At 41.3% G+C, this 144179-nt stretch overlaps 3 protein-coding genes across 11 annotated transcripts; all 3 read left to right on the top strand.

Annotated features, from left to right (window-relative positions):
- Nucleotides 1-442: 442 nt before the first annotated feature.
- On the top strand, nt 443-9513 carry trub1 (TruB pseudouridine (psi) synthase family member 1). The gene is made up of 8 exons (XM_086140776.1): nt 443-658; nt 734-832; nt 2076-2131; nt 2937-3018; nt 3385-3457; nt 4200-4339; nt 4442-4498; nt 8138-9513. Exons 1-8 carry the CDS (start codon nt 517-519, stop codon nt 8296-8298), a joined length of 810 nt encoding a protein of 269 aa, XP_085996902.1. The 5' UTR covers nt 443-516; the 3' UTR covers nt 8299-9513.
- A 2442-nt stretch (nt 9514-11955) lies between these two features.
- hhex (hematopoietically expressed homeobox) lies at nt 11956-18550 on the top strand. Its single transcript, XM_086140897.1, has 4 exons — nt 11956-12581; nt 15966-16144; nt 17452-17502; nt 18111-18550. The coding sequence occupies exons 1-4, from the start codon at nt 12191-12193 to the stop codon at nt 18360-18362; spliced, it is 873 nt and encodes a 290-aa protein (XP_085997023.1). The 5' UTR covers nt 11956-12190; the 3' UTR covers nt 18363-18550.
- A 47840-nt stretch (nt 18551-66390) lies between these two features.
- On the top strand, nt 66391-136053 carry exoc6 (exocyst complex component 6). 9 transcript variants are annotated; one of them, XM_086140490.1, is made up of 24 exons: nt 66391-66537; nt 82724-82895; nt 89846-89893; nt 90077-90167; nt 93404-93449; nt 97882-97935; nt 98504-98654; nt 100623-100778; nt 103876-103944; nt 104457-104540; nt 105216-105262; nt 105384-105504; nt 108167-108238; nt 108343-108440; nt 110580-110685; nt 110897-111006; nt 111113-111224; nt 111592-111726; nt 112718-112897; nt 113490-113519; nt 121213-121354; nt 124086-124159; nt 130397-130509; nt 132519-136053. In XM_086140490.1, the coding sequence occupies exons 1-24, from the start codon at nt 66398-66400 to the stop codon at nt 132643-132645; spliced, it is 2478 nt and encodes an 825-aa protein (XP_085996616.1). In that variant the 5' UTR covers nt 66391-66397; the 3' UTR covers nt 132646-136053. The 9 variants fall into 9 exon arrangements, with proteins under 9 accessions (XP_085996616.1, XP_085996615.1, XP_085996622.1 ...); XM_086140489.1 differs by having other exon boundaries at nt 110894-111006; XM_086140495.1 differs by lacking the exon at nt 66391-66537 and adding an exon at nt 67293-67404.
- Nucleotides 136054-144179: the final 8126 nt, after the last annotated feature.

Here is a 144179-nt window from a genome sequence, read left to right as displayed (position 1 = left end):
TGAAATGAAAGGAGAAAAAATCCTTTGAATATTGTAGCGAGTTACGAATTTTGGGGTTTATGTTGGTGCTTGTTTTCTGTGTGATTTGGGGGTTGCTGAGAATGATAGGGTGCGATGAATTCTGAGTTTTCACGAGCCTGCAATAGTTGTATTGCAGGCTCGTGTGGCGTGGCTTTGGCCAACAACAGCTATTGCTCATTAAACAGACGTTTTACTGTCACCCGGATGTTCCCCTTTCTAAAATGCTACGATATATATATATACACATATATGAAATGGACCTTTAAGTGCTTTGCTTAATGTTTTCTAAGGCAACATTTGTAAAGTTTTAAGAAAAGTCTCCTTTGTTTAAATGGAGATGTAATTTTTTGATGGAATTGAAATAGGGCACGATATCTTTAACCAGCAGGTGGCAATGTTTCAATTCCAAGCAATGTGAGCAGAAAACCGAAGAAGGAAGACGCGGAAACAGAGTGAGAAGAAGAAGAAGACGCCGCCGTAGGTTTCACCGGAGGCATGGCTGGAGCAAACACATCGGTCCCATTAACCAGTTCGCTTTCTAAACTCCAGTCGCTGAATGGACTCTTTGCTGTCTACAAGAAACAAGGGCCAACATCGACAGACGTCCTGAACGCAGTCAAGAACGCGCTATTAAAGGGTAGGAAGTGAATATTATCAAGGGAAAATACTGTCTACTGCCGGACACTTACACGAGCCCTCATGTGTGTTCTAGAAGCCGGTATACAGGATCACAACTCACGGAAAAGGCGGAAACAGAGTCTGAAGATGGGCCACGGCGGGACACTGGACAGTGCAGCCCATGGAGTGCTGGGTAAGACCCGGGGTGACGATGCCATCTTGTCCGGGCTTTATGTTTTCCGGATAGCTCATAGATAGTCAATTCGAATATTGTATAAATTGATTATTTTAACGTGCTTTGGAATGGCCAGGGATACAGATTGGGTGCTGCATTTGTCACAAAAGGGAAGTCGTAGGGATGTCCAGTGATTTTTAAAGGTGTCAATTACAAGTAAATTTACAGTGACGTTCACTCACGTTATAGGAGTAAATGCTCAAAATCATCAAGATGATTGAAAAATCCCCGGGATTTTTTTTTTTACCTGAGAGAGGTTCTTGTCCAAAGGTCAGGAAAGAAATGTCTTAAAAATCTACATGAAATAGTCTAAATATATATATATATATAAGAAACCTTTGGGGGGGAAAGGCTCCTTTAGGTTTGAGAGATTTTTAATTTTTCTATGCAGTGTTTTTCAGATGTCCATAAATTTCTAAATATTTTTAATCTTGTGCCAGAATATGTGCAATTGCACCATGTTGTCAATGTTGCAAATTTGGGGTTAATGGATATTTTGCAAATTACTTAGAAAGTAAATACATGTTATGTTAATCCAGATTATGGATTATGACATAACTAGAATTATAAAAAAATATGCATAATGAGAATTTGGGTTTTGGTAAATTAAAATGAGTAATAGATCAATTCATAGAACTGATACATATTGTTGATTTTATACATTAAATACTTTTTGATAAAACATTGTTTGTCAACATCTTGACTCTTTAGCTACTCTTTTTTTATCTATAAAATATTTTTCCAGCCTGTGCTGTAAATGCCAATGGTTTATTATTTAATGCCTAATTTACCTTTAAGTGGAGAAACACTGTGAGTATATTAGGAGTGAGTTTTACCCAGAAATAATTAAGAAATATTCAAAATAAGGTCAGATACTGTTTTTGAGTTAAACTGCTCCACAATTCGTTTTTGTGAAAGTTAATTTGATCAGTGTTGTAACTGTATCTTTACAGTCTTATGCACATATTGTGAGATGCATCAAGATGTGGCAAGTTACATTAACACATGTTTCAAAAATCTATGTGTGTACCTGTCACAGAAGATTTTGCTCAACTGACCAGAGCTGGGAAATTGCTTGATTTCCATCCTCAAAGTTACTGTTACAACACGCACATGCTATTGCAGACCAGTCCCAACGTTGTCGATTATCAAGTGATAACTGTATTTAATGCTGTGGTCTGTGACATGTGTTTCTTTTCAGTTGTTGGGATTGGAAATGGAACCAAAATGCTGAGTACAATGTTGGCTGGTTCTAAGGTGTGTGCGTTTCCACTTATTTAATCAGAAGATGTCCAAGTTCTTCACGTGATCTCACCTATTATTGTTCTGTATTACCCAGCCCTTTCGTCTAGTTTGCAAGTTGTTCTTGTGGAGATAAAAGAGTTGATAAAAGATATACTAATGATAAAGGAAGATTTGTGAAATGTATATGCGCCAAAAACAAAGAACATTCTTCACCACATTGATAAAGAGTGTATTTAAGAATTTATTTCTGTTCATTCAAGAACAACATGTTTTCATACATTATTGTTTGTGATTGACCAGAATTTCACAAGTCCAATGGAAGTCTCACAGAAACGGCAGAGGACTTAGATGAAAATGTGAAGCAAAATTCTGTCCAGCAAGATTTTCTGCTTGTCACTCTGTTACTATGCAGCTACTTGTACCTGGAGTAAGTCTGGTCATGCTCAAAATGTTTGCTTCTACTTTGAGTTACTTCACACTTCAGCACATTGACTCAAGGAGGAGGAGGAGGAGGAGGAGGCCAGGCTTGTAGGACGACAATTGTCTTCACTGATGAATGGCTTGCAACACACCAAAGACTGTGTTTCCCTTGTGTTTTTCTTGTTCTATGGGTATTTTTAGCTGTTTCCAGCCAATGACTTGCATTACTACTCATGTGTTAGAATACAACAATCAGTTTCACATTGCAGGTGCAGTGCATTATGGCATATAACTGATGCTTTACTCCGAAGTGACTGATTTATATGGCCCTGATTTGTAGACTGCAGCGCCATAATGGGAGAAACTTACATGGACTTTTTACATTTTTTGTCTCCAGAAATATGTTGCCATTGGTGAACTGGGTAAAGCAACAGATACTCTTGATGCCACTGGCCTAGTGACATTAGAGAAAGACTTTGGTAAGACTGTTTATTTTTCACCAAAACTCTCTTTTCCTTTTTTCTTTTCCGTCAGGGGTCGCCTTTGCAAATCACCTGCGTCCATCTAACCCTATCCTCTCCCTCTTATCTCACACCAACTAACTTCATGTCTTCTTTCACCTTCTCATCCAAAAGTCTCCTCTTTGATCTTCTTGGCCTCCTGCCCGAAATTTCCAATCTTAGGATCTTTTTACTGATGTATTCACTCTCTGTTCTGTACATGTTCAAGCCCTCTCTATCTGTCCTTTCTAACATTAAAAATCTTTTTCAACAAGCCTTTATGTCTGTAACTTTATGTCTGTAACTTTCACCTGTGAGGTGAAGTAAAATCCTTTAACCCCACAGAGCATATCACTCGGCTGGATATGGAAGAGAAGCTAAAAACTTTTGTTGGTGACATTATGCAGGTCCCACCGCTGTAAGTAAAACCTTTAAAATGCTTAAATATTTTAGGGCTTGTGCGTCCAGAGGTGTTTTAACCCTGAAAGGCACGGCATTGGTGCCCAAAGCCATTTGGTTGTACAAAAAACAGTTTTAAAAGACTAGCTCTGTCAGAATCAGAGGCCTTTGAAAGCTACTCCACCATGATGAGACAAAGTTATTGAAGTTTTGAAGTATTTCCCTTTCAATTGCTTAGATAACTATTGATGCATTTAAGTATTTGAAATATCTTTGAAGCGACTACAAGCCCGAAGACAAAATGTCTTGCAAATTCCGGTTGATTTTATATGTATTTCATGCTGAAATAGTTACCCAAATAACAGACCATATATTGCAATGTTTGTTCATTTATACATCCCAGCTTTCCATTTTTTTCAATCCCATATGGCATCTGAATATTGCAAAATTACTTCCCATTACTCCAATCCATCCCCCAAAATCATATTTAGGCCAAGAATAGAACAATTCAAAATTCTGCTTTTGTTACTTTCTTTGTTACTACTTACTTTCAAGTAATTGTTTAGGAAAATTGTGGCCATTAGAGGGCACTCACAACAGACCGATCATGTCTATGCAAGAGGTTTTTACAGGTTGAGCTTAGCAGAAGAGAACTCCAACCCTACTATGATATTGATTGACATGAAGTCTTTGTTCGCAATTTTTTTCATCAGGATGATTAAAAAGCATGATTGTGCAATTATTTCGTTCTCATATTCCAGGTACTCAGCACTGAAGAAGGATGGCCAGCGCATGTCTGTCCTGCTGAAGAAGGGTCAGAAGGTTGAGGCCAAACCTGCACGTTCCGTCACAGTGTACAACCTGGCCTTGCAAGAGTTCAAGCCTCCACTCTTCACTCTGGGTTTGTGCTCACTACAAAACTTGTGTGCAATTGTAATCTCTGGCTTCTACTTAAATAACTTCCTGAACTGGGTGCTTTAACATAAAAGTGTTTTCTTTGCAGATATTGAATGTGGTGGTGGGTTTTATGTCAGAAGCTTGGTGGATGACCTGGGAAAAGGTGAGGTTTAATTTTTTCGAAGGAACACGGTTGCCAATTTTCCTAAAAAAAAAACGTTTGAGGACTTGTAAACTTTTATAGTTGTCAGACATTGAGAAAAACCCCTCCGATTTTTTTGTTTTGTTTTTATTCATAGTTCCCCAAAATTATAAGGTGTAGTAACTAAGTCACAGCACCCCACTCTTTTATGAGCTTCTGCTCCTTTCAGCTTTTACCTTCAGGGGTCGCCACAGTTAGTCAACCTTCTTCATCTAACCCTATTCTCTGTGTCCTCCTCTCTCACACCAACTACCTTCATATCCTCTCTCACTACGTCCATAAATCTTCTTTTTGGTCTTCCTCGAGACCTCCTGCCTGGCAGCTCCAATCCCAGCATCTCTCTACCAATATATTCACTCTCCCTCCGCTGTACATGACCGAACCATCTCAGTCTGGCCTCTCTGACCGTCTCTCCAAAACATCTAACATGAGCCGTCCCTCTGATAGACTCTGATCCTATCAATCCTGGTCACACCCAAAGAGAACCTTAGCATATTCATCTCTGCTACCTCTAACTCTGCGGCCTGTCTTTTTGTCATTGGAACAGTTTCTAGGCCATACATCATCACTGGTCTCACCACTGTCTTGTACACCTTTCCTTTCATTCTGGCTGATAGTCTTCTGTCACATAGTACCCCTGACACTTTTCTCAATCCATCCAAACCTGCTTGAACCCATCTCTTCACCTGTATTCCACATTCTCCGTTGCTCTGGATTGTTGACCCCAAGTACCTGAAATCCTCCAACTTCTTGATCTCCACTCCCTGTAGCCTCATTGTTCCACCCCAGTTCCTCTCATTCACACACATATACTCTGTCTTGCTGCTAACTATCATTCCTCTCCTTTCCAGCATCCTCTCCTTTCCAGCGCATACCTCCACCTCTCTAGATTTTCCTCAACCTTTTCTCTGCTCTCATTGCAGATCACAATGTCATCTGCAAATATCATGGTCCATGGAGATTCCTGTCTAACCTCATCTTTCAGCCTATCCATCACCATTGCGAACAGAAGGGGCTCAGAGCTGATCCCTGGTGGAGTCCCATCTCCACCTTGAACTTCTCTGTTACACCTACAGCACACCGCACCCATGTCTCACAGCTAGTATACATGTCCTGCACCAGTCTAACATACAGTACTTCTCTGCCATTCTAGATTTCCTCATACAATTCCAGAGCTCCTCTCTTGGCACCCTGTCATATGCTTTTTCTAGGTCTACAAAAACACAATGCAGCTTCCTCTGAGCTTCTCTGTTGGCATTCTCAAAGCAAATATTGCATCTGTAGTACTCTTTCTAGGCATGAAGCCATACTGCTGTTCATAAATGCTGACTTCTGCTCCGTCTAGTTTCCACCACTCTTTCCCATAACTTCATTGTATGGCTCATCAACTTTATCCCTTTATAGTTGCCGCAATTCTGCATATCCCCAATATTCTTAAAATGGGCACCATACTGCTTGCCTCTCCTAGACATTTCATCAGGACCAACTGCCTTTCCACTCTTCATCCTGTTCGATGCCTTCTTCACTTCGCTTTGACTAATCTCTGCTACTTTGTGGTCCCCAATAGTCACCTGTTCTACCCTTGCCTCTCTTTCATTTGCCACATTCATCAGCTCCTCAAAGTACTCTTTCCATCTTCCCATCACTCTTCTAGCATCTGTCAAAACATTTCCCTCTCTCATTTCCCTCTCCTTAATAAGTTGAACCTGTTGTACATCCTTTTCATTGTTATTTCTCTGTTTCGCCACCCTGTATATATAATTCTATCCCTCCTTACTGTACAACTGCGCATACAAGTCATTGTACACCCTTTGTTTTGCCTATGCTACCTCTATCTTTACCTTACGTTATATCTCCCTGTACTCCTGTCGGTTCTCTCCAGTCCCCCTCAGTGTCACAGTTCTTCTTCCGTTTTCTCTATATATGGTCCTGCACTTCCTCATTCCACCACCGAGCCTCCTTATCTACTTTCCTTCCAGATGACACACCAAGTACTCTCCTACCTGTCTCCCAGATAGCACTAGCTGTTGTTGTCCAATCATCTGTAAGCTCTCCCTGACCATCCAGAGCCTTTCTCAACTCATCCCTGAAAACCATACAACACTCCTCCCTTTTCAGCTTCCACGACTTTGTCCTCTGCTCTGCCTTTGTCCTCTTGATCTTCCTTGTCACCAGAGTCATCCTACAAACCACCATCCTATGCTGTCTAACTACACTTTCACCTACAACTACTTTGCAGTCACTTATCTGTTTCTGGTTGCCTTATCTGTACAAGATGTAGTCTACCTGCGTGCTCCTACCTCCGCTCTTTTAAGTTACCCTATGTTCCTGTCTTTTCTGGAAACAAGTGTTCACTACAGCCATTTCCATCCTTTTTGCAAAATCTACCACCATCTGTCCCTCTGTGTTCCTATCCTGTATGCCAAAATTTACCCATCACTTCTTCATCCCCTCTATTGCCTTCACCAACAGAACTTCTCCTTCTCCTCAAATTCACATCCCACCTGCGGGGAATAGCCGACATTGGGCATCACACCTTTAATTTCCAATTTCAAACTCATAAGTCTATTCCCTCCACCTCCAGAACATTCCTAACAAAACTCCTCCTTCAAGATAACTCCTACTCCATTTTAACTTCTTGTCAGTACCATGATAGTACAACTTCAAGCCTGCTCCTAAGCGTCTAGCTTTACTACCCTTCCACCCGGTCTCCCGGACACACAGTATATCCACTTTCCTTCTCTGCATCATGTCAACCAACTCTCAAACTTTTCCTGTCATAGTACCAACATTAAAAGTCTCTACTCTCAGTCCCAGACTCTTGCCTTTCCTCTTCTCTCTCTGCTTCCAAACACGCCTTCCTCTTCTCCTTTTTGACATACAGTAGCCCAGTTTCCATTGGTTCGCTGTAGGTCATCACAACTGATGGCGGTTGTAAACCCGGGCCTTGACCGATCCAGTTTGATCTGGATATTATGATTGATTTGGATGTTTGGATTCGGCAAAAGTTTTACATGCCGGATGTCCTTCCTGACCCAACCCTCTGCATTTATCCGGGCTTGGGACCGGCGCAGGGAGACACTGCTTGTCTCCCTGCCTAGCAAATTAACATTACATGGAAAAAAAAGTACAAAATGACTTGAAAATGTGTAAATTATAATAAAACATTAAAGAAACTACAGAAAATGTATAATTTAAAGCTTATCCTGAGGAAATAGATCCAACTAAATAATTTTCAGTTATTGTAAAATACCTGAAAACTCAAAACCATAACGAAGCATTGTATTGTCCTTTGGCTTAGAATTTCCAATTATGTTAGGTAAACTGTATAATTAAAATGAAATTTCAACATATCTATAGCAATCAGAAATTATTATATTTTTTCCGAAACATGAACATGTAGTGACCTTAAAATTGTTAAATAATGTGAAATGTTGTGGGGGGAAAAGGTTTGCTGCCTCCTGTAACTCACATATTTGTGACAGGAGAAGGAGTTCGAAATCCATTCAATTGGGTTGTTATGGAAAATGTTGTGGAAATGTGTGGAACAGTGTTAATATTTAAGTGTCCTTAAGAGGAAATATGCTGTTTCTGCTGTAGCTCTGTCTTCATGTGCTCATGTCAAAGAGCTGACCCGTACCAAGCAGGGTCAATTCACCCTTGAGGAGCACACCTTGTATGAGGATCACTGGAAGTTGGAGCACGTCCTGAAATCTCTGCAGCCCTGTGATATACCAAGGCTCTCAAAGGTCGACACTTGAGAAAACTGGCTCGATGCACCTGGACATGGAAGTGGTTTGTTTCCAGAGCGAGGCAGGTGTTTGTATTCAGACAGAGTAGGTAATGGGTGCAGATTAAGCTCTTGGACTCCTTCATTGCCCTGGTTTCATTGGTTTCTACCCTTCAGCCAGTCTGTGCCCCCTCTTCTGGCCTTAAGACAGGCCAACACTTTAAGTACTGTACATTCCCATCTTTATGTATCGATTCCACACTATGTTCATGAATATCAATGCAACATCAAAGAACACCAACAGCTAACTGTTCAAAATTTATAGGTATTAAAAAAAAAAACCCATCAAGATTGTAGCTGAAAAGACTTGATTCCTGTTTTGTTTTGTTTTTTAATGTAAGTAAAGTATGAGTGGACATAATTAACAGAAATAACTGAATCTGTTTGAACAGGTAAAATAAATTACTTGATACAACTGACTGCACTGAAAAACTAAAACATGAGACCTGGGTTTATTTCTGGCAATGACCTGCAGTTTATTTCAAGCCGGTCATTTATACTGGATTTATTTCTCAGCTGAATGAATAAATACATTGATAGAAAATGTATCAATTGTCATTTTGAGTTATTTTGAATTTTAGCTATTTATTAATAACAGCTGAAAGAGTGTGTCTTTCCATTTATTTTGTCTAGTCAATGTTTGTTGCATTTGAGGTTTTTTTTTTTTGATTGACTTTTTTTAGACTTAGCAAGCATCTGTTTCTGTCTTTATATGGTTTATTGGTTAGTCCTTTATGTTAGGGACAAATCCAACAGTGGGTCGACATTGGAATGCTGATCTTGTCTTGTAAGTGTTGTTGCCCCGAAGGTTTTGTAAATGCGGCATTTCGAAAGTCATTTTGCAGATTAAATGTAGAACTTTCATGTGAGAATAATAAAGTTATTCTTTTAAATGCTGACATCAGATAATCATAAATCATAAGATTTCTCATTAAGTTGTAAGTGAAATTGCAGTATCTGCATAAAGGTTTGTAATCACGACATTAGATCAGATTCATTTTTATTGCTCATTGTTAGAAGGCATCCCTATCCTCACTACCTTCTGTGTGAACAAATGTATAAAGTGCAGTAAGGTGCAATGCCTCCCATCATCCCATATGGGTTGTGTGATTTCCTCTTGTTTTCTGATAACTCCTCATACATGTATAACAGTGTCTACAATAACTGCTGTGAATCGTTGATTTAACCAAACATCGTTCCAAATATAGATGAAATCCACATTTTCAAGTGGCTTCGTGTGATATGGCATTGGAAGATAGACGGCGCCAGCTGCTTCCCAGCTGAAGTTATCAATCAGAAGTGCGACGCCACGATAAACCAGTCGGATCAATGGGCTGCAATCATTGTCTCAGTCCAAATATTGGCCGTTCGCTACCTCCTTTGATGTCTTCAAGGCTGCCCGCAGCAGTATTTACCCTCGGAATCCACTTTTATCTAAATTACCGACGTTTGAAAAGTTGGCTGTCCAGCTGCGCGCTTTCGACGCGTCACCGAATCCAGCACGGGATAGGATGAGGAGACATCCGTCAGGGAAGCGGCAGACTCGCGACTTATCAGCCACCCCAATGAACCGTAAGGATACCGAGGACTTGTCAGTTGTTCGGGTTTATCTGCGCGTTACCGCGGACAAACGTAGAGTCTTTATCACATTTACCGCATTGAGGGTGGACATACTGAGTGAATCACATGTCGCTTCATCGTCAAGATGGGTATTGTAGTTAAAACCCATTACTTGACGATAACGAGTTTGATTAGTTATAGTGATTAGAAACAGATCACACCTCCCCCGTCTTTGGACTTTCCCCTTGAATTTGGGGAACTTTTCGGATGCAAAGTTTGAAGTTAAACGGTTATAATGCTGTGTTCCGGACAATTTGACTTTTGTTACCTTTGCTGTTAAATTCAGCTTTCTAGTTTCACTCTAGATGTTCAATTTGCTGTGGCGGCAACCGACCGGTCCAAATCGTGAGCCAGCGCTGGAAAGGGAACTATCCAGTTCCTCTCTCAGTGGCAAATATGTAATTACGCACAGTCGTTGTGCACAACTCTGCGTCTCTGAAGCTGACAAACATGAAGGATTTTTGACAGAAGATAGTTTCAGCTCAAGTGAGAAATTTCCAATGATCTGTATCAAGTCATTGATACTCTCTGAATCTGACAAACGTGAATGATTTTTGACAGAAGATAGTTGCAGCTCAAGTGAGAAATTTCCAATGACCTGTATCAGGACCCTACTCTGTTTCCATTTTGCACATGGAGTCAACATGAATGTACAGATCACTGACAGGGAATCTGGACACCAAGACCCCTTGGAGAAAGCCTCGGAGCAATATTGTGACACAAATTTGCTACCAGTTCCCCCTCTACGTAAGGACTGCCGTGAAAACATCAAGATAACACTGGGAGTGAGAACGTGCTGAAGGTGCAGGCCAAAGGAAAAAGTAGGAAAAATATTTCAACTGCACCTATATTCAATTTCTGATATGTTATATAGAAATATATAATGCCTTAAAATGTAGTTTAAAACAAACGGCATTGTAGCTTGAATTTTGAGACTGTGAAGAGATGTCAGAATGTCTGAAGGAAACATATACCTATATAGGAGCAATGTGTTCATGATCACTTGGCCTTAACCTTCTCCAGGCAGATGTTGCAGATTTGCGACAGCTAAATGCGACTTAGCTAATTACGCCACAACTTAATTTGAGCCTGAGAGGGTTAAAACGCGTATTAACATTATGAAAAATCAAATCATGTCCTTTACTAATACTAATTACTCATACTAACACGTAACATAATGGTAATAGGCTTTTTTTATTGGGGGGGGAAACTGCCCGAAAATAATGAATACAGTTGCGAGGACAATGAAATTCAGTTGGCGTTCATCAGTCAGTACATTATACGGACTGATGTCACGATACCTGCTGTGAATCGAAGAATAATCAAGGGAAATTTGGATTTTTCCTTCAAAAAATGTTTTAAAAAACGATGTCACCAGTGATTTATGGTTCCAACATATTGTTCACACCGATCTGAAACGGAATGATTTTTAAGACGCTTTTCAGATATTTCGATGTAACGCAATTTTTTTAAAATCACAAATTATAACAGGAAAACTCTTTGTGATTTAAACTTTGGGCTGATTTGGTTTCACTTGTGCAGCAATTGTTGCAGAACTGAATATCTAATCACTGTCAATATTGGGGTCTTATATTTCTTGTAAACTTTCAGCGCATAAATATGAGCACAATCCCAGCTCTCATAGCATCTCGTTTCCACACTTGCTCCGTCAAAATTGTAATTTGATATCATCTCAGTGGCGTCGTCACCAAATTTATTTGGCTCGATCACGAAATAATGTTTACAAATGTGTAGTTACAAACGTGATAAAAAGCTCCAGATTACAAGCGTGGAGTCATAGCTCGTAAATTATGTTTTCGAATGAACAGTTTTCTAGCCTATTGTTTTCCATGATTTCTCAATCGAGCAAAGTGATTCTCTTGGAACGGAGAAATCCCCTAATGCCCGTCATCTGGCCAAGGCTCGGCTCGATTGGAGAGGCCGCTTAGCCAATCAGAAGCGGGCTCTGGCCACCTGCAGGAAGTTGCACGTCCACTTATCTCCTCCCTCTCTGCCTGCAGTCTGATAACGGCGCAACAGTTGTATTAAGCAGTTTGCCGCGGCCTGATGAAACCATCTAACGGTCTCCACGACCGCGCAGGGATTGCTTCTCCTATTTGGGGCACGCTGTGACCACGATCTTGCCGTAGATGTTTGCGTGAGGAAACGCTTTCGAGATATTCTTGATAAGGGGAGAAAAGGGAGGACAGGGAAAAGTTAGTCCCGGCGCAGAGAACGACACCATGAGCGTCCCTCTTTACGCACCGACTCCCATCCAGCCCTCGCACCCGACCCCTTTCTATATCGAGGACATTCTGGGACGGACCTCCACCTCCAACTCCTCCACCCCGCCATCGTCCTCCTGCTCCACTCCCGTTATCCCCACACCGACTCTCCCGTCGCCAAATTCTTCATTTACCAGCCTCATCTCGCCGTACCGGACCCATGTTTACGAACCGACGCCGATTCATCCGGCTCTGTCGCACCAAGCGGCCGTGGCCCTGACCGCCACATACGCCTCGGCCGGGGCTTTTGCTGCTTCTATGTACCCGTTCCACCCGCAGCAGCAGCAGCAGCAACACCACCGCGCCATGGGGGAATACGCGCAGGCGCTGCTCAGACACGACCCCCTTGGTGAGTTGGCCTGAACTCGAGGGTGAAATATGACTTACAACTAGCCTCTTTATCTGTTCCGTACTGAATCTCAATATTGGCTTGCTTTTGCTTTGAACGTGACAAACTGTCAACATGCACATTTTTTGTCATCCCTTTTCTTCCAAAAATTCAGTATCACAGTTGGATTTTAGCCCAAAAGGACATTTTATTTGAAACATGTTTACGTGTGGATTGTATAGCAGCTATTCTGTGCTGGATATAATGAGCCATAAGTATAGTGTCTTCACTTCCTTTCTGCACCAACGAATCCGTTTTGCATAAGAATATCACGCTTGGCCATACATGCATGTCGGACTCATTACACAGCACAGGCTGCAGGGTTGAACGTCGTCACACTTTCACAACCTTTTCTTTTCTCGTTTATGGTGTGTGCTTGTCTACGCGCGCGCGTGTGCGTGACCGCACACTCATGAGTCACTTTTGTTGTGACACGTTTTTTGGCCACAATAGCAGTTTATCCAATCATTCCACTGGTGGGGGATGGAGGGCTTGATCGGGGGCGGCGGGTGGGGGGCGGAGGAGGGCATGGCAACCTTGACTCTGTTTCCTGACTCCCATTGTTCTGAAACATCAGAGACGAAAGTCAGACCCTGACTAAAACATGTCAGCGCCTAAAATCACTTGTTATTTTACTTCTTCGCATGTGTGTCAATATCCCTCCTGTGTAGGTGTGTGTGTGTGTGTGTGTGTGTGTGTGTGTGTGTGTGTGTGTGTGTGTGTGTGTGTGTGTGTGTGTGTGTGTGTGTGTGTGTGTGTGTGTGCGTTTGATTACAGTTGAAACTCAAATCAGGGTTAAACAACTTAGGTGTCTAAACCCTAAAAACGTTTTGTATCCCGTAGGATTTGAATAGCGTGGAGCTTCTGCTTTCTGCCACAACCTGGCAATTCATTGGCTACATGCTAAACCATGTTTAAGATAATGTCTTCCTTTTTACGGCATTCTGTATAATATGTGATCCACATGATCAGTTTAGTTACTATTATACTGCATCGTACGGGGAAATACGTTTCCACACTGTACATATGGCAATAAATACTTTGAAACACGAATCTTTATAAGATCAGCTTTGTTGTCATCTCTTGTCATAACATACACATTTTCCCAATATAATGCGATAAACTATTCTTAAATTGTAAAACGTTTCACAATGTGATGCCATAAACGATCGTTGTAATAAGTAAAAATCATTTGTACCCATTCGTCGAATAATCACTTTATGTTAGCTTATGGTAATACATGCAAGTTATTTTCGATTTTCATTCTGGAAAAATTATTGCAAGAACAGAAAAACCTTCCTCAAGATGTGGTAAATCAGTTATTCGAGGATTTTTTGAAATTTTAAATAGTTTAGTTTTTTTTTAAATAATTCGGTAAATACACATTTTATTACTTATGTAAGAGTATAAAAATAACATAAAAATAAATGTTTTATTTAGAAAGATGTATTTCATGATATTGTGTGTATGTGCATATATGTACACGCACACACATACACGCACACACGCACACACACACACACAGAGGCACACACATTCATATACATATACATGTACATGTACATATACATATACATATACATATACATCCTTGTAGTGTAGTGTAGCGTTGTAGTGTTGAATGCTCGACGTGATTGTCGGAATCGACCATGTCTGTGTGTCACGCTCATCACCGTCTCTTCATTACACGCAGCTCGCCTGACTGTTGTGGGGCCTTTTTTCCGTTCAAGGCGGAAGCCGTGCGGCGGTCGATAGGAGTAAATCTACTCTCAGAAGCTGTTGAATGTTTTCCTGCCCCTCCACGCCTCCCACCCCGCCTCACCCCACAAGCCGCTTCCTCGGTAGCCCGCTGCGCGCAGCTGATTATTTTATCGACATCCTCAATACAGACATATTCAGGAAACACTCGGCCTCCGATAGCCGGGATCCGTTCTTCACGTATTGTTGCACTTCCTCTGGCGGCCAACAAGGATGTGAGACAGCAAGCAAATTGACGATTCGTCTGTCAGAGTCTCTGCATGAAACACACATAATTTTTTTGTTACAAATAAGTAAAAAGTAAAAGAAAACTCACAGCCCCTGTCTGAGCAAAGGCTAAGAAAGAAAGGATCGATGTGTTTCGTTACGAGATAAGCTAAAAGTGCAACGCTACAATTGGCAGAAGTATTTCAGGATTTCCTCTTTACTACATCCTTCTTTTTAAGTGTTTTCATCTCTGCTTTTTCCAGTTGAGTTTCTCAGTACAAAAGATGCCATATACGCACAAGTTGTTCGTTTATGGGACACGATGCGCTTTCAAAGACATAATCGGATAAGATCCTGTTAAACTGTACATTCAAGTTATCCTATTTGTGGTTATAAAGATATAATTAAACTAAATTGAATCAATTAATGCTAGAAAAACAAAACATATCACCGAATTTTCCACAATAACACATTTTTATGAATGTTTGTGAGATATAAATCGATTTAGTAAAATATATTAAATAGTTATGCAATCAAGCAAAAACGCTCTCAAGACAAAACGAAAACAAAAAACAAAAACAAAGATGATACACAGATAAAACACCATCATCCTGTGACTGTAACTGTCTGTAACGTATAGTCCAGACTCATGCCTTTTTCATGTTTATATTTTCTTTCGGTGAAACTGAAACGTTACTTATAGTTTCAAAACAATCGTTTGACAGCAGCTGTTATAATAATACCACATGTATTTTTTTGTAGAAAGGACATGCCGTCGTCCCTTCCCGTTTGTGATTTATTGTCTGAAGCAAAGCGTGTGAGCTCGTGTGACACGGAGGACACGCGCACGGCGCACTTTACTTGACGCTCATCAGTCTCTGCCGTGAACCTCCTTAATGACATCGGCCGGCAGATTTGAGCTGTTTCAGGAGAGGAAACGTCACACCGATTACACGGATTTAATTTCACTTCCTGTCGATAATTGACAATATTATTACTGTAACTTTTACTTTTATTAACGTTAATATTGATCACTAATAGTATATATATATAATAGTATTAGTATATTAATATTAGTGTTAATATATTGACATTATTAATATATTAATATTAGTATTAATAATAGTATTATATAATAGTATTAATGATATTAATATATAGATGAATCTATGTCCAACACCTGTGGCCCCAGGCTGATACAACAACAAAAACAAAATAGCAACAACAACAACAACAACAATAATAATAATATGCTCCACTCTGTCCACTGCTTCATGTCAATAACATTTCCATAGATTCTTTTCCTCCCTCCAAAGTCAGTCCACTGAATAAACACATGAAGGTCCCAGGTCAAACTGAAGACCCTCTCCCATTTAACAGGCAAGCCCCTGCTGTGGACCCCCTTCATCCAGAGACCCCTTCACAAAAGGAAAGGTGGCCAGGTTCGTTTCTCCAATGACCAGACCATTGAGTTGGAGAAGAAGTTTGAAACGCAGAAATACCTTTCCCCCCCAGAAAGGAAGCGATTGGCCAAGATGCTGCAGCTCAGTGAGAGACAGGTGACTCTTTCTACAGCCTCCACCTGTTTTTCACATAATGATCAATGTAAATTAGTTGTGTTTTATTCTTACAAAGACAGGTCTTCAAAGAAAAGTGCCACTTCATGGCAATATTTTGGAATAGATCTATCAAATATTGAAAGACTACCACACTGTACCAGGCATTTTCTTCACTTTCAAAATATGGAAACAGATCTTGAATTTCTTGCTAATGATCTCATCTAAATAAAGTAAGAGTTTGTGTAATCTTGTGATAGTTTAATAAATAGATTTACGGTCAGGTTTCTGAATGTTATTAGTATCGAAAATCATTAAGAGGTTCTCAAAAAAGAATTTAATAAATTATCAAATGATCAGCAAGGGACTGTCTAGATGTCACTGAGAAGTGGTCACAAAACACAAGCTACCGACTAACTCATCAATAAAATTAAGTAATATACAAAGACAGAAAATGACCAAGGACAGCAACATTTCAAAAAGGCACATTTAAACTACCCCTGTGGAACCATTCTTTATGATACATCAGCATTTAACTTATCCCAGTTCTCCACAACCATAACAGGTTGGTCATCATTTTGTAACTACACTTACAGACTCATACATGAAAATATTCTTATAATGTGATGTCATATCACCATTATTCAGAAACTGACTGACTGATCAAACAAACAATAAGGAAGGGAGTCTTACTTATGCTCCCTCAGCTCCACTCTGTCATTGTGCAGTAAGGCAGGTGTGTAGTAAGAGTTGTGGGGCATAATGTTACCAAAAGGGACATACACCGGCCAGATGGAGTTGATAAAATGACCTGTGGCTCATTTTAGGCCTTACCCTAATACTAAATCCTTCCATCTGCAATTACAGCAGGCCTGAGAATGAGCATGGACCACATTTGGGCAAAACTGTTATCTCTTACTGGTACTTTGAGAGCAAGATATGTGTCTCGAGCCCATGCGTTCAAAGATTCGATGCTTTAAGTTCCACATGTTTGCCGGGTAGATGACCATCAATCATGGATAGGTTATTCTGGATAGAAAACAGTCTATGAACACATGAAAACAGCCCAAACTAGATGATACTGTACACGATCAGTAAACTATGAGGTTAAACTCTCAAAGTAGTAAGCAGCTAACAATCTTACTCAAAAAATGTCTTAGAAAATATTAGAATGGGCAAGAAATGCAGCAATTTTATCATTTTCTTGTTTTACCTATCTCAATAAGCCAGATCTTGTATTTTTCATCAGAAGTAGAAAAGTAGAAAAAAAACAATGAATTAATCATTTTTATTGTCGTATGGTTTTTCAGGTCAAAACCTGGTTCCAAAATCGGCGTGCAAAGTGGAGAAGATTGAAACAGGTTTGGTTTTTTATGTCCTTACTTACTGGCTCATTCTGAATTAACACGTTAAACATTCTAAATATTTTGTTGTGAAGAATTAATTTGAAGAATGGTGCCTCAGTGGTGAGCAAGAAGGTCCTTGGTTCGATTTCGACATGAGGCTTCTCTGTGTGGAAATTGCATGTTAGCACGTTTCTTCGTGGGTTTATTCCAATTCCGTTGGAGACCCTGGATGGGCTGAACGCCCCCCCCCCCCCCGACACACACACCGTTTGCGGTATAGATAGTTAATGAATGTAGGAAAATTGATGTCTAAATGAAACAAAAAAATATCAAAGTAACGTGATAAAAAAATCAAGTAAAGATAAGAAATTTTAACAATCCAAAAGAAATATCTTTTTATGTAAAAACCCCGCCTGTTGCCTGGTCAGCGTTGGGATTGGCACGGATAACCCGTAAATGTTGTGTGCGTCATTAATGAATACCGAATAAAAGAAATATCGTAAAAAACGTTTTCAAATAATTTGAATTTAGAGGTTAAGTAAATATTGAAAATGACTCAAACAGAGAAAAACGAACCAAAAACATCAACTGATGTTGATGGGATGTCTATAATTCTGCGGCAGGAAAACCCAAATGGGGGCAAACGAAAGGAAGAGGACACTCAGGCCGGTAGAAGCACCAAAGGAGACGAGATGAGCGATTCGTCCAGAGCGCCTAGCTCGGATCATGAGCAAAACGCCGGGGGATCCGCGGCTGCTCACGCGATCCATCGCGCACTGTCCGCTTCCCCGCGGCAGCCAGTTGCTGAGATGGATTCCAGCGTTTCAGAAGATTCAGATCAGGAGCTGGACATTGAAGACGAGTTCACCCATTGAGAGACAAATGAGAAAGTAACCTCCACACTATGTATATATCGTTTAATTGTTAGCTTGATGGTTGAGTGTCTGTGTTGCGTATTTGTGTGTGCTTTCAGAGAAAATATGACATTTACATTTACAATTAAATGAAACGCTGTGAGCACGATGTTTTTATCAATAATAATAAACTATTTTTGTGATTATTAGTCACTTTCTTATATATATTTGACTGCCGTTTATGACGTTTATTTTATATAATAATATTCATCAACTTTTAAGGCTACGGTGTAAAGTCAATATGAAAGCAATATTAGTTATCCAGTTGGATGACCTAAAACATGTAGTCTTACAAATGTTACAATAAATAATTTAACTGAAAATTATAAACCTCTGGGATAATTGATTCACAATAAACATGCAATTAGTTCAGTTACTTCTTCAGGTTTTCCTTTTGCCTGTCCCCTTCAGGGGTCACTACAGTGAATCATCTACCAGCATCTAACCCTCTCTTCTGCATCCTCTTCCATCACCACCTCTTTCATTGCATCCATAAATCTTCTCTTTGGTCTTCCTCTAGCGCTCCTACTTGGCAGTTCCAACCTCAGCATCCGTCTTCATATACATTCACTATCCCTCCTCCTTACATGTCCACACCATCTCAGTCTGGCATCTCTGATTTTATCTCCAAAACATCTATAACACATGCTGTCCCTCTAATGGACTCATTCCTGAAATCTATCAATCTTTGTCAGTCCCAAAGAGACTCTTACCATTCCTATCTCTGCTACCTCCAGCTCTGCTTCCTTTCTTTTCTAAAGTGTCACTGTCCCTTCACCACACAAAACCATTACCCATCAGCTATTTACATGATGCAACAACAGCATATTCAATTTGTTGTCAAATTGAAATAAAAAGTTGCCCATTTTGATAATCCACCAATTGGTTTTAATTAAAAGAAACAAAGGTCAAATTCTTATACCTTCGCCTCACCTAACAAAAGTATTTTCTGTTTCCGTTATATTTCAGTGACAGTGAGTTATTCTGGGGTTGGGCATATTTGAGGACACAATTTTAGGATGTGAAACAATGATCAACATTATGTATTACCAATTTCTAACATTTTAGACAGTGATCATCTGCCTCTTATTATCTGCCTATGATTATAAAAACTGTTAGTCGCAGCTGTTCTTTCATTGAACATGCACAGCGGGGAGTAAATTATGGGATGAAAAAGTCGATTACACAAATATTGATGTTTCAGTGCAAATAATTAAAATCAAGATAAAAAAACCACGGAAGCCTTTTGTATGTTTTCGAACAGGGCAGTTAGCACAGTTTGTGATCTTGATTTGATTCCATGGAGTCACTTTTTTATTCCTGTGCCTGCCCAAGTTCTATGGCCTCTTCTCACAGGTGACTGTAGGTCACCAAGAGGTCTAGATGAAGCAGGATTAGCCTCAGTACCCTGGGACCTTGTATGCCATAGAATTTTTTCATTTTCTTGCTGTAATTCTGAACCTTAAGTATTGTCAGCCTATACGTGCTGCCTTTCAAATTTCATCAAATTTTAATGTGTTTTTACTTTGGAAACAAATTATTCACAAGAAACCAGTGTAAACATCCAAGCCTATCTGATTTGAGGTAAAAAAAAAAAACGTCACATTTTAAGTAATTACGAGAAAAATTTAATTTTACACAGACCGCCCCAACAACCGTGGCCTTGTTTCATAATTTTTCCGATCACAAACAATACAAAGTGGTCTTTCTCATTTCCGTATCTTATAATGTATAACAAAATAGAGGTCTTAGTGATGAGCTGGTATACCGATATGATTAATTTTCTACTGGATTACAACAAACACCATCAGAGATATTACATATACGCAAAATTTTGTTGTCCTTTCAAAAGTTTACATGCAAGAACTGCTAGATTTTGCCTTGAAGGAGTAAAAGTAAAAGAGTAAAAACAGAAAAGTAACAAAAAAAAAACAACCCAGCAAGGAATAAAAGCAAGAGAAAAAAAAAACACTCTTTAATTACCTATTAGCAAGAAAATATCTGCAATGACCCAAAACTGAGCTAATATCAGCAAAAGGACAATATACTTAATTGTGAGGAAGAAATTACCAAAAATGCAAAAACGTTGCCTAAAGGTCATGGAGAAGTTGCCTCGAATGAATTACCAAAAAAAAACAGCAAAATAATCAATAGTAAAAAAAAAAATCATTTTTAAATAATCAAGAAATTAGTAAAGAGAAAGAAAAATGACTTAAAATTAAAAATGGTGCAAAGGAACTCTCTCCAAAAAAGAAAATGTTACCATACAATCACCAGTAGAGGTGTATGCATAAATTTGATTTTGAAAAGGGGGAAGCAAAGCAAAACAATAAAACAAAAAAATGAACAATTGGAAAAAAAACTCACAGAGGGCTAAACATAATTAATAATTATAACTACTATAAGAATATTGAGAGGTTATGTTTTTGCAATTATTTCAAATAATGACTAAAACTATATTTTAAGCATATTTATTTATTTATTCATATTCTTTGTTCTTTTCAAAACAGAACTTACATGAAGCAGGGCCCTGGAGGTGGGCACCCAGCTGATGCATTGGTTTATCAGTATTTGAAGCAGTAGGTGCCAAGACAAGAGTGAGGGGGTGAAGCTAACCTGGTGGTGTTTCATTTGGAGGAAAAGGAGACAATCACGTTGAGCAAACAGTTGGTCCCTGTCAATGCCTATCTCACCACTGCATTCTACTTCAAATAGCTTTCATGGCTTCATGTAAACACTGTAAGTGGGTGTTTTCAGAAAGCAGATTAGGTTAATGATTGAATGAACTCCGAGCAACAGGGACACACAGCAACCACTTGTGACAGATACCAAACATACATTCACAAAATTTTCTTTACCATAGTTATAGTTACTATCTAAAAAAAAATCAAGAGTATCTAAAGATGATACTACTCTCTGAATGAGTGATATTTTGAGCTCATAATCTTTGTATATTAAGACTGACAGCTCAACAGCCTCCGACACGTCAAGCTGGTCCAAAACCAACAGTTTGCACATTGATTGTCCCTGTATTGTGTAACGCTTCACAAATTTTTTAGGGTAATGTCAACACTTGCACGAATAGCACAGACACACAGAGGGTGAAATGTTCAGCTGATAGTGCCTGTCCAAAGTGCCCATCTGATCACACACACACACACACACACACACACACACACACACACACACACACACACAAACACACACACACACACACACACACAAACACACACACATATATGATCAATGATATTGGTATTTTATGGTTTTATCCATGAAAATATCCTCCAACATTCACTCTCATATAGTTAATTGATTAATTGATTGGTTCACCCCATTTGTTTAGTTTCTCTAGTTCCTTCCTCTAGAGTTCTTGGCCAAGGCAATCATTCATGTAAAAATGGGACATGGCTCTGATACTTCGTGTCCATGTTATCTGATACCTCATATGTCTTCCTTCCATCACAAGGTATTGTTTTCTTGTTGTTGTTGTTCTTCTTCTTCTTCTTCTTCTTATTGGTGCTTTTAATTCTGAATAATTTGAGTTAATTTGCAGCTGATTTTGATGTAGATTCATGCTGACCAAGACCTCTATCATCTCAGTGTACCATTTGTGTATTATAAAGATTATCCCCCGTACAGATGTAGATAAGAGTCACCTGATGGGCTTAAGTCTTATCTAATGTTCAATATTGAAATACTGTGAGCCTTTGTACAAGTCTTCAATAGGATCAAAACCTTGAGTTCGATCAGTGCACAGTAACTATCAAGTGTGTGTATGTGTGTGTGTGTGTGTTTGTGTGTGTGTGCGTGCGTGTTCACTCATGCGTGTTCACTCGTGCATGTGTGTGTGTGTGTGCGTGTGTGTTTATGTGTGTGTGCGTGTGTGTGTGAGACTAAAGTTAATGTGTGGTTATATTTGAACGACTGAGGAATGTGTTGACTGTTGACCTTGGCCAAATGGAAGCCATTATCTCTCTCCTCAGCCGAGCTGATAAATTAATGAGAGGAAACAGAGTTTACATCGATATTCGTGTCGCCAGCAGACACTGAGACACACATGGGGAGGAGAATACATAGTGGAGGACACTCTGACCAATATCAAGGGTGAGGCACAGATCGGAACAGGAAAAGGGTATATCTTTTTTTTTTTGTTATTCATTTACAGATATACAAGAGATTTGTAATTAAACATGAACGGAGGATCAAAGAGATGCAAAATTGACATACATTTCTTAAGGGGATTTGTATTGACTAAGCAATAAATAACAGTTAACAGAAGTAATCTAACTACTGTGTTTATGCTGTAAATGATTGAAATATTTTCTAGCAATCAATGATAATGTCACACTGATCATTGATCATTAGGAATTGACCATACACAGAGTACTGTTAATTTGGATGCAAAAACTAAGCCCGCACTGACACAAGTCAGGTGATTTTATTCTCTCCTTTCGTCTTTACAGACATTTCATACCTCTTAATGTTAGCCGATAACGAAGTGTTACTGACTAAAAGTTATTTGTAAAAGATTTGATCATATTTCTTTCACCAATTGTTATTAAGATGTTGATTTTGGGTTTAATACACTTCTTTTCTACTCTGGTTTCCGGAGTTGTCACAACAAATCATCTGCTCTCATCTGACCCTGTCCTCTGGATTCCCTCTTCTCACACAAACTAGCTCCAAGTCCTCTTTCACTAAGTCATGTCCTCTTTGGTCTCCCTCTAGGCCCTTGGTTAAATATACTTTGAGGTTGAAATATAGTTAATTGGTCAACTGGATGGAAAGATGGAACATTTAGGATGTATAGTGAGGGTTGGTGAGGGGCACCGTGGCGCAGGAGATCAAGCAATTGTCTTTGGAGCCAAACATTACTGATTTGATTCCCGGCTCCTTCTAGAGTGTCAAAGTGTTGTTGAGCAAGCCACTGGTCGACAGCATGCCTACTGCTCATGGTTCATCCATGATGGGTTAATTGCAGAAAACGAATTTCCCCATGGGGATAAATAAAGGATAAATTATTATTATAATTATTATAACATGTATAACAACAGTAGCAAATTGCCATAGCAGTGATTAATAACAAAAGATCCTTAGACAATTAAGTGGCAGAGCTGATAATTCACCTTGTACTCTGCATTTATCAGAGAAATGTGGTGAGATTCACAACCACAAGCAAACTTGTACTACAGCAGCAGATCAGACAAGGAGGAATGATATACAGGTGGACGCCACAGTGCTAAGGATTCTATCACAGCAGCTTGTTAGAGAGATTGAAAGAGCAGAATTCACCTCAGGTTATGTATCAACAATCTGCCCACAACATCAGCTTCACAAAATAGAATCAACAGAGTAATCCCAAGAAGAACATCAAAAAGGACACTTAACCAATCCATAGTCAACAGGCTGAAATCCAATGACACCAATGCCTAGTTCAACACCAGCATGCATTCTACCCTCCAGGACAAAGAAGCAACACATTTGACAAACCAATGTCTTTGTAGACTATACATTAGTGGATTTTATTTCCCACAAGGTTTTAATCAGATCTTCTCTTAATCAAATGTTATCTACAGGGAAGGTTGGAAAGTGTTCGGAGAGATGTCACAGAAGTTGTTTATTCAAAGAGTGGCGGATGGCAAACCTTCGATTCGTGAAGGGGAGAAGTAGTTTTGAGGCATTGCCCTGGAGAAGAGAGACAGGAAGATCTTGTTTTGGCAAAATACACGACAGCCTTTTTTGTTAAGAAAAGCTCTTGTGATCTCTGGAGGAGTGAAGAATGGAGGAGTTCTGCAACAGTAGAGTTGTAAGCCAGCATCAGCAGAGCAGATGCAAACCTGTAGGGCAGGGCTGACATGTGGGAATTACCCAAAGCCATGCGAGTTATCTCATCAAGATACAACAACCTTCCCAGTCCAAATCCTGCAACCATAGTATGACTCAGCATGGAAATTGCCAGCTATGCCCCACCCAGTAACCGAGTTTGTAGAAGTCATTTCTATGTGCAAAAAGGCACTGGCACAGGCCGAGAACAGAGGGCACCATGAGGTGGCTTGTAGAAATGATGGAGGCATGCAGGCTTGAGGGAAGTAGAGCAATCAACCAAACAATGGGGCTACAATGAATTCGAAGAAATTGTCTCTCCTGTCACCTTGCAATGGAAGGACCATGGCAGCTGACCTCTACAGAAAATTAATGGATAGATGGTTGTCAGGGGATGTAATCTACAGTAGTTGTGCAATGATGATATTTTATTTTAAAAAGTGAATGTAACCTAGAATAAAGTAATAATAAGTAATGAGTGCTAGTTTGGTCTAGATCAGGTCTACATATGGTTAAATAACACATTTATCTCAAGGTCATTTACTCATGTTGTCACCTGTCCATGCAATGGAACTAGGGGTTAAATTGGTCGTGTGTAAATTTATATGTGAGGAAGGAAACAGGGTTCCACGTGGCTGAGAGAACAGAGAGCTTTTGAAGTATAATAATGATGACAAATTTGATGTTCTGGAAGCGTAGAAAGGGAAGCCAGGATCGACTGTGCTCTGATGTAATCATTAAGCTTCCATTAACAGAGAGTGGCGTACCCAGAATGTATTTTGTATCACACAGTACACCTCCATCATGTTCACTCATTTTTTTACTTATTCCTTAGGGCTGGATTCTTCATATATGTCCTCAGATAAAGTATGAAAATATGCGAAAAATGAAAAAGTATAACTTGACTATAAAATGATTTTCATATACAATATTGTGGAATATTTTGAAAGAGACACAAACAGGTACAAAATTTAACACAAATTATCAGAACTACTTTAAACAACACAAAAAACTTGAACATTAGACTTGAAATTACTCTTACTTTTCCTTTCGGCTGCTCTTTTCAGGGGTTGCTAACCCTATTCTTTGTATCCTCTTCTCTCACACCAACTAAATTCATGCCCTCTTTCATTACATCCATAAATCTTCTCTTTGGTCTTCCTCAAGGCCTTCTGCCTGGCAGTTCAGATCTCAGCATCCTTCTACAATATATTCACCATACCTCCAGTGCACATGATCAAACCATATCAGTCTGGCCTCTGACCTTATCTCTAAAACATGTAACATGTGTTGTCCCTTTGATGGTATAATTCCCAGTCCTATCAATCACTCCCAAAGAGAACCTCCACATCTCCACCTCTACCTTTAGCTCTGCTTCCTATTTTTTTATAAAGTGCCACTGTGTCTTAGCCATACGGCATCACTGCTCCTACCACTGTCTTATACACCTTTCCTTATATACCTTTCCTTTCATTTTTCATTTTTCTTTTATCACACATTACCCCTGACACTTTTCTCCAGCTGTTCCAAATTGATGAAACACTCTTCTTAACCTCTTTTTCACACTCAACATTGCTCTAGACCAGGGGTGGGCAACCCGTAACACCCAAAGAGCCATTTGGACTCAGTTTCCTCGTAAAAGAAAACACTGGGAGCCGCAATTACTTTTTGACGTCTAAAATAAAGGTACCACTGTATATATTGCTTTTTATTATCTTTACGCTTTGTGTAGTGTGCTGCTTCTGAAATTCACAAAGTATTGCAGAGAAAATTAAATTTTATTTATGTAATGAACTCATTTTGAGCTTTGGGCTTTTCAGAGCGTTTAGCGGAGCCTTGACCTGAATTTTAAAAATAAATTGGGAAAAAAATCACTGTGTCAGTGAACAATAAAAAATAAATATTTGCAAAATATCTTCATAAACATTTATTTTACCTGGTTTATGGGACTTCTACAGCATCTGCAAATCGGGACTCTACTGGCTGGCGGGTATACTCGCTTCCGTGAGTGTGACGTTATTTTGAGCGGTGAAAAATAATAAATATAATTTTATTTAATATTTCAAGATCACAATAATCTTCCAAATTAGAACTAAAAGTAAAAAAAAAGGAATTAACACAAATGAAATATACTCCAATTAAATATTTATAATTTATTTTCTCAAGCCACTCGGAGCCGCAGTAACCGCGGGTTGCCAACCCCTGCTCTAGACTGTTAATCCAAAAGTACTTAAAATCCTCCAAAGTACTTAAAATCCCCCAAAGAACTTAAAATCTCCCGCCTTCTTTATCTCCACGCCCTGTAGCCTCATAGTTCCACTTTGGTTACTCTATTTCACGCACATGTATTCTGTCTTGTTGTGACTAACCTCCATTCCTCTCCAGAGTATACCCTCACCTTTTGAGATTTTCCTCCTCTTACTACAGATCACAAGGTCATCTTTAAACATCATAGTCCATGCTGATTCCTGTCTAACCTCATGTATCGGCTTGTGTCTCACCACTGCAAACAAGAAGGGGCTCAGAGCTGATCCCTGACGAAGTCCCAACTCCACCTTGAACTTCTCTGTCACACCTACATGTCGTGCATGACCTGCTCGTGCATGTGCTGCACAAGTTTAACATATTTCTTTGCCACTCCAGACTTCCTCATTCAGTACCATAATACATCTCTCAGCACCCTGTTGTATGCTTTTTCTGGGTATACATGGACACAATGCAATTTAAGAATGCAGCTCCCTCTGACCTTCTTTGCACTTCTCTACCAGCATTCCAAATGTAAAAACTGATACTCTGTAGAACTCTTTCTAGGCATGAAACTACAGTGTCATGCACAAATGCTGACTGGTGTTCGCAGTTTAGTTTCCACTACTCTTTCCCATATTTTCAGTGTTGGGCTCATCAACGTTATTCCTCTATAGTTACTACAGTTTTGCGCATCTCCCTCATTCTTTAAAAAATTGCACGGTCACACTTCTTCTCCATTCCTCAGGCATCTTCTCGCTATCTAAGATCCTGCTGAATAACTTAACAGGAAGGTCTACTGCCACCACTACTCGACACTTCTATACCACCACACCACAGATATAGCATCAGGTCCAACTGCCTTTCCACACTTCTTTACTAATTGCTGTGCTACTTCGTGGTCCACAATAATTACCTCTTCCAACCTTTGCTCTCTTTCATTTTCTTCATTTATCAGTACTCTTTCAATCTTTGCATCATTCTTCGGGCACCTCTCAGTACATTTCCCTTCCTTCCCTTAATTGTCTGAACCTTCCATCTGCCATTCATCTTCTATCCGGAGTTGGGTTGCGGGGGGCAGCAGCCGGAGCAGTGAGGCCAAGACCTCCCTCTCCCCCGCCACATAGTCCAGCTTTTCTGGGAGGATCCCAAGGTGCTCCCAAGCCAGCCTAGAGACATATTCTTGCCAGGGTGTCCTGGGTCTTCCCTGTGGCTTCCTCCCAGATGGAAATGCTTGCAATACCTCCCCTGGAAGGCATCCAGGAGGCATCCTGACCAGATGCCTAGCCACCTCATCTGACTCCTCTACAGAGAAGCAGCGACCCTACTCCGAGTTCCTTCCAGGTGACCGAACTTCTCACCCTATCTCTAAGGGAGAGTCAGAGAAAACTCATTTCCGCCGCTTGAATTTGCAACCTCTGTCTTTTGGTCACTACCCAAAGCATGATCATAGGTGAGGGTAGGAATGTAGATTGAATGGTAAATTGAATGGTAAATTCTCTTTCTGGCACGGATCCCTCTTCACCACGACAGACTAGTACAGAGTCTGCATCACTGCAGATGCTGCCTCGATCCACCTGTTGATCTCTCAATCAGTCCTCCTTTCACTCATGAACAAGACCCAGAGACACTTGAACTCCTCCACTTGGGGCAGGACCTCTTCCCTGACCCAGAGTGGGAGGTCCACCTGTTTCCGGTTGAGCACCATGGTCTCGAATTTGGAGATGCTGATTCTCATCCCAGCTGCTTCACACTTCACAGCTATGAACCACTCTCGTGAGAGCTGGAGATCATGGCCTGACGAAGCCAACAAAACCACATCATTTGCAAAAATCAGGCTCAAAATACATGAGTGGCCATCAAACCCCTTGATGGATCCCCTTGATGCCTTGGCTGCACGTAGAAACTCTGTCCATAAAAGTTATGAACAGAATTGGTGACAAAGGGCAGCCCTGGTGGAGTCCAAGTATTATTGGAAAGGGGTCCGACTTACGACAGGCAATGCGGAACGATTCCAACACTGATCATACAGGGACTGAAAACCCCGTATAATGGGGTTTGGTAACCCATACTCCTGGAGCACCCCCCACAGGACTCTGGCTCTGTTTCTTCATTGGAAGGTGCTTCGACGAGATTGCGGAGGTCTCGGAAGTATTCCTTCCACCAATCTACACCATCTCCGAGTTGAGGTCAGCAGCGCCCCGTTCTCACTGTGCACAGTATTGATGGAGTGCTGCTCACTCCTCCTGAGCTGCCAAATGGTGGACCATAATCTCCTTGAAGCCCACCAGGAGTCATTCTTCATGGTCTCAAGCCACAAGCATCTTGGCCTACTGGTACCTGTCAGCTGCCTCCGGATCCCCACAGGCCAGAAAGGCCCGAAAGGACTCCTTCAGTTTGACAGGATCTATCACTGCTGGAGTCCACCAGCGGGTTCGAGGGTTGCTACCCTGACATGCGCCGACCGTGTTTTGGCCATAGCTCTAGTCTGCCACCTCGACAACAGAACATGGCCCATTCGGACTCAATGTCCATCGCTTTCCTCGGTACGTGGTTGTAGTTCCTCTGGAGGAGGGAGTCGAAACTCCTTCTGATAGGGGACTTTGCCCAGCAAATCCTCACATTATGTTTGGGTCTGCCGGGTCTGGCTGGCATCCTCCCCCACCACTGGAGCCAACTCACCACCAGGTGGTGATCAATTGACAGCTCCGCTCCTATCTTAACCCAAGTGTCCAGGACATGTGGCTGAAAGGCTGACGACACAACCACAAAGTTGATCCAAAAACTGTGGCCTAAGGTGAGGTTTTGCAAATTGCCAATTGCAAATATGGGCACCTTTATGCCTGAACATGTTTTTTGTTATGGACAATCTATAACTCACATGAGCAGTTACTCAAAAAGATTTGAGTATATCGCCTCTTCCACTTTAATACCAGCCATCACCCTATATCCAGTTCCCACAAATTTCTCAACCCTGACTACTACATCTACAACTACATCTGACTACTTAACACCCACTCAAATTTTTATTTACACACAGACAAACACACACACAAACACACACACACACACACAACACACACACACACACACACACACACACACACACACACACACACACACACACACACAAACTCTCCACTCTTGCTTTCTTTTTCTATCTCTCTCTCTCTTTGTCTCTCTCCTTCTAGCGGATCTCTGAGACAATTGTAGGCTGTTGTTTATGCTTGTTGACTGAAATCTCTTTTAATATAGAGAGTAGGAGGAACAAAAACCCCATTAATGCTGTCACATATGGAATCATATGGACAATATGGAGCAAACACACACATACAAACACAAACACAAACACAAACATGTGCGCACACATACATGGATATATAAAATATAACAATAAATTTCAATTCTAAACTCCTGTAATATAGTCAGACAGTGATCCACTCAGAGCCTTTCCTGTACAACGCTTGGATATCTTACAGGTTTAAACAGAAAATGAAAAATGGTTTCAGACTTTTAGTCCTGGGACTCAACTCAAAGTAGCACAAATTAGTAAAAGTGAAGTCAAAGTAGCACAAATTAGTGCAAGTGAAGTGAGGAAGGCATTGCAGAGGATGAAGAGTGGAAAAGCAGTTGGTCCTGATGATATACTTGTTGAGGTGTGGAAGTGTCTAGGAGAGGCAGCGGTAGATTTTCTGACTAGATTATTCAACAGGATCTTAGAGAGTGAGAAGATGCCTGAAGAATGGAGACAAAGTGTGATGGTGCCTATTTTTAAGAATAAAGGGGATGTGCAGAATTGTGGTAACTATAGAGGGATAAAGTTGATGAGCCATACAATGAAGTTATGGGAAAGAGTAGTGGAAACTAGACTGAGCGCAGAAGTCAGCATTTGTGAACAGCAGTATGGCTTCATGGCTAGGAAGAGTACTACAGAAGTAGTATTTGCATTGAGAATGCTGATAGAAAAGGACAGAGAAGGATGATAGGAGACCTAGAAAAAGCATATGACAGGGTGCCAAGAGAGGAGCTCTGGTATTGTATGAGGATGTCTGGAGTGGCAGAGAAGTATGTTAAACTGGTGCAGGACATGTATGCTAGCTGTGAGACATTGGTACTGTGTGCTGCAGGGGTAACAGAGAAGTTCAAGGTGGAGGTGGGACTCCATCAGGGATCAGCTCTGAGCCCCTTCTTGTTCGCAATGGTGATGGACAGGCTGACAGATGAGGTTAGACAGGAATCCCCATGGACCATGATGTGTGCGTATGACATTGTGATCTGTAGTGAGAGCAGAAAACAGGTAGAGGAATATCTAGAGAGGTGGAGGTGTGCTCTGGAAAGGAGAGGAATGAAAGTTATTTGCAGCAAGACAGAATATATGCGTGTGAATGAGAGAAACTCGGGTGGAACGGTGAGGCTACAGGGAGTGGAGATCAAGAAGTTGGGAGGATTTCAGGTACTTGGGGTCAACAATCCAGAGCAACGGAGACTGTGGAATACAGGTGAAGAGATGGGTTCAAGCAGGTTTGGATGGATTGAGAAAAGAGTCAGGGGTACTGTGTGATAGAGGACTATCGGCCAGAATAAAAGGAAAGGTGTACAAGACAGTGGTGAGACCAGCAATGCTGTATGGACTAGAAACTGTTACAATGACCAAAAGACAGGAGGCATAACTAGAGGTTGCAGAGATGGAGATGTTGAGGTTCTCTTTGGGAGTGACCAGGATGGATAGGATCAGGAATGAGTCTATCAGACGAACAGCACATGTTAGATGTTTTGGAGAGAAGGTCAGAGAAGCCAGACTGAGATGGTTCGGTCATGTGCAGAGGAGGGATAGAGAATATATTGGTAGACGGATTTGGAGCTGCCAGGCAAGAGGTCTCGAGGAAAACCAGGAAGAGAAGATTTATGGATGCAGTGAGGGAGGATATGAAGTTAGTTGGTGTGAGAGAGGAGGATACAGGGAATAGGGTTAGATGGAGAAGGTTGATTCACTGTGGCGACCCCTGAAGGGAAAAGCCGAAAGAAGAAGAAGAAGTTCTGGGACTCAACTATCATGACCTTGGTTTATCATGAAATGCAGTTACAATGTGGTGACCCAATTCAGTTGTTTGGGAGGAGCTGTAAAGACAAAACAAGATTACAGAAATGCTGCCATCTACTTTGTCATGAAATGCTGTTGAAAGAACAGATAATAAATCAAATACTTTTTATTTGTCCAGGAGATCCACATTATTTTAATGAGATGCTTTATTAATTTTGTGCAACACGAGGCTCATTGCTATTACCAGTTTCAAAACCTGATTACTGGTACTATATTATCAGAACCATGATTACGAAATAAAAAAGAAAAAAAAATATTACAATTCAACAAATGTCATTGGGAAGAGAGAGGCACATTCATTTTGAATAAATATGCAAAGATATGATATCATTAAGAATTTTCTCTACATTTCTATTGGTTTTGAGGTCACCAGCACTGGTTTTACAAAGCTGTTTGTGTTAGATTCCTTTTAGATTGATTAATCTATCATGACCATATTCCACTATTTGCATCAGATTTAGGACAAGTTGTTCTCTGTGTTTGTTGGACTTGATTGGTCTAAATTTCCTCCTGCTCAGCATGCCTCAGTTGGAGTGCAATGTCTGTCACCCATTCAGACTGCAATGATCATTATTTGAATTCCAAATCAAAACATAGAGCTAAAGTTCCAGCATCAATATAATATTCAGAGATAAAAAAGGACTGGCCATGTCAGTAAACAGTGGACACCGCAGCTGAACTGCTGATATTAGGAGCAGCTCAACTGTGTTGACAACACCATTAGGGTCACTTGAACTATTGTTTAGCACAGTGACACATTTATTACCATACACATCTGCTTCTTGATAAAACTGATATGCTCAGCTGAACAGAAAACAATGTGTGAAAGTTATTTACTCAGTGCTGACCTTTAAAAAAAGTTGTATATGTTACAATATAAACTAAACTCTTATATTTCAGCTGTCGAGAATGGCTGACAATAATTGACAGTAATTCTACTTGTAAAAGGTTATTTGTCAGTCCATGTATGTACTAACACCCCTTATGGTGTTGCAGTCTAATTCAGAGTGGTTTGCTACAGAAGGCTTTTCAAGCTCTATTCAAGCTTTAAACAGGTAAGATAACCATTAATAAATATGTGAATGAAATTAACTGATCTTCATCTAGGTATCCATTTGATCTCCTTTTTAAACAGTGTTTGATAAACATGAAAAAATTCCCTTCACATTTAATTTGACCATCAGCCTGTCCTTGGTCCCATCTGGTGAGTCAATAGTGAAGCTGGCACTTTGAAGCTGGCATTTGTGAAAAATATTCACCTGCAGACACTAATCCCAAAAATAATACTGCAAAAGATATTGTGTGAGGGAGGCCCCTTGAAGCAAGGGAAAATCCTCTGAGAGGCTGAGGGGGCTGGGAAGGAGAGGTCCATTCCTGCGGCAGCTAAGGAGATATTACTCACCGATTCATGGGTGCACTCAAGTGTACTATTTGCTCTTCAATTAGGCCATATCCACATAGGAGATAGGGAGGTTTTAAAAGTATTCACTGGCTAGTTAAAAGTGTACAGGATTTTCTGCCTCACCATCCAATTTAGATAGAGTCCATCTGAGCGATTAACTGGCCAAACACACCCTTGTAGAACAAACACTCAGATAATAAATAGTTATGCCAAATGTTGCAGCTCCCCCTCCCCCCCGTCTCCCCAAATTATGGTGATATTGAGACATGACTTGAACATTGTAACAGAAAATCTCCCGGGTTAACAAAAAAGCATGGCTGATTTTCCACTGTGATAACATCATAGGAGCCCTTTTAACCATTCAAGGAACAACAATGATTGAATCCATCCATTGGATGGATACAAATGTATTTTAAGGGTTCTCACTATTCTCATATAATAACCACATAATAATTTCAAGGGCATTTTCAGAAGCAATTCATTTGCTTTGACTTATATTAAAAGATTCTTGTCCCACTGTTAGGTTATTGATAATTGGAAGATCATTTTTGCTGATTTCTGACAAAAATGCATATAATATTGATTTCATTTATTGTGTAATGTTAGTATGTAAGATACTTGTTTCTTTGGATATTATGGTAATTTTCAGGTAATTGCTTTATCACTTACAAGTAAATCTTTAAAAAAAATCACCAAGACCCATTCTTTAGGTCTGAACTTCGGCAATGTTTAATTTGCTTTATATTATGACAATTTTTGATTAAAAGAAATCAATCAGTTAGTTGTCAGTGCAGCAGTGAACTGACTTGATTGCTTTTTCACCATCATGATAAATATTGTGTTGCATTGTAGTAGCAATCGGAGCTTCTGAAAATGACAAACTTCTGTATTCAACTTATCTTCAGTTAACAAAATAAAATAAATACATGGAGGGGAAACACAAGATAATGTTGTTAATGTTTGGAGTCAAGAAAATATTTACAATCTTCGAATGTGGGAGTTATGATTTCATCTGTTATAATGAAGTTGTGATTATTGTCAGTGTCATCTAAATAGTGTTGAGCAAACTTCCATTACCTAACTACTGATTATACACTTCAAGACATGACTAATGAGATGCGAGGATATACTGCTATCAAATATATGCAATGGAAGTGGAGGTAACTACTAGGGGCTCTTGTCCAGGTTGCGGTAAAGATGGCAGCTTGAGTCTTGCGCTCTATTACAGTCTCCAAATAAACCCTGATAACTACTAAGATAATTTCCCAGAGTGTTTCTGTACATGATGAAGAACACAGTCAATACGAGGAGTGAGGAAAGTATGACCATGACAAGAAATACCAACAAACGGACGCCACAAACGGACGCCACAAAGTGACGCTTGATAAAGTAGCTCCCAAACATGTGATGAACAGCGAACCAGAAGAAGCTGAGACCTGACCTGATGAAGCAGAAAGGGTGATACAGGTAATGACAAAGTTACTGAAATGGCTCTCACAGCGCCAGGCTAGTATGGAGGCAAAACTGATTGATCAAGGAGTACAGGCTAGCAGAGATAACATGAGGCGACAGACAAAGGGAGACCAAACCCAAACCTTACCACAAAATCAAAAGAAATTAGAAATAAGATGCTTAATGCGCTATAATCACAGGAAATACAAAAAAAAAAGATCTATAAAAGGCAAAAGGATTATGAGTCAGACCTGAACAGTTCAGGTGTTAGCTCAGACCTTCAGGTCTGCCTTCTGAACATATTGAGCAGCTTCAAAAGAAGGGAAAACCCCACCAACCTGGAGTGAGGCTACAATCTCAGTCATTCCAAAGAAGGGAAAAGACAGTGGATAATTCAGACTAATACTGGTCTTGAAAACTGATTACAAGTAAATCAATCAATACTTGCCCAAAGAGTTGAAGAAGTCCTCCGTCACTTTATCCATGCAGACCAGACAGATTTCATCCCACAGAGACAAATACATGATAACATCAGACTTTAATTACACATCCTGAGTCACATGCAAAAACATAAATTACAAGCTTTAATGATTAGCCTTGATGTATATATATATATATATATATATATATATATATGTATATCAGTGGCGGGCCGTGCATTTTACACCTAGGCCTGCAGTGCTCCGAATCAATCCACTCCTCAATAATTAGTATATGGCTATAAAAAAAACATCTAATGCAGTACAAAGAGAGGTGCATCGCAGATAGATAACCCATGTAGTGTTAAAATTGGGGGAGCGCATCACGTGACTACAAAGGGATGCCCAACTGTGTACTCTTCCACTGACATCCCCCGTGCGACTTTGAGTGAACCATTCTTGCGTGATCAGTTCCTGAACACACCGGGACAACAAAAGTCCGGTCCCATGGTGGGAGCCACACTAACGGACAGTAGCCACAATGAATGCCTTTATAGCAAACAGCTGCGACACATACAAAGCACCAATAATAGCCTGATAAACTTGCAGTATCATTAGGAAAATAGCAGCATATTACACACCAAAACTTTGATCATTTGCAGACAAAATCCATCCTCCTTTCTTTCTCAAATAGAGTTCAATTATTCTGTTGTACAGATTATCCGTGTGCTTCGGCTCCAAGCACTGCCAGCAATAAAATTAGCCTCGGAGCCTGTGAGCCAGGGGTACCGGTCATAGTTCGTGGCTTGAAAATGTCGGACAAATCCTTTTCCTGGTTGTGACAGGTTCGCTAGCTTAGAAGTTCCCTGACCCTTCTTTACTATGTCCAGCTTTTCTTCAAAAAGAAAATCACTTGAACAATATATAAGTAACTAAATCCGTTTCTTTCCTTCCTGCAGCCATTGTGGGTTGACAAAACCGATATTAAACAAACACAACTATATTTCTGTTCGCAGCTCGCTAGTAAGCTTCTCCTCGCTAATACACTTGTCCACTCTCTGACTATGCAATCGGGGGTGTGTGCATACACTGACGTTGCTGAAGCCTGCATGAAGGCTTTGATGCTGCCAACTCAAAATCTGATTGGTTGAAGCAACGTCATCAACACTTATTTTTCGCGTAAAGGGCTTGCAGAACCGATTGTGCCCCCCCCCCCCCCCCCAAGGCAGAGTTCTTTGACTTTGACCCTGCCTGGCAACAGATGATGGCTGAAATGTGATTGGTTAAATGCTTTAATATGAAAATACATGTCTGGAGGCGGCACAGCCAGGGGGGAAGCTATGAAAGGAAGTGAACAGACTATTTGAAATTATTTAATGAGTATTCATGGACAAAATATTATTACATCTGTGATTCAGATATTCTTTAGGCCAGCAGAGAAGGCCTTGCAGGCCCTGACGGCCCACCACTGACATATATATATATATATATATATATATATATATATATATATATATATATATATGTACAAAAATTCAAAAACCCATGGAAAGAATTCCAAATTAAAACCTGGAACACAATCAAAGATATATATATAAATTACACAATAAATTAGGAGCAATCAGATAGTGCGCTTATGATCCCGACTTTAAACCTAGTCAACTAGATCTTAGATTTAATAGCTGGATAGCCAAATAATGTCAGGGTCTCACACACCTGGGTCAAATTGGTAGTCAGCGCCAGCTGTCGCTGATTACCCGGCCCCATAAAGAGCAGCGGCACGCTCTGCTCGGGGCTGGGGATCTCGTGAGGGATCGAGAAGGCTCAGGAGGGCTTGAAGAAAGGAGCGACTGGAGGTCCCAGGGCTGAAGTATTGTGGGTCCCTTCCTGTAACCCTGCCTGGGTCCCTTCCTGTAACCCTGCCTGGGTCCCTTCCTGTAACCCTGCCTGGGTCCCTTCCTGTAACCCTGCCTGGGACCCTTCCTGAGACCCTGTCCTGGTGAGACCCTGCAACCCTGCCTGGGGCCCTTCCTGCAACTCTGTCTGAGACACCCTGCCTACCTAAATAAAAGAGCTCCAACCCTGATTTCAGCCTTGGTGGTGTGGTTCCGATTCTGCCCCCAGCGGCTCGTGACAAATGAGTAACATCTGATTCAATAAGGGACAGGTTTAATGATTCCAAACTCTGAAAACAGAACACTCTAGAAAAGCAAGATTTTTCCAGGTACCTGCAAATGCATCACAATTTAAACTGAGTTATCAAAATACTCACAGTGGATGCGAATGATTCAGTGTTACAAGATATCTTACATGACTACTCATCAGAACAAACCAAAGGTATTGTATCTAGACTGTACCAGGGCTTCATGATGAAAAAACACGTCACAGACTATATGAAAGACAACTGGAACAATTAGGATCATTTTAAAATCTCATAGGAAGAATAGACACAGCTTCTGTGACTTTCAGTGGAAATGCATCAACTCACATACATGGAGACAGTTTATGTGGAAGTGTCTAATTAGATTCTTTGTGACCCCTAAACATAAAGCTTGTTTTACAGGAGGAAACACAAAGTGCTGGACAATATGTGGGAACCAGGACGCTAATCATTAGCTATATTCTGGGACTGGCCAGTAATCACAAATTGCTCGTCAAAGATGCACAAGAACCATGAAACCATGTTTCATTTGCAAATACCATGCATTTTCAAAACTTCTATTCTGGGAGAAACCAACTATCTCACAGGACATTTCAATAAATACCTGTTCAGGGCTCTGTTACCAGTTGGTAAGAAAACCATTACCAGGCACTAGTTGCGTTCTGACCTCCCTAGGATCGAGGAATGGTTTGATCTTGTTAAAAAAATAAATACAGTGGTAAGATTACTCCCTCTCCCGCAAATGCATACAGTTTCAAATGCTGTGATCAAAAATGGCTCTCTGATGCAGAAAGGTCAAAGCAACATTCAAGTGATTTAGCAAGCTGAATCAATTCTCTCTGTTGTCCATTTGACTTGTATAGTCATCTGTTCTGAACATTTTCCTTTTGTGAACATTTTGTGATTTTAATGTTTTTACTAGCTTATACACCCCCCTTTTTTGTTTTTATTTTTCTTTTTTGTCTGTTTTCTGAAATTATTGTTATTCCTATCTTTAATTTCTTTCCCACGTGTACAAAAGCAAAAAACATACTTTTTACACTATTGCTAAATCACAGTGACTGAAACTATGCAAATGTAATGTCGTGCCCTTGTTCACTCACCTGCTGTGTAATGTAATCTACACTGATGACAATAAGGAAAAAAAGATAACTGCTAAATGTTCTGTTTTGAATATTGCTTTCCATAACTTTACAAATAACATCAGGCAATTTCAATTTTTAGTCCACTCACCTCTCCCAGCATCAGATTTCAGTAGCCCCTCAGGCTGACCAAACTTTTAGAGGTTTTCAACTTTGAGAACAGAATGGAATATCCTTCAATCTTCCCACAGTAGGGACATTTCAACAATTTAAACTTTTATTCTGCTTATCAGCTTATCAGCTATCATGCATCCTTGACATGGAAATAAATTGTTGTATTCCCTCTACTTGACAGGTTCCTTGAAATTCTACTTTTCTCAGCGAGGTTATTGATTCCCAGGGTATTCCTCCTCTCAGTAGCTGATCTGGACATTGGGTGCTTTTGATTACCAAGGTTTCAGCAACACCAAGTCCTTGTATTGTTTCCTTGGCTGTAAGTTAACAAATCCTGAATCTATGCTTCTCTGACATATTAGCGTCATTTGGTTAATTTCATAGTTCCTAGCTTGAGCTAGGGGGTGGTGTGGCGCTGGAGGTATGATTTTTTTTTTTTTAATAAATGATCAATTATAAATTGTTATTCATGGAGTGATCAACAGTGAGCTCTGAAAATCTTGGCAGTCCTTGAATATAAAAAAGAATATAGGTATCATGTTGGGGGAGGGTAATGATCATGAATGTACTGTAATGTATACTACTTGCTATGATTTCATCCAGCATATACTAGATTTGAGAAGGATGGGGTGGATGTTTAAGAAGGAAAGCCATCTCTGTACACTTTCACCATGTCAGGTTGGAGGATGAAAATGTGGTTCCTGGTAGTGCAGCAGAACAATAAACTGGACATGACTGTCAACAATGAGGCCACAGGAAAGGAGAGACCAGAATGCTCTTCCTGTGAAGGGTGAGGTTTTTTTAATGAGCACGACAAGCTGCATAAAAGCCAGTGCACTCTTCTTAGACATCATGTGATTGACGGCAGGATTAGAACTGCAGCAAGCAGAAAAAATGCTGAGTACAATTTTGGGCTTAAATTTGACAGACTGGATGGTTTCTTGTAAAAGAAGATGAGAGGAAGATCAGTCAAAGTATGAGGCTCTTTGTCTCCACAAGGACTCACTTAATGCCTCTTTGTGTTGACTTTTTGTTCCTCTACTACTAGCTTCAGACAGCCTTCTGAGCTGTCACCTCAAACCACCCAGCATTCCTTCATCTATTAATGTAATTTCCTGACTATATGGACATCACTGTTTTCACAGTCCTTCACGGGAAACCAAACAAATTAACATTGTATTGTTCTGGCCTGGCGAATTATTGTTGGAAACATCAGCACAGTTATGGTTTCCTGAAAGCCCACATTAATGAGGGTAAGCCACTGGCGATTTGTATGTGTTGTATGAGCTACTCTTGTTTTCATTTCAGCTTTTATTCCATGTTTCTTTGGATACACAAAGAAACAAATTAACAGGTCAGAATATAATAACTAAGTTTTCAACAATTGTAAAAAAGCTATTTTTTGTGTGTTGTTCTGTTTTGGGTTTGGATAAATGTTCATATATTAACTGGAGTGACATATAAGATTTAATAAGCTAAGTATCTGTCCAATATGGCCATTTACATTTGATTTAATCATTTATAATCTATATAATCTATAATCTAGTGTTTTTTTTGTTTAAAGATTAGTTCAGTGTTGTTGACTTTGTGAAATAAACTTGAACCTGATGAGAACATTTATTTGGGGATGAAAAGCATGCCTGGTCACTGTTACTGTTACTATTTGAAAAAGAAAAAGTAATGTTTTAAGACTAATAATTTTCAGTTATAATTTGAACTGAGAATTGTTGTCAATATTTTGGCTATACGGACGGTCGGTTGAGCATGAGAAATGTTTGTCTCTTGTACAGAAATCTTCTAAATTAGCGTCAGAAAACAATCTTTCTGCAGACCGTACATTCTTCTCATCCATGGAAAGTGTTATCTGGGACAATGGTTATAACAGGATGTGGTGTTTTATCACTTCCTCTCAGTTCCATGTTCACAATATACATTGGATCCCAGGGAGAGGCAAAAAAGGAAGTAGGAAAGAAGCTAGTGAATTGAAAGGATAAGGAGGACAGCGGCTGAAAGAGGGCATCTGATTTCATGACAGCAGATTGTATTTAAAATGGGTCGAAGAACAAGGACACGAAGAAGAGGAGGAGTGCGTGTTCGGAAGCAAAGAGAGAGGGGGAAAGGAAAGGCTGGGACTGAGAGTAGGGACTTTGAATACGGGACTATGACAGGAAAAGGTAGAGTTGGTTCACATGATGCAGAGAAGGAAGGTGGATATACTGTGTGTCCAGGAGACCAGGTGGAAAGGTAGTAAGGCTAGAAGCTTAGGAGCAGACTTTAAGTTGAACTATTATGGTACTGACAAGAAGAGAAATGGAGTAGGAGTTATCCTGAAGGAAGAGTTTGTTAGGAACGTCCTAGAGGTGAAAAGAACGTCAGATAGACTTATGAGTCTGAAACTAGAAACTGAAGGTGTGATGCTCAATGTTGTTAGTGGCTATGCCCTGCAGGCGGGATATGAATTTGAAGAGAAGGAGAAGTTCTGGAATGAGTTAGATGAAGTGATGCAGAGTATTCCCGGAAATAAGAGAGTGGTAATTGGTGCAGACATCAATGGACATGCAGGTGAAGGCAATAGAGGGGATGAAGAAGTGATGGGCAGATTTGGTATCCAGGATAGGGACGCAGAGGGACAGATGGTGGTAGATTTTGCAAAAAGGATGGAAATGGCTGTAGTGAACACCTTCTTCCAGAAAAAAACGGGAACATAGGGTAACTTATAAGAGCGGAGGTAGGAGCATGCAGGTAGACTACATCTTGTATAGATGAGGTAACCTGAAAGAGATCAGTGACTGCAAAGTAGTTGTAGGTGAGAGTGTAGCCAGACAGCATAGGATGGTGGTTTGTAGGATGACTCTAGTGACAAGGAAGATGAAGAGGACAAAGGCAGAGCAGAGGACAAAGTGGTAGAAGCTGAAAAGGGAGGAGTGTTGCATGGTTTTCAGGGAGGAGTTGAGAAAGGGTCTGGGTGGTCAGGGTGAGCTTCCAGATGATTGGATAACTACAGCTAGTGTTATCAGGGAGACATCTAGAGGAGTTCTTGGTGTGTCATCTGGAAGGAAAGTAGATAAGGAGACTTGGTGGTGGAATGAGGAAGTGCAGGAGTATATACAGAGAAAACGGTTAGCAAAGAAGAAGTGGGATACTGAGAGGACTGAAGAGAACAGACAGGAGTTCAGGGAGATGCGGTGAACGGTAAAGATTGCGGTAGCAAAAGTAAAACAAAGGGCGTACGATGACTTGTATTTTTGGTTGGATAGTAAGGAGGGTGAGAATGATCTATACAGGTTGGCGAAACAGAGAGATAAAGATGGAAAGGATGTACAACAGGTCCAGGTGAATAAGGATGGAGAGGGAAATGTTTTGACAGATGCTAGAAGAGTGATGGGAAGATGGAAAGAGTACTTTGAAGAGCTGATGAATGTGGAAAATGAAAGAGAGGCAAGGGTAGAAGAGGGGACTATTGTAGACCACAAAGCAGCACAAATTAGTAAAAGTGAAGTGAGGAAGGCATTGAAGAGGATGAAGAGTGGAAAAGCAGTTGATCCTGATGATATACTTGTTGAGGTGTGGAAGTGTCTAGGAGAGGCAGCGGTAGATTTTCTGACTAGATTATTCAACAGCATCTTAGAGAGTGAGAAGATGCCTGAAGAATGGAGACAAAGTGTGATGGTGCCTATTTTTAAGAATAAAGGGGATGTGCAGAATTGTAGCAACTACAGAGGGATTAAGTTGATGAGCCATACAATAAAGTTATGGGAAAGAGTAGTGGAAACTAGACTGAGTGCAGAAGTCAGCATTTGTGAACAGCAGTATGGCTTCATTGCTAGGAAGAGTACTACAGATGCAGTATTTGCGTTGAGAATGCTGATAGAAAAGTATAGAGAAGGCCAGAGGGAACTGATTGTGTTTTTGTAGACCTAGAAAAAGCATATGACAGGGTGCCAAGAGAGGAGCTCTGGTATTGTATGAGGAAGTCTGGAGTGGCAGAGAAGTATGTTAAACTGGTGCAGGACATGTATGCTAGCTGTGAGACATTGGTACTGTATGCTGTAGGGGTAACAGAGAAGTTCAAGGAGCAGGTGGGACTCCATCAGGGATCAGCTCTGAGCCCCTTCTTGTTTGCAATGGTGATGGTAGACTGATGAGGCTAGACAGGAATCTCGATGGACCATGATATTTGCGTATGACATTGTGATCTGTAGTGAGAGCTGAAAACAGGTAGAGGAAAAGCTAGAGGTGGAGGTGTGCTCTGGAAAGGAGAGGAATGAAAGTTAGTCGCAGCAAGACAAAATATATGCATGTGAATGAGAGGAACTCGGATGGAACAGGGAGTGGAGATTAAGAAGCTGGAGGATTTCAGGTATTTGGGGTCAACAGTCCAGAGCAACAGAGTGTGGAAAAGAGGTGAAGAGATGGGTCCAAGCAGGTTGGAATGGCTGGAGAAAAGTGTCAGGGGTTGTCACGATGCACAGGGGCGGACTCGCGCAGGGAACCACACCACAGAGCAGGGATCTGGATCGGAAGCGCTTTATTGCGTTGATAACGGCAGATAGGGTGTTGCTGGTAAGCCCCTGGCCCCGAGACAGAGTTGCACAGGGCTGGGTCTCACCAGGACGGGTGGCAGACAGGACGGGTTGCAGGCAGGACAGGTTGCAGACGGGCCTCAGGTGGGACGGGCCCCAGGCAGGGTGGCAGACAGGACGGGTTGGGGACAGAGGTTACACCGGCCGACTGGGTCTGGTCGTAACGAGGGAGGGGACAGAGGTTACACCTGGGGTCCGGTAAGGATGGGGTCCGCAGTGGTATGAGAGCCACAATCCCCCGGCGCCAGGCAGAGTGTGCCGCTGCCCTTTATAGGGATCTTGATTAGCGGCATCTGGCGCCGATTACAATTGGGATCAGGTGTGAAACCCTGACAGGGGTACTATGTGATAGAGGACTATCGGCCAGAATAAAAGGAAAGGTGTACAAGACAGTGGTGAGACCAGCAATGATGTATGGACTAGAAACTGTTACAATGACCAAAAGACAGGAGGAACAGCACATGTTAGATGTTTTGGAGAGAAGGTCAGAGAAGCCAGACTGAGATGGTTCAGTCATGTACAGGGGAGGGATAGAGAATATATTGGTAGATGGATTTGGAGCTGCCAGGCAAGAGGTCTCGAGGAAGACCAAAGAGAAGATTTATGGACGTATTGAGAGAGAATATTAAGGTAGTTTGTGTGAGAAAGGAGGATACGGAGAATAGGGTTAGATGGAGAAAGTTGATTCGCTGTGGCGACCCCTGAAGGGAAAAGCCGAAGAAGAAGAAGAAGAAGATTGTATTTAAAATGTATATATTTCATTACCAGTAAATGTTTATTTTACATCTAGGCTTTCTAGGAGAAAGCCTACAGAAAGTTAACTCAAGAATTATATTCACTTCGGATCACAAGATGGATACCCAATTTCTTGGATTATGCAAATTGCCTTACTGTATAGTTTTATGCCATAGAAACATAGTTCAAAGTGCAAAACGTGGAAGATCAAGAATAGATTGAGATGTATTCATTCGTTACCTACTGCTGATTATGCATTCAGGGTTGCAGTGATGCCAAAGCCTATCACAGCCATCACAGCCATCATTGGATGAGGCCGAGTACACCCTGGACCAGTTACCAGGTGTTCCCAGGGCACTTATACAACCATTATCTCTCTCATTCACACATCTGGGAAATTTGGGTCTCCAATTAACGGTCTGCATGTTTTTGGATTGTCGGAGAAAACAGAAGAACCCGAGGGAAACCCACATTTGTATGCAGAACAAGCATTTCCACACAGAAAGGCCCCTTGAGGGAATCAAACCTTTGAGGTGGAAGTGCAAACCACTGCACCACCGTCCCGCCAAGATAGAGAATCACAAATGCCACTTATGTGTAGGAAATTGGAGTTCTGAATTGATAAAACAAACACATGCCTTGTGCATTTCTGCCATAGGAACCAGGACCTTTTGCTCGGCATGGAAAGCTGCTGCAAAGAAACGAATTGCGATAAATCAGAATCAGACTCTCGTTATTCACCAAATGTACAATGTAGACAGGACTTGTCATGGTATGAAAGCATCTTCTGACAGGAAATTTAAGATGATAGAAGAAGTTCTAAGAAGAAAAAATGTTAACTTAGCAATTAAAAAACTACCAAAAAAAGAACCGGTTGTGCTCGGGAAACATAAACTATTTTAGTGGGATATAGACACAATGAAAAGGACAAGTGTCTTTGGGAATGTTGGAGGATGTGGGACTATGAGAATTTGTCGAGTTGGGTGGTGGCCCGAGAGAAAAAGCTGTTCAAATGTCTGGTGGCCCTGATGAACCTGAACCTACAGCTTGGTGGGAGGGTTGTGAAAAGGCATTGACCTGGGTGTGATTTGTTGCCCACTGTCCTTCTTGCCCACTGCCTGGATTTGCAACTGTGTACAACAATTACAGGTTCCTGTTTGTGCCCATGAGATGACTGTTCACATGATGTATTTCAGTGTGTAATGTAAATAAATGATTATAATTATAATACATTTTATTTAAGGTGCTCTATAAAACCCTCAAAGACATCGCACTGATATATACATATACACAAAATACAGATCCAAAGGTGGGTTTTGAGTAGTGATTTGAAATGGTGAAATGAATATGAATGAGTGTTCCAGAATTTGGTGGGTAGTGAATTCCAGAGTGGTGAGATGGGCGGAGGGGACAGACAGGTGTATTGAGGAAGGGGATCTCAGGGAGCGGGAGGGGGTTGGAACCTTGGACAGTTGTGGGAGGGCAAGGTTGTGGATGGCCTTGAATGATAGCAGGCGGGATTTTGAATTGAATATGGAACTGAACCAGTTGCTAGTGGAGCTGTCGGAAGACAGGAATGATGTGATGGAGGAAAGAGGTTTGAGTGATGATATGGACAGCTCAGTTTTGGACTAGCTAAAGTTTTTGGAGGGATTTGAGCGAGAGACTGAAGAGGAGAGATTTGCAGTAGAGATCTGCAGCCAGGTCACCTCCTGGACTAGGCTGTGGACTACTGCAACTCTCGCCCACTACTGCAACTCTACAAGGATGGCGGCAGTGTGGGGGCGAGAGAGGGGTGGAGACGACAAATATTTCATAGCTGGAAGTAGGCAGACTGGGTGATGTTATTGATGTGAGACTTAAAGAATATTGTATTGTCAAGGATGACATCCAGACTCTTAACCTGGAGGGAGGCTGAAACTGAGGAGTCATCGATAATGAGAGAGAATCTGTTGGATTAGAATAAAGTGGATTTAATTGCCAATGAGGAGAACCTTGGTTTTGCTATGGTTTAGTTTGAAGTAGTTTAGGACAAACCAGGTCTTTATTTTGGAGATGCAATTAGTGAGCGAGATGGGTGGGAGAGTGGAGAAGAGTTTTGTGGTAAGGTGTCTAAATGCAACACACACATACATGGGGTGAAGCAAGCTGGAAGAAAGTCCCTCGTAAAAAAAGCATGTAGGCTTCATCCCAAACTCCCACTGCATTCCCCTCCAACATCAATGTGCACAAAATGTGCAAAATAAAACAAAAAACAACAAACCTTTATAATATAGTAAATAGGGTGTGTGGCTTCAAATTGGATGCCAAGATGGAAGAAACAGCAAAAGCCAGTAAAAAAATCTACTCATAACCATATATCATGGATTTATTAGAAGATTTTAAGGACCATTTTTGTGGATTATTTAGAAATTCAGTCAACATTAAATTCATATAAGTTGGAAAAGGGATAACTTGGTGGATAATTCATAATTCAACAAGATTTTTACCCAAGATTCTTTTAAAATGGAGAGCTGAATTCTGAAAACCTATATATATATCTTCAGATTAGATGTAAACACATAGAATATTAGTAGTGGAAAGACAAGGGAAAGAAGGGTATGCTCATGTCTTCACACATGTTAGCTTGTTGCCAGACCAGTATTTATAAACCTTTAAAATAGACCTTTTTGTGGTTGAAAACCTTAATAACTAGGCAGCAATCCCCATAAAAAATGACACGAGATTGGTCAGAAAATGAAAACATAACTGTCACCAATATATTGTTGTGCACAGGGACAGGTTGACAAAGTGGAACCACGCGGTGGTCCTGCACCACCACAGGTTGGCACCACAAAAGCCACTAACCCGAGAGCACATATGTCAAAGTCAAGGCCCGCGGGCCGGATCTGGTCCGAGAACAAATTATCTCTGGCCCCTGGGATGAAATTGAATTATTATTAGAACCGGCCGCAGGCCGCAGCCGCCTGCTGGTGTTTTGGCCACGCCAATACTACGTTCCCCTCAATGCAACGGTACCGCGCGAACTCACTGGAACGCAGCTAGCGGTCTTTGGTTTCATTCTTCATTAGCAGTCAGAGCAGATGTCAAATTTCAGCTCCCTCCTCCCCAAAAATGGCTAATTGAAAGGTGGACACTGAAAACAGGGGATTTCAAGGCAGGTGGGAGGCAGAGTACATGTAAAAGGCAAACCTGTGTGTCTTTTATGAGGAGAAAGTTTGGCTGAAGATGCGGATAGAAAACTTGAGCCACTTCTCAGCTGCCAGACCATGGAAGAGAAGCTCTCTACCGCTGCGTTTCCAAGTGCACAGTTTGCCAATCAATAGGGGTGGGTGGATCGATCCAAATATCGATACTATTGATACTAAGCAAGTACTTGGATCGGATCGATACTATTGTCCTGGGATCGATACTTCGCCCCGCCACCAATTTCCTCAAAGCGCCGCTTCTCTGCACAAAAAGCGCACGCCCCTATCTCTCTCGCCCAGCACTGGCCGCTACTCTGAGTCTCTGCCTGAGTGAGTGACTCAGGCACACTTTTAGCCTCTCCCCCTCTGCGAACATTTCCCTGTCCGAGCAAGACTGCAAAGAAACAGCTGGGACTAATGGCAACACCAGTACCTGCAGAAAGGATTTTCTCAAAAGCAGGACAGTTAGTGACTCAGAGAAGAAGTGCAATAAAAGGGAAAAATATAAACATTTTACTGTTCCTGAACAAAAACCTGCAAATCCGTTGTCACTATGGCAACAGTGCCAAAAGGGATTCTTCCCTTTGAGCAGAGAGCCAAAGGATGGGAATGAGAGCCAATTGTGTTTACACTTTATTTGCACTACTGACTTCATTTTCAAAATATTGTGCAATGGAAGGTATTATAGTTGTCATGTTGACATTGGTATATTTGTATTTTCGTTACGTTGCTTCCTTTCTTGGTTTGACTCTCTGGACTTTTGTTCTGAAACAGTTGTTGTCGTAGACGTATTTTATTTTTTCAATACTATTAGCTTGCATTGTAGTTATTTAATAAAAAATAAAACATTTTTATTGCCTAAAATCTTTGTCCTGTGTTTATCATAATTATAATAGACTAACTCGGGGGGGGGGGGTCAATTATTCAATGATCATGACATGTCCAAGCAAAAAGTATTGGTATCGTATTGGCCGATACTACCCTGTATTTACTTGGTATCGGATCGATGCCAAAATTTCCAATATCGCCCACCCCTAATAATCAACATACTTGTAGCCGACTCCCAACGCCGATTTGCTGACTTCGAAGCCCAAAAAAGCAGGTTTGGACTGCTCCGCAATCCTTTTGCAGTTGATGTGGAAAGCGCACCACCAAACCTACAAATGGAGTTGATTGAGCTCCAGTGCAATGACACACGGAAGGAAAAAAAATGACAGAGTGGGTGCTGCTGAGTTTGCACGTTTCATCCCCGACATAATGCCCCAGCTGCGCATCCAAGCTGCTTGGACGCTCTCTATGTTTCGCAGCACATGCCTGTGTGAACAACTGTTCTCTTTGATGAAGCTGAACAAAACATCGCACGGGAGCCGTCTTCATGATAACCACCTTCACTCAATCCTGAGGATTTCCTCATCTCAGAGCCTGACCCCGAACATTGATGAACTTATACAAAAGACGAGACACCACCAAGTATCAGGCTCCGCCTCAGACAAGTGATCATCCCAGAGCATGAACGTATTTTTAGTTTTTAATTCAGTTAAATTTTTACATTATTTTCTACAAGACATGTGATTTTTCTTTGAAGAAAGTATTGTTTTGTCTGTGTGCCATAGATTTTTGTATGGCTCCTATCTGATTGCAGATAGGAGCCATCAGAAAGAATACAACTGATTTGATTTATTTGTTTTTATTTTCTCATTTTACTATTTGAAAGCAGTAATTGATGTGATCATAGAGTAGCACGATATTGCATTTTCAGTTTATAATGCATGCAATTTCATTTATGTATCTAGTTCTTGGTTCAATACGCTATGTTCAGTCAGTTCAATATGTTTAATAAACACTGAATTAGTCTGGCCCTCGGCTTGTAACAAATTTGTTTTTTTGGCCCTCCGTGTATTTGACTTTGACACCCCTGCCCTAGAGGATAGTGAATCAATGAGTGGATACCAGCCTCTGGGCTTTGCCTCATCTGCAGAGCCTGCTGGGGAGTCATCCAATTCACCCCACCAACAGAAAATGATCCTACACCCTTTGACATTATTGTGGACACAAACATGCTGAGGACAAATTACTACCAAGGAAGGGTCTGTATTGTATGTCCCTGAGGGAAACCAGTGACTGAGACTTTTAAGTAATGCTTGCTTTGAAATTTGTGAACTTTCTCACCTCTCAACAGTTTGACAGTTAAAAGCCCAAGTTCTTATCTGACTGTGCTGTACATGTACACTTGTCGTGCACTAACTTTACTATTGCATGAAGAGAGCAGAATGAAGAGGCACCATGAATAAAACTGTTTGCAAAGTTAATGAGATGCTGATTTTTCTGCTGTAAAATCATGTAAAACACCTGTAATAATAGATCATAATTCTCATTCAATTTATTATTCCAAGTGAGGTGAATATTTTTTATAGATCAGTTTTATAGATTTTTTATCTATCTGTGGAAAATGCTGTGGATAGTTTTTTTTTTTTTTAATTAGCTATAACTCATAATATGTTGTTTCTTTAAGCATTCACTTAGCATCTCATCTAGTTTGGCCAACTGGACCTTTGCTGTTTCATTCTGGACAATTGATCTGGAGCTCACTCATCCCCAGCCCTCCTTGTTCTGCATTTTGTACAGTTTGAGGGTGTTGGCTTTAGGATGACATTTCCCATACAAGGTGAGATGAAGAGAAGATTTGGACTTTTCAATAAACCATGTAATTCAACTGGATTCACTTTGAGGAGTATATAGAATGTTCTTTGACCTTTTGATAATATAAACATATTTTGATATTTCCACTTTTTTCTGAGGTAGATTGACAACAAAGCTGATAATTATATGAGTCTTCATTACTAGATTTAGAGCATAACCCACCTTGACCCAACAGAGGTGTTTGTTGTTACAGTGGTCATATTTGACTCTGCAGTTAATATGAACTTCAAGCTCACATATTTCTTCTGGATGGCTATTAGGAGACAGGTTTTAGCCTATAGAAGACTAGGGAAGCAATTGCCTTTGTTTTGCTTACCCATTTTTGTGTGAGATAAATGTTCCTTGACCTCTTCATTCACAGATTTCCAGGTGAAGCTGTGTGCAGACAGAAAAAAACTGCACGGCAAATACCCAAAGTATTATAAAAAAAACCACTGCAGCTACTGAGTTTGTAAAATACAGCTTTTACTGTCAAATAAGAATCAACATCTTTATTTATATAACTCTATCTTGCTTTCTAAACACCAGTCAATAATGATGTTGTTTCAAATTAGATGTACTACATAAATGGTGGATAGAGGGTGATCAAAGTATACGACTAATCCTCATACTCATATAAAAAAATATTTCTGTAAGCATGAGCATGCATATGTGAGCAGACGAACATCACAGTTAAACCCAGAAGCCTCAGATGTTAATACAAAATGATTAAGTAATAATACATATAATTATAATAATACGAGGAAATCTTGTGTATGGATATCAGTGACGTCAGATTTGGGTATCACTTTGGAACACCAGATGTATTAGTATCCATGTTAGGTTAAAAAAAATGTGTTTACATTTCTTTACTATTGTTTTCTAGAAAAAAAAAATGTTTTAACGAACAGGTTAGTTTTTCAAGAAATTGATTGAGGCCATAATTAATATTATATTCCATACATATTATACATAAGTAAATATACACATATATTCCTAAGCTGATACCACTCACTGTATTTCAAGTAATGCTATTTCTTGTAATGTGTGAATGTGACTGGCTACGATGACATTAAATTCCCTCTGGTATTCAAAAAGTACATCTACATAAATAGATAGAGGATAGATATAAATACACCGCTCAAAAACATAAAGGGAGCACTTAACACAATGTAACTCCAAGTCAATCACAAGTCTGTGAAAAGGAGAGGTTCTGCAGGTGGTGCCCACTTCTAAGGTCACATGGTTTCTGGCTCATGTTTTGGGCCCTTTTGAATGCTGGTGGTGCCTCACGCTAGTGGTAACATGAGATGCACTGTACAGCCCATACAAGTGGCTCAGGTAGTGCAACTTATCCAGGATGGCACATCAATGTGAGCTGTGGCTAGAACATTTGCTGTGTCTGTCAGCGTAGTGTCCAGAGCATGGAGGTACTACCAGGAGACAGGCCAGTTCATCAGGAGAAGTGGAGGAGGCCGTAGGAGGGCAGAAACCCAGCAGCAGGACTGCTACCTCTGCCTTTGCGCAAGGAGGAACAGGAGCCCTACCAGAGCCCTGCAAAATGACCCCCTGCAGGCTACAAATGTGCACGTGTCTCCTCAGTCAGAAACAGACTCCATGAGGGTGGTATGACAGCCTGATGCCCACAGGTGGGGGTTGTAAAGGTTTACCTTTGGAGAGCCCTCCATGTGCTCTCCAGAGGTTGCCTGACTGCCATTAAGCACTCAGATGAGCTCTTCAGACCCTTTGAGACCATATGCTTTTGTAGTTGGCCCTGGGTTCCTCCTAAAGCTAGACCTCATGTGGCTGGAGTGTCCGATGGATTGTCCATTCCCTAGACCTGAATCCAATTGAGCACCAATTGAGGAAGCTCCTCAGCATCATGGACAACGTCCATCACCCCCTGCATGCCACACTGACGTCCTGTCAGAGCTCTTTCAGTCATAGACTGATACCACCAAGGAGCTCCACTGAACGCCACAGGAGGTCTTTCCTACCTGAGGCTATCAGACTTTTCAATTCCTCTTCCCTCAGCCACAGGGAATCTTCAAATCTTTGTACTTAAGACCTTCTTAAGACATTCTTATTCTCCCTCCTTCCTACTATTATCTATTACTGTTATGTTTTTGTTTGAAACTCTGGCACAACAATTTCCTTTGGGATAAATAAAGTTGTTCTCATCTCATCTCATCTCACATCTGGGACATAGTGTCTTGCTCCATCCACCAATGCCACGCTGCCAAAACTGTTAAGGAGTTGGCGGATGTTTTAGTCCAGGTCTGGGAGGAGAGCCCTCAGGAGACCATCCAGCGCTTCATCAGAAGCATGCCCAGGTGTAGTAGGGAGGTCATACGGGCACGTGAAGCCCACACACACTGGTGACCCTAATTTTGACTTGCTTTAAGAATATCACATCAAAGTTGTCTCAGTCTGTGTTGTCCCCCCCCCACTTTAATTTTGAGTGACTCCAAAGCCAGCCCCCTATGGGTTAATAAATTTGATTTCCATTCATCATTTTTATGACTTTGTCAGCACATTCAACTATGTAAAGAGCAAAGTATTTAATAAGTATTCCATTCAGATCTAGGATGTTATTTTAGAGTTCCCTTTTTTGAGCAGTGTATAGTTAGTTAGTTAGTCCTCTTGCACAACGGGATGCGCAGAGCCAACCGTGGCTACCAGGTTTCTCCATCTGGGTCTATCGTTGGCAAGTTGTTGAGGTCCTGGGCCACAACATCAAGCCAGCAGGTGCGGGGGGCACCTCTGGGTCTTCTCCATCCGGCTACCTAGGGATTAAAGGCCAAGATGGTGCTTGTGGGATGTCCGGCAAGCGGATGATGTGGTCATACCATCGAACTTGCCGCATTGCTGTGAGGCAAGATGCTGGGGGCTGCTGGGTTTGATCTCTTAGGGTCTTTTCAGTGACATGCTGGGTCCAGCTGATGCCTTCTAATGTCCTGAGGGCCCTGGAGTCAAATCCATCAAGCCTGGCTCCCAAGCGTGTTATTCAGTGGCCAGGTTTTGGAGCCATAGAGTAGGACAGAGATGACTGAGGCATTGTAGACCTGGAGCTTTGTCATCCGGGATATGTGCCGGTGGCGCCACAATGGTCTCCACAGGGACTGCATTACTGACACCGCAAGGGCATGGCGCCGGTCAGTCTCAACTTTGAGGTCTCCGGTATTTGACACGATCGAGCCGAGGTACTTGAAGGTGCAGCCTCAGGGTGGCAAATGCAGCCTCAGGGCGGCACTGGCCCGTGTCTCTCTGAACCTGCCTTGGGGGGGCACAGAGCAGTGTCTCCCTGTGCCGGTCCCAAGCCCGGATAAATGCAGAGGGTTGCGTCAGGAAGGGCATCCGCGTAAAGCTTTTGCCAAAACCAAACATGCGAGTTAACCAAAACTATACCATACCGGATCGGTTGTGGACCGGATTAAAAACGACCACCATTGGTACTGATGACCTACAGGGTACTAATGGAAATTGGGCTACTGTGGGTCGAAGAACAAGAACAAGTAGAAGAGGAGGAGTGCGTCTTCAGAAGCAGAGAGAGAGGAGGAAAGGAAAGAGCCTGGGACTGAGAGTAGGGACTTTGAATATTGGGACTGACAGGAAAAGGTAGAGAGTTGGTCGACATGATGCAGAGAGGGGAAGTGGATATACTGTGTGTCCAGGAGACCAGGGGGAAAGATAGTAAGGCTAGAAGCTTAGGAACAGTCTTTAAGCTGTACTATTATGGTACTGACAAGAAGAGAAATGGAGTAGGAGTTATCTTGAAGGAGGAGTTTGTTAGGAACGTCCTAGAGGTGAAAAGAACGTCAGATAGACTTATGAGTCTGAAATTGGAAACTGATGGTGTGATGCTCAACGTTGTTAGTGACTATGCCCCGCAGGTGGGACATGAATCTGAAGAGAAGGAGAAGTTCTGGAATGAGTTAGATGAAGTGATGCAGAATATTCCCAGAAATGAGAGAGTGGTAATTGGTGCAGACTTCAATGGACATGTTGGTGAAGGCAATAGAGGGGATGAAGAAGTGATGGGCAGATTTGGTATCCAGGATAGGAATGCAGAGGGACAGATGGTGGTAGATTTTGCAAAAAGGATGGAAATGGCTGTAGTGAACACCTTTTTCCAGAAAAAACAGGAACATGGGGTAACTTATAAGAGCGGAGGTAGGAGCACGCAGGTAGACTACATCTTGTATAGACGGGGAAACCTGAAAGAGATCAGTGACTGCAAAGTAGTTGTAGGTGAGAGTGTAGCCAGACAGCATAGGATGGTGGTTTGTAGGATGACTCTGGTGACAAGGAAGATGAAGAGGACAAAGGCAGAGCAGAGGACAAAGTGGTAGAAGCTGAAAAGGGAGGAGTGTTGCATGGTTTTCAGGGAAGAGTTGAGAAAGGGTCTGGGTGGCCAGGGTGGTCTTCCAGATGATTGGACAACAACAGCTAGTGTTATCAGGGAGACAGGTAAAAGAGTACTTGGTGTGTCATCTGGAAGGAAAGTAGATAAGGAGACTTGGTGGTGGAATGAGGAAGTGCAGGAGTATATACAGAGAAAACGGTTAGCAAAGAAGAAGTGGGATACTGAGAGGACTGAAGAGAACAGACAGGAGTTCAGGGCGATGCGGCGAAAGGTAAAGATAGAGGCAAAGCCAAAACAAAGGGCGTACGATGACTTGGTTGACTCGGTTGGATAGTAAGGAGGGTGAGAATGATCTATACAGGTTGGCGAAACAGAGAGATAAAGATGGAAAGGATGTACAACAGGTCCGGGTGATTAAGGATGGAGAGGGAAATGTATTGACAGATGCTAGAAGAGTGATGGGAAGATGGAAAGAGTACTTTGAAGAGCTGATGAAAAAGGAAAATGAAAGAGAGGCAAGGGTAGAAGAGGTGACTATTGTAGACCACAAAGTAGCACAAATTAGTAAAAGTGAAGTGAGGAAGGCATTGAAGAGGATGAAGAGTGGAAAAGCAGTTGGTCCTGATGATATACCTGTGGAGGTGTGGAAGTGTCTAGGAGAGGCAGCGGTAGATTTTCTGACTAGATTATTCAACAGAATCTTAGAGAGTGAGAAGATGCCTGAAGAATGGAGACAAAGTGGGATGGTGCCTATTTTTAAGAATAAAAGGGATGTGCAGAATTGTGGCAACTATAGAGGGATTAAGTTGATGAGCCATACAATAAAGTTATGGGAAAGAGTAGTGGAAACTAGACTGAGTGCAGAAGTCAGCATTTGTGAACAGCAGTATGGCTTCATTGCTAGGAAGAGTACTACAGATGCAGTATTTGCGTCGAGAATGCTAATAGAAAAGTACAAAGAAGGTCAGAGGGAACTGATTGTGTTTTTGTAGACCTAGAAAAAGCATATGACAGGGTGCCAAGAGAGGAGCTCTGGTATTGCCACACATAAATCACATCACCAAAACATCTTTTTCCACCTCCGAAACATAGCACGCCTCCGACCCACTCTTTCACCCTCTGCTGCTGAAACACTAATCCATGCATTTATCACCTCCAGACTCGACTATTGCAATAGTATCCTATATGGCCTCCCCTCTAATGCCCTTCAAAAACTGCAATACGTCCAAAACTCTGCTGCCCGACTACTTACCCGCTCCCCTTCCAGAGAACACATCACCCCCATCCTCCGTCAACTTCACTGGCTGCCCATCAAACAACGCATCCACTTCAAGATCCTCCTCACCACCTACAAAGCCCTCAACAACCTCGCCCCCCCATATCTCACCGACCTTCTACGTCGCCACTCTCCAGCCCGTCGTCTTCGCTCCTCGGATGAAAACCTCCTAACTCCAATCTGTAAGTCCAAGTACCGCACCCTGGGAGACAGAGCCTTCGCCATCGCCGCCCCCACCCTCTGGAACTCCCTCCCCCCTGCCATCCGAGAGTCAAACTCATTGTCTTCCTTCAAAAACAACCTCAAGACCCACCTCTTCCAAACCACCTACAACACCCACAGCTCTTCCCATTAACAATGTTTATGTTCTATGTTTTTCTGTCGTCAACTTGTAAAGCGTCTTTGTGTACCGTGAAAAGTGCTATACAAATCGTATGTATTATTATTATTATTATTATTATTATTATTATTGTATGAGGAAGTCTGGAGTGGCAGAGAAGTATGTTAAACTGGTGCAGGACATGTATGCTAGCTGTGAGACACTGGTACGGTGTGCTGTGGGGCAGGCCTGGCCAACCTGTGGCTCCCAAGCCACATGCGGCTCTTACGTTCATGTCAATTCTTGTATTTTTGTGGTTTTTTTTTGCTGTGCCCGGAGAACACTGGAGCGGCACGTGATTGTACAAGTAAAAAACACACAAACACAAAAGTCGACATGAATGTAAGAGCCCCATGCGGCTCAGGAGCCACAGGTTGGCCAGGCCTGCTGTAGGGGTAACAGAGAAGTTCAAGGTGGAGGTGGGACGCCATCAGGGATCAGCTTTGAGCCCCTTTTTGTTCGCAATGGTGATGGATAGGCTGACAGATGAGGTTAGACAGGAATCCCCATGGACCATGATGTTTGCGGATGACATTGTGATCTGTAGTGAGAGCAGAAAACAGGTAGAGGAAAATCTAGAGAGGTGGAGATATGCTCTGGAAAGGAGAGGAATGAAAGTTAGTCGCAGCAAGACAGAATATATGTGTGTGAATGAGAGGAACTCGGGTGGAACGGTGAGGCTAGAGCAGTGGTTCTTAACCTGGGTTCGATCGAACCCTAGGGGTTCGGTGAGTCGGTCTCAGGGATTCGGTGGAGCCTCCGCCACAGAGGTCCACCCCTCACTCTAGTCTGCTGTTAGTGGGCACAGTCATTGAAAGCGTCTTGCTCTGAGATTCTCAAAGGCAACAGCAGAAGTCACACTGAGGTAAGTTGTTTTGAGTTCATGCACTGTGTTGGTTTTGTTATTTGAACAAGGTGATATTAATGCACAATTCATTTTGTGCACCAGTTAAAAAAATCATATTTTATTTTTTACTAAAGAAGGGTGCGGTGAATGAGCATATGAAACTGGTGCCTCCAACAAGGTTAAGAGCCACTGGGCTAGAGGGAGTGGAGATCAAGAAGCTGGAGGATTTCAGGTACTTGGGGTCAACAGTCCAGAGCAACAGAGAGTGTGGAAAAGAGGTGAAGAGATGGGTCTAAGCAGGTTGGAATGGGTGGAGAAAAGTGTCAGGGGTACTATGTGATAGAAGACTTTCAGCCAGAATAAAAGGAAAGGTGTACAAGACAGTGGTGAGACCAGTGATGATGTATGGACTAGAAACTGTTACAATGACCAAAAGACAGGAGGCATAACTAGAGGTTGCAGAGATGGAGATGTTGGGAGTGACCAGGATGGATAGGATCAGGAATGAGTCTATCAGAGGAACAGCACATGTTAGGTGTTTTGGAGAGAAGGTCAGAGAAGCCAGACTGAGAGGATCAGGTCATGTAAAGAGGAGTTAGAGAATATATTGGTAGACGGATGCTGGAATTGGACAAGAGGTCTCGAGGAAGACCAAAGAGAAGATTTATGGACGTAGTGAGAGAAGATATGAAGGTAGTTGGTGTGAGAGAGGAGGATACGGAGAATAGGGTTAGATGGAGAAAGTTGACTTGCTGTGGCGACCCCTGACGGGAAAAGCCAAAAGAAGAGCTGAGGTACTTGAAGGTAGAGACAAAGTGGACAGGGGTGCCATCGAAGATGAGTGGTGGTACATCAGGTCCCTCTCCTACGTGCATAAGCTCAGTTTTTGGCCAGCTTATCTTCAGGCCGAGTTTCCTGGACTCCTTATCAAAAGCATGGAGGGCCTCACGAAGCTGGTCAGCGGTCTCACTGAACAGCGTGGTGTCATCCGCGTACTCGAGATCTCTGGGGGTGTAGCTGCCTATGGGGACCCCAGGGATCCGCTCAGAGACTTTTGTCATCAGATGGTCAATGACACAATTAAAAAGTTCTGGCGCGGCGACACAGCCCTGCCTCACCCGCTGTTGATGGGGAACCACTCAGAGTCCAAGCCATTCACGCGCACACAGCTTTCAGCCCCTTGGTAGAGATGCCTAAAGAGTGTGGTCATTTTGGCCGGGGCTCCGAGGGATGTCAGGATATTGCAGAGAGGGCCGTGGTCCACCGTGTCGAAGGCCGCTTTTAGGTTGATGAAGGCAATGTAGAGGTGCCGGTCCTTCCTGAACTCCCGGGCCTTTTCATTTATGAGCCGGAGGGCAGAGATGTGATCTGTGGCGGACCGATTGGTCATGAAGCCGGCTTGCTGTTGGCGGCGTCTGCTTTGGGTTGCAGGTAGAGCACGGGTTAGTAGGATGTGGGTGAATAGTTTTCCGGGGATGGAGAGGAGGGTGATTCCTCTGTGGTTGCTGCAGGTCAGCTGATCACCCTTATGCTTCCAGAAGGGAAGTATAATGCCCTGCCTCCAGTCATCAGGCAGCGACTCAGTGGCCCACACATGGTTGATAATTTGTGTGAGCCAAAGGATGATGTTGTTACCTCCGGCCTTCAGCATCTCAGCTGTGATGGAACATGGGCCAGGGGCTTTGCCATTTTTGAGCTTTGACAAGGCTGCCTACACTCCGGCTGGGGTGACCGGGGAGATGAGACAGTCCGGGTTATTGTTGGGGTGGTGGAGGTGGGGGCTTCTGGTAGGGGAGGATGGTTTAGGAGCTCACTGAAGTGCTCCTTCCAGCGACTGAGGCAGTCAGCTTCAGTGGATATGTCACGATGTGCTGGGGCGGACTCGAGCAGGGAACCACACTTCAGGGCAGAGATGGGTGGAAAGCGCTTTTATTTGGTTGCAGACTGGACTGGACGGGTTGCAGACTGGACGAGTCGAGTTGCAGACTGGACGAGTTGCAGACAGAACGGCAGAGGCTGGGCCTCAACAGTACGGATTGCCGTGACTCGGGAAGGGCACAGAGGTCACGCCGGCCGTCTGGGCCCGGCCGTGACTCGGGAAGGGAACAGAGGTCACGTCGGCCAACTGGGCCCGGCCGTGACTCGGGAAGGGAACAGAGGTCACGTCGGCCAACTGGGCCCGGCCGTGACTCGGGAAGGGAACAGAGGTCACGTCGGCCAACTGGGTCCGGCCGTGACTCGGGAAGGGAACAGAGGTCACACCTGGGGTCCGGTCGTAGCAGGGGTGAGGTCCGGGTCGTAGCAGGAGTGAGGTCCGGGTCGTAGCAGGGCCTCACAGTAGTCCATGAGGACCACAATCCCCCGGCACCAGGCAGAGAGTGCCGCTGCCCTTTATAGGGATCTTGATTAACGGCATCTGCTGCAGCTGGCGCAGATTACAACGGGGATCAGCTGTGAACCCTGACAGGATAGGACGTTTCCGGCTGCAGTGTATAGAGCGATCAATATATGCCAAGGAAATGCACCCCCAACATGCAACCCCCTCCCACCACCACCCATAGCAAAAGCGTACCCAGTAGTGATTGGGTCACTTGGAGCAGTAAGTGCCAAGCAGGGAGAATGGTTCCAGCAGATTCCATGGAAAAGATTCCTGACTAGAGGTGTGCAATCCTGAGAACAATGAGCATCACGCACAGTTTCCTTGAGGAAGCTTAGGATGTAATTGTCCATTCTGATTTTTTTTTTTTTTAAGTTTAAGAAGGCGAGAATGGCAAGACTAAGGAGAGAGAGTCTTTCATTCCAGTTATCAATATAATCATACCACTTGAAGGAGACTGGAGAAAAGGCTGACAAGCTCTGAGAGGTTCCCGTCTGCTGAGCAATAACCAAAGCTATTTTGAGTAGTGGAAGTGCGTATCTGCGTAAGGAGTAAAACTAGACATCAAAACACACTCCTATACCCATTGGGGCTTTTTGTCCTGCTGACAAGAGATCTCTGAAGAACTTTGTCAAAGCCAAAACCAGTATCTGACCAGTTTATCTTTTTTATTGGTTAATGCACACTTTCTTTCTTCAACACTTTGTGGTTACTATAAGACTGAAATATAAAGATTGCAAACCCATGTTAGAAAGCAACCGTGAAAAGTTAAATTAATCTATAATCTGTTGTTATGCATCTCTTAATAGAACGTGATTACAGGTTACAGTAGATTTCCCTACAATTCCCTAGCCGGGAATCAAACTGCCAACTTTTTTATTGTAGAGACAGCTTCTTGACAAACTGAGCCACACCTGCTCCAAAAAAATGGAATAAGCAATAAGTTAGCGAAAAATCCCTTGAGGAAAAAAGTCAGACATTTAGAAAGAAAGAAAAAAACATTAGGAAGACTATCCACAGAAATAAGTGGACGGCTAAACTTAAAATTGTATCTCAAACAAACTGACAACCATTTGCATCTATTATATTTGGTGATCAAATAGTTCAGAAATCAGAGATTATATGCTCTAAATACACAGATGATAAATACATAGACTTTCTGAAATTGAATACATAAAAATATTCTAGCTCTGCCTCCTGTCTTTTTGTCATTGGAACTGTTTCTAGGCCATACAGCATTGCTGGTCTTACCACTGTCTTGTACACCTTTCCTTTCATTCTGGCCGATAATCCTCCATTGCATAGTACCCCTGACACTTTTCTCCACCCATTTCAACCTGCTTGAACCCGTTTCTTCACCTCTTTTCCAGTCTCCGTTGCTCTGGACTGTTGACCCCAAGTGCCTGAAATCCTCCAACTTCCTGATCTCACTCCCTGTAGCCTCACCGTTCCACCTGAGTTCCACTGCACACACTGCACACAATACGCACTAACACACACACTTCAGTCAGACTTAATGAATCTGGGTACCGACAGAGAGAAAGAAATGTTGAAATAATTTGTAACAGACAAAACCCAGTGTCTCCTCTCTGCTGCTGACTTTGGTCTTTGATTAGCCAGTGACTCCATTAAGATTACATTTCCTGCATGTAAATTATTGCAAGAAGTATCCAAATAGCAACCAAAAAATTTCAAGAACTCTGGGTCCCTATTAAGCAAAATCAATCATTTCAGGATATGTATAACACTTTTCTTGTTCATTCGTCACTGATAATGTTAAAATTGATCTGCTCCTTGTATAATTTTCTTTTGGTTTTCTACAAAAAATGTTGAATGTGTCAATTAAAAAGTCGGTGAGCATTGAAGACCACCGAAACTAGTAATACGCATGCCATGTATGTGTAAGGGAATAAAAAAAAAACAACAAATATGGAATTGAATCACTTTCTTGTAATGTGTCCTGAGGATACTTTATCTTTAGATAAAGATGCCTTTCAAATCAGTTTGACATTGTGTGGTGTATGTCTTGCTTTTAAGGCATGGTATTTCAGTTAAATCTTTCAAGACTTCTGTATAAGTAACAGTTTCCTCTTTTTTTGGGGAGCGAATCTATACATTTCAATATTGCTTCAAAACTCTGGTCTAACGGCCTACGGTCCCTGTTGGAAACATCTGGACATTATCCATGGAACCAGTTATGAACAATATTGCAGACCAGGATGTCCTTTAGCACTCTTTGTTTGGAGTGTAACTTACAATTGAGGTCAACAGCTGCATAGCAGAATCTGTGCTCTGGAAAGACACGGGAAGCTGACAGGAAGCAGGCAGAAAGCTGGCAGGCATGAAAAGGAAGTGCACATAGACAGAGGACATGGTGACAGTTCACTTCAGCCCCTCATTGCTGTGAACCATATAACCATTATCACACAGAACACATGCACCCATGGCGATAGTAGATATTTTATCTGCTGGATGATTTAATTCTTGTTTTTTTCAAGTTTCTAATTCCCACAGTCCAAAAACATGCGTCAATTTAATTGGAAAAAATAGAAATATTATCCGGATGAATTAATAAGAGAGTGAATGGTTGTCTGTCTCTGTATCTGGCTGTGCTATTGACTGGTGACCAGTCCAGAGTTTACCCCACCTCTCACTATAAATAGGATAAGTGGCAGATAATGGATGGATAGATTGAAATTGAAAACTCTGTGATCCAGCACAAACTAGTCCAAAAGTAGTAGTAGATAAATAAACATTTCAGCCTTTTCAAGTATGCTGACTTGATCCCAAAGTGATGAAGCTGCTCGAATCTGTTATGTTCAGGAGACTCAGGAGACCCAGGAGACTATGTCTCTAGGCTGGCCTGGGAACACCTTGGGATACCCCCAGAAGAGCTAGACCATGTGGCTGGGGAGAGGGAAGCCTCTCTGCTCTGGCTGCTGCTAAAGTGCATTGTTTTAAAGTTAAAGATACATCTTGCTAAATCCTCAAAACAAGAGACTTCTGAAGGATGCTGACTTCAGGACTTCGGAGTACAATCAGAGTTTGTATGGAGCTCTACTAGAACAACATAGGGGTAGGATCTCTAATTGCTGAGTTCTGCTATTACCAAAGCCAGCAAAATTCTTTTTGTGTACACAAAAAAAGGAGCACTTTTGTAGAAACAGCTAGATGCAAGATTGCAAAGACATGAAGAATGTCTCATCCACAATTTCAGTGTAAAGCTCAGTGTCTGGGGGTGTTTTTGAAGAGGAACGAAAAAAATGTTTAAATGTGTTTCTGTTTGCCTGAAGAGATTTAACCGCCATTAACACTGAAGATATTCCAATTTTTCTTAAGCACTTCATCTGAAACGTCACAATATGCTTGGTTTAATTGTTTGTTTTTTTTTGGTAAAGGAAAATAAATTACATCCAAATATTATGTCTCGTACATATTGGATGGCTTTGATATTAAGTTAGAGCTGCTAATCTTGAGTAACAGCGGCAGGAAGTGATCTGGGTAAGTGGAAGCATGTAGCGGATGAAGATAAATGGACATGATTGATTGGGGCAACTATAGAGGGATAAAGTTGATGAGCTATACAATGAAGTTATGGGAAAGAGTAGTAGAAACTAGACTGAGAGCAGAAATCAGCATTTGTGAACAGCAATATGGCTTCATGCCTAGATAGAGTACTACAGATGCAGTATTTGCGTTGAGAATGCTAATAGAAAAGTACAGAGAAGGCCAGAGGGAGCTGCATTGTGTTTTTGTAGACCTAGAAAAAGCATATGACAGGGTGCCAAGAGAGGAGCTCTGGTATTGTATGAGGAAGTCCGGAGTGGCAGAAAAGTATGTTAAACTGGTGCAGGACATGTATGCTAGGTGTGAGACACAGCCCCTTTTTGTTCGCAATGGTGATGGACAGGTTGACAGATGAGTTTAGACAGGAATCGCCATGGACCATGATGTTTGCGGATGACATTGTGATCTGTAGTGAGAGCAGACAACAGGTAGAGGAACATCTAGAGAGGTGGAGGTATGCGGTGGAGGTATGCTCTGGAAAGGAGAGGAATGAAAGTTAGTCGCAGCAAGACAGAATATATGCATGTGAATGAGAGGAACTCGGGTGGAACAGTGAGGTTACAGGGAGTGGAGATCAAGAAGCTGGAGGATTTCAGGTACTTAGGGTCAACAGTCCAGAGCAACGGTGAGTGTGGAAAAGAGGTGAAGAGGCGGATCCAAGCAGTTTGGAATGGGTGGAGAAAAGTGTCAGGGGTACTATGTGATAGAGGACTATCGGCCAGAATAAAAGGAAAGGTATACAAGACAGTGGTGAGACCAGCGATGCTGTATGGCCTAGAAACTGTTGCAATGACCAAAAGACAGGAGGCAGAACTAAAGGTTGCAGAGATGAAGATGTTGAGGTTCTCTTTGGGAGTGACCAGGATGGATAGGATCAGGAATGAGTCTATCAGAGGAACAGCACATGTTCGATGTTTTGGAGAGAAGGTCAGAGAAGCTGAGATGGTTCAGTCATATACAGAGGAGGGATAGAGAATATATTGGTAGACGGATGCTGGAATTGGAGCTGACAGGCAAGAGGTCTCGAGGAAGACCAAAGAGAAGATTTATGGACGTAGTGAAGATGGATATGAAGGTCGTTGGTGTGAAAGAGGAGGATACAGAGAATAGGGTTATATGGAGAGAGTTGATTCACTGTGGCGACCCCTGAAGGGAAAAGCCAAAATGGGGTTAGGGTTAGGGTTAGGGTTAGGGTTAGACATGATTGATTGGGGCTTTAACTGAATTAAAATCTCTAAAGGAAAATTGCTGTTGCTGTATGAGAAATATATCTAAAAATCATGGACTTTCACATGCAATTCAAGCCGACAAGTGAAGAAGCCCCTTTGTCTCTGAAGCCATAATGAATGAGGAATTTACTTTAAGAGTTTATTGAATGACTGCAGTTATTACATTCCTTCAGACCAGCATGAGGCATTTTTTTTCTGAGATATAAAGAAGGAAAAAGGTTCCAGAGTGAGCTTTACCAAGCCAGTGCTAAGGGGGATTGACAGAGATTATAGCTGTGGACTAAAAATTGTGATTCAAAACAATTTACAATTCACCATTCAAATTTCCCTTGAGCCATTTCTCACCATAGCATTATATCAGGGGTCCCCAAATTACGGCCTGCTGCCACATTTTGCCTGGCCCCTGAACAATACCAGAGATGCATTATGATTGTTTTTTTTTAATTCTGGCCACGTAATTGTGACTTGTACATGCATAGCTTGTAACATTCTGTTATGCCTTTCTGCAGTCTGTACCTCATCTGAAACCCCTCCCTCAAATAGTGTTATTTATGTCATTAATAATTTTACTATTTATTTTCTGATTTTTTTTTTCCTGTCAAGATCCCAGAAAGGGTTCATTTTCGGTTATGTGTGGCTTTCTGGAAAACAATAAATGTTTGCACATAAACACCTCTGCGATCGTCTCACTTTTTGTTACAAACTGGCCCGGCCCCCTGTCAGAGAGGGGAAAAGTTATTTGGCCCTCGCAGGAAAAACTTTGGGGACCCCTGCATTATATGATCAATCCAAGTTTATGCATCACACAAGTTTTTGATTAATATTCAACTGTGATCAAATTCACAACTTATATCTCAACAAAAAGTTGCAACCCTTGCTCTTGAACCAGAACATTTTCAAAAATGGTTGGAAAATAGAGATACTTTGGTCAATGAAGGTAACCAAGCAATTGTTACGTTCTAAATTCAAGACAAACAATCAAGACAAATTTTTCCTGTTATCAAGAATAGAGTATATGAAATATGAAATTATGACTCCATACTTTAAACATATTTTTAAAATGTATGGCCAGTAGACCATATAAACAAAATTTAAATGCTGAAGAAAATTGTTAACATAGAAACTAAACATAAAACATACAAAATATAGCCTACAGACAACACAAGTTTTAAAGATTATATATCGTAAGAAGGAGACAGAAAACATTTGTGTTGGGTGTGTGTGTGTCTGTGTGTGTGTGTGGGGGGGCACTTTCCATCCACCTCTTTTATCTCATATCTTTACATGCATCCCTGTCCCTCATTGTGTAGAATCAAGCCATCTGTGTGTCTGTTCCTGTAACTGTGACACATTTCCTACACTGCTTGCTGGAGTGTAAATAAGTTTGCTGTTTTTCTGAATTTGTGCATGTGTTTGAAGGAGAGTGAGGGAGAGAGAAAGAGAGAGAAAACCACTTCTTGTTTTTGGTGAAGTAATAAGGAAACCCATAGTCAGGATTTTTGTGAAGGGCTCATTGTCTGCCACTAAATTCTCACTCCTAATGGGCCAATCCATTTTGAGAAGAATGGCAGGAAATAGAAAGTGGTTGTGTAAGCTGGTCATCGCCTGTCGCTTGACTGGAAAGAGCCAAAACGGTTTAAAACATTGTAATTTCTCTGTTGCAACTGCTCACCTGCCTCACTTATTCTCATCATATGAGACCTTGTACCTCACCATATCATACTTATATCACTGAGTATATAGTATTTGGCTGGGTTTAACAGCATGCCAACAAACAAGACAAATTCAACTTCAAACAGCATCCATCCACCATGTAAAGTTGTGAAGCACAACAAGCAGCCTTTGCTGCTATCTGCTGGTCGGCTATAACCAAAGTCTGATTGTGAAATGATTGCAGATGATGTAGGGAGAGATGGAAAATGTCATGTAGTCCACAACCAACTTCCTATCGGGGGGCGCCAATCTGCGTTCTTTAACATCCACCCTGTCTTTTGTATGTCTTCATATTCATCTATATGCTGTATGTGTGAGTTGTGTGTGTGTGTGTGTGTGTGTGTGTGTGTGTGTGTGTGTGTGTGTGTGTGTGTGTGTGTGTGTGTGTGTGTTTGTAAGCTCAGAATTGTTGCTGAACAATGTAATCATGGTAATATTTTAGCCAACATTAGGAAGTTTTCTATTCAATACAATTTACTTTTGTTGCCTGGACCTAATCTAAGGCAAATACACATTACTGTAGTGACTAATACAGACATTTCTTTGTCTTAATATGTCCCTTCTGTATTTTTTTAGCCCTTTCAAAAATACTTGTATTGGATCCTTTATGTCATAGTTCCTGTCTGTCTTGAATTTTAGAACATATTGACACACATAATTCAGTGCTGAGTTTCTATTACAATAATAAAGACTCTTGTCACAACCTTAATTTGTCATGTGTTTTTTACATCTTGGTATTAAACAAAAATCATTCTGACTTGACTGACTGTGTAAACTGTAAAGGTGTGCAGAATAACACATTTTTTTTAAAACCTCAGTAACCTCTGATTCAGGAAAATCCTTCAGGAAACTGATATAAGTCTACTCAAATGTAAGAACTGAAGCAAGTCTAGTCAAATGTAAGAAGTCAGAAGAAGACACACGCCATATACCAGGCCACTTGAAGTTAAAAATCAGCCAAGACAGAAACTATAAAAAGTACGAGTACCATCCTTAGCTTTAAAAACAAAGCTCTCATTCAATCTTTTTTTTCAACAAGTCAACTTTATTCGTGTCAAAGTTCAATGAATCACGAGGTCACATTTTCCTGTTGCTCCCTCTTTTTCTGCTGACCACAGCAAGTACCCTGGAAATCACATTAAACAGAGACAGAATTGTAGTTTCTCATACACTTCTCTTAAAGCTTCAAAGAAGATATGGCCAGCAAGAGGGTCCATGCCGCTCTACCTGACCTGCCCAGTCAGAGTGAAGAAGACAACGAACAAGAGGAGAAGAATTTTGAAAATATATTGGCAGAACTAGAATCCATGGACCTGCCACTGGGAACTACACTCAGGTAAAGTCTAAAAAATGTTTGATTTCAATAGCTCTTTATCACCATATCTTCAATAGAGAGGAGACCTAAAATCTACATTTTAAGTACTGTATCTATAGTACTTAAAATACAAAATCAAATACAAAATCAAAGGACCGCCTTTAAGGGAAATAAAAACAAATTCTTAAGTTAAGCATAAATACTGGAGGTAAGCATTGTTGAATTATTGCAAACAAAGCAAGCGTAAACCCATCAAAGTTCCCAATTAGCTCTGGCAGTAGATGCTGCAGTAAAATGAACTGCAAATAAAGCTGATGTGAGAATAAGAAGCATTGTATTCTTCTTTTTTTAAAAAGATGTGACTATATCATAATAATTCCATTGGTCCAGTCTAATCTCCATCTTATTTTACTATTTCATTTACATAATCACATTTGGATTTAAATGTGAAAGGCAGAATAAGTGAGTGTGTGTCTTTCTTATTAGTGTCCTTCTCTTAATCCTTCTCACTTTTACAGCACTTCGATGGGGAATGTTCTATAAATCGTATTCTTATTCTTATTCAACGTAACACACAGATTTCCAACTGAGGTCGATTTTGATATTCAACTCAAAATCATCGATTAGGCCACCAACAGCAATTATGATAAATCCTGATGCCTGGAGCCTTTGTAGGAGCTGCCATCCCTGTATTGTAGCTGCAGAGCGCCCCCCGTAGGCCATATATAACACCTACCTGTACTGCACCGCAGCCGCAGTGACAGACACACATAATTTCCACATAACAATCATGGCGGAGAGTGAAAGCCTGGAGTGTATAACGGAGCACGAGCGGATTTTACAGGAAATAGAGAGCACCGACACGGCTTGTGTTGGTCCTACTCTTCGGTAAGAATTTTAACGTCGTAGGAAGCCATTTGAAAATTTAATATCTGTGTTTTTGGTTGCCACTCCTAACATTCTCAGACCTTTTGTTCATTTGGCTAGTTAGCTACCTTAGCAATAGGCAGGCTAATGTTAACAATTAAGCCAAGAGGCTCAGCAGATTTGAAATTAATTTTGCACCTGGTTGGCTTGTGAGCCACTCGGCGAACAATGGCCGATCTGTTACTGCATGAAGCTGCACATCGAAAAAACCTGCACCTTCAATTAAATTTGTGGGTTTTTCGCAATGACGGGATGCTGATGACCTGTCAAAAGTGTAAACATCATTTGTGGGTGTGGCTGTTGGGCTTCATGTCTTGTTGTCATTGAGCCTTTGCTTTTAGCTAACGATTTTAGTCATTCCGTATAATAATTTGGCAGATATTAACACACTATTGACCTCCGTGTTTATATTTTATAGCTGTAACTTCCCAGCTGCCTGGTTTTGCTTCCGTTGCCAAAGAGCCCACAACAACAAATCGATTTACGGTGCTGATGTGTAATTTTATCAGTGATACTAGATTATCTAGGCTATAACCTGTTACATTAACTTGATATTTTACACACCTGTCGTCACTCCACACACCTGTCAATATCTCACAGCATCTAGTCTCCCTGCATTAGACAGTAAATATTTTTTCTTTTATCTGATGTATCATTTTAACAACAAATCTAAGTATTGAAAAATGCAGCCTTTAGGTCTCATACATATATTATTTTGTGTGCACTTTTATTTACTCTCTCTCTCTCTCTCTCTCTCTCTCTCTCGCTCGCGCTCTCTTATCTATATCTATCTATCTATCTATCTATCTATCTATCTATCTATCTATCTATCTATCTATCTATCTATCTATCTATCTATCTATCTATCTATCACAGAATCAGTAGCATTTTTATTGCTGGATAGGTTTTCACTCACAACTATTTTTTCTGTGACCTGTCTGTGCACAATAGACATAATATCAGGAATTAAAGTAAAGGTAAGGACCAAATGAACAATAATATACAAAAATGAATATATTAATGAACCTTTTGTTGCACAGGGTCTGCAAAGATCACAGATTTTTAACTGATCACCCTCTCAGCAAAGCCGATGACATGCCATAGTCAGTCTACCCTTGTACTCAGCAGTAAGAGCAGCATGCTGGTTCATGATGGAGTTGGGGATGGATTTGATGATGGCTGTCTTAGAAGTGTGCCATCATCTTCTCGGCTGGTTGAAGTTCTTCAGTTGTTGCAGGGAGCACATCATTGGCTGTGCTTTTTTGATTAGCTCCCATTTCAGGGTTATAACAGTGCCCAGGAAGTAAAATAACTCCCTCTGTTGACAGAGGGGTCCCAAAGGGTGATAGGTTGCAGGGTGATTCGCTGCAACCCCTGCACCAAGTCATCAAGTAGTACCCACTGATCAGCCTATAAATAAAAAGTAATGTTACTTCTGATTCAGACAGCTTTGCAGTGACTGGCCAGTGCTGTTCCTGGAATCATGCAATATATACTGTTGCAACTTGTACTGACATCCTGGATAAGCTTGTGTTGACCATGTGTAGTGTACTGTGTTAACTTCAGTTATGTATTGACAAGTTACTTTTCTTGAAGTGTTGAACCAAGCTTGTTACACCTACGGGTTTTTTGATGGGACAAAGACCCAACTGTGTTTCTCTTCCAGCATTTGCATTGCTGCCATTATATTTGAACCGTTGTCATCTACTACTGCTTTTATTTTGGAAGGCATGAACCTCTATCTAAGCCTTGATGTTTGAAACAGCATGTCTTTCATCCAGAGGCATGGTGGCAAGGCTTAAAGTCTTCTTTTGCCAGGGTTTGGTGATGAAATGGCAGGACACTCCAAGACACGCATCTGTGGCATGGCTGGTCCACATATCAGTTGCCAGTGTGAGTTGTATAATTCTTCCCCTGAGGATCCATTCTGGGCACCAAAGTTCTGTAATTTGGTGCCGTCTACTTGGGAATTCATCTCCGGTTTGCATTATGTTTTCTTTTGTGTGAGCATAAACTCACTAAATAACTTCTTGTACAGACTGGATTTCTCTCAGAGCCCATTTGTAACAAGCAGAATTTATTGGTTAAAAAAATAAATGAAAAAAGAAAAACTAAGTAAAAGTAAAATGCAGCTTGTTCCTCTGCAGCCCTTTGGCTGGACTGACACGTTTGAGGAACAGTCTTATACTGAGGGAACCCTCTTTTCCCTCACTCTCCTCTCATTTTGCCTCTCACCTCCACTCTCACATCTCGCTCTGTTTCTTGCGCCACGCCTAGCTCCTTGAATCTCGCTCCTTGCTGGTCCCTCAAATCCCATGTAGAAATATGTAAATTCTCATTCTCAGGAAGTTCCATACATGAAGTTGTTTGTTGATATCAACCAAAGGAACCTAGCCCAAACATATATATCTCATGTTGTTCTCATGTTGTTCCTCAATGGCCAGTTCTAGGCACCTGCTGGACAATCCTACAGATAGCTTGATTAACTCATCATAATCTTCATCATAGCGATTAAATTATTCTAATTGTTTCACTACTGAGCCTATATAGGAACATGAATTAGCCAGGAAGTATAACAGAGTTAGAGCAGGGGAACCATAATTAAAAGTAGAGCGAAAACTAACAATAATATTCCACACTTTTTACCAATTTTATGATGACTTTTACCTTAAAAAACATTGCGTGTGACATTTACAAGTAGTAGCACAGAAACCCACATAGTACGCATGGCAAAGATTAAAAAAAAATGTTTTATCCTTTTTAATGTTTATTTACATTATTGTAGTAATTTTATCAGATTACATTATTGCACATGTTAGATGTTTTGGAGAGAAAGTCAGAGAATCCAGACTCTCTATAGCTGCGACTCTTAACTCTGCCTTCTGTCTTTTCGTCATTGTAACTGTTTCTAGGCCCATACAGCATCGCTGATCTCACCGCTGTTGCCTGTACACCTTTCCTTTCATTCTGGCTGATTCGGTCTTCTATCGCATAGTACCCCTGACACTTTTCTCCTGTCTTTTCACCTCTTTTCCACAGTCTCCGTTAGTCTGGATTGTTTACCCCAAGTGCCTGAAATGGTATGGTTTTGGCAAAAGTTTCACGCCGGATGCCCATCCCGGCTGACCATCTATCTATTTTGTAAGACAAGTATTCTTCTTGGGAGGGACAAGAATGGATAGGAATGAGGACTCAGGAAAGAATCCATCAAAGGGTACCACAGCTTTTGGAGATGAAGTCAGAGAGGCCTGACTAAGATGGTTTGGACATGTACAGAGGAGGGATAGAGAATATTTGGTTAGAAGAATACTGTGGTTAGAACTGCTAGACAGGAGGTCTTGAAGAAAACAAAAGAGAAGATTAATGTTGAAGTGAAAGAGGACATGGAGTTAGTTGATTTGAGGGAGGAGGAGGAAGAGGATAGGGGTAGATGGAGTTTGATGATTTACTGTGGTGACACATATCAATCCATCATATAAATGGAGGGTGCCACTAGATAGTGCTATTACACAAGTTAGCCCAAATGGATGTGGAGTGAAGGTCATGGAACTTGCAAATGTTTTCAAATTGAGATTGAAAATTTAGTAACCTGAAACCATAATGTGTTAATATAATGCCATAAAGCTTTAGATTGAATGCTTATCAAATTGCTAATTAATGCTTATATTTTCTAAAATACATAGCTGTTTAATCAGTGGTGTTTACAGAATGTCTGAATAGCTGTGTGAAAAAAAAAATATCTGTATACCAAAAGTGCTACATAAATGAAGACAATTCATTTTACTTTTAGTACAAAGTATTTATTCTTGCATGACATTTCCAGCAAACATATGGTCTTCATCAGACACTTAACAAACATGTTATTGCGGTGGAATTTTTTAAAGGGAATTATTTTATGATTGATTCCTTCCTTTTTTGTGCCTCTTGTTAGATATACAGTATCATGTCCTTGTAACCTTATAACATTATCTTCACCATTTTTTGAGACCAGACCCGGGAAGCAGATACATTTTCACGTATGTGAATTTATGTCTGTATTTCACAATACAGACAAAAGACATGATATGGACAACCTCAGATGGACAACAAATAGACATAAAGTGGTGCAGAAAAGTATTAGGTCAGCCATCAATTGTACAAGTTCTCTCAATTAAAAAGAGGAGAGAGGAATTTAATTTCCATCATAGGTACACTTCAATAATGAGAGACAGAATGGGGGATAGAATCCAGGAAATCGCATTTTAGGATTTTTAATTAATTAATTGGTAAACTCCCCTGTAAAATAAGTATTTGGTCAAGATTTCTGGCTCTCACAGACCTGTAGCTTCTTTATTAAGAGGCTCCTCTGTCCTCCACACATTACCTGTATTAATGGCAACTGTTTGAGCTAGTTATCAGTATAAAAGACACCTGCCCACAACCTCAAACTGTCACACTCCAAACTCTACTATGGCCAAGACCAAAGAGCTGTGAAAGGGCACTAGACACAAAATTGTAGACCTGCACCAGGCTGGGAAGACTGAATCTGCAATTGGTAAGCAGCTTGGTGTGAAGAAATCAACTGTGGGAGCAATTATTAGAAAATGGAAGACATACAAGACCACTGATAATCTCCCTCGATCTGGGGCTCCATGCAAGATCCCACCCATTGGGGTCAAAACAACGGGAGTGGCTTCCTAAGAAGTATTTCAAGGTCCTGGGGTGTCCTAGCCAGTCTCCAGATTTCAACCACATAAAAAAATCTTTGAGGGGAGTTGAAAGTCTGTGTTACCCAGTGACAGCTCCAAGACACCACTGCTCTAGAGATCTGCATGGAGGAATGGGCCAAAATACCAGCAACAGTGTGTGAAAACCTTGTGAAGACTTACAGAAAACGTTTGACCCCTGTCTTTGTCAACAAAGGGTATATAACAAAGTTGAGATGAACTTTTGTTATTCACCAAATATATACACCACATATGTCAAAGTCAAGGCCTGCGGGCCGGCGCGTGAACAAATTATCTCTGGACCCTGGAATGAAATTGGATTATTATTAGAAACGGCCGCAGGCCGCAGCCACCTGCTGGTGTTTCGGCCACGCCAATACTACATTCCCCACAATGCAACGGTACCGCTTGAACTCACTGCAGCGCAGCGAGTGGCCTTTGGTTTCATTCTTTATTAGCAGTCAGAGTAGATGTCAAATTTCAGCTACCTCCTCCCCAAAAATGGCTAAACGAAAGGTGGATGCTGAAAACAGGGGATTTCAAGGCAGGTGGGAGGCAGAGTACATGTAAAAGGCAAACCTGTGTGTCTTTTATGTGGAGAAAGTTTGGCTGCAGATGCGGATAGAAAACTTGAGCCACTTCCCAGCTGCCAGACCATGGAAGAGAAACTCTTTACCGCTGCATTCCTGGGTGCACAGTTTGCCGATATAATCAACATACTTGCAGCCGACTCCCGACACCGATTTGCTGACTCTGAGGCCCAAAAAAGCAGGTTTGCACTGCTCGGCAATCCTTTTGCAGTTGACGTGGAAAGCGCACCACCAAACCTACAAATGGAGTTGATTGAGCTCCAGTGCAATGACACACAGAAGGAAAAACATGACAGAGTGGGTGCTGCTGAGTTTGCATGTTTCATCCCCGACATAATGCCTCAGCTGCGCATCCAAGCTGCTCAGACGCTCTCTATGTTTTTGCAGCACATGCCTGTGTGAACAACTGTTCTCTTTGATGAAGCTAAACAAAATATCGCACAGGAGCCATCTTCATGATAACCACCTTCACTCAATCCTGAGGATTTCCTCATCTCAAAGCCTGACCCTGAACATTGATGAACTTGTACAAAAGATGAGACACCACCAAGTATCAGGCTCAGCCTCAGACAAGTGATCATCACAGAGCATGAACGTATTTTTAATTTTTAATTTTTAATTGAGTTAAATTTTTACATTTTTCTCTACAAGACATGTGATTTTTCTTTGAAGAAAGTATTGTTTTGTCTGTGTGCCATAGATTTTTGTATTTTAATTAATGGTATTTTATTTATTTACATTTATTTTTCAGTTAATGGACTGATTGCAGATCGGAGCCATCAGAAAGAATACAACTGATACAATGTATTTGTTTTTATTTTCTCATTTTACTATTTGAAAGCAGTAATTGATGTGATCATAGAGCAGCACGATATTGCATTTTCAGTTTATAATGCATGCAATTTCATTTATATATTTAGTTCTTGGTTCAATAGGCTATGTTCAGTCAGTTCAATATATTTCAATAAACACTGTCCGGCCCTCGGCTTGTAACAAATTTGTTTTTTTGGCCCTCCGTGTATTTGACTTTGACACCCCTGGCATACACCATTCCCCTCATGGATTCCTGACCTCTGGTGGTGGAAAGGCTTTCATCCTGAGACACTGAGGAAACATGTGAAGCCGCATTGTCATGTGAAGCCCCCCATTAGGGAATTTTTTTTGAAGTCCACTGTTCATTTTTCATAGTCCTTGTCTGAGCTACAGATGCATCTAATCCTATGGAATTGGGAGATAGGGAGGTTCTTTTTTAGGTATGTGGGTTTTTGCAGTATAGATCTGTTCTCTGACCATCCATTTCCTTGTTAACTATGACATCCAAGAAGTGCGTCTGTTTGGTGTCCAACTGTATTGTGAATTGAAGATGTCGGTCCTTAGAATTGATAAATTTATGAAAATCATTTAGTAGTGCGAATGAATCCGTCCAGATAGAAAATGTCATCTAGATACCACCTCCAGTGATTGATAAAGGGTAGGAATGGATTCCTCAGATTAAAGATAACATGGTGTTCAAAACATCCCAATTACAGTGAGGCAAAGCTAGGTGTCATCCTGGATCCCATGGCCACTTTGGAGGTCTGTAAGGAAAAAGCCAATGCCATACAAAAAATAATTCTTGGCATGTATTTATTGTATGAGATCTAAAATGATCTCTGTGCTAGGATTAGGAGTTGATCTCCTATCTAGGAAATATTTTTTGGCCAGGATGCCATCAAAGGGAACAATTGTATACAGGCATTCAATATCCATTGTCACTGTTGTCAGTATGCTTGATGGATTTGATGATTTTATTGAAATCCATTGTATCCCCTATGTATGAGGGTAGAGTGACCAGAGGTTGCAGGAAATAATCCACAAAAGCAATATTTTTTGGTGAGTGAGCCAATGGCTACAATAATTTGTCTGTGACAAATTATGTACAATAATTTGTCTGTGAATTCTTTGTGGATTTTTAGTAATGTATAAAATACTGGAATAACCGAGAAGTCAATCTTCATGAATTTGTGTTCCAGTTTGGTGATGAGACCTTTTTCCAGTAGGTCATTGAGTTTAATAACAATAATAATTTATCTCTGCAATTAACCCATCATGGATAAACTATGAGCAGGAGGCTGCTGTTAACCAGTGCCAGGGGAGCAGTTATGGGTTCAGTGTCTTGCTCAACAACACTTTGACACACTAGTAGGAGCTGGGAATTGAACCGAAATGTTCAGTTCAGCGGACCCTCAAGTGTGTATATACATTGTTTGAATTCCCCAGTGGGGTTGTGGGACAATTGGCTTGGGCAGTCTAATGTCGGATGCCAGGGAGGGTTGAGTGGAAAAATCCCTGCATGGGCAGGAGTGTTATCCGGATTAACACATATCAATTTCATCTTCTTCTTCTTCTTCTTCTTCTTCTTCTTCTTTCGGCTTTTCCCGTCAGGGGTCGCCACAGTGAGTCAACTTTCTCCATCTAACTCTATTCTCTGTATCCTCCTCTCTCACACCAACTACCTTCATATCCTCTCTCACTACGTCCATAAATCTTCTCTTTGGTCTTCCTCGAGACCTTTTGCCTGGCAGCTCCAATTCCAGCATCCGTCTACCAATATATTCTCTATCCCTCCTCTGTACGTGACCGAACCATCTCAGTCTGGCTCCTCTGACCTTCTCTCCAAAACATCTAACATGTGGTGTTCCTCTGATAGACTCATTCCTGATCCTATCCATCCTGGTCACTCCCAAAGAGAACCTCAACATCCTCATCTCTGCAACCTCTAGTTCTGCCTGCTGTCTTTTGGTCATTGTAACAGTTTCTAGTCCATACATCATCGCTGGTCACACCACTGTCTTGTACACCTTTCCTTTTATTCTGGGTGAAAGTCTTCTATCACAAAGTATCCCTGACACTTTTCTCCACCCATTCCAACCTGCTTGGACCTGTCTCTTGAGATCAGATGAGATGAGATGAGATGAGAACAACTTTATTTATCCAGAAGAAATTGTTGTGCCAGAGTTTCAAGCAAAAACATAACAATAATAGATAATAGTAGGAAGGAGGGAGAATAAGAAATACAATAAAATTTAAATTGTCAAGGTTAAGGCTATCAAGTGTTTTAAGGTCTTAACTACAAGATTTGAAGATGCCCTGCGGCTGAGGGAAGAGGAATTAAAAAGTCTGATAGCCTCAGGTAGGAAAGACCTCCTGTGGCGTTCAGTGGAGCTCCTTGGTGGTATCAATCTACGACTGAAAGAGCTCCGACAGGATGTCAGTGTGGCATGCAGGGGGTGATGGACGTTGTCCATGATGCTGAGAAGCTTCCTCAGCATCCTCCTACCTGACCCCAGCACAACAGACTCCAGCTCCACTCCCAGGACAGACCCAGCTCTCCTGATGAGCTTGTTGAGTCTGTTGGTGTCAGCTGTCTTGAGCCTTCTTGCCCCAGCACACAATAGCATAGAAGATGACACCGGACACCACCGAGTGGTAAAACATCTGCAGCATGGTCCTGCAGACGTTTAAAGATCTGAGCCTCCTGAGGAAGAACAGGTGGCTCTGACCCTTCCTGAAGATGGCATTGGTGTTCAAGGTCCAGTCCAGTTTATTGTCCAAGTGGACACCCAGGTATTTGTAGGTGTCCACAATGTCCACTTCTGTACCCCTGTTGGTGACTGGGTTCAGGTGGGTCCTTTGTTTCCTGAAATCCACCACGAGCTCCTTTGTCTTAGACACATTGAGCTGCAGGTGGTTCAGTCCACACCACTCCACAAACTTGTCCACCACGCTCCTGTACTCCTGCTCCTGGCCTCCGTTGATGCAGCCCACGATGGCAGAGTCATCTGAGAATTTCTGCAGGTGGCAGGACTGCGAGGAGAACCTGAAGTCTGAGGTGTAGAGCGTAAACAGGAAAGGAGACAGGACCGTCCCCTGTGGCACCCCTGTGCTGCTCACAATGGTGTCCGACGTGATGTTCCCCAGCCTCACGTACTGCGGCTGACCTGTGAGGTAGTTGTTGATCCAGGCCGCGAGTGGAGCATCCACCTGCATATCCAGAAGCTTCCTGTTCAGCAGTGCAGGTCGAATGGTGTTGAAAGCACTGGAAAAGTCAAAGAACATGACTCTCACAATGCTTCCTGCCTCCTCAAGGTGGGTTTAGACTCTGTGCAGCAGAAAGATGATGGCGTCTTTCATTCCTATCCGGGGCTGGTATGCGAACTGCAGGGGGTCCAGTGAAGGTCCAACAACAGTACAAAGTTGCCTCAGGACGAGCTTATCCAGCGACTTCATGACGTGTGATGTCAGGGCCACTGGTTTGTAGTTGCTGTGTGTGCTGGGATGCTTTTTCTTGGGCACTGGGACCAGACATGAGGTTTTCCACCAGTCAGGGACAACCATCTGGATCAGGCTCAGGTTAAAGAGGTATGTGAAGATCCCTCACAGCTGAGAGGCACATCCTTTCAGCACTCTGGGGCTAAGTCCATCAAGGCCAGGGGCTTTCCTGGGATGAAGGCGACTGAACTCTCTTCTCACCTCCTCAGCGGTGAAGGTGACAGGAGGGGGTGGAGAGGGTCCCAGTGGGGGCCGGGAGGGCTGAGGTGTTGACGAGACATCGTACAGGGAAGCAGAATAGGTGCATGGGGGAGGGGGAAAGTCTTAGAGGTGAGGGGTGAGGGCACAGGGGGAGGAAAGTCCTGAGCGGAGCTGGGGGGAGGGTGGGCAGAGGCTTCTTCATCAAATCTGTTGAAAAACAGGTTTAGTTCGTTGGCCTCATGCAGGTCTCCTACCGTCATCTGGCTTCCTTGTTTTCCATGGCCAGTGATGGTTTTCAACCCACTCCACACCTCCCTCATGTTGTTCTGCTGGAGTTTGCTCTCCAGCTTTCTCCTATAACTGTCCTTGCCCTCTGCAATCTTCTCCCTCAGCTCAGTCTGTACCGTCTTCAGCTCCTCTTTATCTCCGCTCCTGAATGCCGCCTTCTTCCTGTTCAGCGTGGCCGTAATGTCCTAAGTCACCAAGGGTTTGTTATTTGTGAAACAATGCACCGTTTTGGTGGGGATGATGTTGTCCGTGCAGAAGTTCACATTGTAATGCAGTCGGTAATGCAGTCTGTAATGCAGTCAGAAAGTTTTTCAATGTCCTCTCCATGATCTTCGCAGAGCACATCCCAGTCAGTCGTCTCAAAGCATCCCTGAAGAGTCAGTTCTGCCTCCTGAGACCACCTTCGGACAGTTCTGGTGATCACAGGTTGCCGCTGGACTTCAGGAACATAGCGAGGCTTTAAATGGACCAGGTTGTGGTCTGTCCTGCCCAGAGCAGGGAGAGCTGTGCAGCTGTATGCGTCCTTGGCATTCGCATACAGCAGGTCCAGGGTTTTATTGTCTCTAGTCCTGCAGTCCACAAACTGTTTGGGGATTTCAACCACGCCAGCCTGTCATCTTCTCTGCCCACCTTCAGAGATGGCTATGAAGGCACTGGGGTGCTGAGTCTGGAGTCTTGCGACCGTTGAGCTGATGACGTCATTAGCCCATGGTGCGACGGCAGACGGTGGGATAAAAACCGTTATGATGATGGTGTGGGAAAACTCTCTGGGCAGATAGTACGGCCGGAGACTCCCTGCCAACAGTTCGATGTCCGGGCTGCACACACGCTCCTTCACCGTGATGTGCGACACCTCCTCCTTTCTTCTTGCCCCTGCAAACTCCAGTCCCCTCTCACCAACTGAAAGCCCGGTAAACACACCACAGAGTCCGGTATGTTGCTGTTTAGCCAAGTCTCTGTGAAGCACAACACCGAGGTCTCACGAAACACACCGTTGCTCCGTGTGAGTGCTGTTAACTCCTCCAACTTGTTGCTCAGCGATCTAACGTTTCCCATCACAATGGAGGGGATATACGGTCTGTATCTCCTCTTCCTCAGCCACCGTCTCCTCCCCGCTCTGCAGCCCGTGTATTTCTTCCGTAGCTCATTAGGGATTTCGTGCCTCTACCCCATCCCCCCGCTGCATCTCAGCTCCATCGGCTGATCCCAGGTGTAAACAATGGAGCTGTTGCGCTGCTCCGCCAGGGATGTGGCTCGAAAAAAGTGCTCCAAGCACCGCGAAAACAAGAAATAGCGAATGGAGCGACATCTCTTCTTTTGGGAAATTCAATTAACTAAATTGTTACTAAAGCAAGAAGAAGTAAATAGAAAAATAGAAGTAGAGAATTTAGGAAAAGATACACTAAGGTGAGGAGAAACTCTTCACCTCTTTTCCACACTCTCCGTTGCTCTGGACTGTTGACCCTAAGTACGTGAAATCCTCCAGCTACAGGGGTTTCCACTCCCTGTAGCCTCACCGTTCCACCCAAGTTCCCCTCATTCACACACATATATTCTGTCTTGCTGCGACTAACTTTCATTCCTCTCCTTTCCAGAGCATACCTCCACCTCTCTAGATTTCCTCTACCTGTTGTCTGCTCTCACTACAGATCACAATGTCATCTGCAAACATCATGGTCCATGGGGATTCCTGTCTAACCTCATCTGTCAGCCTGTTGATCACCATTGGGAACAAGAAGGGGCTCAGAGCTGATCCCTGATGGAGTCCCACTTCCACCTTGAACTTCTCTGTTACCCCTACAGCACACTGTACCAGTGTCTCACAGCTGGTGCATACTGGTGCATACATGTTCTGCACCTGTCTAACATACTTCTCTGCCACTCCAGACTTCCTCATACAATACCAGAGCTCCTCTCTTGGCACCCTGTCATATGCTTTGTCTAGGTCTATAAAAAGGCAATGCAACTCCCTCTGACCTTCTCTGTGCTTTTCTATTAGCATTCTCAACGCAAATACTGCATCTGTAGCACTCTTCCTAGGTATGATGCCATACTGCTGTTCACAAATGCTGACTTCTGCTCTCAGTCTAGTTTCCACTACTCTTTCCCATAACTTCATTGTATGGCTCATCAACTTTATCCCTCTATAGTTACCACAATTCTGCACATCCCCTTTATTCTTAAAAATAGGCACCATCACACTTTATCTCCATTCTTCAGGCATCTTCTCACTCTCTAAGATCCTGTTGAATAATTTAGTCAGAAAATCTACCGCTGCCTCTCCTAGACACTTCCACACCTCCACAGGTATATCATCAGGACTGCTTTTCCACTCTTCATCCTCTTCAATGCCTTCCTCACTTCACTTTTACTAATTTGTGCTACTTTGTTGTCTACAATAGTCCCCTCTTCTACCGCCTCTCTTTCATTTTCCACATTCATCAGCTCTTCAAAGTACTCTTTCCATCTTCCCATCACTCGTCTAGCATCTGTCAATACATTTCCCTCTCTGTCCTTAATCACCCGGACCTGTTGTACATCCTTTCCATCTTTATCTCTCTGTTTCACCAACCTGTATAGATCATTCTCACCCTCCTTGCCAATTCATGGTACGCCCTTTGTTTTGCCTTTGCTACCTATCTTTACCTATCTTTACCTTTCGCAGCATCTCCCTGAACTCCTCTCTGTTCTCTTCAGTCCTCTCAGTATCCCACTTCTTCTTTGCTAACCGCTTTCTCTGTATATACTCCTGCACTTCCTCATTCCACCATCAAGTCTCCTTATCTATTTCCTTCCAGATGAAACACCAAGTACTCTTCTAGCTGTCTCCCTGATAACACTAGCTGAAGTTGTCCAATCATCTGGAAGCTCACCCTGACCACCCAGACCCTTTCTGAACTCCTCCCTGAAAACCATGCAACACTCCTCCCTTTTCAGCTTTGCCTTTGTCCTCTTCATCTTCCTTGTCACCAGATTTATCCTACAAACCACCATCCTATGCTGTCTGGCTACACTCTCACCTACAACTACTTTGCAGTCACTGATCTCTTTCAGGTTGCCTGGTCTATACAAGATGAAGTCTACCTGCGTGCACCTACCTCCGCTCTTATAAGTTACCCCATGTTCCTGTTTTTCTGGAAAAAGGTGTTCACTACAGCCATTTCCATCCTTTTTGCAAAATCTACCACCATCTGTCCCTCTGCATTCCTATCCTGGATACCAAATCTGCCCATCACTTCTTCATCCCCTCTATTGCCTTCACCAACATGTCCATTGAAGTCTGCACCAATTACCACTCTCTCATTTCTGGGAATATTCTGCATCACTTCATCTAACTCATTCCAGAACTTCTCCTTCTCTTCAGATTCAAATCCCACCCGCGGGGCATAGCCACTAACAACATTGAGCATCACAACTTCAGTTTCTAGTTTCAGACTCATAAGTCTATCTGACATTCTTTTCACCTCCAGATCATTCCCAACAAACTCCTCCTTCAAGATAATTCCTACTCCATTTCACTTCTTGTCAGTACCATGATAGTACAACTTAAAGCCTGCTCCTAAGCTTCTAGCCTTACTACCTTTCCCCCTGGTCTCCTGGACACACAGTATATCCACTTCCCCTCTCTGCATCATGTCGACCAACTCTCTACCTTTTCCTGTCAGTCCCAATATTCAAAGTCCCTACTCTCAGTCCCAGGCTCTTTCCTTTCCTCCTCTCTCTCTGCTTCTGAAGACGCACTCCTCCTCTTCTGCTTGTTCTTGTTCTTCGACCCACAGTAGCCCAATTTCCATTAGTACCCTGTAAGTCATCAGTACCAATGGCGGTCGTTGTTAACCCGGTCCACGACCAATCCGGTATGATATAATTATGGTTGACTCGCATGTTTGGTTTTGGCAAAAGTTTTACGCCGGATACCCTTCCTGATGCAACCCTCTGCATTTATCCGGGCTTGGGATCGGCACAGGGAGACTCTGCTCCGTGGCCCCCCATGGCAGTCTTGGAGAGACACGGGCTAGTGCTGCCCTGAGGCTGCGTTTAACACATATTAATTTCATGTTAGCTTAAATACCTTACATTTGTCTGTTTCTGCTGCTAGTTGTTTTTAGAATTCATGTTAATTTATTGGAGTTAGTGAAAACTCATTACAGTGATTTCTCTTGCTTTGTGTGATTTGATAAACCCATATACAGTAGTTTGTGTATTGAATAAACTAGTCCTGTGACATAGGATGAAGCGTAAAGAAATCTATTTGACATGATTCCATTTGAAATATTCAAAAAAAAGTATTTTAATATATCTCTTACTAAAACTAGGGACACACCACACAACTTTCCTAGTCATTTCCAATTTAGAAAAAAGTAGGAATATGCATTTCCCAACTGCTTTCAGCATTTTTTTTTGTGACAAATTCAGTACTGGTAACCATACAGTTAACCACATTTAACGGCTGTGCATTACGAGAGGATGAGGGATCACAGAATTCATGATGTGTCAAACAAACTGATGCCATCTAAAAGCATCAAACTTTTTTGCGAAGTCTAGCAAAAGTAATGATTTATATAACAGTGAAATGGGTAAACAAACATTGACATCAAACAGCTTGTTGTCATTGATTATTGTGCAGTTATCTGCTCTTTTTTTCAATTAGTGTTGTCCAGTTTCATTTCATTGGCTTTCTCCCTCCTTAGCCGTTTATCATTATGATCATCATGATTTGTTACTCCCACTGCATTATGTTGTCTTTGTCCATTGAATTTCTTTTGTGCCATGTTCTCTGTCTTTGGCTGCTGGCGATATGTGTTTGCAATTAGATTGATTGTTTGCAACTGAGGTGGAGTGGTATCGGATCTGTTTCCCCCACACATTTGTCAGTTTGGGTCTTCTCCCTCTCATAGATTTCTGTGCCATCTAGCCTGCCAACCGTCCCCAACTAGCATTTGGCTGATGTTGACTTTGCCAGACTGTGAATCATGGGTAAAATCAGGCGGAGAATCTTGTGGTGTGTCCTTGGCTTTACTCACATACTGACATTTAGAATGGTTGTAACTGCTTAGTCAGGTCAAGGAGTGTCAGAGAGAAATGTATTTCCCAATAGATAGTAGATGATACCTGATAACCTATACTGCATTCTACTTAAGACGAAATAGTTACTCATAGTTTGTTTTTCACCCTTTCCTTCAGGTCAATATATGATGACCAGCCCAATGCCCACAAACGCTTCATGGAGAAGTTGGACGCTAGGATCAGGAACCATGACCGAGAGATCGAGAAAATGTGCAACTTTCACCACCAAGGCTTTGTGGATGCGATCACAGAACTTCTCAAAGTCCGTACTGATGCAGAAAAACTAATGGTAAGAGAAATAGAAATGATTCATTCCTGTGCGGTTACTTTGTTTTATCTCTATATAACAAAATAATATCTTCTTCTTCTTCTTCTTCTTCTTCTGCTTCTTCTTTTTCTTCTTCTTTTTCCTCTTCTTCTTCTTCTTCTTCTTGGGCTTTTCCCTTCAGGGGTCGCCACAGTGAATCAACTTTCTCCATCTAACCCTATTTTCTTTATCGTCCTCCTTCACACCAACTACCTTCATATCCTCTCTCACTATGTCCATAAATCTTCTCTTTGGTCTTCCTCGAGACCTCTTGCCTGGCAGCTCCAATTCCACCATCCGTCTACCAATATATTCTCTATCCCTCCTCTGTACGTGACCGAACCATTTCAGTCTGGGTTCTTTGACCCTCTCTCCAAAACATCTACCAAAATAACCTCTAACAAACCAAGAAGGGAAAAACATTACATTACATTACAGTCATTTGACAGACACTTTAATCCAAAGCGACTTACAAAGAGTGCAATTCAGTCACCAAAGATCAGAAGTACCCGTAGTCGGAAGTCAGAAGTGGCCACTCTACCAAATAGCCATCTCAGAACCATATACATACATACATTCATATCATCGTTGGTTTTTTTTTTTGTTTTTTTTTCTGGAGGGGTTGGGGGCTAAGTGCGTTTAGTGGGGTAGTGCTTGGTAGGAATTGAGGAGCCGAGACCGAGAAGAGCTGAGACCTGTTCGATTGGCAGCCAGGGGCTCTGAGTGATGGGGTGGACAGTCGCCGAGAGGTGGCAGATTGGAGGGGATGGGTAGGGACGTGTGGCTTGACCATATCCTGGAGATAAGACAGGACTGTCCCATTCACTGCCCCGTAGGCAAGCACCAGGGTCTTGAACTTGATGTGGGCGGCTACTGGGAGCCACTGTAGGGACATGAGAAGAGGAGTTGTGTGGGAGAATTTGGGACGGCTGAACACCAGGCGGGCTGCCACTTTCTGAAGAAGCTCCAGAGGTCTGATGGTTACCGCAGGGGCAACAGCAAGGAGGGAGTTGCAGTGGTCCAGACGAGAGATGACTAGAGCCTGGATGAGTATCTGCGCCGTATCCGCCGTGAGGAATCTGCAAATTTTCCTGATGTTGTAGAGGAGGAATCTGCAGGAACGTGCGACTGCTGCAATGTTTGCTGAGAATGAAAAACACTTTATTCATACAAACTAATGAGCTGACTCAGGACAGAAATTAAGGGGAAGGGAAATCATTGCAAAAGGGTTTTAATAGCTTTGGCCTTAAGCTATTATTGGTCCAAACAACCAGGGAACATTGAGATAACTGACTTGAAATTAGCATGTGTCTGTCTGCTAATATTAGATGACTCAGCACCTGTCTTGTCCATTGTTGCTCAGTGAAATAAAAATAAAAAGTTGTGATCAGAACACTGGTGCTGCTGTATTGGGGCTTCCTATGGAAAGGTTTGTCAACAAAAAGCCAAATTGTCAATTGGGTCATGGCTTTCAACCATTTGGCAAGAGTAGATAGTTCAAAAATCTCCATACAGAATTGAGAATTTTGTCACTAAATCTGTGAGAAAGAGCCCGTCATAAACCATTAAACTGCATGAAAGGCCTAGTGCTCGAATGATGGACACAGGTCCTTGCTGTCTAGTTAATCTGAATTTGCCTGCTTTTGTCCTTCACTCTCATGAACAATGAGCTGATTACAAGGCTGAGCAGCTGCAGGAAAAGAGGTAGTGAGGGAAAAGAGAGGGCATAAAGGGGTTTTAGAGGGGTAGCAGATGGAGGAAAATTTGTGATAGATTTGTAATTTCATCTATATATGTTAGTACATTTTCTACATACAATTTACAGTTTCTTTCTTGTCATACTAGTAGTTTTAGATATTGAACCTCTTCCAACACTGTTACATTCAATAGGAAGAAAAGTGAGCATGATCATCATATGAAGAAGCCCCTTGTTTGATACTAATGTATATCAGAATATCATGGATCCTCTTCTGTTCCTTTTGGCTTTTCCCTTCAGGGGGCTGCCACAGTGATCAGCTTTCTCAATCTAACCCTATTCTCTGAATCCTCCCCTCTCACACCATCTCACTTCATATCCTCTCTCACTACGTCTATAAATCTTCTCTTTGGTCTTCATCTTTACTTTATTACGGGTATTTAGAAGACTTCAGAGAAATGTTATTTTGATTGGGGGAAAAAGTTATCCATTTAAGGTTTGGTTTTGTTGCCAGGTCATTAAATTATGTTTATAATACACATTGTGCATCCTACTGCTGTGAGGTAATCTGGGATAGACCATTTGATTTCCAAGCTGATTTACTCTTCCTGCATTCAGACACACAACCTGTCGTTACCGAGGTTTTGATAGATAAGTGCAGTTATGACAGAAATAAAGACTGTTATAATCTGAGGAAGTTGTATGACTGATGAGACTGGCTTTGCCATTCAAGACCAAGGAGTATTCCTAAGTAATTCCTATGTTAGTTTGGCTGTGTGCTCAGAGTCATTGTCCAGTTGGAAGGTGGACCTGAGGTGCAGAGCAGACTAAACAAGGTTTCCTCCAGGCTCGCTGTTGGACCAATCTTTCTTTCGATAACAACCAGTCCTTGCAGCTGAAAAGCCAACCCACAGCTACAACCATCATGCTTCACTGTTGGGTGTCCTGCGGAAGTTGATGAGCAGTGCTAGGTTTCCTCCTCAAAGTCAGCTTAGAAGTAAGGCCAAAGAGTACAAATTAGGTCTCACCAGACTAGAATATCTTTTTTTCTCACAGTTGGGGAGTCTTTTAGATGTTTCTTTGCAGGCTTTCATTCATCTTACATTGAGGAAGGCCTCTGTCAAGCCATTAGCCAGAGTGTTCTTTGGGTACTTGGTTCATTCCCTCTTTGCCCCCAACTGCCCAGTTTGGCCCACTCTGGAAAGAGTGCTAGCTGTCCCACACTTCAATTTCAGAATTTTGAGGCTGCCAATACAGCAGATTTTTTTCTTTTTTATGTGGCCTAACCAGATCTTTACCCTGCCATGTCTTTTAACTGCTCTGACTTACAATCACCGGCCACTTTATTAGGTACACCATGCTAGTAACTGGTTGGACCCCCTTTTGCCTTCAGAACTGCCTCAATACTTCGTGGCATAGATTCAACAAAGTGCTGGAAGCATTCCTCAGAGAGTTTGGTTCATATTGACATGATGGGATCACACAGTTGGCGCAGATTTGTCGGCTGCACATCCATGATGCGAATCTCCCGTTCCACCACATCCCAAAGATGCGCTATTGGATTGAGATCTGGTGACTGTGGAGGCCATTTGAGTACAGTGAACTCATTGTCATGTTCAAGAAACCAGTCCGAGATGATTCCAGCTTTATGACATGGCGCATTATCCTGCTGAAAGTAGCCATCAGAAGTTGGGTACATTGTGGTCATAAAGGGATGGACATGGTTAGCAACAATACTCAGGTAGGCTGTGGCGTTGCAACGATGCTCAATTGGTACCAAGGGGGCCAAAGAGTGCCAAGAAAATATTCCCCACACCATTACACCACCACCACCAGCCTGAACCGTTGATACAAGGCAGGATGGATCCATGCTTTCATGTTGTTGACGCCAAATTCTGACCCTACCATCCGAATGTCGCAGCAGAAATCGAGACTCATCAGACCAGGCAACGTTTTTCCAATCTTCTATTGTCCAATTTCGATGAGCTTGTGCAAATTGTAGCCTCAGTTTCCTGTTCTTAGCTGAAAGGAGTGGCACCCGGCGTGGTCTTCTGCTGCTGTAGCCCATCTGCCTCAAAGTTCGACATACTGTGCTTTCAGAGATGCCCTTCTGCCTACTTTGGTTGTAACGGGTGGTTATTTGAGTCACTGTTGCCTTTCTATCAGCTCGAACCAGTCTGGCCATTCTCCTCTGACCTCTGGCATCAACACGGCATTTCCGCCCACAGAACTGCCGCTCACTGGATATTTTTTCTTTTTAGGACCATTCTCTGTAAACCCGAGAGATGGTTGTGCATGAAAATCCCAGTAGATCAGCAGTTTCTGAAATACTCAGACCAGTTGTTCTGGCACCAACAACCATGCCACGTTCAAAGTCACTCAAATCACCTTTCTTCCCCATACTGATGCTCAGTTTGAACTGCAGGAGATTGTCTTGACCATGTCAACATGCCTAAATGCACTGAGTTGCCGCCATGTGATTGGCTGATTAGAAATTAAGTGTTAACGAGCAGTTGGACAGGTGTACCTAATAAAGTGGCCGGTGAGTGTATACTGTGAACAGTAAGGCCTTATATAGGCAGGTTTGTGCCCCTTTTAACCATGTCCAATCAATTAAATTAAACCCAGCTGGACTCCAATGAAGGTATAAACTTATCTGAAAGATACTTAAAAGAAGTGGAAAGCATCAGAATTAAAATTCCTGTGCGTCACAACATAGGGTGTGAGTACTTATTACATGTGATATTTCAGTTTTGCAAAATGTCTAAAAGTCTGTGTCTGTTCTGTCATTATGGGGTGCTTAGTGTACATTGATGAGGAAAATTTATTTAAATTATTTTAGCACATGGATGCATTGGAACGAAGGCTGAAAAATTGAAGATTGCAATGTAGCTTTTCAAAATATTCAAAACTAATTTACTACAGTAGTTTGTGACTTTGAACAGTGTTTTTTCATGTTTTTCCTTCCAGAGAAAGATTTCAACTTTAATGCCCCCCACTACAGATCCAGGAAAAGTGTCTGCTGTTCAAGACTGGCTAATTCTCACAAGCATAAGCAGCCTGAGGAGCTATCTGGGCCTTGCCTTGTACAGGGCCTTCATTTGTGACGTTACTTACTGCACATTGGTACATTGGCTGTTAAATTAAATGCTGACTCTGCTTCTGCCTTCCTGCGACTCAAGATGTGAGCAGCACAGGGATGTGTGCTGACTTATTGCAACATGAACAAGATGGGGACCAAGCTGTGCTTTTCTTCAATCATACACTGAGCTTAGTTGAAACGAACTATTGGGTCACCAGACAAGAGCAATTGACAGTGGTTTGGGTATTTCAGTTTGGCCATATCTTCAAGCCAACCACTTTCTCATTTCTACCAACCATGACTCTGAGATGGTCTATCACATGTGTATGCTGGTGCAAGGATGGAAGTTTTAGTCCACTGAGACTGATTTTCTCCTTAACACCCCGTTAGTCTATCTACCTGGGAGATGGCAACAATAGGCTTAACCTACAAGCTGAGGAGCATGGCTCTTCTTCACCTGTACTACTTGTGTGTCAGAGACAGACTTTGTGTTGAGCAGAGGATGACTGAACCCCCCCCCCAGCCACTGGCTGGTGGACCAGAATATCCTTGAATGTGACCCAAATGCACCTAAGGGAAAACTGGGTCAATTTCTTCTGTTCATCCATTGAGGCTCTTCTGAGCCACACTTTGTCTTGTCTCTAAACTGGGACCTGTTTGCCTTGGGTGACCCTTCTTGCATCATATAGCACCCGACAACTTAGGTCCAAGGATCACTGGGATGAGCAAATCCCCCTATCACGATAAGGTGGCAGCTTAAGGAGCGATGACTCTATGTCCCCAAAGAAGTCATTTAATCCCACTTTTCCATTGTATCAAAATGTGGCCTCTCCAATATGTTATTTCAGCGAGTAGTAAAATTGTGTTTTAATTGTTAGCATTTCTGGATACTTTAATCTTGCAAAATTTCAGGTAATTTACTGATAAACCTTAGTTTGCTCCTCTTAGATTGTCAAACTGTTGTTAAGGAAGACGCTGACGCCTCTAACTGCTCCCCTGGTGCTGCTCAATGGATGATGTCTGCTCATGGTTCATCCATGATGGTTTAAATGCATTTGCCAAACTTAGCTGATGTTGTGCTGTATGTATAACTGAATGTGACAATAAAGGGCTTTCTCTTCCTTTTTTTTTTAATGGAGTGATGCAGATTATCTCATGAGGTAAGAGGGTAGTAATTGATGCAGATTGATTCAATGGACGTGTTGGATGCAATCAAGTGTCTAAAGAAAGAGTGCAAAATACCAGGACCTCTTGGATCACTGCAGGGAGAAAGGTTGGCTGGCAGGGCTGTTCCCAGTCATGTAGGCTGCAAAGGGTTCCTGCACAGTCAATGTGGAAACTGCTCACTGCCACAGGGATGACAGGAAGGGAGAGAAAGACTGTAGCTTTTAGGATGGGAGGCAGCAGAGAGAGCCTCCTGCTGGTTATGGAGAAGGAGGGGGGGGGGATTAAGCTGGTAGCTAGGAGGATAAGATGGGCAGTGATTTGGCCACCACTGCTGACCCACCATTATGAGGGTGATGGGGTTCAGGGCTGAAAACACCCAGTGATCAAATGACTCTGTCTGACAACCTCAACTCCTCCCACTCAAGGCTCCATTCACCAACAGTTAATGGTGAAGAAGAGGGATCTTTGATGTAATTATATTCATGACAGGCAGATTTGGTATCCAGGATAGGGACAAAAAAAAGGAATGGTTAATGAGTATAGTGAATTCTCTCTTGTAAAGGAGGCAAAGACACAGAGTAAGGTCTAAAAATTTGGGTAGGAGCACATAGGTCAGGTCAGGAGGTGCTTTCAGATGACAGCTATACCTAATGTGATGAGGGAGGTGGGAAGGAGTAATAATAACTTATCCTTTTATTAATTAATGCTCTACAATTAACCCATCATGGATGAACCACGAGCTGCCGTCCACCAGCGCCAGGGGTTTAGTGTCTTGCTCAAAAATACTTCGATACACTAGGAGGAGCCAGGAATCAAACCAGGAATGCTCAGTTCCAAAGATGATTGCTCTACCTCCTGCACCACCTCTCCAGGCATGTCATCTGGAGAGAAACAATAAGGAGACTTGGTGGTAGTAGTTCCCCTGTGAGAACAGGTAAAAAGAAAAACAGAGCTGCAGTTAAATCATCCCTCTATCTTTCTTCTCAGGGTCAAGTGACAGACAGCAATCGAAGACTTCAAGAAGCTGGAAGAGAGGTAAGATTATGCAGTCAAGGTTTAACAGAAGACAAAATGTATTTTCATTGAGAAACACATACGGCATGCCTGGTTGTTAACTCTGCAGACCATTCTGCATTCGATTTTGACTTTCTATAACCGAGGAGTCACAATGAGGAGCCCTCACTCATTCTGCCATTCTAATGGCTGTCCCTCCTTCAGGTGACAGCTCAAACAGAGGAGGTTATTCGCTGTCGTATCCAGCAGAGGAACATGGCCACTACTGTCGAGAAACTGCAGCTCTGTATACCAGGTATTTAATAGGAGCTTATAGTCGCCGTCAGTGATACATAAAGTGCCTTATCATGATGTACAGATGAAAATTTTCAGTTTTGATGTGTAACATGATGTCAGTATGGAAAAGCCAAAGTCAGAAAGACTACTGAGCACACCTGAACATAAGCCACACTGGCAAAAAATAAACAAATAAATATATGTTTACATACATGGGCTGTACTTGTCTATAAGCTGCAGGTGTCCACGTTTTAACCTGAGATATTTACACAGAAACTTTTTTAAAACTTTAATATTTCCCGCTCCATCTTTCCCTCACTCGTGGACAAGACCTCAAGATACTTGAACTCCTCCACTTGGGGCAGAACCTCTTCCCCGTCCAGGAGTGGGCACTCCACCTGTTTTCGGTTGAGCACCATGGTCTCGGATTTGGAGGTGCTGATCTTCATCCTGGCTGCTTCATATTCGGCTACAAACTGCTCCACTGAGAGCTGGAGATCATGTGCTTATGAAGCCAACAGAACCACATAATCTGCAAAAAGCAGAGACTCGATCCTGTGGCCACCAAACCAGATCCCCCCTACGCTCTGGCTATGCATAGAAATTTTGTCCATAAAAATTATGAACAGAATTGGTGACAAAGAGCAGCGTTGGTGAAGTCCAAGTCTCACCGGAAACGAGTCCGACTTACAACCGGCAATGCGGACCAAGCTCTGACACCAGTCATACAGGAACCGTACAGCCCATATGACAGGGTTCGGTAGCCCATATTCCTGGATTGCCTCTCATAGGATTGCCACGGACATGGTTGAATGCCTTCTCCAGATCCACAAAACACATGAAGAATGGTTCAGAATGGTTGGGCACACCCCGAAGTCCCTACAGTGCTGCAGAGGTGTGTTGGCCAGGACAGCTCTACAATATCCAGAGACTTGAGGAACCAAAGCAGAACTCACCTGCCCCCAGGGACCTGCTAGTGAAGAGCTTTTTGACTGCTTCAGCAACTTCAGCCCCAGAAATAGGTGTGTCTACAGAGCCCCTTAGCTTTGCTTTCTCATTGGAAGGTGTTCCGACGAGATTGAGGGGGTCTCAGAAGTATTCCGCCCACTGATCTACAACGTCTCGAGTTGAGGTCAGCAGCACCCCTCTCCCACTGTACACAGTGTTGACAGAGCACTGCTTTCCCCCTCCTGAGCCACTGGATGATGGACCAAAATCTTCTTGAAGCCCTCTGGAACTTGTTCTCCATGGTCCCCCCGATCAGTTGACAGCTCTGCCCCTCTCTTCACCCGAGTGTCCAGGACATGCGGCCACAAGTCAGACTACTTGACCACAAGATTGATCAAAGAACTGCGGTCCATTGGTGCCAAGTGCACTTATGGGCAAATTTATGCCTGAACATAGTGTTTGTTATGGGCAATTTGTACCAAGCACAGAAGGTCAATAATAAAACACTGCTCGAGTTCAGATCTGGGGGGTGCGTTCCTGTTAATCACGCCCTTCCAAGTGGCACTGTCGTTGCCCACGTGACCATTGAAGTCTCCAAGTAGAACGAGGGAGTCCCCAGTAGGAACTCTCTCTAGTAGCCCCTTGAGGGACCCCGAGAAGGGTGGGTAACCTTAACTGCTGTTGGGTGCATTGCTGCAAACAACAGTCAGAACCCATCCTCCCACCTGAAGGCGGAAGGAGGGTACATTCTCATCCACCGGGTTGAACCCCAGTGTGCAGGCGCTGAGTAATGGGGCAGTACTCGTCTGACTTTATCTTGTCGGAATCTCTCAGCCTCCCGCACTGGCTCTGGCTCCTGGAAGCTTTCCCTGACCACCCAGAGCCTTTCTCAACTCCCCCCTGAAAACCATACAACACTCCTCCCTTTTCAGCTTTCACCACTTTGTCCTCTGCTCTGCCTTTGTCCTCTTGATCTCCCGTGTCACCAGAGTCATCCTACAAACCACCATCCTATGCTGTCCCATGCTACACTCTCACCTACAACTACTTTGCACTCAGCAATCTCTTTCAGGTTACCAAGATGTAGTCTACCTAGCCATTTCCATCTTTTTTGCGAAATCTACCACCACCTGTTTCTCTGCATTCCTATCCTGTAAGGCAAATCTACCCATCACCTTTTCATCCCCTCTATTGCCTGCTCCAACATTCCCATTGAAGTCTGCACCAATTACCAATCTCTCATCTCTGGGGATATTTTGCATCACTTCCTCTAGCTCATTCAAGAACTTCTCCTTCTCCTCAAATTCATATCCCACATGCGGGGCATAGCCTATAACAACTTTGAGCATCACACCTTCAGTTTCCAGTTTCAGACTCATAAGTCTATCTGACATTCTTTTCACCTCCATATCATTCCCAACAAACTCCTCCTTCGAGATAATTACTACTCCATTTCACTTCTTGTCAGTACCATGATAGTACAACTTAAAGCCTGCTCCTAAGCTTCTAGCCTTACTACCTTTCCACCTGGTCTCCTGGTAACACAGTATATCCACTTTCCTTCTCTGCATCATGTCGACCAACTCTACCTTTTCTTGTCATAGTCCCAATATTCAAAGTCCCTTCTCTCAGTCCCAGACTCTTGCCACACCTCTTCTCTCTCTGCTTCCGAACATGCCTTCCACCTCTCCTTTTTTGACCTACAGTAGCCCAGTTTCCATTGGTTCCAACTATTGTGAGATGTCTCAATTTCAATATTTGAATTCTTGTTTATGTTTGATTGTGAATAAATCATGAGTTTGTAAAATTTGCGAATCATTGCTTTAAATGTTTATCGGCATTTTACACACCATCTCAAATCTTTGGGAATTGGAGTTTTATGCATTGACAACACATTAGGGAAAAAAATTATAGCCAACCCCATATAATGGCATTCAATGTCTGAAGTAGTGAATTAGTGTCAGGCTTATTCCTTAAATTAGACTGTTCGTCAGGGCCCTGTAATGCTGCTTCAGAAATCTGATGACTTATCAGTATTTCAGTACATCTTCAAAAACTTAGAACTTACAATTACGCATTTCTGTCAAAGGCTTTAATTACATCAAAATCAAATACAGTAAGTCACATTTTTTTAGGGACTGTCATTTGACAAAGCAGTGGATGCTGTGTATAGACATTTTTTTTTTCAATTTATAAATTGTTATTTTCTTTAATAAGAAAGTATTTTGTGGAAAGGTATTGGCATTGTCTGATCAGAATGTACTTAAAATCATTTTACCACCCTGTTTTCTGTCTTTTCTCCCACAGTGCTAGAAATGTACAGCAAACTAAAGGAGCAACTCGAATCCAAAAGGTAGAAATTTCATTCACTTTTATCCCAAAGGCAGCGGGTCTTACCTTTCAAAGCTTTATATTCACAGAGGATGGGGGCTTGGATTTTGAGTAAATTTTATTCTTTCTTTATCGATAGGAAATGCAACTTTGTAGTTTACTGAGTACCACTTTCAGTGAACCGAGATCCTGCCAAACCCATGTTAAATTTTATGATGCAACCTCCCAACTTATCCCTGCTCCATAGCTTTGATTGAACTTCATTTTTACCCCATGAACCTCACTGAGAGGACAATAATGACCCTTTCTTGTTTATTTCTGTGGCCCAAAGGAGGGGGCCATTCACTTGCAGGACAATTGACCCTCAGTGTGCCCTTTTTCACAACAAGACCCCCTCACTGCAGCCTGCCACAGCTCATGGGCAATCCAAGGCAATTAGACCATGCCAGCCACCCTGTGCAATCTGTATATGTTAGTAGATGCTGCTTTTAGCTCCAATAACATGGCCCATGCTCTGTTTTTATAAACCGGGAAGGGTTTGCATGGTGCAAATGTACCTTGTTATCTGTACTGCTGCTAGTCAGGTCACAATCTGTTCAATGTCCTGCCACTTGTAGCCTTTGTGTCCGCCTTCCTGGTTTACTGCACGCTGACAAACCTTTTCACTGTAGACTTTATGAGGCTGTCTTCTGTTCATGTGTGCACAACACATTTTACACTCACTGACCGACCAATTAGATCCCCTCCCAGCCTGCCTATCAGCTTAATGATGGGAGCTCAGCACAATGACCTGAATCTGAACCCTGTGTGATTTGTGCACACCATGAAAGACCATGATGACCATCGTGAAAGATAGTGCTGGGCAGTTTTCCCGTTTCAAATATCATCCAACTGTGATAATGTGGATTAAAATTTTGAAATTTTGATAGTTTCCAAAATAACTGGATCATGATAAGCAAGCAGGTAATAAGTCACTCGAAAATTAAACAAAATAACTAAAAGACAAATAAAAAATTAATCATTGAAGAGCTTTCGAGAAATTGTTCAATAAAATACCTGAATCATAGTAAAGAAATAAGTCATCCAGACACTACCTACCAATATTTCAGAAAAATAGAATACAAATGTCATCATAAAATTGTCAAAAATATGTAAGACCTTCAAATAAAATACCTACTAATGATTCTCCTGTGGGAAAAAAAAAACTCTTTCAAAGATATCTTATCATTTGCTATGTATCTGTATGATAAACATACTCTGTGTGAGATAATTTTTCTTACAGAGGCAATCATCAAAGACTTCCCAAGAATACAACATTGCAAAGATTCTGTTAATGAGCATGATTACTTGTATTTCTAAGAATCAAAATATACTTTGTGACACTTTTGTGGCTAATTCTGCTGCTGGATATACTGTACTGGCTCCCTGTAAAGCAATATGCCCTAACAGGAGATTTGTATGGAAATTGCACCAGATGTTATGAGTTTTAAAGGTTAACAAAATGTTATGTTTTTTCAGTTCAATAATTGAATTAAAATAATAACCAAACCAAATCAAAGAAGGAGAGGAGGAAGGCATGTTCGGAAGCAGAGAAGAGAGGAGGAAAGGCCAGAGTCTGGGACTGAGAGAAGGGACTTTGAATATTGGGACTATGACAAGAAATGGTAGAGCTGGTCGACATGATGCAGAGAAGGAAAGTGGATATACTGTGTGTCCAGGAGACCAGGTGGACAGGTAGTAGGGCTAGAAGCTTAGGAGCAGGCTTTAAGTTGTACTATCATGGTACTGACAAGAAGTGAAATGGAGTAGGAATTATCTTGAAGGAGGAGTTTGTTAGGAATGATCTGGAGGTGAAAAGAATGTCAGATAGACTTATGAGTCTGAAACTGGAAACTGAAGGTGTGATGCTCAATGTTGTTAGTGGCTGTGGCCCGCATGTGGGATGTGAGCTAGAGGAGAGGGAGAAGTTCTTGAATGAGCTAGAGGAAGTGATGCAGAATATCCTCAGAGATGAGTGAGTAATAGTTGGTGCAGACTTCAATGGACATGTTGGTGAAGGCAATAGAGGGGATGAAGAAGTAATGGGCAGATTTGGTATACAGGATAGGGACGCAGAGGGACAGATGTTGGTAGATGATGCAAAAAGGATGAAAATGGCTATGGTAAACACTTTTTTCCAGAAAAGACAGGAATATAGGGTAACTTATAAGAGTGGAGGTAGGAGAACGCAGGTAGACTACATGTTGTATAGATGAAGTATCCTGAAAGAGATCAGTGACTGCAAAGTAGGTGTGGGTGAAAGTGTAGCCAGACAGCATGGGATGGTGGCTTGTTGGATGACTCTGGTAACAGGAAGATCAAGAGGACAAAGGCAGAGCAGAGGACGAAGTGGTGGACGCTGAAAAAGGGAGGAGTGTTGTATGGTTTTCAGGGAGGAGTTGAGAAAGGCTCTGGGTGGTCAGGGAGAGCTTCCAAGTGATTGGTCAACAACAGCTAGTGTCACCAGGGAGACAGGAAGGAGAGTACTTGGTGTGTCATCTTGAAGAGAAGTAGATAAGGAGACTTTGAGGTGGAATGAGGAAGTGCAGGAGTATATACAGAGAAAGCGGTTTGCAAAGAAGAGGTGGAACACTGAGAGGACTGAAGAAAACAGACAAGGGTACATGGAGATACAACATAAGGTAAAGATAGAGGAAGCGTAGGCAAAACAAAAGGCGCACGATGACCTGTATGCTCGGCTGGACAGTAAGGAGGGAGAGAATGATCTATACAGGTTGACGAAACAAAGAGATAAAGATGGAAAGGATGTACAGGTCCAGGTGATTAAGGACAGAGAGGGAAATGTATTGACAGATGCTAGAAGAGTGATGAGAAGATGGAAAGAGTACTTTGAAGAGCTGATGAATGTGGAACATTAAAGAGAGGCAAGGGTAGAAGAGGTGACTATTGTAGACCACAAAGTAGCAGAGATTAGTAAAGGTGAAGCGAGGAAGGAATTGAAGAGGATGAAGAGTAGAAAGGCAGTTGGTCCTAATGAGATTCCTGTGGGGGTGTGGAAGTGTATATGAGAGGTAGCGGTAGAGTTTCTGACTCTATTATTCAACAGTATCTTAGAGAGAAAGAAGATGCCTGAAGACTGGAGACAAGGTGTGATGGTGCCTATTTTTAAGAATACGGGGGATATGCAGAATTACGGCAACTATAAAGGGATAAAGTTGATGAGCCATACAATGAAGTTATGGGAAAGAGTAGTGGAAACTAGACTGAGAGCAGAAGTCAGCATTTGTGAACAGCAGTATGGCTCCATGCCTAGAAAGAGTACTACAGAGGCAGTATTTGATTTGAGAATGCTAATAGAGAAGTACAGAGAAGGCCAGAGGGAGCTGCATTGTGTTTTTGTAGGCCTAGAGAAAGCATATGACAGGGTGCCAGGAGGGGAGTTCTGGTACTGTATGAGGAAATCTGGAGTGGCAGAGAAGTCTGTTCGACTGGTGAAGGACATGTATGCTGGCTGTGAGACAGTGGTTTGGTGTGCTGTAGGGATAACAGAGAAGTTCAAGGTGGAGGTGGGACTCCATCAGGGATCAGTTCTGATCCCCTTCTTGTTTGCAGTGGTGATGGACAGGTTGACAAATGAGGATAGACAGGAATGTCCATGGATCCATGGCTAGACAGAGTATATGCGTGTGAATGAGAGGAATTTAGGTGGAACGGTGAGGCTCCAGTGAGTGGAGATCAGGAAGTTGGAGGATTTCAGGTACTTGGAGTCAACAATCCAGAACAACGGAGAGTGTGGAGAAGAGGTGAAGAGACGGGCTCAAGCAGATTTGAATGGGTGGAGAAAAGTGTCGGGGGTACTATGTGATAGAAGACTATTGGCCAGAATGAAAGGAAAGGTGGACAAGACAGTGGTGCGACCAGCGATGGTGTATGGCCTAGAAACAGTTCCAATGACCAAAAGACAGGAGGAAGAGCTAGAGGTTGCAAAGATGGAGATGTTGAGGTTCTCTTTGGGAGTGACCTGGATGGATAGGATCAGGAATGAGTTTATCAGCGAAACAGCACATGTAAGATGTTTTGGAGAGAAGGTCAGAGAAGCCAGTCTGAGATGGTTTGGTTGAGTGAAGTAAGAAAGAGAGAGAGAGAGAGAGAGAGAGAGATACCAGGGGAAAGACCGGGAGAAAACCAGAACAGAATATTTGAACACCACACAGAAAGGCCCCTGGTAGAATTGAACCAACACTAATAATTGCATGGTGCCACTTGCCACACACACACACACACACACACACACACACACACACACACACACACACACACACACACACACACACACACACACACACACACACACACACACACACACACACACACACACACACACACACACACACACACACACACACACACACACACACACAGAAAGAATATTGCTATAACATGTGTTTTTACAGATACTATGCAGCACTGAAAACTATGGAGCAGTTGGAGAAGGTCTACATCCCTAGGTAGGAGTGATCTTAAGTGAATAGTGAATATGATGCCTCCAACTCTTAACAAAACCCTTTCTCAGTGATTGACTGTTAGGATTCAAGTGATTTCACCCAGCCTTTTCAACCTTGGGGTTTCAGCCCCTATGGGGGCCGTAAAATCATTGTTGGAAAATATAAATTCTCTAATGTAATTTTTGATCATGATTAGAGCTTTTAAGTAGGGAGTAGTTTTACTTGCTTTTTATTTAGTTTTTTTGTTCAAAATAGATATTTCCAACTGAGTCTTTAGAATTGAATTGTGTTTTCTGTCTACAGATGTGACTGTTTTGATAGCTGTTGCATGTTTGGAAAGACGGTAAACCAGCATCATAGGAAATGTTTCGGTTCAAGACTTTGGACAGTCAATGAATCACCTAAGCTGAAAACAAACTGAATACAACTGATTCAGTGATCGCAAATTAGTGGGCTGTATGGCTGTAGCGATGCGTCAGTACTAATTTTATTGTCTTGAATGTGTGATAACAAGTTACATTAGTACTCTTGATTCGTTGTTGCTCAACACTGATCCTACTGTATCTCATAGAGTAAGCCAGTACAGGTTCTGTCAGATCATGGCTGAAAACCTACCCAGACTGAGAGAAGAGATCAAGGAGATCTCCATGTCTGACCTTAAGGATTTCCTTGAAAGCATTAGGAAACACTCAGACAAGGTCGGGGAGACAGCTATGAGACAGGTAGGAGACAATTCCATTGTTCCACCATGTTTGCATCACACACGTATGACCTGACACACTACCATGATTTTAATACACGATTACAGTTTGAATTTCAGATTATGGGTTTCACAAAAGTCTTAGACAATAAGGAAGGTGGCATTTATTTAAATACATACAAAATGCTACTCAATGTATAATTGAGTATTGTGTATAATAAATTTCAATACTTTCACTTTAAACTTTGACATTTCCTTTATATTAAAGATTGTGTTTTAATTTTGTTATGCTACTTTTGAAGTCAGATTGTTTCACAGGACCTTAGACAGTGAGAGGATGCCTGAGGAAAGGAGAAGAAGTGTGAAGATGCCCATTTTTAAGAAAAAAGGGAGATAAGCAGATTTGTAACAATAGAGGAATAAAGTTGATTAGCCATATGATGAAGTTATGGAAACAGTTGTGGAAACTAAACTGAGAGCCAGAGTAAGTATTTGTGAGCAGTGGTGTGGTTCCATGCCTAGATATAGCACTATTGATGCAGTATTTGCTTTAAGAGTACTGGCAAAGAAGATGCAACAGGGTGCCAAGAGATGAATTATGGTACTATATGAGGAAATCTTGAGTGATAGAGAAGTATGTTATGAGATGAGATGAGATGAGAACAACTTTATTAATCCCGAAGGAAATTGTTGTGCCAGAGTTTCACGTAAAAATCATAACAGTAATCGATAATAGTAGAAAGGAGGAAGAATAAGAAATACAATGAAATGTATTATAGTGGTGCAGGACCTGGATATGTGAGCTGTGAGACAGTGATGAGGTTTGCTGAAGGTGTGACAGGAGGCCAAGGGCAAGGTGAGATCATCAGGCATTAGCTCTGAGCCCCTTCTTGTTTGCATTGGTGTTGGACAGGCTGACAGATGAGGTTAGACAGGAATCTCATTGGATCATGATGTTTGCAGATGATGTTGTGATCTGTAGAGAGGGGAGGGAGCAGATGTAGGAAATTCTTGAGCGATAGAGGTGTGCCCTGGAGGGGAGAAGAATGAAGGTTAGCCACAGCAAGACAGAATATACTGTATGTGTGTGAATGAGAGGAACCCAAGTAATAATCTGAAGCTACAAGGAGTGTAAATAAAGAAGGAAGGGGATTTTAATTACGTAGGCTCAACACTCCAGAGCAATGGAAAGTATAGTGAAGGGAAACAATGGGTTCAAGGAGGCTGAAACAGCTGGAGAAAAGTTTCAGGAGTAATGTGTGATGAAAGATTATTAGCCAAAATTAAAGGAGAGGTGTACAAGGCAGTGGTGAGACCAGTAGTGCTGTATGATATGGGACAGCATACTGTATGTGAGATGCTTTGGAGATAAGGTCAAGGAGGCCGGACTGAGATGTTTGGAAAGGAAAGATGCAAAGGTAAAGAAGAACTTGCTAATCTTACAGTCATTTTTGCAGTTTTCAAGGTAACTTTAGCCCATTTCAGTTCATGTCTTTTGTTATTGTAAAGGCACTGAAAAACTAAAACCTCTTTCTTTGACAGCAAAACACTGTGCCCATTAATTTCTGATTCAGTCAACTGCAAACAAATAAGCAAATCTCTGCTTCTGTGCATAACACATAACTGGTCCTCATTGTGGAAATTAATGCTTCCCATCACCATAGTAACTCCAACTTGAAGCACAAAACAGCCATGCAGTAAAAATATGTATACACTACAGGGTTTATGATGCCATTCCTACTCTACACAGTTTTTGAGCAAAGTATTCCAATAAAGTATCTATTCTATGTTATTATAATGTGCCCAGTGGATAAGAAATATTTCTCAAAATGTGCTTCAGATATTTTTAGTCAGATTTTTTCCACTTGTTTATTCGTTTGTGTGTGCCTGTGTGCCTGTGTGCATGTATGCGTGTGTGCGTATGTGCGCACGGTTGCATGGACCCATGCATGTATGTGCGGGTGTGTTGGGTCTATGTGTCAATTTTCAGGCGCAGCAACATACAACTTTTAACAGTGTGGTAGCAAAGCAGGCCAATATTGGTCACTACACTAAGCCCTTGTACTTCTTCAACGGAAGGACGCACCCTCCAAATGGTCTGATGACGGACAATGACACAGGAGATGAGGATGATGCTGATGATGAGGTGAAGAAGCTAAATATTTGGATTTTGAAAGATTATATGAATTCTAAGTAGACAGCGAACTTCTAGTTTGTTTCTAATGCAACAGTCTCAGATTTTTCCTAGTAATTGTAGTGGGGATTGTTTTCCTTTTATTTCATATAAAGACACAATATTGACAAAGTAGTAATATGTTTTATGTGTATATGTGCGTGCGTGCATCTGTGAATTTCTATCTATCTATCTATCTATCTATCTATCTATCTATCTATCTATCTATCTATCTATCTATCTATCTATCTAACTATCTATCTATCTATCTATCTGTCTGTCTATCTGTCTGTCTGTCTGTCTGTCTGTCTGTCTGTCTGTCTGTCTGTCTGTCTGTCTGTCTGTCTGTGTCTGTCTGTCTGTCTGTCTGTCTGTCTGTCTGTCTGTCTGTGTGTATATATATATATATATATATATATATACATATGAATCTAAGAATCTAAAGCCTCGGGAGGGAACAGGCCAGTATCTCTCTCTGAGCTGGTCACAAGGCTGGATAAATGCAGAGGGTTGCATCAGGAACGACATTCGGTGTAAAACTTGTGCCAAAACCTACGAATCACATACTGGATCCTTCATGGCCTAGATAAACATATATATGAGTCTTAAATTGTGGCATGGTGCACTATAAAGACTATTGTGTAACCTTGAACAGGTATTCAATGTTTTCTATAATTTTTATGGCAAATGATTGAAGAAACTGATATAACAGTGATGACTTCCAGCGCTGTCTCGGGCGACTGCCTGCCAGAGTTTCTCCTCACCTTAGTGTCTCTTTTTCCTAAATTCTCTACTTCTATTTTTCTATTTACTTCTCCTTGCTTTAGTAACAATTTAGTATATTGAATTTACCAAAATTCTGACTGGGATGTGCTCTGCAAAGACCAGGAAGAGGACATTGAAAAACTCTGCCTGCATTACGGACTATGTGAACCTCTGCACGGACAACATCATCCCCACCAAGACAGTGCAATGTTTCACAAATAACAAAACCCTGGGTGACTAAGGACATTAAGGCCACGCTGAACAGGAAGAAGGCGGCATTCAGGAGCAGAGACAAAGAGGAGCTGATGAAGGTGCAGACTGAGCTGAGGGAGAAGATCGCAGAGGTTAAGGACAGTTATAGGAGAAAGCTGGAGAGCAAACTCCAGCAGAACAACATGAGGGAGGTGTGGAGTGGGTTGAAAACCATCACTGGCCATGGAAAACAAGGAAGCCAGATGATGGTAGGAGACCTGCATGAGGCCAACGAACTAAACCTGTTTTTCAACAGATTTGATGAAGAAGCCTCTGCCCACCCTCCCCCCAGCTCCGCTCAGGACTTTCCTCCCCCTGTGCCCGTACCCCTCACCTCTAAGACTTTTACCCCTCCCCCATGCACCTCTTCTGCTTCCCTGTATGATGTCTCCTCAACACCTCAGCCCTCCTGCCCCCCACTGGGACCCTCTCCACCCCCTCCTGTCACCTTCACCGCTGAGGAGGTGAGGAGAGAGTTCAGTCGCCTTCATCCCAGGAAAGCCGCCGGCCCTGACGGACTTAGCCCCAGAGTGCTGAAAGGATGTACCTCTCGGTTGTGTGGGATCTTCACATACCTCTTTAACCTGAGCCTGATCCAGATGGTTGTCCCTGACCGGTGGAAAACCTCATGTCTGGTCCCAGTGCCCAAGAAAAAGCATCCCAGCACACACAGCAACTACAGACCAGTGGCTCTGACATCCCACGTCATGAAGTCGCTGGAGAGGCTCGTCCTGAGGCAACTTCGTAATGTTGTCGGACCTTCGCTGGACCCCCTGCAGTTCGCTTACCAGCCTCGGATAGGAGTGGAAGACGCCATCATCTTCCTGCTGCACAGAGTATACACCCACCTTGAGGAGGCAGGAAGCATTGTGAGAGTCATGTTCTTTGACTTTTCCAGTGCTTTCAACACCATTCGACCATTCAACACCATTCAAATAGGCATTCAAAGCTTCTCGACATGCAGGTGGATGCTCCACTCACAGCCTGGATCAACAACTACCTCACAGGTCAGCCGTAGTATGTGAGGCTGGGGAACATCACGTCGGACACCATTGTGAGCAGCACGGGGGCGCCACAGGGGACGGTCCTGTCTCCTTTCCTGTTTACGCTCTACACCTCAGACTTCATGTTCTCCTCGCAGTCCTGCCACCTGCAGAAATTCTCAGATGACTCTGCCATCGTGGGCTGCATCAACGGAGGCCAGGAGCAGGAGTACAGGAGCGTGGTGGACAGGTTTGTGGAGTGGTGTGGACTGAACCACCTGCAGCTCAATGTGTCTAAGACAAAGGAGCTAGTGGTGGATTTCAGAAAACAAAGGACCCACCTGAACCCGGTCACCATCAGGGGTACAGAAGTGGACATTGTGGACACCTACAAATACCTAGGTGCACTTGGACAATAAACTGGACTGGACCGTGAACACCAATGCCATCATCAAGAAGGGTCAGAGCTGTCTGTTCTTCCTCAGGAGGCTCAGATCTTTCAACGTCTGCAGGACCATGCTGCAGATGTTTTACCACTCGGTGGTGTCCAGCGCCATCTTCTACGCTGTTGTGTGCTGGGGCAGCAGGCTCAAGACAGCTGACACCAACAGACTCAACAAGCTCATCAGGAGAGCTGGGTCTGTCCTGGGAGTGGAGCTGGAGTCTGTTGTGCTGGTGTCAGGGAGGAGGATGCTGAGGAAGCTTCTCAGCATCATGGACAACGTCCATCACCCCCTGCATGCCACACTGACATCCTGTCGGAGCTCTTTCAGTCGTAGATTGATACCACCAAGGAGCTCCACTGAACGCCACAGGAGGTCTTTCCTACCTGAGGCTATCAGACTTTTTAATTCCTCTTCCCTCAGCCGCAGGGAATGTTCAAATCTTGTAGTTAAAAATTAACAGTTAAGACAATTTATATTTCATTGTATTTCTTATTCTTCCTCCCTCCCACTATTATCTATTACTGTTATGTTTTTACTTGAAACTCTGGCACAACAATTTCCTTTGGGATAAATAAAGTTGTTCTCATCTCATCTCATCTCATGATATATCCTCATTTTTAACAGGTCCTAACAGCTCAGGACCTAGTGGACTTCTCTCCTGTGTATAGGTGTTTACACATCTACACTGTCTTGGTAGGTGTCCCACACTTTTAATGACTCTTTACACCCCACATCAAATCACTTAGATAGTATTGGGACAGCTGTTAACATGGATCTAATAGTGCATTTAATTTCAGAAACTCACATTTAAACCAAATATTATGGGAACATTACAACTAAAGAATTTACTATACTAAACTACTCCTGTACTATAACTTCAATGAAAAAAAAAATGGTGAAGTATGACTAACTGCAAATTGATCAAGCATGGTCAGCTCACTTGCTCGGTAACCTGCTATAGGTTTAAGAAGACACATAGAATTTCTTTAAGAGAGCCCAGTAGGGGGCGGTGTTTGTACACAAAAAAAATTAAGTTTTTTATTGTTCTGCCTTTTAAGAAGTATAATATTTGCATTTTAGTTGCATCTCACATTGAGTGTTGTAATTGTACCAAGCACTGAGTGTATGAGAAGTTGTATTTTTTTTCCCAATATAAGGTTCCTTATAATTTTGCATGACCTTTTATTTGTTGTGTGTGTCTGCAGGGAGACCGTGAAACCTTTGAGAACTACTACAGGAAACAGAGGAAGAAACAGGCCAGGCTAGTACTGCAACCACAGGCTAACATGGTAAGTGACATGGCTACAAGGTGTACACACCATTATTTGGAAACATGTGGTAAACAATATTTCTGAAACGTAGCCACCCATTTCACCCAGATTTGACATACAGGATTCAGTTACCAATATCTATGGCAACTTTTCATATAGTTTATGGATTCTGACTTTTGGTTACTTAACATGTCATTGTTGATGACACACAAACAGGCAAAAGGCACTCTAAACCCTTGGATAACCTATGTCACTTAAGTTACCTAGTTCTATTTACCTTATATGGATATGTGGCTTCTGGCCAAAATTATTCATGAAGAGTAAAGTGGCTATGACAGTGTTTCACTTTGCCGACCTTTGGTGATAGAAGTTGATTACATTAAAGATAAACCAGGCATAAGTATGAAGGAGAGAGTGAATGGTTGTATATTCCAATATGTGTCCCCTTGATTGACTGCCACTGTACTCTTGCCAAATGTCAGCTGGGATTGGCTCAAGAACCACAGTAACTCTTTAAGATGTGCACATAAGCACAATATCTACCTGTCGTAGGTTCACTGATAAGCATTTTCCCATGACTTTGAAAAAGAATTAACCTCCTGGATATATTTTGAAAATATAATTTGTGTGTGTGTGTGTGTGTGTGTGTGTGTGTGTGTATGTGTGTGTGTGTGTGTGTGCGTCCATTCCCAGCATGAAACTGTTGAAGGCTACAGGAGGTACTTCAATCAGATTGTAGGGTATGTTATCTTTTTTAGTCTCGTGTCATTGTCACAACACATGTTGCTGTTGAAATTCTTCTCCAATTCAATTAAATGGCAATATTAACTAGAGAACTTTGAAATATTTCTGTGTCACTAGGTTCTTTGTAGTGGAGGACCATATTCTCCATGCTACACAAGGACTAGTGACAAGAGCTTTTACTGATGAACTGTGGAACATGGCCCTGTCCAAGATCATTGCTGTTCTGCGAACACACTCTGTAGGAACAAACACACACACTCACACTCACACACACACACACACACACACACACACACACACACACACACACACACACACACACACACACACACACACTCACACACACACACACCAGCGGGGAGCTGACTGTGAAAGCAAAGGAGTTAATAGAGATAATATATCCTGCTGTGAATCTGTTTATCCTGGAAAAGAGTCATTCACTGGCACTCACACAAATGTACGCACACAGAACACTGCAGAGGTCAGCTCACCCACAAACACTAATTGTGTTACTTTCCAGAGGAGAGGTCAAAATACACATACACTTGCAGCTAAGGAGGACATCATTTGGGCCTTAATGAGAGACAGATTGTAACAATAACAGCAGATTAAGGTGGCATATTCCTGACTGCTGGGCTCCAGTCATTTGTAAATGACCCAGAGGATTATGCTAACAGGCTAGAGAATGGGCTGCACAGTGTGGGGGTGAAAAGATTTACAAAGCCCTTGGTCTCCCCCTTGGCCTCCAGCCCCTCTTCTTGGCAATGGCACAGGCAGCTCCACATTCATTGCATGATCAGGCCACAGGGAGAAACTCTGTCACAAGCCACTGAGATTCTACATTTAGAGAATTTTTGAAAATATATAAGAAAGGAGTCAAGCCCCTCATAAACACACATTCATAGAATTTCATCAATGTCTTTATGCGGAAAGATAAAAATATCCAATGACATATTTTATGTACAACTGCTGTATGACTGATATAATTTGATGTAAAATACTATAAATATTTATCTGGCACTTGTCAGAAAATGGTACATCCAGACATTGAACTACTCCTAGGACACAAGTATTGTGGCAAACAGCAGATGTTCGTCTGTTTGTCATGTGCCAGTTTGTGTCTGAGGAAACAGAGAGGTACTTCCTTGGGCTAGATCTTGTCTGTTTTCATTTTCTTGCTTGATTTACAAGCTCCAGGGTTTGCCAGGATCACTTTATCAGTTAGGGGTCTTAAATAGGCTGCACCTATGCTACTACCAGGGATAGAAATCACTCCAGAAAATAGATAGGATCCCTTTCTTGTTCCTAATTGACAGTGCAACAGTGTACAAGCTTTACCACCACAAACACAGACACACCACACACACCACACAGACACCACACACACCACATACACTTAATGCTCCAATTACTAGCTACAACTATTACATTTGCCAAGTTTCTCTTTAGAAATATGAATTACAGGACGAATACATGAATGAAATACCTGTCAAATTACCAAAGCTGTTTCAAAATTCATTGGACTAACTAATTTGGAATGGGTGATTTTCTATACATATTGTTATACTATAAATATTCCATCATACAATCAAACAGAAATCAAAATTCTCTCCTCCCCTTACATTTTTATTCAATTTTTCCATTCATTTTTCAGTTTTATTTGCTGCAGAGCATATTGAGTCTTTGACTAAAAAGGCCTGTGTCCCTGCATCTCTATTTTCCGCTGTAATGTAAGGAATCTTTACATACTGTCAAAACAATATTCTGTCTTTAAAACATATAACCAATCAAATTGGTCGGATACTGATTTATGAACTCTAGTAGACTCCACTGTAGAGTAAAAACCTCTGCTACAGACTTCAGTAATGTGACTATTCTCAGAAAACATCTGATCCATCTCAAATTGTTTCTTATAATGACATTATTCAGTTTAATTAAATCAGAAAATGTTGTTTAAGTTGAAATAGATTTTTCAATTGTGTTTAAATCAGGTAAATGATTTAGCACTGAGCTAACAGGGTCAAGCAGGTAAAAATTAAATTGGACTATTCTCTGTACTTGATCAAACCCCTCACAAAACTAAGTGAATAAAAACAACTAAGTGAATAAGTGAATAAGAACAATGGTGTGAAACTCATTAAAACAATTGCTGAAATCTGGTGGGATTAATTAATGATATCATGGCACTGTGAGCTGCTCTAAAAGAATTCTGTATTAGTGCCTTGTTGGTGTAGAATGGTGGTATAACTGGGAGAAGAGGTTATGAGCAAGGTCAGCACTTTAGACAAATTAAAAATGATATTTTAGAGGTAATACTGTACATTCATGGGTAATTTCCCAGTAAAAATGCAGCTTTTCCCTTCCTTTTAATTTATTAATATTCCAGATGCCCCTTACCTGAATTCATTTCTTTGGAGAAAGCATAATAGCAGCCAAATGCTTATATATTTCCTGGATGAATGCAGGTCTATACCAAAGACTGTCAGTGAGGTTTTCTTATGCAGCCAATTCATGTCCATATACGTCTTGAGTTCAGCAAATGCAACAATAGGCCTGTATGTGGCTGCAGAAAAATAAACACGTATAACACAACCTGCAAATGACCTGTAAGGTGCCAACAAATCATAACACTGTTGCCAATCAACCCAGTTGTATCACTTGTTGCTTCAACTATGAATTGAAAGTTTCCCAATTATCAAAAGATCAAAATAAAAATTTTCACAAGACATCATTATCCACTCCAAATATCCAAGGTCATTTTTGTTGTGCTCATCAAACTTTATCTGGGCTGTGTGTTTTACTAAACTTCATTAGTTGAGATATACATAGAGTACAAATGTCTATTGTAGCTGTTTCTCTATCAAACCTTAGCTGTTGCTTCCCCCCTATTTAATTTCCAGTCATACTGTGAAGACCCGGACCTAGTCCTGGAACTCAAGAACCTCATAGTCATATTTGCTGACACACTTCAGGTTGGTTTTTTTGCCTCGGTTAGCTGCACTTTTTTGAACAATGTGTATCTTTGCAAAGTGTATGTCACAAAGTGTCACTTCTGATTGTGTGTTTGTTTCTATAGGGTTATAGTTTTCCAGTAAATCGTCTCTTTGACCTGCTTTTTGAGGTCAGGGACCAGTATAACGAGACCCTGTTGAAGAAGTGGGCGCTGGTTTTCAGGTAGGTGAGGGTCAGGTGTGTTTCTCTATAATTCTATTCATAGTGAGGAATTCATATTAGACCTTGCAGATTCTTGTTCTTTTTGTTCTTTGTTACCTTTTAGCTGTAGAGTGAAGCCTCACTGAAAAGTTTTCACAGCATTTACATGTAAAACTTAAATAAGGTGTTCTGATGACTAGCAATTTGATACCCTATTAATATTCTACTTCATTTAATGTAATATACGTATATTTATATACTTACTTGACACTAAATGAGATACTTTTTTTAGTCAGCCAATTACCTGGGAATAACTTAATGCCTTTAGGAATGTAGGCAGTCAAGATCACCTGCTGAAGTTCAAATACAGACCCAGATAGGTGATTTAAAGAAATGAAAATTCTTCTCACTTTTTCTCAATTCATCTCAAACCAACTACTGTCCTCTGTCGCCAAAGAACCATTAAAGCCTAATAAACATAGTACTGTATACAAAAAAATAATTTTTGGTACTGCTCTGGTTACAAAAGAAAAACCCACAATGGTCAGTGAGATAACTTGGAACTGACAAACGTAATAATAAATACAAAATGACAGAAAATTAACCAATGAAAATCTTATGAATTGTTGTTCAACAGAATAATTTAAGAAACAAACTAATGAAACTGGCCTGGACAAATCGATGGTACCCTTAACTTCATATTTTGTTGCACAACCTTTTGAGGCAGTCACTTCAATCAAACAATTTTTTTTTACGTTCAGCAGGTATTTTGGCACAATTCTCATGAGCAAACTGTTCCAGTCGGCTGAGGTTTGAGGGGTGCCTTCTCCAGACGTCATGCTTCCACAAATGTTCCAAAGGATTTATATCAGGACTCAAAAAGGCCACTTCAGAAAGTCCAATGTTTTGCTCTTGGCCATTCCTGGGTGTTTTTAGTTGTGCTTTTGGTCATTATCCTGTTGGAAGCATGGCCTGCAGCAAAGACTAAGCTTTCTGACGCTGTGCAGCACATTTCATTCCTAAATGCCTTGATAATCTTGTAACCTGCACTGATTCCAGACACACAGTGCCAGATGTAGCAAAGCTACAGAACATAACTGAACTGCCTCAATGTTTCACAATAGGGATATTGTGCTTTTCTTGGTATGATTCATTTTTTTGTCTATGAACAGAGTTGATGTGCCTTGCCAAAAAGCTCCAATTTTGTCTCCTTTGTCCAAAGGACTGTCTTGCAGAAGCTTTGTGGCATGTCAATATGCATTGTGGCAAATTCCGGTCTCACTTTTTTATATTTTGCTTTTAACAGTGGTGTCTTCCTTGGTCATCGACTTTGGCTTAAAAAGTGACAGATGGTGGGGTCTAACACTGACGTACCCTGATCTTTGAGCTCCCCTTTGATTTCCTTGGAGGTTGTTCTGGACTCATTGGTCACTGTTTATATAATCCTTCTCTTCAATTTCACATCAATTTTTCCCCTTGCAGCCATATCCAGGGAGGTAGGCTACAGTCTAGTGGACCTTAAACTTCTGAATAATATGTGCAACTGTTGTCACAACACCATCAAGCTGCTTGGAGATGGTCTTATAGCCTTTACCTTAAACATGCTTGTCCTGTATTTTTTCTAATCTCCCGAGACAACTCTCTCTGGTTCATGTTTTGTGTGGCACACACCATGCCATCAAACAGCACAGTGACTATTTATCACCCTTTGAATAGGCAGACTGGCTGACTGACTACAAGTTTGAAGACACCTGTGATACTAATTTGAAGAAACACCTTGGTTCAACATGTCCCTATGGTCAAATTATTTTCAATCTTTTCTAAGGGTACGATAATTTTTGTCCAGGCATGACTCATTAATTTGTCTTCTAAAAAAATTCTGTTGAACATCAATGAAAACTCAATGTCTGGCTCTCATTGGTTAATTTTCAGGACCTTTTTATTTATTATTACTTTATTCAGTTTCAAGTTATTTCATTGATTGTTGTGGGTTTTTCTTTCATTAACAGAGGGGGACCCACATTTTTTTTTCCCAGGTGTGTATCTGTAATTTCAAAAGGAAACCTGTTGGAGAAAACTGTACAAGCTCTATTGACATGACTATGAATTGGATCAGTTTCCTGACTAACACTGAAGTGTGTACAAACTCTGATTCTGCAGAGATATCTTTGAGTTGGATAACTATAGTCCCATCCCTGTGGACACAGAGGAGGAGTATAAACTGGTCATCAGCCGCTTCCCCTTCCATGATGCAGAGATAGAGAAGGTACCATGGTCATAACACCTTACCAATGCATGGCAAGAGCTTTAAGGATGACTGTTTGCCCTCATATGCTAATTTAAATAATGCAGCAATTCTGTTGTCCTCACTGAAAAGTGCAGTAGGACAATAATTTTATTTTTTTGCCTTTTAATGCATTAATATTTAATAACATTTTCAGTTAATTTCATGTGTCTTCTTTTCTATGTCTAAGCAGCAGGACTTTCCCAAGAAGCTGCCAATGTCCCAGTCTGTACCACAGATCTATATGCAAGTTAAAGAGTTCATTTATGCCAGTCTGAAGTTCTCTGAGTCTTTACATCGCAGGTAAGTGTCAAGTCAAAGTAGTCCCCCTCCTTCACACTTCAAATCAACATATAATTTTGAAGCACCCTAAGAGGCAATCTGGAGTAAATATTTCATGTCTATGCAGTTCAACAGAGATTGACGATATGTTGAGAAAATCAACTAACCTACTTCTTACAAGAACCCTCAGCAGCTGCCTACAGAACCTCATCAAGAAGCCTCACATTGGACTTACTGAGGTAGGATCTAAACTAGTGGTTCTTAAGTGGCTGGTAGCTCCTGAAAAGTAGATTACAGAGCTATTAAGTGGGTTGCCTATTACAGTTTTCTGATGGAAAAGAAAACTTAGCCAGTGAATTGTAATTTTATCTCAGTGCCCATAGACTAACCTATGCTGTTTGTTTATTCAGCAGTGCAAACCAGATTATGGCGCTGTATTTAGGTCACTTTAGTAGCTGTAATCATGGATATAGTTTTTTTTTCAGTTTTTAGGGATTTTTAACTTATAAAAAATGTTGGTCATGAGATGACATTTTTGGTAAGCACTGCTCTAAACTAAGGTTGTTTTCGATTACTCTAAAACCTGAACATTTTTCTGTGTTGTAGTTGGTGCAGATCATCATTAACACCACCCACTTGGAGCAGGCCTGCAGGTATTTAGAGGAGTTTATAACAAACATCACCAATGTGTCCCCAGAGACAGTGCACACCACCAGACTTTATGGGTTGTCAACCTTTAAGGTAACACCTTATTGTTTTGTGTTGTTTGTTTTATCACTTTTTATTTTTCAAATCATTTTCTAACCCAAAGGCTACAACACATTATTTCTCTGGCTTTGCTGCTTGAAACCCAACATTAAGAAGTAGAGCCTATTACTATTACTTCTATCACAGTCCACCAAACAGTAATAAAAACACTTAATGCTTAGGAGGTTACTGTAATTGATACACTTTATTAAATGACGACATAAAATGGCGAGAGAAGATTTTATAATCCACTGATGCTATCAATGCATGCTAACAAACTGGTAGCGGCAAGGCAGTTACAGTCATGGCCAAAAGTTTTTAGAATGACACTTTCACAAAGTCTGTTCCTTCAGGGTTTTTAGGTGTTTGCCAGATGTTTCTATGGTTGTGTCATTCTCAAAACTTTTGGCCATGACTGTACACCAAAAATGAGATGAGCGTTACATTTAAGAGTGAGAGCAGGCTACATACAAATACTGTATTGTATGTAAAAGATGGACTGAAGCTTCTCATTCACATGTTCCAACCCTGATAGGGGCAAAGTTATCAATTTCGGTGTTATGTTGAAAACAAATGTATAACTCTCTATTCTTATAAGACAGTGGAACACAATTCCAGACTCAAGTTTTTTAATGTCTGAATGCAACTTAAAGTCGTCAGAGCCATGTGTTCTGATATGATTGATGTAGCTTGCTGACCAAGCAATAAACTGCAGAACTGAACTTCAACTTCTGACAAATCACTTAACATAGTCAATCTCTGTCCTACCATAGCACCAATTGAAATGTAAGTTACCTGTCTTACGTTATAAAATGAAAAAAAAATCCAAAAATCTGATTTTGATTGGACTAAAAGGGTGGCATGCTTACAGCTTGGATACATTTGAACTTTTTTTTATCACAGAAATTTTCTATCAAATAATTACATAAAAAGTTGGGAAACGTTTTTTGTCTCAACAAAATAACTTCCAAAAGCTGTTTTCCAGGATGCTCGTCATGCAGCCGAGGGTGAAATTTACACCAAACTCAACCAGAAAATCGACGAGTTTATTCAGTTAGCCGACTATGAGTGGGGCATGGCTGAGTCTGAGGGTCGTGCCTCAGGATACCTCATGGACTTAATCAACTTCCTGCGCTCCACTTTCCAGGTCTTCACACACCTTCCGGTAAGCTGGATACATTTTCCTTCTATTCACCACACTCTTCCCCTGAAAACATTGTCTTGTGATGCAATGAAGGTTTTGTTTTTGTTGACCTCATCTGCTCTAATCCTGTACTGTTTCATCATGATCCTAATTGAATGTAGACCGTGGAAAAAGTTTACTTTGGCAATATGAGTATATTTCACATTTTACTGTGAACAATCTGTATGAAATGGAAGGTGTGTGTAATTTGTGGGTTCGCTATCATTGCATGCCAATTGTGTTGGTACTGACATTAATAGTTTTGCTCATATTGACATCTTACTACATCAACAGCCTGTTCAGTTTCTCTCTCATCTTTCGAAAAATCCTTTTTTTCTGCCTTGAATGACCTTGTTTCTGATCCTACCTCTAAACCTTCTGAAATGAACAGCTCTCTGCTTTGTTTGCTCTATTATCAATTTATTTTATTCATTAATTGATCAAGCATGCTGTGGTACTCTAGCTGAAATTTACCTCCTCCTGTCCATTTATTATTCCCACCTTTCTTTTCCTGTCCTTTCCTTTGTCCCTTCCCCTCTCCCATTTTTGGTTGATTTGGGGTGCCACTGCTTAGAATAACAACAATGACCATGCATCGATGTCGGTGAGTAATCCTGCCTGTGTTACGACAATATATTGCTGATTCTCAGGCAAATGGGGACATCTTACACATGTTTGATTTAAAGACCATACAATCTTCTGACTTGATACAAGAGACTGTGCCTCTCTTCAAGTGACATAAGTGTCAACATGGGTTATTTCAGAGAAACTATAATATATAATGTTACCTTTTATGACAAAATAGTAACATGTCATAATGTCTAGTCCAATCCCCTTTTGGGCTTGTATCCAAACCTTGTCATTTTTGTGACCGTATGGACAAATGTTCCATTTCCACATGCTGAAATGTGTTTATTTGAGATTCATGCAAGAATGTGGAGATTTGGTACAAATCAACCAGCTCTGTATTGTTTTCAAATGTTTCAAATTGTTTTATGTCAGGTCTGATAAAATTAGTTCATACCCTTAAAGTTCAACCCTTTTTTAAAATCATTTTATGTATTTTTTTAGAATGTTTTTACAATTACTCACCCAGTTTTACATGAATTTCAGAGTTTGATAATCAATTTATTCATTGTATTTTTCATAATAACCAAATTTTGGCTGTCACACCACTTGGCAAAAGCAGATGTCATGTCTGTTATGTCAATCCTTCTTCATGTATGCACAACACCACTACTCATGATTAATCTAAAGTGACAGAATATGATCAGTACTATGACGAAACTTTCAGAGATTGTTTAGATATGATGACTATCGTGTCACAAAATATCAGATTCTATTAAACAGCAACATTATTTACTTGTTCAACAAGGAACTCCTACTTCCATGCTTCAGCTGCTACCACAGACACAGTACTGCTGATAGTTTTGAAAGACTAAAAAAAAACCAAGAGAATATTTTTGATTCAGTGCAGGGTGCATGCCATGCGTATGCGAGAGCTGCTACCTTATCGTGGTGAAGGTTTGTGTGTCTTTAAGGTCACGTAAAGCAAACAGGTCCTCGATTAATGACCACTTAGAGTGCAGTTAAGAAGACTTGCAGGCTCGATGGTGAGTGCCTGATGGTTGGGCCTGCACTGATTCGTGAGGTCGGTCAGGTGCAGTGTGAGTTTGGCGGTAGCCAAAGGTGGAGGTACCATGGGATCCTGATCCTTGGCTGCAGAAGCTGCACATAGGAACCTGGGATATCAAAGTCAGAATCAGACAGGTTATACAGTTATATTTACAGTATAAATAGGTATAAATAATGGTTAACATCACCTCTGATGAGCAAGAATCCTGTGCTTGTGTACAAGGCTGAGAAATTCTGGCTAAGTATAGTTGGGCTTGACTCAACTCCCAGCTCTGGGTCCAGAATCAGTCTCCTTGAAAGGGTTTGGAGTCTCTTTCACTCCTGACTTGCCCCCAGTGAGAGGTGCCGAGCAGGTGTGGGCAAACTTATTGCACCCAGATTCGGTGCCTGAATATTGGGGTTCACCCATGTGGATGAGAGAGTAGCCTCCATCTGCCTTTGAGTGAGCAGGCGGGTTCTTCCTGTTGTTTGTACCCTTGCACTGACTAGCATCTCAGAGTGCCCACCTTTTTTGAAGGGGGTGCTTGAGAGCGTTCCTGCCAGGGACTCTTGTTCTGATGGGGGACTTCAATTCGCACAGTAAGACAGTAAGGCAGTAAGACATGGAAGGGCCTGTCAATGATTGTCCAGAACAAACATCATGCTAAAGCATAAATGTGTCTATGTCTACATTTTGCATCAGAATACCCTAGGCTGCAGTGTGGTGACTGTGGGGTTGTCTCATCAGACATGCTTGGTTGAGAAATGAGGGGAAGCTATCGCAAATCTCAAACTGTTGGTAAGTTGGCTCTGATGGTGGGGGAGAATGCCAGTCAGGCCTGGTAGGCTCAAAAGTATTGTAATGGTCTGCTGTGAACATCTTGTAGAGTCCCCCTGTGAGAAGAAACATCAATTCCCACTCCTGGAAGAACTTTAACCCAGGGGAAGCAGGAGACATCAAGTCCGAGTGGGATATGTCAAGGCTACATTGTCAAGATGGTCTACTAAGTGTTCACTACTGAAGCAGTGATTGTAAGGTAGTTGCCGCCTGTCATGGCAGAAACCTGCAAAGTAGTTGATGTACTCTGGTTGGGAGTCATGGCATCAAGCTGAAGAAGGAGTCCTACACAGCATATTGGCCTACTCAATCTAACAGACATGCCATCCAGTCAGGATACAGAATGTTGCACGCTGGGGTGGGCTCTCTTATCTCTGGGGCTGAAGTAGCAGAGATGATTAACGAACTTAGTCACAAGGATCGAGGGGTGGACAAGATACACCCAAAGTTTCTCAAGGCTCTGGATGTTGTGGGGCTGTCTTGGTTGACATGCCTTTGCAGCATTGTGTGGACAGGGGACCAAAAGGTGTGATCCAGCTACTAGGGGATCACAATTCTCAGCCTCCCCAGTGAAGTCTATTCAAGGTTCCTGGAGAGAAAGGTCTGTCTGATACTTGAACCTTAAATTCAGTGGGTGTACAGTGATAAGGGTGTACAGCAGGCCCAAGTGGGCCTGCTGTACACCCTTATCACTGTCCTGCAGGGTAAATGGGAGTTACCCCAACAAATCTGCATGTTCTTTGTGGAAAAGGCATTCCCTCATGTCTTTCAGGGAGTTCTGAGTGGTCTTTGAGTATAGAGTACCAGATCCCCTGATAAAGGCTGTTCTGTCCCTGTACGACAGCCCTGAACTTCGCCAAGGCTGCCACCAATTGGTCACCACTTGTGTTCCTAACTTTTACGGACAGAATTTCTAGGTGTAGCCAGGATGTTGAGGGGATTTGGTTTGGTGGCTTCAGCATTGGGTCTGTGCTTCATACAGATGATGTGCGTGTGTTGGCTTCATCCATCCATAATCTTTGAAGTGGTTTGCAGCAAAGCATGATGATTGGACGAGAATCAGCACCTCCCAATCTGAGGCCGCAAACCTCAGACAGAAAAAGGAGGGGTGCCCTCTCTTGGTCTGGGATGAAACTGTGCCGGAAGTAAAGCGTTTGTGTACGTCATAGCCTTGTTCACGAGTAAGGCAAAAACGTAGCCGTAGAAATGACAGGCTAGGTGCAGCATCTACAGTTATGGATACTCTCCATTGATCTGTTGTGGTAAATAAGGAACTGAGCAGAAAGTGAAGCTCTTGATGTATCTCTCTATGTTCCTGCCATCACCTATTTTATCACCCTCATGAGCTGTTGATTGTGACCAAAGAAACAAGATCGTAGATGCAAATGAGTGAAATTATTTTCCTTCACATGGTGTATGGGTTCCCCATTAGAGATATGGTGGCCAGGGGGAGAAAAGTCTAGACTACACTGCTTATGCTGTTGGCACAGCAACCTGACCCCAGCAAATACAGCTTAAGAATCAAGCATGGCATTGCCAAATAAAGAAGTTGCAAAAAACAGGTGGGAAACTGCCAAGTGATTTAAAGTTAATTAATATTGTAATTGTTGAATTGTTGAATTAAGGAGTGCGTGTTCGGAAGCAGAGAAGAGAGGAGGAAAGGCCAGAGTCTGGGACTGAGAGAAGGGACTTTGAATATTGGGACTATGACAAGAAAAGGTAGAGCTGGTCGACATGATGCAGAGAAGGAAAGTGGATATACTGTGTGTCCAGGAGGTAGTAGTGGAAAGGTAGTAAGGCTAGAAGCTTAGGAGCAGGCTTCAAGTTGTACTATTATGGTACTGACAAGAAGAGAAATGGAGTAGGAGTTATCTTGAAGGAGGAGTTCGTAAGGAACGTCCTAGAGGTGAAAAGAATGTCAGATAGACTTATGAGTCTGAAACTGGAAATTGAAGGTGTGATGCTCAATGTTGTTAGTGGCTATGGCCCACAGGTGGGATGTGAATCTGAAGAGAAGGAGAAGTTATGGAATGAGTTGGATGAAGTGATGCAGAATATTCCCAGAAATGAGAGAGTGTTAATTGGTGCAGACCTCAATGGACATGTTGGTGAAGGCAATAGAGGGGATGAAGAAGTGATGGGCACATTTGGTATCCAGGCAGAGCAGAGCAGAGCAGAGGACAAAGTGGCAGAGCAGAGGACAAAGTGGTGGAAGGTGAAAAGGGAGGAGTGTTGCGTGGTTTTCAGGGAGGAGTTGAGAAAGGGTCTGGGAGGTCAGGGTATGCTTCCAGATGATTGGACAACAACAGCTAGTGTTATCAGGGAGACAGGTAGGAGAGTACTTGGTGTGTCATCTGGAAGGAAAGTAGATAAGGAGACTTGGTGGTGGAATGAGGAAGTGCAGGAGTACATACAGAGAAAGCGGTTAGCAAAGAAGAAGTGGGATACTGAAAGGACTGAAGAGAACAGACAGGAGTTCAGGGAGATGCGGTGAAAGGTAAAGATAGAGGTAGCAAAGGCAAAACAAAGGGCTTATGATGACTTGTATGCTCGGTTGGATAGTAAGGAGGGTGAGAATGATCTATACAGGTTGGCAAAACAGAGAGATAAAGATGGAAAGGATGTACAACAGGTCCGGGTGATTAAGGACAGAGAGTGAAATGTAATGACTGGTGGTAGAAGAGTGATGGGAAGATGGAAAGAGTACTTTGAAGAGCTGATGAATATGGAAAATGAAAGAGAGGCAAGGGTAGATGAGGTGACTATTGTAGACCACAAAGTGGCACAAATAAGAAAAAGTGAAGTAAGGAAGGCATTGAAGAGGATGAAAAGTGGAAAATCAGTGGGTCCTGATGATATACCTGTGGAGGCGTGGAAGTGTCTAGGAGAGGCAGCGGTAGATTTTCTGACTAGATTATTCAACAGGATCTTAGAGAGTGAGAAGATGCCTGAAGAATGGAGACAAAGTGTGATGGTACCTATTTTTAAGAATAAAGGGGATGTGCAGAATTGTGGCAACTACAGAGGGATAAAGTTGATGAGCCATACAATGAAGTTATGGGAAAGAGTAGTGGAAACTAGACTGAGAGCAGAAGTCAGCATTTGTGAACAGCAGTATGGCTTCATTGCTAGGAAGAGTACTACAGATGCAGTATTTGCGTTGAGAATGCTAATAGAAAAGTTCAGAGAAGGCCAGAGGGAGCTGCATTGTGTTTTTGTAGACCTAGAAAAGGCATATGACAGGGTGCCAAGAGAGGAGCTCTGGTATTGTATGAGGAAGTCTGGAGTGGCAGAGAAGTATGTTAGACTGGTGCAGGACAGGTATGCTAGCTGTGAGACACTGGTACGGTGTGCTGTAGGGGTAACAGAGAAGTTCAAGGTGGAGGTGGGACTCCATCAGGGGTCAGCTCTGAGCCCCTTCTTGTTCACAATAGTGACAGATAGGCTGACAGATGAGGTTAGACAGGAATCCCCATGGACCATGATGTTTGCGGATGACATTGTGATCTGTAGTGAGAGCAGACAACAGGTAGAGGAACATCTAGAGAGGTGGAGGTATGCTCTGGAAAGGAGAGGAATGAAAGTTAGTCGCAGCAAGACAGAATATATGTGTGTGATTGAGAGGAACTCGGGTGGAACGGTGAGGCTTCAGGGAGTGGAGATCAAGAAGCTGGAGGATTTCAGGTACTTAGGGTCAACAGTCCAGAGCAACGGAGAGTGTGGAAAAGAAGTGAAGAGACGGGTCCAAGCAGGTTGGAATGGGTGGAGAACAGTGTCAGGGGTACTATGTGATAGAAGACTTTCAGCCAGAATAAAAGGAAAGGTGTACAAGACAGTGGTGAGACCAGTGATGCTGTATGGCCTAGAAACTGTTACAATGACCAAAAGACAGCAGGCAGAACTAGAGGTTGCAGTGATAAAGATGTTGAGGTTCTCTTTGGGAGTAACCAGGGTGGATAGGATCAGGAATGAGTCTATCAGAGGGACGACACATGTTCGATGTTTTGGAGAGAAGGTCAGAGAAGCCAGACTGAGATGGTTCGGTCATGTACAGAGAAGTGATAGTGAGTATATTGGTGACGGATGCTGGAATTGGAGCTGCCAGGCAAGAGGTCTCGAGGAGGACCAAAGAGAAGATTTATGGACGTAGTGAGAGAGGATATGAAGGTAGTTGGTGTGAGAGAGGAAGATACAGAGAATAGGGTTAGATGGAGAAAGTTGACTCGCTGTGGCAACCCCTGACGGGAAAAGCCGAAAGAAGAAGAAGAAGAAGAAGAAGAAGAAGAAGAAGAAGAAGAAGAAGAAGAAGAAGAAGAAGAAGAAGAAGAAGAAGAAGAAGAAGAAGAAGAAGAAGAAGAAGAAGAAGAAGAAGAAGAAGAAGAAGAAGAAGTAGTAGAAGGAGAAGTAGAAGTAGAAGTAGAAGAAGAAGAAGAAGAACAAGAACAAGAAGAAGAACAAGAAGAAGAACAAGAACAAGAACAAGAACAAGAACAAGATGTGTGTTAATAGAGTTAACACTCCTGCCCATGCAGGGATTTTTCCACTCAACCCTCCCTGGCATCCGACATTGGACTGCCCAAGCCAATTGTCCCACAACCCCACTGGGGAATTCAAACAATGTATATACACACTTGAGGGGCCGCTGAACTGAACATTTCAGTTCAATTCCCAGCTCCTCCTAGTGTGTCAAAGTTGAATTGTTGAATTATGCAGTTGATACCCTTAAACAATTTTTTTTTTTACTTCAACCCAATGGAGCATGTTTCAACCCCAAATTTGATCTCCTTTCATTTGTATTCTATTCATTTTCTATTTTTCTTTTATATGGCAAAATGTATAAATCATATTTTGTTTGCTATTCACTTACTTTCCTTCGCAAATACCTTGATTGTTATCAAAATCCACAAATCACTCCACTTCTTGATTATTAACATATTATATATGTATTTATAATAATACATTTCAGATACTAAAACAAGCAAGAAATAAAAAAAACAAAACAATCAAGCCTTTATAAGAAAATTAACTAGAATAAGCTAGAATTACCTAGAATTGGCTAATTTGTCAAGTATTTTATATCATCTATGTTTGATTTAATTGCTGGTTCTTTGTGACTAATAGCAATGATTTGTGGGGAGTGGCAGCACGTCCTAATGCCTTTTTGTATATCCCAATGGAACTACCAAAACAGATGCTACAGCACAGATTTTTAGTTTTTAGTAAAACACACACATCTCTACAAATCAGACACTGACAACATCACCCTCACAAATCTAAACTGGTGAATGTGGTGAGTGTACGCAACTTTTCCTTTTTTTTTTCTTTAACTATGTATAACTATGAGCCATTTGCCAGAATTTCCAAGTGCTTTTTAGCTTGTCGTGTAGTTTGAGCTTATTTTCTTTGCTTTAATTAATTCTTTATGGAAAGGAAATTTCCATAAGATGCTCAAAAGATGGTATCGTCACGGTATATTTCATCAGGTTTCCTACTCTTTCATAAGATGGCGCAGAATCTGACCGCTTTTCCATTGTTTTATTTTTTTTCCCCTTTATCTATTGTACTTCTTTATGTTCTCCCCACTGTCCTTCCTCCTTTTATCGTTTAACTTTTTCTTATCTTGTTTGATACCATATGATCTCTCAATACTACTACTGCTTTCTTCATATTATGCCATTTTAATCTGCGCTTTCCATGAATTTTCCCTATTTCTATTCATATCTACCCCATCCAATGACACCTTCTTATCTTCATTAACCCTCCCCCATCCCCCCACGGTGATGATTCTTTCTTTCTATTCTCATCCTTTAATCCTGTCTACCATCTCCTCTCCCTTTCCCCGCAGGGTAAAGTGGCACAGACAGCTTGTATGTCAGCCTGCAAGCATCTGTCCACATCGCTGATGCAGATGCTGTTAGACACAGAACTGAAACAGATCAGTATGGGAGCCATTCAGCAGTTCAATCTTGATGTGATTCAATGTGAATGTAAGTGCAACAGTCCCTCAATTTGCTTTCTGTATTAGTGACTGAGAAAAGATGTTTTGTTATTAGTTCAACTGAACTTTATAATGGGAGAGATTTTGGACTGGAAATGTTTTTTTGCTGTCCATTGACTTCTTAGCCTTGCACTAACTACTTTCAGAAAGGTATTTCAAACATAGACGTCTATGCAAAACATAACAAACATAAAATATTTTCACATTTTACATGTAGAAAGATTAAGATATCAAATTAAGATACGAATTGAGTATAATAACAACAGCTATAATAAAACCTAAAATGCAAGTGGAAAACACCAACAAGCAGCATATACCAGTAAATGAGAAACCACAACAACCAATCACAAAGCACAACTAGCTGAATTAATTATTAACAATCATGTCAAAAATGAAAAATTGCAAATAAAATACTGCAACCAATTTGCAAATGTAATCCATTTATTATTGCTTTTACCAATGGACCTACTTTTTGTAGTGATTCCTTATTATTTCAAGCAGTGAAAAATAGAGGTGTAAAGTTTTGAAACCAACACCAATCTTGAGGTTCCTTGTTAAGTTCAATTCATATTGTGCTTGTTCTTAACAAAAGTTATCTTGTGATAACCTCAAAAAGTAGCTTTTGGGAGGCATGGTGATGCAGTGGTTAGCATCTATGTCTCACAGTAGGAAGGTTCCTTTTACCATATTTTCCACACTATAAGGCTCACCGGATTATAAGGCACACCTTCAATGAATGGCCTATTTTAAAAAAAAAATCATAATATAAGGCGCACTGCATAATAAGGCGCATAGAATAGAAGCTACAGTAGTGGCCGGGGTTGCGTTGTGCATCCAGTAAATTGAGCTGCACTTAAGGTAATGTCAACAAAACAGTCAGATGAGTCAGTCAATCAAACTTTATTAATAGTTTTGTATTCTAGTAATAGAGTACAAACCAACGTTCTGACAACTCTGTTCACTCCCAAAACAAGTTAGTGCATTCACAATACGGTACCGTATGTACTGGTAGCTCTTACCGGTATGCCTTTGTTCAAACAAAGCATTTCCAACTCCATTTGTCACAGTTCAAAGCTTTTCATAAAATGAAAGCACCAAGAAAGACTGCCTCTAAATTCGTTGATGTTCATGTCGCTAGCTAGCACTGTAGCCTTCATTCGAATAGTGACCGTGGTGACACCTCTACTTGCTGCTCTCTGTTCAACAACCCACTGTTCAAGTTTGTCCTTTAACTGTAGCCATTCTTGCTTTGTTCCCGAGGAAACTCTGTTCGGGCTTCTTGACTTGGTGCAAGTCATCTTATTGCTTCCTCCACTTCTGCACCATTGATTTGTTAATGTTGAATTCTCTCGCTATTCCCATGTTCTACTGCTTGACTGATCGCCTTGAGTTTCAACTCTGTGTCGTAAGCGTGTCTCTTGAAAGGTGCAATTTTGGGGTCTTTATACAGACATAAGTGGTGTGGGACTGGAATTCCGCTTTACTGGTTTTACCGCTGCTACTTTGGTGACACGCACACACACACACACAAACACACAAATGGAAATGAAAAAGCCCGCTTCGCGCAGTCACATATCCCAGCATGCACTGTGCACTACTTCTTCTGCGGGAGAAAATGGAGTTGGCGGCTGCTTCCCGTAGTTGAGAGACCTCTTACGGCTCAATACTGATCCATACAGCTGAGAGCTGAAAGACAGGATTTGTAATGAGTAGACTGTGATTTCAGACAGGGGCAGGTTTGATAGAAAAGCCCACATTCTGGATATGGTTGTTCTATTGCTAACGTTCCTTTCAGACAGGGGCAGGTTTGATAGAAAAGCCCACATTCTGGATATGGTTGTTCTATTGCTAACTTTCCTTTCCAGAACATGGTTTATGCTTGGTCACTTGATCAACCCTTTCATCCTAAAATCTTCATGTCTCACTGAGTGCTTCAAAGTTCGTTTTTAATTGTAAAAGCTCCTTGTAGGCAAGTGTAGGGAGTTTTCTAGATCAAGTCGCATCCTGACATCCATGCTCTGAGAATCATGTGTAAGGTATGAGCTTTGGAAGTTTGACCACAGAAAGAGAGTGTGTCCACTAGATGCGGTTACCCAGCCAGGCAGGAATGTGGCGTCCAATGTTTATCCCTTCTTTTATCTTGTCTTGGTACAGGGGATTCCTCAATTGGCCTGCCAAGTTACAAAAGCAGGGCACTCCTCCAGTATTAAAACAGGTCACCAGAAGAACGGCCATCACATTAAAGCTGCCATACATGCAATTTTAAAACTTGAAAATTTGAAATATTTATGCTTTTTTAAATAGATTTTATGAATTGAAAATATGTGCCATGTACAGAAACATACATACATACAACATATTTACCATTTTCCCCGGATCTGCTTTAAGCATATCGGTTTATGCATTCGTGCATGTGTGTTGTTTAGGGGTCAGCTGAAGTTTAATACTATGTCAGATGATCTTTGCGTGATTCCCCAAGTTCAGGTGCCACGAAAAGAAACTTCATAGAGATGTGATATTTTTACCTCTCCAGAAATAAAGGATGTGTCAGATAATCCTTGCTTTTACTCTAAAAATTCCTTTACTTCTCTACTGTTTGTTTACTGCTCAGATTCAGATAATGGATTAACTTTCATTTCAGTGTAATGCTACAGCCAATTTAAAATGATTATTGCCTGGTCATGTTTTTGTCATCATTGAGTTACTGTTTTTTTCTACAGTGTTTGCCAACTCAGAGCCAGTCCCAGGTTTCCAAGGAGACACACTTCAACTGGCATTCATTGATCTGCGACAGGTAAAAACAGTGTTTCAAATTAATGGGGTTAAGAAAGCTATTATCAGGACAGTTTTTTATATAAATCATGTAATTGAAAATATAGCTATTTATCTACCAACATGTTTATGAACAATGAATTGTGAGTTTGAAGAGCTTTATTAGCATTATGCATTCATATGTAGCAGGTTTTCTATGTCTGCATGGAGTTTCTTGTGACTCAAGTACTAATTCCCTTCAATACTGCAACTTCTCTTACACCCATTGTGGTCTAGCTTTGTAAATTAAATAAGGATTCCATATGCACTGTTTTAACATTAAAACCATATCGGCCATATTGGCCATATTGCTATGCTCATAACTTTAAGTAATTGATGAAAAAGTAAGACACATTTCAAAAGGAGTATCTCGTAATTTTCATATAATTACTATCATAGTACCGGTAATATTCATATATAAAAAGTTTTGGCCATTGAAACATTATTTGGTTTCAAACAATTGTTTAAAATTTAAAAATGTAAAAAAATACTTAAAGTTGTTTTTACTTTTGACTTCACTTTTATCTTTACAGTGTTTTCTCTGTCTAACCCTCTACAAATCTTAACTGACCTATATTTCACCTACTCAAGAAAATCCCCACCCCTCCACTCGCAGGCATAGTTTCAGCCTACTTGCAGCCATAGTCTCAGCCTCCTTATTTTTGTAAACACCAGTGGTATGTAAATTGTTGTTGGGTCTCATTAGGTTGTGTCTGCATTGACCTGTTAATCTGAGCCTGAGGTGAAGGCTTGGCCTTGTACTCAGTCCAGGTCACAACCCTATATCAGGAGATTTTTGAATACGTTTTGAAAGACTAACCATCCTATTTCTGCCTAGATTCATTTTAAAAAGTATGAATCAACACTAGCATTATACAAACATTCCCCCAAATCCCCTACATTCTGATGATTGATGAATGGATGGGTGAATGAAGTATATGACCTCCCTTTCTTCGGCTATATGATGATGTGCTGCTAATGTTGGTCACTGTTTATACAAGATGCATCTGCTCTTGCTTTTTACTGTATATATGCAGCCTGGTTGACAAAGTGTTAATCGTAGCCTCAGGTAAAGGCGCATGGAAGCATTCAACAACTGGGGTTATGCAGAGGTCAAGCTTTTACTCTTACTGCATCTAATGAGTCAGGATTTTGTTTGAGAACCTTGTGTCTTGTGAGTAAGCATGGACATATTGTAAACTATACATTTTATTCAATATATTTTCAGCTGTTTTCTTTTTTTGGATGGAAATAGCTTCACATTCTTTTCAGTCTGACTATGATTTCTTTGCAGAATTCTTGTAATTCTTAATATAAAATGAAACCTGGAATAGAAAAAAACAATTACGACTGCCCACTCACTGGTGCCTGACATTCACCAGTATTTCTGGAGCCTTGTGTCACCCTTTGACAGCACAAACAATGACATCATAAAGCACCCCTCATTAATATGATTTAATGAAACAGTTTCTACATGCTTTAATTTAGAGAATTACTGTCACAAAAAAAATAATGTTCAAGCTCACCGTGCAATATTAATTAACTAATTCAGCTTTCCATTTGTATGTGTAAGGGTTGACTTTCAATGCATTTTATGTACAGTTTCTCATAATGTATCTGGCTGCTTTCTACATATCAGAAAAATGAGAAAGCAAAGAATATGGTCAAAAGAATGTGGGGGTGGCATGGCACAGGTGGTTAGAGAGGTCATATTGGAACCAAAACCAAATACCAACAGTTCACTTCCTGAACTCCATGAACAAAACACTGAACCCCTAACCGCTCCCTGGGCCCTGCTATATGGTTGCACACTGCTCATGGTTCAATCATGATGGGTCAGTAAAAAATGTAAAAAAAAAAAAGAAGTTTGTATCATAATTTTTTTAACATTTACAGTAGTGTGCTATAGGAAGAAAAAAAAAAAGTCCTGTGATCTTTGGGAACCCCTCCTGCAGGTGCTTCCCAGTTCAGCTTGAACCTATTTGGTGCTAGTACCTGAAGTGTGCCACTAACTTAACCCACTAATTTACTGCTAGCTTGAATTTTCAGCATCACATTCGCCAGTTAATTGCCAAATTAATGTCTGTAAATTCAGTGACCTCGAGCAATTTTCAAGTATCCAGCTAGCCTGATATGTTGAGACCAATAAGTGAATTTAAATGCAACCTTGTAGTTTTTTTTAATAATTTATATGAATCATGAAGGGCTTGTGCTATCCAGTTCTTTATACCGAATTATCATCCCTCAGTGGATGAATAAGGGAAATTTAACGTATAAAGACTATCAGTCAGCTACATATTCAGTCTTACTTATTCAGTCCTAAGTTAAGTTTTTGCTTGTTTTTTAACTGCATACAGTCAGTTTGAAACTCAGAAGCAGGAGCCGTTTTTTTGCTGGTTTGGTCTGATTTGTGAACGCTAACTACGGTGCTGTTGTCCTTGCACAGTAGAAGAAAGTCTTACGGTCACATTCAGTCATACATGAAGCACAACATTAGCGACATTTGACCACTGCATTTAACCAATCATGGATGAACCATGACCAGAAGGCACCTACTGAACAGTGGAAGAAGCACTTAGGGGGTTCCGTGGACCGCCACAACCGCTCTAGGCCCTGTGCGTCACACCAAGTAAAGACTACGAGGGGCTAAGAAAATTCATAAACAGTGTTGGCTAGAATACCTGACAGGGTCAAAGGGGCATTGGACATTAGAGCTGACCATTATTTGACCATATGCGTCAAGATGATCCACTAATCCACTTTTAAATGCCTCTACATATCATTCAGAGGTACAAGCTGGATGGTGTTGAACGCACTGGAAAAATGATGGAGCCCGATGGTCACAGTGCTCCCAGGTCAGGCCTCTCTGGGTTGGCGTAGCTTGGTAGTGATGATTTCACCTGTGGGGAATGGTGTAACCAGGAGTTAAGATGCTCAAGGACAAGGCTACCCAGTGTCTTCATGACACGCACTCCTCCTCTTCTTCTTGTTCTTATTCTTCGACCCACAGTAGCCCAATTTCCATTAGTACCCTGTAGGTCATCAGTACCAATGGCGGTCGTTGTTAACCCGGTCCGCGACCGATCCGGTATGGTATAGTTTTGGTTGTCTCGCATATTTGGTTTTGGCAAAAGTTTTACGCCGGATGCCCTTCCTGACGCAACCCTCTGCATTTATCCGGGCTTGGGACCGGCACAGGGAGACACTGCTCCGTGTCCCCCCAAGGCAGGCTTGGAGAGACACGGGCCAGTGCCGCCCTGAGGCTGCATTCCACTAGTGCAGTACCAATCACCCAAAAGTGTCTGGTGAGGGTAATCTCTCTCTCTCCTTTAGCTGAATAATACCATTGTCACTATGCTGTTCTTTCACAAATCTCTCAACATGACCCAAACTCCCAGCTGTTTCACCCTATTCCATCAGTATACACTGTGTTAAGGTGGGGCAGGAGGAGGTCATCTCCATCAGGTTAAATAGGGGTCATGGAAGGGTTAAATTTTGAAGTGTTCTTTTAAACCTCTGATACCCGTCATATCACATATCAGCAGAACTCCCTCTCTGAGTCCTTACTTTTGCATGCTCCTAGTCTCGTATAATTTTTCTGAGGCTGACAGTGATACATTGGACCAACTTACATACAGTAATATTGTCTTACCTTTTTGATGAACAGTTTCACATACCTCCACTTGCCCAGGATCTCAAAAGAAGCAGTGATTTAACTCTTGTTTCCAAAGAATTGTAAAATAATAGAGTTGTGGCCCTCTCAGTAATTGGTTCCGTAGTTTAATTTTTAATGCAGTGCGTGGCAAGTTGAAGGTTACTTGATAATAATAGTCATATAACTTGATTGCTATAACTTGAAGTACTTCAGCTAAGATAAGCAACCATACATTTTGTCATTAACTCATTAAATCAATATCAAATTATGTATGTTTTTATGGGTGTTTTTCAAGTAACTACATCCAAAAAATGGATATATTTGTTGCAGTATGTGGTTGAGTTTTAATGTCTTGCAGATTTCAATTTTCTCTAGTCCTCCATAGGTGATATAAAAAAAGTGATACAAAATTTATTTGCATAATAAATTTGCAGTACACAGTACACGATAAATTTGCAGAATATCCTTCAGCAACCGACTCCTTAACCCCAAATGTGTTGGAGAGATTTTGTAGGTCCTTCTTAACAGCTGCTGTTTGGCTTCCCAGCTCTGCTGTCATTAGCATTCTTTCATTCATTCATTCATTCATTCACTGAACTATACATCCAATCACCCATAGTTGTTGCTGCTGTAAGCATTGTCGCACGCCTCTAGTTGCCGCTTTTGTACATTTTTGCACTGTTTATATAGTTTTCATATTCTCTATCTTTATTTCTTTTTATCGTATATTTTTAGATTTATATATTATAATGCTGCTATTTAAACGTTTCCACTGTGGGATGGATTAAAGGAATATTCTATTCTATTCTATTCTATTCTATTCTATTCTATTCTATGTCAGATCAACCTGGTAAAGCTGGACAAGAAGACTACCCAATTATATAGTTATCTATTAATAATGTAAATCATCATAGGCTTGCAGAAATGCAAATCCATTTTCAAAGTGGTATGAAAAGTAAGAATTATGCATTTACAATTTATTGCCAATTCCTGGTACGACTCATGCTGTCCTCCTAGTCTAGTCACCTAGCACAGACTTAACTCATCGTACGGGGGCTGCATGGTGCGGTGCGGTGCGCTGCAGTGCGGCGCAGGGTTAGAGCAGTTGTCCATGGAACCGAAAATTCCTACTAGCTTGTTCAAGTGTTGTTTAGCAAGACCCTGGACCCCTAACTGCTCCTGGCACTGCTCTGTAGCTGTCTTCTCTTCATGGTTCATCCATGATGCGAATCAAATGTAGGGGTCAAGTTGTCAATGTTGGGCTCTATGTATAACTTATTGTGACAATAAAAGGGTTTTCTTCCTCCTTTTAATTTTTATACAGTACCATCAATCATGGTCAATAAAATTTGGCTTTTTTAACATAAAAAATTATTTGAAAAAACTATCTAATGTTCGTAAAAACAGATTTCTACAAAGTTATGTCAATGAAATAAAAATATATAAAGAAATATAATTGTTTGCATAATTAATCACCCCCTTTTTAAGTTAATGGTCTAATTCAATAAAGGTCCATCAAATTCTTGCCTATAATCTCACATTTACTGAAATGAAGATCACCTGATTAGTGTGGTTGTGCTTCAAGTGATTGAAGTATAAAACATCTTTGTCCGAATGGTCCAAACTGGTGGATTAGTATTCTTGGCGACAATTACACCATGAAGACAGAAGAACACTCCAAGAAACTCAGGGAAAAGGTGATTGAGAAGTACAATTCAGGGAATGGATACAAAAAAATTTCCAAGGCATTGAACATCCCCCAGAGTTTGGTGAAATCCATTATCAAGAAATGGAAGGAATATGGCACTTGCGTGAATTTGCCTAGATCAGGCCACCTTTGTAAACTAAGTGACCGAGCAAGTAGGAGACTAGTGAGAGAAGCAGCCAAGACCCTTACGACTACTCTGAATGAGTTACAGGCTTCAGCTGATGAGATGGGACAGACTGTGTATAACTGCTGTGCAACTGCTGCCCGGGTTCTTCACCGGTCAAAGCTCTATGGGAGAGTGGCAATGAGAAAGCCTCTGTTGAAGAAAAGTCATATTAGATCTGTTCATGCCCGATACCAACGGAACCTGATTGAGCTTGAGCGGTTTTGGAAGGAAGAATTGGGCAAAATTGCTGTGGGCAGATGTAGAAGACTTATCGAGACTTATCCACACAGACTCACTGCTGTGATTGCATCCAAAGGTGCATCTACAAAATACTGACTGGAAGGGGGTGATTATTTATGCAAACAATTATATTTCTTTATATATTTTTATTTCATTGACATTACTTTGTAGAAATCTGTTTTCACTTTGACATTAAAGAGGTTTTTACAATACATTTTTGTGTTAAAAAAAGCCAAATTTTATTGACCATGATTGATTTATGAGAGCACTAAAAGGTTAAAACATCCAAGGGGGTGAATACTTATGATAGGCACTGTAGATACATTCATTTCCTTAACCTAAAAGAATTGTGCCTTGCTACACTCTCATTTCTCTGTCTGTTCTCATCAGATAGTGAAAAACACTTATTGACTGACTTGTCTTTTTCTGTGTTTGTATGTTTTATCTGTAGCTGCTTGACCTATTTATGGTGTGGGACTGGTCAACCTACCTGGCAGACTTTGGGCAGCCAACCTCCAAATACCTGAGAGTCAATCCGGCCACAGCCCTGGCATTACTAGAGAAGTAAGTGCCGAGGGTATTTTTAAAACCAAGTGGCAAGAGTAGTGGTTGTGTGTGTGTGTGTGTGTGTGTGTGTGTGTGTGTGTGTGTGTGTGTGTGTGTGTGTGTGTGTGTGTGTGTGTGTGTGTGTGTGTGTGTGTGAGAGAGTTTTTGCGTGAGCAAAGTGCTGATGAAGTGTCTGAATATCCAGAAAATTGTCTTTAAAGTACCCTACAATGCACAAACTTTTAAAATTTAGTTTAATTATTTTCAATATGTGATATTAGGTGATATCAATCAGTGTAAGAAATGCTGTTTTGAAGCTCATATTACATAATTCGCAAGGCCTCTAAAATTTTGTCTACAACCCAATTGAAAAGGTTTGATAATATCAAAAATGCTCATTTATCAAAATAGCGTATTTGCGTTTTGTAACATTTGTCACAATTTTACATAAATTTTTGCCTTTGAGCTGGTAAAGTTTTTCAAAAATGCATTGACTGGGGTAATATAATCTATGCTTGCCAACAGACAAAAATGATTAAAATGTCAAAAAAACAGTCTTCTTTAAATAAAAATAGTTAGACACTTCTACCTTTAAGGTGCATCACATGATCAACCATTTCAATTTTTCTCAAGGAAATCAAGCCATAAGAAAGTAAAACCAGTATTGCATCTCTCATCAACAAGTGATGAAATCCAAGACCTTATTACGTCTACAAATATTAAGACAAGAAGAATGTGTAAAGTGTAAAAATTGTGTAATTTTCTTCATTTTTTTTTTTTTTACATCTTATATTGTCTATCTTTTTTGGAGTTTTCTTTTTCTTTCCTAAGACGAATTGGCTTTTCATTGGCATAGGAAACCTGTGGGTAGAGCTTATTTCAATGTCCTGTGAAATCTCAACAACTCACACATCTACAGTATGACCCACATTAGCATTTGTTGAGGTTATAACACACCTACATTCATTTTAATGATACAAAGATTTTTCTGATATGGCTTACATTACATTGACATTTAGGAATTATACTAATTAAATAAGTTGGATACATCTACATATACGGTTAATCATATGATTAATCACTTAATACTTTATTATGTATCTATCCTTGTAATACATGCTCTTATTGCTTTTTCTTGCTGCTGGTCAGAGTCTACCGAGGGTAAGGGCAGTTTTCTGTCTACAATTATTTAGTACTCTACAATTCATCATATGAAAAAAATTCAGTGAAATTTTAAGCATAGTTCTACCTCGTAGTTCAATGTTTTTAACTTACCTATCACCAATTGTGGTATTTTTCTAGATGCAAACAAGAAACCATGAACTCCAGCAAACTTTTTGTAAACTTTTTTACATTTGCAAACAATTCAGTGTGGTTGCCACATGCTGCACGAAACACTGCCCGTCAGGCACTTTCCCCATTATTCTCAGTTGCAAGACCTGGAAAAAAATGTTTCTTGGCCAAAATTTGCAAGTCCATGTGGAAAAAATTCCAGATAAACTTTATTGTCCCCCAATGTGAGATATTTGACTTTGGCGGTTTCAATTGTGCGTCAGCCAAAGAAGATGATAAAACCGAACAGACAGCACATAGATGTTATTGATTAACATACAAGTTACTAAAAGTACCTCTACAACATTGCCCATAAAAACCTGAGACAGTAAAAATTGTGCTTATAAACTGCATGAAAAGGAAAAAGGGGTAATGGGAGATTCGCCTGTTAAAACGTGCCTATTCGCTCCAACTGGTACCAATTGCCTTTCACGTTTTAATTTCATGTTGATTATATCTATTGCTCTTGTTTTTATCCACTGTTCTCTACTATAAAGTGTCCTTCAGTTATTAGAAAGGCACTTGTAAATGTATTATTATCATTATTATTATTATTATTATTATTATTATTATTATTGTTATTGTTGTTGTTGTTGTTACTTTGCAAATTTTATAACCGCTTCTGTTACATATCCGGTGTGCCTCATGCAAATGTTTACTGTTTGAATAGTCAACATGTTTCCCTCTATGTGAAGGATGAAGGACACAAGTAAGAAGAACAACATCTTCTCTCAGTTCAGGAAGAATGACAGAGACAAACAGAAGCTGATAGAGACTGTGGTGAAGCAGCTGAGGAGCCTGGTCAACAATATGTCCTCCTAAATACATGTGTCATGTGTGTTTGTGATGTCACAAGCATCCAGTAAATTGCATAGACACTTCCTAAATAACATCATACCTGTTCAAAGAAATATCCTTCTGATGATACACAGGTCAAAGGTGTATATTCTGTACAGGCAAACAGAGCACACTCCGTGTAGTGTGATATCATGAAGGGAAGCAACTCCTTGCAAGTACATCATGTCCTTTCCTAACTGTAATATCGCACTGTACATACCAACATACCACACATACTCAATGTATACTGAAAGGGACAGTTACATGTTTGTAAAATATTGTAATGGCTATGACGATAAGACAAACTATTGTTTTATATGTCTGTGAAAGTGGAATGATTGTAGCTGCAAAGAAAGAGACACAAGTGCTGGGACTATGTCACAGAAGGCAACCTATCACCTTGTCCACACAATGATGGGTGAAAGTTTTTTTCTGGCTCTATCAAGGGGACAAGTTAATGAAAACACAAATATCAAACATTCTAATATGTCTCCTACACTTCTTATGGTTAATCCCTATGAAACAACTTAATGATTCTTCAGTCCTACATCCCCAAAATATTATATACTGTTCAAAGCTTTCAAGCATCTTCATCTTATTATGTTGAAACAATGGCTTTACGCACTGATAGTTTTATGTCTGTTGACAAATCATCTTTGCTCTCTCCAGCAGCCCAGTAACCATATGGCAGAAAATTGTTGTTTGAGAAATGGACCTTTATTTTTTTTCAAACTGTGGTGAAAATCAGCCACAGACAGGTTTCTAAGTGGGACAAGTACCAGTATTCTTAAATATGCAATTCATTTTAGCACAACTTCAAACTTGTGTCCAGGGTTTATCTACCGTTTGTCAGTGTCAGTGAAAGAGTTACAGGGATATAATGCAGCTGATATTGCTTCAATTTACTGCTTATACTTGATTGACAGAATTGGACAATGCTTTTGTACTGCTTGCTTGGATTACTTGGATTATGTATGCATGACCCAGTGCTAATATAGTAGTTTGTTTGAAGGTCTTGAACTGCTTTGATACTTCCTGCAGTTTTCATAACTTATTTATGACCTGTAAAAACATAACTCAAAATTTGATTTGATAGTGAATTGAAGTTTCTCTCACCTTTTCCTAGTCATTCAATCTTTTAATGTTTGCATGTTAAAAACCAAGTTAAGGAATCAGATTAACTTCAGTGAAATAAGAATTTGATTTAAATACAGGTTTTTCCACAAACCTCTGTGTCTTCTATCCTTGGAATACTTGAATTCCAACAGAAGTGGTTATTGTGCCACCACACTTCTAGCACAACCTACATCATAGAGATGTGCAAATAAATTTGGCTTTTGCACACTCATGTGGAGCCAGCCACTGGTTTCAGTTGCCCACCTTTGCTAGCTTCAACATTTGTTCATATGTTCAAGACCCCAATTTTAAAAAAACTGGTCCTTACCACATGCTAGACTCCCTCTTTCCACTAAATGTGGAAATATAACCTGGTATGATCAAGATAAACTTATAGTCCCAGTAATTCAGTGTAGCTGTATCTGTGTGTGTTCTGTAGAAATGTTTGCGATTTCAATTGAAAGAAAATGAATGAATGATGATGTCTTATATCTCTGTCAATTTTTGCATTTTTCTGCCACATGTTTTACAGGAAGCATCCGCCTCAGACACTGTGTGCATAACAGCTGATATCACAATTGGTTTGAAATTTCCTTTTCAGTGGACTATGAAATTGGAAGGTGACCAACAAGCTCACAAAAAAGTTTCAGCAGTTAGATCTGACAAAGATCAAGATTTGAAAGGGGTATTGGAGGTGTGCAGATACTGTCTGATTTTTTGAAATACATAGAATGTTTGCCTTGAATAATATCTTTTCTGCAGAAGATATAAACTTGAAAATCTGCTGAGTTGCTCCTTTAAAAATGTATGACCAATATACAGGGGTACACACAGAGAGAGTTATTGCCTTGTCTTTGGATGCATGAATCATTATATTACACAGGAGCCAACTCTGTGCTATCCAAACAGCAATTTGCACAACATTTCACTATAATCAGATTTCACCTTGGTCTCATCAACCTGAACAATGTTTTCACTGAAATCTCATCATCGATTGTGTCAGTTTCTCTAGTGAGTGGGAATAAAATATAGAAAGTTGGCTTAAAAGGGTGAACAGTTTAATAGCCTTCAGAATAATTTTGTAAAAATGCAGGCAAAACTAATAACAAAAGAAGCATGGGGCTTTTTTCTAAAGGTAAACATAGGATCATTAATAAAACTGTAACAACATTATTTTGTTCGAGCTCTTTAAGGCTTCATTCAGATACGAGATATGGTTTAATAATCTGAAACAGCCCACTGCAACAGACTCTATCACTTTGACGATAGGTCTTTTAACAAAGACACCGGTTAAAACCAAAGATATATTTTAAAAGCTACATCAGTTTGCTGACCACTGCTAACTTTAATTTAGGTGTTTGATGAGCCTGCACTTTATTTGAAATTGACATTGAAACATTGGCATTTCTGATAGTCAGAAATTGAAGACACATTCTGTTCTATTCTGTATATTCTAAATGATCATAAGGATTCCACCCTGACTTTGCACTTTTTCCAAATCCTGCAGTACATTTATGCCATGTATACCACAAACTAAGCTGTAATTTGCTCTAATTTGAAAAAGACATAGAATAAGATATTTTATGTTGTCTGTCATGTGTGTGTCACTTTGCATGTCATTACAGTCTCATGAGTATCAAACATAATTTCCATTAAAGATTCTGAAATCCACTGGACAACTTTACATATTGTGAACTAAATTGCCTGACGGCATATGCTTCTTATGCACCTGGCATGTTGGACTAGGTTGCTTGTGCTTTCTAACTGTCCTTTGGTAATGGAGGAAACTGTGAGATGCCCTGTTCACCCAATACTCTTAGTAAATTTTAACACTTAAGGACTAAGGACATGTGAAGTTGAAAGCTTTTTGTGTTTCTCAAGTCACTCCAGATGTTCCATTTCCAACTATATATTTCAGCAGGCAGTTGGCGTGTTAAAATGATGATATAAAATTGTATATTTAACGATTTAATAATTTGCCTATAAATTCTCTGTTTTTGTTATTTAAAATTAAGTGAAATTTTAGCACCTCATTATACAGATGTCTCCTCAAAGAACAGCAATAATGAATTGAGGTTGATAAACATAGAATACTAAAGTTTTTTAGTATTTGCTCAGTTCTCAACTCTCAGCTGAAATGTTTGCACTGTAAACATGGCAGTTTATGTTTTGGGGGTTTATTTTTTGCCTTTTTTATTTAGTTGATTGTTAATGCCACTGTATATACTGTATATTTTGTAAACAATATATTAAAGCAGATTTCTGTCACAAACAAAATATGATTGACCCTGATATGTGTCTCTGTGATGATGGAATATTACTTCACTATCTTAACTGACTCACACAGCCAAGTGATTTAGCTTTCCACCTGTTATCATCTAATTTTCAGATCCAGTTACACTGATTATGTCAACTGATGATGACAGTCCTCTCATTAACTGTAAGGGAGTATATATAGCAAGAGAAATGACTGTCTAGCCCATCTAGTCACGGTATGAAACTCCTCAAACTTTTTTAATTGCTTTCCAATGTTCAAATCATTATAGAAGCGTGTTCATATTCTTGTCTTAAATAAAAAAAAAAAAAAATTGACCTCTGCTAGGAATACAACTGTATATCAGGACTCAGCAGAATTAGAAAATTTTGTCTGACCACCTCATAGCATTAAATGTCCATCCCTTCAGCAACTTTTTGTTTAACAAGTTCTCTCTCAAGTACCAAATGTAAAATAATTTTTGTGTTTAGCGCCTGAAGTTCTGAGTAGAAATTACATTACTAAAAGAACACAATTTTTTTATGTCTAAATATGAACTGTCAAACACAATGAAATAGCATTTCATTGATATATTAATCTTATTTTTCACATTTCAATAATTATGTCTTATTTAGTTGCTCTATTGTGTACTTAGGCAGAAGAACAAGAACAAGAAGAGGAAGAGGAGGGCGTGCTCAGAAGTAGAGAGAGAGGAGGAAAGGAGAGAGCCTGGGACTGAGAGTAGGGACTTTTAATATCGTGACTATGACAGGAAAAGGTAGAGAGTTGGTCGACGTGATGCAGAAAGGGAAGGTGGGTATACTGATTGTCCAGGAGACCAGGTGGAAAGGTAGTGAGGCTCGAAGCTTAGGAGCAGGCTTTAAGTTGTACTATTATGGTACTGACAAGAAGAGAAATAAAGTTGGAGTTATATTGAAAGAGGAGTTTGTTAAGAACGTTCTGGAGGTGAAAAGAATGTCAGATAGACTCATGAGTCTGAAACTGGAAATTGAAGGTGTGATGCTCAATGTTGTTAGTGGCTATGGCCTGCATGTGGGATGTGAATTTGAGGAGAAGGAGAAGTTCTGGAATGAGTTAGATGAAGTGATGCAGAATATTCCCAGAAATGAGATTGGTAATTGGTGCAGACTTCAATGGACATGTTGGTGAAGGCAATAGAGGGGATGAAGAAGTGATGGGCAGATTTGGTATCCAGGATAGGACTGCAGAGGGACAGATGGTGGTAGATTTTGCAAAAAGGATGGAAATGGCAGTAGTGAATACCTTTTTCCAGAAAAAACAGGAACGTAGGGTAACTTATAAGAGCGGAGGTAGGAGCACTCAGGTAGGAGCACGCAGGTAGACTACATCTTGTATAGACGAGGTATCCTGAAAGAGATCAGTGACTGGCTACACTTTCACCCACACCTACTTTGCAGACGGCATAGGATGGCGGTTTGTAGGATGACTCTGGTGACAAGGAAGATCAAGAGGATAAGGGCAGGGCAGAGAACAAAGTGGTGGAAGCTGAAAAGGGAGGAGTGTTGTATGGTTTTCTGGGAGGAGTTGAGAAAGGCTCTGAGTGGCTAGGGAAAGCTTCCAGATGATTGGACAACAACAGCTAGTGTCATCAGGGAGACAGGTAGAAGAGAACAGTGTGTGTTATCTGGAAGCAAAGTAGATAAGGAGACTTGGTGGTGGAATGAGGGAGCACAGAGAAAGCAGTTAGCAAAGAAGTGGGATACTGAGAGGACTGAAGAGAACAGACAGGAGTACAGGGAGATACAATGTAAGGTAAAAATAGAGATAGCAAAGGCAAAACAAAGGGCGTATGATGACTTGTATGCTCGGTTTGACAGTAAGGGGGGAGAGAATGATCTGTACAGGTTGGCGAAACAAAGAGGTAAAGATGAAAGGGATGTACAGGTCCAGGTGATTAAGGACAGAGAGGGAAATGTATTGACAGATGCTAGAAGAGTGATGGGAAAATGGAAAGAGTACTTTGAACAGCTGATGAATGTGGAAAATGAAAGAGAGGCAAGGGTAGAAGAGGTGACTATGGTGGACCATAAAGTAGCAGAGATTAGTAAAACTGAAGTGAGGAAGGCATTGAAGAGTGGAAAGGCAGTGGGTCCTGATGATTGTGGAGGTGAGGAAGTGTCTAGAAGAGGCAGCGCTAGAGTTTCTTACGAGTTTATTCAACAGGATCTTAGAGAGTGAGAAGATGCCTGAAGAATGGAGGCGACGTGTGATGGTGCCCATTTTTAAGGGTAAGGGGGATATGCAAAATTGCGGTAACTATAGAGGGATAAAGTTGATGAGCCATACAATGAAGTTATGGGAAAGAGTAGTGGAAACTAGACTGAGAGCGGAAGTCAGCATTTGTGAACAGCAGTATGGCTTCATGCCTAGAAAGAGTATTACATATACAGTATTTGCGTTGAGAATGCTGAGATTCCCTTGTGCATTGCATTTTGCACATATTAGGCACACTCTACAGAAATGTTTTGCAAATGATTGAAATCCATACATCGTATAATACAATGACATTTGCTGAACCATCCCCCCTGTTGAGACATGAGTCGGTCCATGGCTCAATATTGCAGCCCACCTGAACAAATTTCTGGGAAGGACAGATTTTCCGTCTTGGGAGACATAGATACCATCTGTCAGAGCCGTGCCCTGAGCGGTCCATTTAGTACGCTCAGTCGCCGGGCCCTGCTGTTGCATAGCCTTAAGAACGTTAGTGTCAACATCCTGTGTCAGAGTACAGAGAGATGGAGGAAGTGGCTCAGCAGCTGCTTCCTTTCTACCTGGCGTTATCGTTCGGCCATTGCTACTTAAATTGTGTCCCAAATATTTTACTATGTCTTTGCATAATTGCACCTTGTCTATGTTGACTTTATGTCCTTCTTTTGCTAGATGTTGTAGCAACGCCATTGTATCTATTTTACACGTTTCAAGATCCGGGGATCCCAGCAATATGTCGTCGACATATAGTAAAATTTGGCTCCCTCCTGGAGGTTCGAATGTGGACATGCTGGAGCCCATTGCCTGGGAATAGATTGTTGGGCTCTCACAGTATCCCTGTGGCAATCGCGTATCAGTGTATCGCTTCCCTTTAAAGTTGAATGCGAACCAAAATTGACTTTCTTTGTGTATTGGTACGGAGAAAAATGCATTGCTAATATCCACCACAGTAGAGACTGTTGCGTCATTCTGGAGTGTAGTCAGCAATGTATGAGGATTGGGTACACACGGTTCTCTTTGGATGACAGCATTATCTACAGCTTGTAGGTCTTGGACCATGCCCCAACCCGTAGAGGGTGCAGGCTTTTTTACTGGACATATGGGTGTATTGCAGGGCGAGTCGTTACACTCGATGATAACACCTGCTTTGATTAGCGCATCTATTACTGGTTGTATTCCCTCGAGGGCGTCTGGTTTTAGGGGATACTGTCTCATTTGTGGCCTGAATTCGCTCTTGGGTCGTATTTTTACTGGTAGGGCTCCTCTGATTAGCATCAGATGCTCTCAGTTCCTCCTTTCGTTTGATATCTTCTTTGTGAGGTGTTATGCCTTTTAAGGCAGCTTTGACGTCATCCAGCGTCCATGTTCTGAACACTAGAATAGTACGTCTCTCCCCTTTTACTCCTGCATTAGGATTTGCTACTTCTACCATGGGAAACAAACCTTTTTTGTCGCATTTAACTGCGTACAATTCTCCATCAATTTTCATATCTTGTACTTTTGGTCTTAGACTTAAGACCTTCCCAAATGTTTTAGACCAGTCGTTTTACCTGGGTCTGCACTTCTAGTTTTCGCTCTATTTTGTTTCTCATACTCCCCTGTTTCATACAGGGGAGGTGACAGATTCCCAAGATCTGGATATATACTTCTCGGTGTTGTTTTTGGATTACGACTCCTATGCTTATCACCTTCACTGTCATCCTCACTATCACTTCCTCGTTCCCTCGGCTTTGGTCTACTTTCTCGTTCCCTTGGCTTTGGTCCAGTGGTATTTCTTCTGATCACTGGATCGTCATCTTCCTTCCTGTGATACATCACATCTTTCTTTTCATCATCTTTTCAAGAGTCTTTTTCTTTCTCCTTTTCCTCCCCCTTTTTATCTTTCTTATTGTCCTCTTTTTCCGACTGCGCTCTCCGCATATCAACTTCTCGTTTTCATGCAATTTGGATCCAGTATTCCAAACTGCTCATTCCCCACTTTTCTGCTTTTCTTGCATTGTTTTTACATTTCTCCAGTATCTGTTCTCTTAACTCCGACAATGGTTTGACTTTCAGTTCACCCTTTAACCCAAAATGTGTTATCCATTTGTCTAATGGCACCACATGTTCGGGTTTTTGCCAATCCACTAACTTCCAGTCATTGTTAGCGAGTCCATCTCTTGGACTCGGTTTACTCTTACTCTTTCCTATTCCCATCTTGTAATAGTTTCTATCTGTGTCCTACAAAATCACTATTTTGTATAAACATATACTTCGTGGTACAGCGATTAAAAGAATTTCAGGACCAATATTTTCTTCCTAACATCCTCCCAAAACTCTCTGTTTACTAATCCACCTTTTTCTTATCGGTCAACAGGGTCTAGAATCCTTGACCATATTGTTATCTCTCATAACAATTTTCACTGTTATTTACAAACCAGAGTTCTACTCACCCCTGCCGTCCCTCGGATTGCCTTCAACTGTCAGACTCCTGCGGAAGGACTCACATCAGTCCTGGAAAGGGTCTCATAATTCTCTGTCTAATCGAGAATTGCCTTGGCCAAGGTCTGTCTGATTGATGTCCTCCTTCGGGGTTCAAAGGCCGACATCAACACTATAAGGAAGACAGGAGACGAGTCAAGTCTGTTCAGCTCGCGAGGAGAGTCAGTTGGAGCCCCACCGTAGTAGTCTCCAGACAGCTCTGACCTCCCTTCGATAGCATGAGCTTTTATTTGTAATGGGTGTCGTTACTTATGCGTAAGCAAGAAAGTAGTTAATGGGTAAACGCATGTTGGGTGACGCTTTTTACGGGATAATCATGTTTTTAGTACAGTCAGCACCTTCAACAGGATTGTTTGCATCAGAGGACGTGGGTACAGGTTGCATAGAAGAAGTATAACAGGATAAGGTTACAGCTTGTATAGCTTGCAAAACAGAATATGGTTCTCACACATGATAATATAACACAGACAGTCTTGCTATATAAGGTAAATTAATCTAACAGTGAGACGGTGATACGGTGTGCGGTAGGGGTAACAGAGAAGTTCAAGATGGAGGTGGGACTCAATCAGGGATCAGCTCTGACAGCCTTCTTGTTCGCAAAGGTGATGGACAGGCTGACAGATGAGGTTAGACAGGAATCTCCATGGACCATGATGTACAGATGACATTGTGATCTGTAGTGAGAGCAGAAAATAGGTAGAGAAAATCTAGAGAGGTGGAGGTATGCCCTGGAAAGGAGGGGAATGAAAGTTAGTCGCAGCAAGACAGAATATATGTGTGTGAATGAGAGGAACTCAGGTGTAACGGTGTGGCCACAGTGAGTTGAGATCAGGAAGTTGGAGGATTTCAGGTACTTGGGGTCAACAGTCCAGAGCAACGGAGAGTGTGGAAAAGAGGTGAAGAGACAGATCCAAGCAGGTTGGAATGGGTCGAGAAAAGTGTCAGGGGTACTATGTGATAGAAGACTATCGGCCAGAATAAAGGAAAGGTGTACAAGACAGTGGTGAGGCCAGCGATGCTGTATGTCCTAGAAACTGTTACAATGACTAAAAGACAGCAAGCAGAACTAGAGGTTGCAGAGATGAAGATGTTGAGGTTCTCTTTGGGAGTGACCAGGATGGATAGGATCAGGAATGAGTCTCTCAGAGGAACAGCACATGTTAGATGTTTTGGAGAGAAGGTCAGAGGAGCCAGACTGAGATGGTTCGGTCATGTACAAAGGAGGAATAGAGAATATATTGTTAGACAGATGCTGGAATTGGAGCTGCCAGGCAGGAGGTCTGGAGGAAGACCAAAGAGAAGATTTATGGATGTAGTGAGAGAAGATATAAAGATAGTTGGTGTGAGAGAGGAGGATACAGAGAATAGGGTTAAATGGAGGAGGTTGATTCGCTGTGGGGACCCCTGAAGGGTAAAGCCAAACGGAGAGGAAGAAGAAGATTTATCTTTACTGCTTCATCAAAACATCAAGGCAAAAGTTGAGATCATTCAAAATAGGGAAAAACTTTAACATACTTCAAATGAAATACTATTGAATTACATTTTTTTGAAAGTATTTTGATGTTAGCTCTGTCTAATTGAATAAATTCTGATGGCTCCCCTAGAATCAGGGTTTTTTTCAATGATACTGAAATGGCGTTTAGAAAATGAGTTGGATATGATCGTGTAAATGTGGGAATGAATCAAGTTTAATAAGGGATTTTATGGGTCTTGGTTAATTTAGTGAAATGGTCTAGTCGTGAGTTGTTTATTTAATATGTACTGGTTTCATAGCCTCTTCAACATCCAGGCTTCTTGGGGAGATGGGAGTACAAGGACATGCCCACAGACAGGCAGTCAAAGACCTCTCCAGGGCTGCTGAGAACGGAGCCAGTGGCTGAGGTTAAAGAGAAAGGATCCAACTTGGGTCTTCAAGTGAGCTGATGGTATCTAGGGAGTGAACCTGGGACGCTGGGATTCACTGCTGAACCCTCTGGAGATGTTGTGGACCAATCAGTGAAACATCCATGAAAGTGGGTGCTCACTTGACAACCTGAAGGAAGCAATCACTCACTTGAACCCCACACCGTCTCATCAGTGCCTTACCTATGCTTTTATCGAGGGATATCAACACCTAGTCCCACACAACAGATCTGCATTAGGCCAAAACAATTCTTCTCATAGAAAATATATATCTGCGCATTTATGCATCATCACATGTGATGTGTCATTCGTCTTAATAAAACTGAAAAATATGTTGATATACACATTGTGACCAGACCAGCTTATAATAAGATGTTTAACTCTTCCGTTCATTGACAGAATTCTATATTTTAACTTTGCTACCTCAGAAAGAGAAACAAATTGCCAGTATGCGAGCCTGTGTGTTTTTCAGCCCTGTAAAGTGCTGAGAGGGATGTGATTTATAAAGCATTTGATAATATTTTTTGCATTACACAGCTTGAGAATAAAAACCTTTAATATTGGTCCCATGAGGTAACAGTTCTCAACCTTTTTTGTGAGTTCCCTGTGAGACAACGGTTTCATGGACTTGCCCCTAAATTATGGATAAATTATAATTTTTCTAAGTGAAACATCTTTCACACTAATGAAAAATAAAATGAAGTGAAAACAAACTAACAAACAAACAATTATTCTATCTTTCTGTGTCACCCAGCACTTAATATGACCTGCAAACCAGTACAGGGCAATGGTTGGAACTACATCTGAGCTTTGTCCTCAGAGTCAGCAAAACATGACACTGAATGTCAATGTTTAAGCATCAATTTGTTTCGCCAGACTGTCACAGAGATGTGTAGAATATTGACTGTGGACATACTAATATTGAATATGTATCCTATATGTTTACTGGAAATCTGCACATGCGCAGACATGCTGTAGACGGACTCTTGCCTATGGGTACGAATTGCTACTCTCCCCTCCCTCTTCAGTAAAGTAACTGCTACTCAGATCTCCGGTTGTCTTTCACACAACACACAATATGTTTTTTACATGTCCTCTGGCTGTAAAACGCAAAACAGTTTGCAGCTGCATCTTATGATGTCATTAATTTTGCTTCCGAAGAAGTTGGGTTTATGCTGATTTACATCAGGTTTTATGGTAACTGTTCTTCTTGACAGGGAGTTTCAGTTAGAGGTGCAAATCTGGGGTATGTTCCCAGTATGTGGAGGTCAGTGAGAGTATCAGGCTACTGGTTCAACATAAGGTCACTTGTGGATTTTTACTGATGTCATCATCTCTCTGTGGCTGTGTCTTTCACTGGAGGAGAGGGTGTAACTCAACCAACCAGTATTTTTAGCTTGAATGAAACATGCTAAGGCTGCAATGAAAAATGAAGTACACTGAGATGCGTTTAGTTTAATAACACAATACAATACAATACAATACAATGAATAGTATTCTATTCACTCTCTTTACA

Source organism: Fistularia commersonii, chromosome 33 (assembly GCF_037954325.1).
Source record: "Fistularia commersonii isolate RoL2024-O1a breed Wild chromosome 33, RoL_Fcom_v1.0, whole genome shotgun sequence".
NCBI classification, from domain to species: domain Eukaryota; kingdom Metazoa; phylum Chordata; class Actinopteri; order Syngnathiformes; family Fistulariidae; genus Fistularia; species Fistularia commersonii.
The sequence above is the reverse complement of the archived record's forward strand: the minus strand, read 5'-3'. Positions and strand labels throughout refer to the sequence as shown.

Coding starts and splice junctions, on each gene's coding strand:
- exoc6 (XM_086140489.1), top strand. CDS start 66,398: ATGGCCAGCAAGAGGGTCCATGCCGCTCTACCTGACCTGCCCAGTCAG. Junction 89,894..90,076: donor TTCAAGAAGCTGGAAGAGAG/GTAAGATTATGC, acceptor TCCCTCCTTCAG/GTGACAGCTCAAACAGAGGA. Junction 105,505..108,166: donor CTGTTCTGCGAACACACTCT/GTAGGAACAAAC, acceptor TTTAATTTCCAG/TCATACTGTGAAGACCCGGA.
- hhex (XM_086140897.1), top strand. CDS start 12,191: ATGAGCGTCCCTCTTTACGCACCGACTCCCATCCAGCCCTCGCACCCG. Junction 16,145..17,451: donor TGCAGCTCAGTGAGAGACAG/GTGACTCTTTCT, acceptor ATGGTTTTTCAG/GTCAAAACCTGGTTCCAAAA. Junction 17,503..18,110: donor AGTGGAGAAGATTGAAACAG/GTTTGGTTTTTT, acceptor ATTCTGCGGCAG/GAAAACCCAAATGGGGGCAA.
- trub1 (XM_086140776.1), top strand. CDS start 517: ATGGCTGGAGCAAACACATCGGTCCCATTAACCAGTTCGCTTTCTAAA. Junction 2,132..2,936: donor CAATGTTGGCTGGTTCTAAG/GTGTGTGCGTTT, acceptor TTTTGTCTCCAG/AAATATGTTGCCATTGGTGA. Junction 4,340..4,441: donor GCCTCCACTCTTCACTCTGG/GTTTGTGCTCAC, acceptor TTTTCTTTGCAG/ATATTGAATGTGGTGGTGGG.